Here is a 133,918-nt window from a genome sequence, read left to right on the forward strand (position 1 = left end):
CTACTCAAAAGTAAGTTCCATTGTGTTCAATGGGGCTTACTCCCAAGAAAGTGTCATAGCCTTGCAGCCTGAGTAGACAGGCAGAGGAAGGGCTCTGTGGCTGCAGTCCTCTCCACACTTTCCTAGGAGGAAGCCCCACTGCCTCTAGTGGGACTGACTTCTGAGTAGACAGGCACAGGATTGGGCCCTGAGGCTGCCATCCTATCCACAGTAAGCCCCATTCACTAAAGTGGACTTCTGAGTAGACATGCATAGGATTAGGCTCTTAATCCTGGCAGAGATATATATCTGCACCTGTTTTCACATGCTAAGGGCAGGTGAAAAGGGATTCTACATGTGTACAACGTGCTGCCCAGCCTTGCCAGAGATCCTATTCATCCTTCCCCCACAAGCATGCCCTCCACCAGCCAACGTTTGCAGCTCCTCTCCAGCAATGCACAGCAGCTGCTCAGGGCAGCAGAGAACATACAATTGCATGCCAAGCGCCTTCCCAAAGACACAGAGTATTCTGATACCTGAATTAAACCATGTTTAATCACTTGTTTGCAAACGTAGCTGTTTCTGTGTGCACCTAAGGACCCCTCTCGTGTAAGAATTCCTTTTTTGTTCTTACTCCCACAGTTGCTTAGAGTAATTTTATTACATGGAACTCATGTAAGCCATTTTTTGGAATCCATTCACTGCTTCCTCTCCTCGAAGTAGTGCCACACTACATACTACACGCTACAAGTGTGTTTTGCCAAATCCCAATCCACTGGGCCTTGTAAACCAGTCCAATCATTCAGAATTGCCAATAAGCCAAGTTACAATCCAAAGTCAGGTTCCAGGTAGGTCAGTCCAATCCGTCAGGGTATCCAAATCAATGTCCAAAGTCCAGTAACAATCCACAGTCTGATTCCCAATTCCATAAACCAAGTCAGTCAGTCTCCTCTCCTACCTCCAACCTGCACTCCTTCAAAACCCACCAAACCCTTTCTGCCTCAGATGCTCCTTATATACCTGAGGGATCTCCTTATGCTCTAGTGGCTGCAGCTGTGCAGCACACCTCCAGCTACCACCTGGCCTTTAATCCTGCATTTACTCAGAGCAAGGGGCACTGTGGACACCACACCCTATCTCCTCGGTAATATCTTCCACAATTCCAATACAAAGTGCACCTGTACAGTATTTTTCCCCATGTGTAGAAAAAATAGTTAGGGGGAAGGGGATGTGGAGATTGACAGCCCAATCCTATGCATGTCTACTCAGAAGAAAGTTCATCTTTAGGGGGGAAGCACATAAAAATATTTTATTTCTCCAATAAAAAATGGTTTAAAAATAAATAAATAAATAAATAGAAGATTAACGTGTTGTGAGTTCCTGCACCTTTTTATTTACAAAAAAAGCACTGTGTATGGGCATATATAAGTTCCCAGGACATATACTGCAAATTCAGTTACTAAGGGTGCAATCCTATCTTGTGCTGGAACAGGCCAGCCAAGAGGCTTGCACTGTATCCAGTGCGAGATAGGGCTGGAAAGTGGCTCAGCCAAAGGTAAGGGGACACTCTTTCCCTTACCCCCAGGAGTGGCGCAAGTCTGAGGAAAGCGGAGCGGCTTGGAGTCACTCCACGCTGCTCAGGAACGGGGGTTGCGATCCGGCATAACAGCCGGATTCCAGCTCCCCCCCCTGCTCCCCACCCATCCCCGCGGCCACCCTCTGCCCGCCTCCCCCTGCCCTGGAATGCCTCCCTTCCTGTCTCCAGAGCCTTGTGCTGGCCAAGCACAGCTGATGCAAGGCTTGCTCCACCCTGCCATGGGTACAGCTTGTGCTAGAGGAGGCACAAATGTACCTTGCGGCATGTTTGTGACCCTCCTAGGCTGGTGCAACTCATTGTTATGATTGCAGTACCTGACACCTTCTGCATGAAAAGCAGGAGCTCCTCCACCCCCCACTGCACCACACACACCCCTTTTTTCTTGACAGTACTGAACTGTGCATTATCTCTTTCTTGCTTTGGCTGGATGTCCACTTTTGAATCCCTGCAGGGCTTTGAGATGCGAACGTACACCAGTCCTGTGTTTGCCCGGTTCAGACAGTCTTTGTTCAGACAATACTGTAATGAGAAGCACCAAATGCATTCTGTATTGGGAATTTCAGATCAGAAATGGACATCACTTCTTTACATTTAGAAATGCTTTACGTGCTTCTGTTTGGGAAAATTCAAGAATTACTTCAGAAAGTCAAGCAACATTGCCTTCTCACCGTTGATGTTCAAAATAGCTAAACCATTCTACAGTTCTTGCATCATTGTGAACCATAAGTACGACTTAACTCATTTTAGAACACTAAAAGTCCTCTCATTATAGACCACAGTTGCCCTAATAATACTGCCCTGGCTCGGTACATGCATCTGGAAGTGGACAATGCTATTCTTATGCCCTGGTTCTTATGCCCTCGTTGTTCTTCTGGTCAATGATTTGCACGCTTTATTTGATTGATTTATGTATTGCCCTAAATCTCATTATCCTTAATGGATATTTGGAACCGGCCCTCCCGGAGCCTTCACACACTTTGCCCCCAGAGGGGACAGCATTATTGATTTTGCTCTTGCTTCCCCATCCTTAAATCCTTTCCTTTCTGATTTTCAGATTGTCCCTTTTCATAAAAGTGACCATCTTCCCTTCAATTACACTTAGCCATTTCTTCTGTTAATGATAATACTAACAATTTCACTAATCCTCCCCTCCCCCCCCCCCCCCGCCTTAATGGTCCATTATCTGGAGGAGGCCTTAACCCAGGGGTCGGCAACCTTAAACACTCAAAGAGCCATTTGGACCCATTTTCTGGATGTTCTGGTGTATGTAATTGATATCAGACTGTCCCCAAATTGCCCAGCTCACAATACCAAGATACCACAATGCCTGGCTTTGAAGATCAGGCTTCTCTGGTTTAGGCCCTTCTCTGCCTCTGCTTAGGAATTCTGCTACTCAACACCAACCATCCTCCTCAGAAGATCTGGCCAGGGGTCGGCAACCTTAAACACTCAAAGAGCCATTTGACCCATTTTCCGGAGGAAAAAAAATCTCAGGAGCCACAAAACCCTTTTGACATCTAAAATGAAGATAACACTGCATATATAGGTGTTTTGTTTTTTTACCTTTATGCTCTTATAGGTCCCATTTTTATAATGTAGCCCCCTCTTGTAGCTTTTAGTTTAGTTTTGTCATACATTCTTGTCCTGTGTTTTCAGACACCTGGTCCTCTATGGTGTTTTGCCTGATTCCAAGGCCATTCTCTGCCTGGAGAATTATGCCCACTTTAAGCAAATTAGCTCCCCTTCTTTCCCCCAACAAATGACCCTGGTTCTGCCTGCAGTCCTGCTGGACCCCACCTCCAGGGTAGCTCGCCTGTTCAACCTGCAGAGGTCCTCTCTCCTGCCAGCAGCCTCCCACCACTACAGCAGACCCTGGGTCTCAGCAGGTCTTGGGCACAGCAGCCACACTTCAACTCCAGTGTCTCCAGCAGTCCATTAGTCACAAAGTCAGTCAGAGTATCCAGGGCAGAGAGTCCATAAGCCAAGTCACAGTGCAAGGTCAGATTCCAAAGTAAGTCAGTCAAATCAGTCAGAGTATCAAAGTCAATAAGCCAAGTCAGTCTCCTCTCCTACCTCCAACCTGCACTCCTACAACCCACACCCCTTCCTGCCTCAGGTGCTCCTTATATCCCTGAGGGCCCTATTGCCTTCAAGTGGCTGCAGCTGTGCAGCACACTCTGCTGGATGCCCAGGCCTTACCCTTAAAGGGGCCACTGCTGACACCACATCTACCTCCTCACCAGATCTTCCAGGATTCCAATACATATGGCGGTTATGACATCTGCTTATCTTACATGGATACTAAAGAACTCGCCCCACCTTCTAGTGGCACCCTGCTGGAAGGAAAAAAGGACACAGACTCCAGAGGTGGGAAAGAGAAGAAGCCAGAGCTGGGGGGGGGCAGCCACAGGCCAGCTTCTGCCCTGCCTGCCTGCCCTCCCTCACTCAGGCTGCAACCCTCTCCACACTATCCTGGGAGTAAGCCCCATTGACTACAATGGGACTTCTGAGCAGACAAGTTGGTTGGAGCTGTCAGGTTGCAGTCCTCTCCACACTTTCCTGGGAGGAAGCCTCACTGACTACTTGTGAGCAGACCTGCATAGGAGGGGGCTGAGGCTGCAGCCCTCCTTACCTTCCCGGGAGTAGCCCAGGGACTATAGCAGGCTTGCTCAAGAACAGACCTGCCGGGCACAGCTCCAAGGCTGCCATCCCAGGCACCCTTTCCTGGGAGTAAGCTTCATCCGCTGTTATGGGGCTTACTACTGAGTAGACACACAGGATGTCTGCTCAGGGAAAGACGGGCTGCAAGGGCTCAAAATGGCTGAGAAAGAGGGAGGCTCAGAATTGGCTGGTCTGTCTGCCAGTGAATGGTCCTGAGCCATTCTAACTGAAAAAGCCAGGAGCCTGCTGGATGCTGATTGGCTGAGCCTGCTGGAGAGTTGCGGAAGGGAAAAACAGGGAGCTTAAGCCTGCAGAGTGGGCAAAATTGAAAAGGGAAACCAATGCGGGGCAGGTGGGGGTGAAGGCAGTGAGCTCAGGGGGTGGAGGGAAGCAGCCTGCCCTCCCAGCACAGGTGCCTCCTGTTACCCCCCTTTGCCACTTTCACCTGGAGGAGCCGCAGCAGACAGCTGAAAGAGCCACATGCGGCTCTAGAGCCGCAGGTTGCCGACCCCTGTGTTAAGAGACCACTTTGCGGCTAGCTGGTTTCATAAAATCGATTCCAAATTGAACTCCCTAGATCTTCCTTTAGAATCTTTAGCGGATCTCGATATTAACAGCGCTCATAAGCTTATTCAAACCAGGCTCTAGGAAGCTGAATTTACTTCTCTTTCTGCTGATCTTAACCCAGTATGTTCCCCCCCTTTCTTTTGGTTTCTGCCCTTTACCAGGTCAGCCCTCTAAATATTTTGATACCCTAATAAATCCCTCCCTTAGAAGGGCTTTTATGCTCACGCGTTTTAATATATTCCCCTCCTCGTATCATCTTGGTAGATTTTCCCGCACTCCTCGGAACTGCAGATTATGCTCCTTTTGTCTTCTCGAACCGGACACACTTGAGCATATCCTAATCCACTGTTCAGCACATTGTTCACTCAGAAAGCTGTATTTGGATCCCTTTTTACGGCACCCTACTGGCCCATTTATTGATCCCTTTTTTGTTTTGCTAAGTGACAATCAGGCAAACATTACCATTGCAGTTGCCAGTTTTTCTATCCCAAATTATTAAAATATCCCTCCCTTCCTGAACTCCTTTTTCTTTTTCCCTCTTTTCTTCAATTATGTCCTATCTCCCCTCCCCATCATGTTTATTCTTTTAGGGACTGTTGTAATTTTGTTTATTTGTTTATATGCAAATAAAGGTATTATTGATTGATTGATATAGACCACAGTTGCCAGTAATGACAGAAAAATGTGCAATGCCATTACAATATTTGGAAAAACATTGCCCAACCTCAAGTTCAATATCTGACCATAATTTTTTTTTTTTTTTTTTGACACAACGTTGAGCTTGAAATTCACATCAAAAATTCTTTTTAGGTGAAGTTCTCCCACTGAATGTCAATTGAAATGTGACTTCGGTATCACAGCTGAAAATTACTAGCTTTTTGTAACAACTCATTCTCATCTAACTACTTAAAGTGCACACAAAAATCAAAAAGTCCACAAATGTGCCTGACTGCAGAAAATGGATGGGAAAGGCCATCAAGAACAAACTCAATTATGCTGTAGAACACATTCACCCCTGAAATAATTTTCAGCATCCTTTTGCATTGAGTTTTGGGTATCCAGGCCTCCTGTGAGTAGCAATATGGATCATCAATTTTGACTGACACATGTCATGCTTTCTCAAGTACATAATTCCATTTCTGTCTCTGTTTCAGGATATCTGAAAGTTGATTGATGTTGTCCCTTTCCAAATCTAATGTGACATCACAAGATTCTATTTCTAAGTTTACCTCATGGATCATTGTGAGAAAACCAAATGGCCAACATCAGTACATATTCAAAGGTATCCAGATATTTTTTGATATCCCTAAACAGGATATCCAGATGTCATCACCGCAAAAGAGGACCAGGCACCCCAAAATATAGGACATCCAAGAAAATATAGGGCATGACAAAATAAAAGCTAAAAACACTCGTATATTGATTTCATGTGATTAACTTAAACACTATAATATTTAACATTAAATTTAAAACTATATTACATATAATTTAGTACTGATAATTTATTTACAAGAAGGTTATGCGCTGTCTGCAGGGGTCTGCTCATAGAAAAAAGGAGGACAATTAAGCTCGTTTCCAGGACACAAGGCTAAAAAACAGGACATGACCTGGAAAAAGAGGATGCCTGTCATCCTGTCTCTAAGATCAGTCTTGCACTCTGCTGTCAAATTAGTAACTTCACTCAGCACTTAATAACATGGGAATCTTCACACACCCACATTCCATGGCCTCATGATAGGTCTAATAACAACAGTAATAGAGGCCCAGCAGAAGTGTATGCCACAAAGGAAGAAAAGCTCAACTAAGTCCAGGAGGGTACCCGCCTGGCTAATGAGCCAAGTTAGAGAGGCCGTAAAGGGCAAGGAAGCTTCTTTCTGTAAATGGAAGTCTTGCCCTAGTGAAGAGAATAAAAAAGAACATAAACTGTGGCAAAAGAAATGTAAGAAGGTGATACGGGAGGCCAAGAGAGACTATGAGGAACACATGGCCAGCAACATTCAGGGGAATAATAAAAGCTTCTTCCAATATGTTAGAAGCAGGAAACCCACCAGAGAAGCGGTTGGCCCTCTGGATGGTGAGGGAGGGAAAGGGGAGATAAAAGGAGACTTCGAGATGGCAGAGAAATTAAATGTGTTCTTTGTATCTGTCTTCATGGCAGAAGACCTCGGGCAGATACCGCTGCCTGAACAGCCCCTCCTACCAAGGAATTGAGTCGGATAGAGGTTAAAAGAGAAGATATTTCAGACCTCATTTCTAAATTAAACATCAATAAGTCACCGGGCCCTGATGGCATCCACCCAAGAGTTATTAAGGAACTGAAGAATGAAGTTGCTGATCTCTTGACTAAGATATGCAACTTGTCCCTCAAAACGGCCACGGTGCCAGAGGATTGGAGGATAACAAATGTCACACCAATTTTTTGAAAAGGAAGGAGGGGGGACCCGGGAAACTATAGGCTGGTGAGCCTAACATCTATACCAGGTAAGATGCCTCATCAAGGTTAGAATCTCAAAACACATCGATGAACAAGCCTTGCTGAGGGAGAATCAGCATGGCTTCTGTAAGGGTAAGTCTTGTCTCACGAACCTTAAAAAATTCTTTGAAAAGGTCAACAGGCATGTAGATGCAGGAGAAACCCGTGGACATTATATATCTGGACTTTTAGAAGGCGTTGGATGCAGTCCCTCACCAAAGGCTACTGAAAAAACTCCACAGTCAGGGAATTAGAGGGCAGGTCCTCTCATGGATTAGGAACTGGTTGAAGACCAGGAAAACAGAGAGTGGATGTCAATGGGCAATTTTCACAATGGAGAGAGGTGAAAAGCAGTGTGCCCCAAGGATCTGTCCTGGAACCGGTGCTCTTCAACCTCTTCATAAATGACCTGGAGACAGGGTTGAGCAGTGAGGTGGCTTAGTTTGCAGACGACACCAAACTTTTCCGAGCGGGTGAAGACCAGAAGTGATTGTGAGGAGCTCCAGAAGGATCTCTCCAGACTGGCAGAATGGGCAGCAAAATGGCAGATGAGTTTCAATGTAAGTAAGTGTAAAGTCATGCACATTGGGGCAAAGAATCAAAACTTTACATATAGGCTGATGGGTTCTGAGCTGTCTGTGACAGATCAAGACAGAGATCTTGGGGTGGTGGTGGACAGGTCGATGAAAGTGTTGACCCAGTGTGCGGTGGCAGTAAAGAAGGCCAATTCGATGCTTGGGATCATTAGAAAAGGTATTGAGAACAAAACGGCTAATATTATAAAAATTAATGGTAAGGCCACACCAGGAGTATTGTGTCCAGTTCTGTTCGCCACATCTCAAAAAAGACATAGTGGAAATGGAAAAGGTGCAAAAGAGAGCGACTAACTGGGCTGGGGCACCTTTCTTATGAGGAAAGGCTACGGTGTTTAGGCCTCTTCAACCTAGAAAAGAGGCGCCTGAGAGGGGACATGATTCAGACATACAAAATTATGCAGGGGGTGGACAGAGTAGATAGAGAGATGCTCACATAACACCAGAACCAGGGGACATCCACTAAAATTGAGTGTTAGGAGGGTTAGGACAGACAAAATTTCTTTACTCAGCACGTGGTTGCTCTGTGGAACTCTTTGCCACAGGATGTGATGATGGCAACTGGCCTGGACGCCTTTAAAAGGGAATTGGACAAATTTCTGGAAGACAAATCCATTATGGGTTACAAGACATGATGTGTATGTGCAACCTCCTGATTTTAGAAATGGGCTATGTCAGATGCAGGGGAGGGCACCAGGACGCAGGCTGTGTCTGTTGTCTTGTGTGCTCCCTCAGGCATTTGGTGGGCCACTGTGAGATACAGGAAGCTGGACTAGATGGGCCTATGGCCTGATCCAGCGGGGCTCTTCTTCTGTTCTTATGTGGGCAGGGCAGTCTCCAGGACATACTTTGGCAATCTCAAGGGATCTTGACTGTCCCCCCCCCCACTCCTTTCAAGGATTATGGAGCAGAGGCTCTTCATCAATTCCAATTCACAATTCCCTTTCCCCCTAATCCATGTCTTTTAATCAGGCCAATGAGGGGATGTGTGTGTGTGTGTGTGTGTGTGTGTGTGTGTGTGGGGTGTGAGGGTGTGTGAGGGTGGGTGGTGGGTAGCCCCGGGGGCAGGCAGGGTCAAGTGGGAGGCAGGGCTGGGATGCAGCACTTATGCTGGATCCCAACCCTCATTCCTGGGGAGTTTGGAGCAGTGTGAATCCAAGGAGGTGACCCATTGGGTCAAAGGCTTCCCCTTGCCTCTGGCTGAGCCGCCTTGGGCCCCTATCCTGTCCTCTTGGCTTGCCTGTTCCAGCGCAGGGTAGGATTGCGCCCCAAGCCACTGCTCCTGTGTATGTTTTCTTGACAGCAACTAGCTTGAGTTGGGATATATATTTTTACCACAGGAAGGGGATACTTTGCTTTCCACTCTTCCCTGTCTAACAGTAATGATGTCATCAGATTATGAGATTGGAGGAGTGGACGCTAACTGGTCACTCCAGTGGTGTCACTAGGTTGGGGTCACCAGTGCACCAATGATGCCACCCCCGTGACCCTGCCCCTTTCAATCTTGCTCATGCTTTATTTTATTTAACTTTATTTTTATAACTTTTTGAAAAAAACAATATACAAACAGAAAGCTGTGCAAAAACATTATTATTAATAATAATATTGCCCGACAACCAGGGCCTAGGAGAGGGGGGTAAAGGGGGTATTTTGTACCTGGGCCCAGGGTCAGAAAGGGGCCCAGGAGCCAAAGGAGGGGCCCAGAAAGTTCCTGGGAACCTTCATTTTCCAGTCTCACCCAGACTCACTGCCCCTGTGGGATGCTGGGGCATTATTGTGGGCACACGGCTGCTACTGCTGCCAGGAGTCATACACACCAGGCCCAGGAATGTATATCTGCCTTAACAGCAGTGCTTTTTTGTAAAAAACAAAAACAAAAACTCACAACTTGTGCAGGAACTCACAACTTGTTAATCTTTTATTTATTTATTTATTTTTAAACTGAAATTTGAAGAGTTTTGCAGCTTCAACTGGCCCCCCTTTTGGCAACTGGCAACCAACCTTTATATTTTGCAGCCATGGAGCACTTCCCCTCCTAAAAAAAAAAAATTCTTCCTCGTAGGGATTTGAACCTCTAGCCTCTGGCTCCACAGACCAGCACTTTAACAATTGAGCCATAGGAACTCTTAGACTCAAAGTGTTTGGAACTAAAACCTGAGGCGCTGATGGCCACCAGCTGGGCTCAAGACCTTATATATTAGTTCTGAGCACTTTGACTACAGGCTTTCCTATAGCCCCAATGGAGAGAGTGCTGGGCTGTGGAGCACAAGGTTGGAGGTTCGAATCCCTCCCTCAGTGAAAAGGGGAAAAAAGGTGCCAGAACACCATTCTGGTGCGTTCTATTACAAAAAAACAACCCTGCTTAACAGTGTCACATCTGGGAGGAAACTGGCCTGCTACAGTAGCTCTTTGGCTTGTGGATCTGCTAACCATGAAGGTGTGTAGAGGAACTCAGCAACACAGCCACTGCAGCCGTCAGTTTGGGGGCACACAGGACACTCTCCATTCTAGTATGAGCCTAAATACAATGCTGCTAATCTCCTGCAATGATTTTCTATATCTGAAAGATTTTAGAGAGATGTCGGGGTGTGTTTTGGTTTCCCTATTACTGTATCTAGCTGCCAAAGTAGGCAGACAGGTAGACCTGAGCTTTGCATTGGGAAGACTGGTAGACCTGGGCTCCAAAGATTATTCCGGCTTTTGCCACTTTACCCCTGCCTGTTTTGCCCCCATTCTGCCCACCCCGATTGCCACCCCTCACTCTGTTTCACCCCCCCTTTTCAGGAAGGGGCCCAAAAGAAATTGCATACCCCCTAATAAAATTCCTCTCAGAGGCCCTGCACACAACACACCAGACACAACCATCATCAACAAAAGTCAAAAGGAGCAATAGTTTTGATCTCTTTAAATGTTTTCTGCAAGTGTTCTGGCTGCAGGAACACTTGAAAAATTAGCACTTCCTGTTGACCGCCTTCAGGTTTTTTCCCAGTGCGCAGGCTCTCAGGAGGTTTAAGCATGATTTTCTTCATCCGGTAAGCCTTTAAACTGGGTAAATGTACGTGGGAGGGAAGTCCTCACACCCCGATACCTGAAACCACAGATATGGCCTCCACCCTCCTATTTTGCAGAAACAGGACTACAACTGTGCAAACGAGTCTACTAGTCTTGGATGAGATGCATTGTGTCTTCTAATATCCTAGTTGGACGGAGCAATAGTAAACAAGTAAAAGCTGCCTTTAAGAAATGGCAAGCTGCCTGTCACTCTGATCATCACACTGAGCCCGCCGCCCTTGCCTAGCTCAGATACCTTCCTGGTGTGTACCTCCATGTTTTCTGCCAAGCCGCAGCTTGACTCACTTTCTGAAAGGTCTCAAGTGACACTGATCTTAAAAAGCTGAAGACAAGTCATCACCTTCGTGCCCATGATGACTCATTTCCAACACAATTCAAGGGGATGGAGACAACGGGACTGAACTTGAGACTCGAGGAAGTGACTCTGGCACATCCCTGCACCATGGTCAGCCTGCCTTCTCCTGAACCTCTTTCTCTGACAAGATGGGACTCAAAGATCTGTAGTGTCACAATGATCCATGCCCATCCTTTCCTATAAACCAGTAGACTTCAACCTTTTTCATCCCATGACCCCAGAAAAGAAAGCATGAAACTGGGGGCTCACTGCCAATCCTGACCCTCCTAATCCACCCTCCCCCAACCCCATCCCTGCCCACCCTGTCCCTTATCCCATAACTCTTGTGACCTCGCAACAACCCTGTGAGATAGCAACCTGAGCAGGGCTGGCCTTAGGAGCTGCAGGGCAAGACAGTGAGAAGAGGCTGTGCAGTGCAGGATTATACCAAGAACTCAGTTTTGATCAGGCAGTGCCATTGGATCCCAGCCGCCGTGATCCCCCCCCCAATGAGGCATTGCAACCCTTTTGGGGTCATGACCCAAGAATTGAAGAACACTAAAAACCTATTTCCTTAAATAAAACTCTGATTTTGAATACAAGCTTCACGTGAAGCTTCTTATCTGGTCTTCCCTGCGCAATGCACCTTTTACTGTTTCATCTCTGCCAACGTATAGGAGAGGAATTGCAGCCTTCCCACCCTCAGGAACTTCTGATTCTGCATATAGGCACCTCGCTGCCCTGATTGCTCAATGACTCTGGTCCTGGGCGGAAAGGAGGAGCTCTTGTACACCTGACAGTGGAGCAACAACCCTCCCGTTTGCAGGCTGCAGCAGGCAGGGAAGAGCAACCCAGAAAAGGGAAGGAAGCCTGTCTTCTCTCCACAAACAATAGTGCCTGGGAGAAGTTCGTAGAATCAATTGCAGGTGAGTCACTGGCACTCAGCTCCCTCTCCACTCCCTCTAGGCACTTCCAGGGCATAAGCCAGTGGGGGAAATCCCAGATCTCTCATATCTATGCTTCTCAGCATACTCAAGGATGCATTCTGAAAAAAGTCAGTAGCCCTGTTTGCCATAAAATGCAAGGCAAGGGGAAGTCACCTAAAGAAGTTGCATCAGGGCTTGTGTTTGACAATTTCCTTTTAGACTCCTTGCCAACTTCTCCCCACCACCACCACCACGCACCATCCCCAACTTTTCACCTTGCCTAGTTAATCGGTGCTTATCTTGATTTGATTCCTGTTAAAAGAATAAATCTTTTAATCTTGAATTTATTCCATGCCTTTTCCCCTCCATTGGGTTCAATAAACACTGGCTTTCCAATAGACATCTTTTACTCTTCAGTAAAAGGTCAAAGGAACTTGGAATGTACAACCTGGAGAAGAGAAGCTGTAGGTGGAACTTGATAGCCTTCTTCAAAGGTGGGAAAGGCTGTCACATAGAAGAGGACAAAAGGTCTTCTCTGCTACCTCTACAGGTAGGACTGGATCTAATAGGTCTCAAGGGACAGGAGTGTAGATTTTGGTTGAACCTTGAGAAAACCTGAGGGTAAGAGCAGTTTGGCAATGGAACAAGGAGTGGCAGCTCCAGCTTTGGGCAGCCTGCGCCACAGTCCTGGAAATGGCACACTGTGAATGGCACAGTGTGTGAATGGCACACTCCCCCATGCTTGGGAAAGCACTTGCATGCACCAGCTCTTGGGTGGTGGTCTTACTGGGTGACAGTGGGAAGCATCAGCAGACAATAAGTATTCCCACAGATCCTGGCCTACTAGGCATGGGTGGAAGGCAGTACAAGCAATGGAAACTCGCTGCCTCTGGGGTTAGCCAGGCATGGGTGTGGACCCTTGCATGCACATTGGCCTGCACATTAGCTGGCAACATATGACCCACCAGGCCCCACCTGTGAAGTGGCCCTGCCACAACTGCCTAGCACACCATGCTAGGCAGCACACCATGCTGCCAGCGGGGGCTCACATCCCCCATTGTCGCTACTAATAAATGACCTTCCCCCAAATTCTTGTGGCACACCTGTGGCCCACTCGCGGCACACCAATGTGCCATGGCACAGTGGTTGAAAATGGCTACTCTAGATGGTCATGTCTATTGCCAATAGCCCCAGCAGGCTTTGCAATAGGATGTGCGTCCTTGTGATGAGATCAGGTGCCAGGAATAGCAGCACAGCAGTGGAACTGTAAGCGCTGGCTGGGACAGGGTGGGCATTTCACATGCACAACAGTCTCCAGTTTTGAGACCACTGGCCCGAGGATAGTGAGCTCACTTGGTCAAAGCTCATCAGGCAGAACCTGTGTAGTTGTCTATCTCTTGGGAATGCTCTGTCTCGGGATTTTCTTCACTGAGCACTTGGCAGGCCTAAGAGGTCTACAAGACCCCTCAACGTCTCACGGATTCTATGGTCACACTTAAAATGGTTGGATTACTGTTTGGTACATTTGCCTTCACTGGCCAAGGGCTGGCCATGTTTGTATAATCCTCCCTTGCCATGTATGTCAATTAGTTCATGTGACTTGCTATCTCTATGTGTTTCCAGAGTAGTAATCGGTCTAGCCTGTGCTAGCAAAGTCCAAAGACTCTATATGCAGAACAGGAGAGCCTGTCCTAGATCATTGGCTTATTCTCTGATCAGCTGTATAGCATCTTGGGGGCCAAATCAACTCAAAACTGCCAAACTCTTGACACACTTCCTTATTTCTTATCCTGCTGTTTTTTAGCCATGTGGCTCTACGTGGCTGCCCTGCTGGGGCTTTACTTCCTTCGCCGATGGTACCGGGAAAAGCAGATGGTGGAGAACCTGACCGAGAAATACGTCTTCATCACTGGCTGCGACTCTGGATTTGGGAACCTGCTGGCCAGGCAATTGGATGCCCAGGGCCTGAGGGTGCTGGCAGGTTGCCTCACCCAGAAGGGGGCAGAGCAGCTGGAGAAGGCCACGTTGGAGCGGCTGAGAACCACCATCCTGGATGTCACCAACACAGAGAGTGTTGAGGCAGCAACCGAATGGGTGAAAGGATGTGTGGGGAGCAAAGGTGGCAGACTCTTCTCCTCTTCTGTCATTTCATGTCGGTGCTGTGTGTGGGCAGAGTCAGAATTCCAGTTTCACAGGTGCTGAGGAGCACTTGGGGTTGCCAGCTCTTGCAGTCTTAACAGCTGCCTGATTTGAGAATCATCAGCTGAAGGGTTTCATGTGGTGAGAAATACTATCATCTGATGATCACTTGTTGGAAGATGCACAGTCGTAATCATGGGTGAAAAAGTTGGCACACGAGCTAGTAGCCATACTGCAGCAGCTCCCACACCTCCACTTGTCATGTCTGTATGCCACACATAGCATAGACTGCTGGGTTTTCATCCTTCTGGGCTGAAATTTGTGCATCACAAAATCAAGGCAATTGATCCCATTAATCTGAAATTTGGCACAGTGAAACTGGACTCTATTCAGTTCATCTTCCCAGTCCACAAATGTCAGATGAATTGCTGAATTGTAGTTCTTTGGCTCATTTGCCAGGTGCACACCAAGTTCTGGTTTTCCCTCTATGCTTTCAGTTGAATGAATGAAACTGAATTTGTTAGTAGTGAGAGACTGGAGGTGGGATTGCATTACTAGAAAGAGGACTTAGAGAAGGACACAAGCCTGGAAGCAGAAGGGTATTGAAGAAAGGGTTTCTGTGATCAGGAAATCACACACAAATCAGATGGAGAAAAGAGGAACTTGCATGCATGACCAAACATGCCTAGGACAAGGTTCTCAACAGGAGGGCTGTGTTTCAAGTAGATTAATTAAATCCTTCCAGTTTACTGGCAGTTCTTATGGTCTGACAATGACTGAATACTTACTCTTCAGCTTTCACCAGTGGTTCACCATTTGCAAGCGATGCATGTTCAGCAGAATTAAAAACTTAGAATTAAAAAAGATATTGCGTATTAACTGAGATTCCACTGATTTCTGTCCCAGTGTCATGTTCAGTGTGCAGAGGGAAGGACTGAGACGGAAAGGGGAAGAGCTTGGAGGCCGAGTTGTAAGCAAGCTCCAGATGTGAGACTGAAGAACACGTACAGTTTCCTACTTAGATTGTGTGGAAGTTAAGGCGAGTGCCTGAACTTAGAATGTCTGCTTTTTGGTGACTTTGTAAGCCCTTAAGCCTTCTCCCAGAGACCAGTGGCATGTGGCTTCATACAACCTACTGAAAATGGAACATCCAGTCCTTCAGATAACAAAAAGTTGGAATGTTATGAACAACCATTGATATGCATCTGCTCTCCTCCCACAGGGCTCTGGGGCTTGGTCAACAATGCAGGCATAGGTGCCTCACTGGCTCCCAATGAATGGCTGACCAAAGATGACTTTGCAAAGGTGATCAATGTCAACCTGCTTGGGCTGATTGACGTTACGCTACACATGCTACCCCTGGTGAAAAAAGCCAGAGGGAGGGTGGTCAACGTTTCTAGTGTATTAGGAAGAGTGGCAGCCAGTGGAGGAGGGTATAGCCCATCGAAGTTTGGCGTGGAGGCCTTCTCTGACAGCTTGAGGTAAAATACCAGCTCTTCAGCTTTCCTGTTTGCTTGGTTAACAGCTTGCTTCAGCTTGCTTCAGCTGAAGTTGGTGAAGCCAGACCGAATACACACAAGTGCTGGGAGGGATGACTGCTGTCAGGGACAGAAGTTAGAGGTTTAGGAAGCTGTTCTGTCTCATCCATTTACTTATTTCATCATATTTTAAAACACGTTAAAATATTTCTTTTAGACCTTTCCGCTTAAGGCTGAGGCTTTTAAAGAAATAATGATTTCGTTATCCCCTCTGCCATTTGTTTTAGTACACACACACGCGCGCGCACACACACACACACACACTAATAGTGAGTATGAGTCTGGTAGTTGAGTATAGTTGGTATCCATGGGGGTCTGTTCCAGCATACTGAAGTCCATGGATAATGAAATCTGGGGGGGGGGGGGGACGGCAAACTGGATGTACCTTTTTGAAGTGCCTCAGAAGGCCTTACAGATTCAACTGAAAGGCACTTACTGTTTGCACACCAAAAAAAAATGGAACTGTTTTCTAGTTGCATCCAAGAGATCCACTGAGGCCCTCCAGCCATGGGCTTGCCATCTGCAGGTATTCAAATCCATGGATGCCAAGCCTGTGGAGAAAGAGGGCCCACTGAATCTAGCAATGTGTATGCAAAATGGGACCACCCCCAAACAATTGGTTTCTCCTTGCTGGAGGGACTTCCTAGCAAAGCAGAAGAAGACAGAAAAGTTTAGTCACCCCCTCCTTCCTGCAAAAACCAGCGTGGTGGGGATGAGTATGAGCAGTGGCTCTCAGGAACCACTGAATGTTCAGGGCTCATTTGGGGGGGGGCAGCACAACATGATCAATGGGCAGGGATGGAGGCTTGGTTTGTCTGTCTGTCTGTCTGTCAGGGATGGAGGTTGCAATACTTTGTTGCAGATTGTTATCCAAATTTTGCTCTCCGTAAGCCACATCCCAGCAACCATCAGGCACATTATGCAGAGCCGTAACTAGGACAGAGCCTAAGGGCCACCCACCCCGGGTGCTATGCCAAGAGGAGACACTTGGCAGCCCCTAGGTCAGGAGTTGGCAACCTTAAACACTCAAAGAGCCATATGGACCCATTTTCCAGAGGAAAAAAAACCTCAGGAGCCACAGAACCCTTTTGACATCTAAAATGAAGATAACACTGCATATATAGTTTCTTTCACCTTTATGCTCTTATAGGTCCCATTTTTATAATGTAGCCCCCTCTTGTAGCTTTTAGTTAGTTTTATCATACATTTTTGTCCTGTGTTTTCAGACACCTGGTCCTCTATGGTGTTTTGCCTGATTCCAAGGCCATTCTCTGCCTGGAGAATTATGCCCACTTTAAGCAAGTTAGCTCCCCTTCTTTCCCCCAACAAATGACCCTGGTTCTGCCCTGCAGTCCTGCTGGACCCCACCTCCAGGGTAGCTTGCCTGTTCAACCTACAGAGGTCCTCTCTCCTGCCAGCAGCCTCCCACCACTACAGCAGACCCTGGGTCCTCAGCAGGTCTTGGGCACAGCAGCCACACACCAAACTCCAGTGTCTCCAGCAGTCCATTAGTCACAAAGTCAGTCAGAGTATCCAGGGCAGAGTCCAAAGTCAATAAGCCAAGTCACATTCCAAGGTCTGATTCCAAAGTAAGTCAGTCAAATCAGTCAGAGTATCAAAGTCAATAAGCCAAGCCCTGCCCTCTCCTCTCCTCTCCTCTCCTCTCCTCCCCTCCCCTCCCCTCCCCTCCCTCCAACCTGCACTCCTACAACCCACACCCCCTTCCTGCCTCAGGTGCTCCTTATATCCCTGAGGGCCCTATTGCCTTCAAGTGGCTGCAGCTGTGCAGCAAACTCTGCTGGATGCCCAGGCCTTACCCTTAAAGGGGCCACTGCTGACACCACATCTATCTCCTCACCAGATCTTCCAGGATTCCAATACATATGGTGGTTATGACATCTGCTTATCTTACATGGATACTAAAGAACTCCCCCCACCTTCTAGAGGCACCCTGCTGGAAGGAAAAAAGGACACAGACTCCAGAGGTGGGAAAGAGAAGAAGCCAGGGGGGGGGGCAGCCACAGGCCAGCTTCTGCCCTGCCTGCCCTCCCTCCCTGCCTCCCTCACTCAGGCTGCAACCCTCTCCACACTATCCTGGGAGTAAGCCCCATTGGCTACAATGGGACTTCTGAGCAGATAAGTTGGTTGGAGCTCTCAGGCTGCAGTCCTCTCCACACTTTCCTGGGAGGAAGCCTCACTGACTACTTGTGAGTAGACCTGCATAGGAGGGGGCTGAGGCTGCAGCCCTCCACACATTCCTGGGAGGAAGCCCCACTGACTACAGTGGGGCTTACTTGTGAGTAGACCTGCACAGGAGGGGGCCAAGGATACAGCCCTCCCCACCTTCCTGGGAGTAGCCCAGGGACTACATCTGGGCTTACTCTGGAACAGAAATGCGCAGGCTCCCACTCACCCGTCCTTGCGTTTGGCCTTGAGCAGGCTTCAAGGCTGCCATCCCAGGCACCCTTTCCTGGGAGTAAGCTTCATCCGCTGTAATGGGGCTTACTACTGAGTTGTAAGGAGACATAGGATGTCTCCTCTGCTGTGGAGGAAAAGCCTCTCCTTGCACTGAGTGGGGACCTGCTCAGGGAAAGGCGGGCTGCAAGGGCTCAAAATGGCTGAGGGGGAGGGCAGCTCAGGATTGGCAGGTCTGTCTGCCAGTGAAGGGCCCTGAGCCATTCCAACTGAAAAAGCCAGGAGCCTGCTGGATGCTGATTGGCTGAGCCTGCTGGAGAGTTGGGGAAGGGAAAAACAGGGACCTTAAGCCTGCAGAGCAGGCAAAATTGAAAAGGGAAACCAATGCGGGGCAGGTGGGGGTGAAGGGAGAGGAGGGCAGTGAGCTCAGGGGATGGAGGGAAGCAGCCTCCTGTTACCCCCTTTGCCACTTTCACCGGGAGGAGCCTCAGCAGACAGCTGAAAGAGCCACTTGCGGCTCTAGAGCCACAGGTTGCCGACCCCTGCCCTAGGTTCTGCCCTGGTTACGGATTGTGCACCCAGCCTCCGGAGGAGACAGAACAGTGTACACAATGTCTCACCATCAAGGAAGAGCCTGGAAGTAGTTGCCTAAGGCTGTCACTTCCAGGTTGTCCCCGGAGGAAAGGGCAGAACAAGCCCCAACAATAACTTTCAATAGTACAGTAGAACTATTAAGTATCCATCTTTCAATACTGGGCCAGGCAGAAGTGGTGTTTGTTGACCTTTTTTTGGTTCCAATTCAGGCGAGAGCTTCATCCTTTTGGGGTCCGTGTCAGCATTATTGAGCCTGGTGGTTTTAATACAGATATTGTCAACCTTCTGGTAGAGGATCTGCAGAAAACATGGAGCCAGACACCCTCTGACATTAAGGAAACCTATGGGCAGGAGTACTTTGAGAAGTGTGAGTTCAAAGAATGGGTGGGTGGTGGGCAGGACCCGTAGGCCTGTGTCAGGCCTCTCAGTCTGATATGGGAATGCTTTACTCTGCACCTGCTAAATAGCTGGCACAGAATCAAGTAGCCACATTGTGGGACATTTTTCTTTCTAGTAAAGCAATTGCCTTGGGTGCTAGAGTGCATGAGGGATTGAAAAGAAGAGAGTCCCAAAGGTCCACTTGCTTGAGTTTCAGTTCTCAGACATCAAGGATTATTCCAGGTGCCTCCTCTTTGCTCTGGTACATCAAGCAAAGGGATTGAGGAGTTGCAATTATGTCTCATGCAGTGCAATCCTATCTTGCACTGGAACAGGCAGGCCAGGAGGCCTGTGTTGTATCTAGCACAAGATTGGGGCCAGTAGTGGCTCAGCCGGAGGCAAGAGGAAACTCTTCCCCTTACCCCCTGGTAAGGCACCACTGCTCCAATGGGTCTCCTTGGAGATGTGCCATCTCAGGAAGTGCCATAAGTGAGGAGAATGGAGTGGCTTCAAGTCGCTTGCACTGCTCAGGGAAACAGGGTTGGAATCTGGCATAACAGATGGGTTCCAGCCCCGCCTCCCACTTCCCACCTGCCCTCCCCTTGCCCTGAAAAGCCTCTCTTCCACCTCCTCCCCGCCCTCCCCAGACCCGTGCGTTGGCCAAGCTCGGCAGACACAACCCTCCTTCCTCAAGTCGGTGCAGAGGCTGGATGCAGGCTCCGCGGGCTGGCGCACATCCCTGAGCCGGCCCAGTCAACTCTCAAGAAGGCACAAACATGCTTTACGGCACATTTGCAACCCTCTTGGGCCGGTGTGAGGGGCTTGTGCAAGCCTAGTGCACAGTCAAGATTGCGCCCTTAAGTGACCAACGTATAAACATGTCTCACAACTTGTTGCAAGTCTAACTTGTCATGTGCTTTATATCACACACAGATCTCCAAATGATCGGCAGGACCCGTAAGATATGCAGCAGCAATCTCTACATGGTCACTGACTGCATGGAACATGCCCTGAAGTCCGTCCACCCTCGCACTCGCTATGCTGCCGGTTGGGATGCAGCATTTTTCTACATTCCTGCCTCTTACTTGCCAAGTTGGGTGTCAGACCTTTTTACTAGATGCTTTCTTCCTAGGCCAGCAGAGGCAGTGTAAATTATTTCACAGAAACAGAATCACAACTGAGGCAATGCCACCTAGAGGACGCTGGAGAGCAGTGTATTGTTCAGACCCTGAAACCCTTCACCTGCCCTCTATGATCCTTGCAAAAGGTGTGATCCTTCTTGCCCTTTCTCACACCATTGAAGCAAGAGGATGGCACACTGCTTCCTCTCTCCCCTCCCCCACATCCATACAAAGAGAAGAGTTCTCCAATTCTCTATTCCAAAAGCAGTAGGAACCTCGGATGACTCAGAATGCATGTAAACTTGGAAACTGCGAGGAAAGATTTGAAATCTTAACCAGCCTCTGCTCTGGTGTATGTTAATTGATATCAGACTGTCCCCAAAATGCCCAGCTCACAATACCAAGATACCCACAATGCCTGGCTTCAAAGATCAGGCTTCTCTGGTTTAGGCCCTTCTCTGCCCTCTGCTTAGGAATGCTGCTACTCAGCACCAACCATCCTCCCCAGAAAGATCTGGCCCAGGGGTCGGCAACCTTAAACACTCAAAGAGCCATTTGGACTCGTTTTCCGGAGGAAAAAAAATCTCAGGAGCCACAAAACCCTTTTGACATCTAAAATGAAGATAACACTGCATATATAGGTGTTTTTTTTTACCTTTATGCTCTTATAGGTCCCATTTTTATAATGTAGCCCCCTCTTGTAGCTTTTAGTTAGTTTTGTCATACAATCTTGTCCTGTGTTTTCAGACACCTGGTCCTCTATGGTGTTTTGCCTGATTCCAAGGCCATTCTCTGCCTGGAGAATTATGCCCACTTTAAGCAAATTAGCTCCCCTTCTTTCCCCCAACATATGACCCTGGTTCTGCCCTGCAGTCCTGCTGGACCCCACCTCCAGGGTAGCTCGCCTGTTCAACCTGCAGAGGTCCTCTCTCCTGCCAGCAGCCTCCCACCACTACAGCAGACCCTGGGTCCTCAGCAGGTCTTGGGCACAGCAGCCACACTTCAAACTCCAGTGTCTCCAGCAGTCCATTAGTCACAAAGTCAGTCAGAGTATCCAGGGCAGAGTCCATAAGCCAAGTCACAGTGCAAGGTCAGATTCCAAAGTAAGTCAGTCAAATCAGTCAGAGTATCAAAGTCAATAAGCCAAGTCAGTCTCCTCTCCTACCTCCAACCTGCACTCCTACAACCCACACCCCCTTCCTGCCTCAGGTGCTCCTTATATCCCTGAGGGCCCTATTGCCTTCAAGTGGCTGCAGCTGTGCAGCACACTCTGCTGGATGCCCAGGCCTTACCCTTAAAGGGGCCACTGCTGACACCACATCTACCTCCTCACCAGATCTTCCAGGATTCCAGTACATATGGTGGTTATGACATCTGCTTATCTTACATGGATACTAAAGAACTCCCCCCACCTTCTAGAGGCACCCTGCTGGAAGGAAAAAAGGACACAGACTCCAGAGGTGGGAAAGAGAAGAAGCCAGAGCTGGGGGGGAAGGTGGGGGGGCAGCCACAGGCCAGCTTCTGCCCTCCCTCACTCAGGCTGCAACCCTCTCCACACTATCCTGGGAGTAAGCCCCATTGACTACAATGGGACTTCTGAGCAGACAGGTTGGTTGGAGCTCTCAGGTTGCAGTCCTCTCCACACTTTCCTGGGAGGAAGCCTCACTGACTACTTGTGAGTAGACCTGCATAGGAGGGGGCTGAGGCTACAGCCCTCCATACCTTCCTGGGAGGAAGCCCCACTGACTACAGTGGGGCTTACTTGTGAGTAGACTTGCACAGGAGAGGGCTGAGGTTATAGCCCTCCACACCTTCCTGGGACTAGCCCAGGGACTACAGCGGGGCTTGCTTGAGAACAGACCTGCCAGGTGCAGTCTCCCACCCCTTGAGCAGGCTCCAAGGCTGCAATCACAGGCACCCTTTTCTGGGAGTAAGCCTCATCCGCTGTAATGGGGCTTACTACTGAGTAGACACGCATAGGAGCAGGCTCCAAGGCTGCCATCCCAGGCACCCTTTCCTGGGAGTAAGCTTCATCCACTGTAATGGGGCTTATTACTGAGTAGACACACAGGATGTCTCATCTGCTGTGGAGGAAAAGCCTCTCCTTGCACTGAGTGGGGACCTGCTCAGGGGCTGCAAGGGCTCACAATGGCTGAGGAGGAAGGCGGCTCAGGATTGGCTGGTGGTCAGCCAGTGAAGGACCCTGAGATACTGCAACAGAAAAAGCCAGGAGCCTGCTGGATGCTGATTGGCTGAGCCTGCTGGAGAGTTGGGGAAGGGAAAAACAGGGACTTTAAGCAGGCAAAATTGAAAAGGGAAACCAATGCGGGGCAGGTGGGGGTGAAGGGGAGAGGAGGGCAGTGAGCTCAGGGGGTGGAGGGAAGCAGCCTGCCCTCCCAACACAGGTGCCTCCTGTCACCCCCTTTGCCACTTTCACTGGGAGGAGCCACAGCAGACACCTGAAAGAGTTGCATGCAGCTCCAGAGCTGCGGGTTGCTGACCCCTGATCTGGCCAAACCAAGATAAGCCGAATATGCAAAATATGGGCCTCCAAGGAAGGACAGAGGGTAAGAAACAAAAGGGTGTGAGGCAGGACGGTTAGGATAAGGTGGTGTAATTGATTACCCAAACCTCAATAATGGATATCTTGTGTGTAGACACCCTGTCATGTAAACATTGCTTCCTAACAGAGCACTCCAAACTGATAAGAATGCTGATCTTGCTCTCTGCCCGATTACTTGGTAATTTTCCAAGGATATTTACCCCTCTTTCTTGGTGTTCTTTTATGCCCCTCCTCTATTCAGAAAACCCTATAAAAACTGTATCATGGTAGCCCATTCTTTGTCCATCGTGCATGTGTGGTGGACCCATTTTGCAAAACATAGTAAAAGCTTTTTCCGAAACCCTCTGAATTCTCCTGTCTGTAGTTTGCCTCTCCGCCATCCAAGGAATACTGCGCCCATTCGGGAACAAGACTAGCTGGATGATGGATTCTGTCATAGGAAAAAAGTCCTTCCGCTGATTGTTCTGTTCCCCTCTCCCTAATTTTGAACACTTTTCATCTGTGGCTTGGCAAGTGGGTACGAATCTCTGTGTTCCCAGTGAATGAGTCACTCCTGTGACTGGTACAGAGTTACAGTATCTGTCTTCCTGTGGGTTTGGAAGTTTTTCACTGGGATGTACCGTATATACTTGTGTATAAGTTGAAAAATCTATGCCTAAAATTGAGCCAGAAAATCTGGGTCAATTTATACACTGGTCAATACCGTAAATAAAGCAGGAGCTTCTGGGAAGCTTATAGGAAGCTTAGCAGCTGTTTGGTGAGGTAAGGGTGAAACTGGGCTGAAAAGCAGGACACAGAGGGTGGAGAAAACAAGGAGTAGTGTAACTTGCTAGTATTTACGGTATTCAGATGCAGTCACTTTAGCCTCCAAACAGGAAGAGAAATGAAGGTGCTAAATGGAATTGTAGTCTGTAGGAGGGCTGCTGCTACAGAAGTGCAGCACTTACTCTTCACAAAGCCTACAACTTCCATAAGCCCCTTCAACTCCCTTCCTGTTTGGAGAAGAAGATCAGATGTCTCCCTCCCCCCCCCCTTTTTGCTGCTGCCTGAGAACAGTCCCTGGAAGGTCATTATGTAAGTTATATGTAGAGACTGTCCTTCAACCCCACTCCTGCTACCTTTTTGTCTTGTCCAAAATGCTCCGTCTGCCTTCCAAGGGCCACTTTCTGGCTAATTAACACCTCCCCTTCTCCAGAAATGGCAGTTGCTGCGTGCAAAGGAACTGCAGAACACGCTTAGCAGTCTGAGAGCAATTAACAAAATTTATTGCTACACAAACACTCTTGTCCAGAGCCTTTCCCTTCCCCCAATACTTCTCTTCACTTAGGAGGTGAGCGAGTCCAAAGCACTGTCCAAAAGACTCTTCCCAGTGGCAATCCAGCAGCGCCCCTTGCATGATCTGTCAGGCAGAGGCTCAACATCTCCTGTGCTTCTCCAGCAGAGTCCCAGCATTCCCCTTCTCTGTGTTCTAAGTGCCTTCTGGGGCTGCTTTTTCTTCTTGCAGCTCCTGGGATCCAAAATGAGGCTCAGGTGTGAGCCCTCTCTTCAGTCCATGCTGAGTCCCATCACCATAATAAGGTGCAGCTGTGAGCTACCCCTTCAGTCCATGTCCATCAAAGTCTCCATTGGCCTTGATTGATTACAGCTGCAGACACTGGCCCTGCCCTTCCCAGCGCTGTCAACCAGCTGTCAAAACATGGGAATAGCTGTCAGCACCACATCATCTGCCTGGTGATCTCCTGATCTTCCATTACAGAGTCTCTGGCTTAACACACCAGGCATCTTAGAGAGGGATTTGATTAACGGTTCTGCTGGTATGTTGCTTACAAGAACTTAGTCTGATAGTGATGCTGCAAGTCCACTTACTCTCATAGTGTTTACAGAAAGGTTCTGAAGACCAGAATTAAAAAAGTTAAAGAATAAAAATGTATCTTAGGATCTTTAACGATATTTTAATAAATTAGAGACTGTACAGTTCTTCCCTGTACAGACCCTCCTCCCTCTTGCAGCTTCTGTCCCTGCTCTCATGCAGTCTGTCTGACCCCTTCCCTCCTTGTTTACAGATGGGATGGGGACAATAGGGGAGTGTTGAGAGAGAATTCACACACACACACACACACACACACACACACACACACACACACACACACACACACACACAGAGCACCCTGTTTTTTTCCATGGCTGATTTTAATAGGGAACAACTAGAGACTCCAGCCTTTTTGAGTTGTGAAAATGCTCTGGGCAACTTGGGAAGGGCCTGTTATGGCTCATTTCGAGCCAAGTCATGGGAGGCGGAGACTCATGACTCAACTTGAATCAAGTCACGCCTGACTTGCCCGTCCCTGTGAACTTCCACCCTAAAGTCATACAGACTCAAGGATGCTACTATCACGTTGCCCTGAGTGAATCCGCCTTCTGACGAGCAGGCCACAGCCTCAGGCCAGGAAAGCCTCACCAGCACTACTCTAAACCTAGTAGTCTTTCAGGATATGCAAGGAGTTGCAGCCCAGAGGCCAGCCATTCCCATGCTGTGCAGTCAGAAGGGAGGGCAGTAGAGCCTTCCTCTCACCCTGACAACCAGCCAGGTGCCTCCAATCATAATCCCTCCTCCCTGTCCTGCTCTGCAACTGCGCTGTGACCCAAATCTGAATCCGTCAAGAGCAAGGACCCCTCTCTTGGGGGAGGGAACCACTTCCTTTTTTCCTCCAGCTCCTTCCCCTTTCAGATGTCAACCGGACACCCATGACTGCCCAGTTTCAGCAGGAAACAAAAGCCTTGGCTGAAACCTAGCTCACACCTGCTCACTGCTTACCTGATGGGGACAAGAAATTGGAAATTGCCAGAAGTTGCCCTCAGCCTGCTGCCTGCCCTCCCCCCACACTAGCCTTCCCAGGCTGGTCAAACTTTTTCTGTTGGCGCAGAGGCTGGCGCGGACACTACATGGGCCAGCGTGTGTCCGCACGCCGTGCGGCCGACTTTCCCAGAGGCACAAACGTGCCTTGCAGAACATTTGCAACACTTCTTGGCCGGCGCAAGAGACTTGCGGCAGCCGATCAAGTGCTTAGGATTGCACGCTTAATTCCTTAGTCAGGAGGGGCCATTCGGGCAGTGGTATCTGCCCAAGCTCATCTGCCGTGAAGACAGATGCAAAGAACTCTTCAATTTCTCTGACGTCTCCAAGTCCCCTTTCATCCCCCCTTTCCCTCCCCCACCATCCAGCAGGTAAACGACTTCTCTGGCGGGTTTCCTGCTTCTAACGCATTTGAAGAAGCTTTTATGGTTTCCCTTTATGTTGCTGGCCATGCGTTCCTCCAAGTCTTTCTTGGCCTCCCATATCATCTTACATTTCAGAAGTGTGCAGGCCCACAGAGGCTGAATCCAGCCTCCATGGCTACAGCAGGTGAGTTTGCACAGGCCGAGGTTGGCCAATGTGGGGGTCTGAGGGGGTTGGAACGGTTGGGGAGGAGGCATTTAAGGGTGTGAGGAGGGCAAGCGGCGGGTGAGCCTGTGGGCGGGCAGGTGATGAGTGGGAGGCGGGGCCAGGACCCAGCGGTTCTGCCAGATCTTAGCCCTGTTCCCGGGCGGCTCCAGGCTGCTCCATTCTGCTTGGATCTGTGCCACCTCGTTCAGTAGTGAAGTTCCGAGTAGATCCATTGGGACCGCTGCGACTCCCCAGGGTAAGGGGAAATTTTCCCCTTGCCCCAAACCGTGCCTCAGCCAGTCCCAAATCTGTAATGGATACACCACAGGCCTGCTGGCCTGCCTGTTCCAGCAGAAGTTAGGATTGCGCTGCCCTTGTCCCATGTGGCTTTGCCATAAGACTCCAAACCTGAAAGTTCACTTCCTCAGTGGAGGAGGGATTTCTTCCCCAGAGGAAAGCTGCAACTACCAAAGTTCAGAGGCTCTTTTTTATTAGAACAGCTAAAGAGGAGGAAGGCTAAAGAACTCTTTTTTTGCCTGAACCGGAGGGCACTGCAACGCCCAGCCCATGCCACACCACCACTGCTGGTGGTATTACAGGTCGAGTGTCTGGGACACCCATCTCCACCCAAGGAGGTGGAACACAACCCCCAGTGATCAACCAATAGAGTAAGCAGTTCACCACAGCGTGGGTTAATTTGATTCTAGCTTTTCCTTTTGATTGGTTGGCACAGTGTTGGATTGGCAGGCAACTGCTCAGTGTCACTGATACTGGAGCACAGAGAGTGCTGCTATTGTTGCAGTTATCTCCCTGTTTGGAATGTGGAGGCATGTGGTGTCAAGACCATTTGTCACTGAGCCTTGCAGAGTCCGTTCACTCCCCCACATGGTTCTCTGCATGCGGCAGCTATTTTCATGCTATATTCTAACTCCAAACACCATTTTGTGACTGCAGAATCCTGTTCCACTGCCACAAAGTGCTACAGCCAGCAGCCAAGTCCAGCATAAGATTGGGCTGTGAGTCTGCCAGGAAAGTCAAGGTTGCGTGCTCAGCAGGGCTGAAAGCGGGATGAGCATCCGTTTGAGAGCTAGTTCATCTAGGATCAGTGAAAGACCTGGTGGTGACCACGTAACAAAAATGTGACTCTCCCTTTTACAAGGACTTTTCCTGTTGCTGGCTTCTTCCCTGCTCCATGTGTGAATGGATTCTTTAGCTCCATTTCAGTGTAAGGAGCAGTGGGTAAGGACCACATTTGGGGAAAAGGGGGTGAGACGCAAGGATATGCACAGGAAGGAACTGAGCAATCTAGAAGTTTTCAGAGTTGGCTGAGAAGCACTGGGAATTCTGCTTCCCCAGAAAACCTTTGGCCTGAAGGGAGGAGCTGCCTGCACCTCGCTTATGGTTCAGAGTACAGCAGCCTCCTCCACACAGAAACTGCAGCACGCAGAGGTGAGTAGCTCAGAAAAAGGGAAGGCAGCTTTGCTCCAATCTTCAGCCGAATGAGACCTTAATACAATCAACTGCAGGTTAGTCACTGACCCAGAGGAGGCTGGCTTCAGGCAAGACCCAATTCTTTGAAAGAATGGGGTTCAGAGGGAACAGTCAGTCTGCTTGATTGGCAAAGATGGTCATAAGGCAGCTGATACTCCCCCCTCCCCCCAAAAAAAATTCTACCTTGTGGATTCAAACATTGACTGTGAAGTAAAAATCGACCTGTGTATCATGATTCTTGAAGAGTTCCTCACACCAGTTAATACTACGCTTTGGGCACTTAGGGCCCAATTCTAAGCCAATGGGACTTACTCCTAGGTAAGTGTGGTTAGGATTTCAACCTGAGTCTACTTTGCAAGCAGCACATGCAAACATTTCAAGCGGCTGCAGTTATAACACAAATGCTTGTATAGACTGGCCGATGTTTGGCAGGAAAGTGTAGGCTCCCTTGTACCCAGGATGGCCAACTTTTGAATGAGTGAGCTCTCTCGGCAAAGGTCATTCAGAAGGGAAGGTCTAACAGTGGGTAAAGAAGACACAGGTGGAAAGGGTTAAGCCCCCCTCCTCCAGGGTTGTATCTATCCCCCACAAGAGAATGGCTTTCCTAGTTAGAATATGGAGGTAAATATAGATGGATATAAAAGATATGGACGTTCTTACAGACCTTCATGTGATTCTGTGCACACGTGAGAACTGGTCACCTATCTTAAAAGAAAATCAGATTTTTTTTTCTGGTGGAACATCTTAGCCATTAACAGCTGCATGTCATGAAAACATTCAGAATGACACTTTTCCAAGTAGTATTCTCTGCTTCCATCATCTTGCTCAAAATGTAGGCTCAATGGTTTGCTAATTCCTCACCTTGTTTTTTATCCTGCAGTATTTAGATATGTGGCTCTACCTGGCTGTCCTGCTGGGGCTTTACTTCCTTCGCCGATGGTATCGGGAGAGGCAGACTGTGGAGAACCTGACTGAGAAATATGTCTTCATCACTGGCTGCGACTCTGGCTTTGGGAACCTGCTGGCCAGGCAACTAGATGCCCAGGGTCTGAGGGTCCTAGCAGCTTGCCTGACCCAGAAAGGGGCAGAGCAGCTGGAGAAGGCCACGTCGGAGCGGCTGAGAACCACCATCCTGGATGTCACCAGCACAAAGAGTATTGAGGCAGCGACCGAGTGGGTGAAAGGATGTGTGGGGAGCAAAGGTAGCTGATTCTTCCCACTTCTTATTCTTTATCTGTACTTTATTCTGTATGATGAAAGCATATGATTTGCTGGGAACAGCAAGTGTTGCCAACTAATTAGAAAAGAACACTGTGGCTTTGTATTGCTAGAATGGCAAAGGTTCTTTTTAGATATAGAGACAAAGAACAGACCAGTGTGAGAAAGAGAGATGCTGGGATTTATTACCTTGCACAGGCAATAATTCCCTCAAACGGACAAAACATAATACAGTATTCTTACATCACTCCAGATAGAAATCGCGCCTCCTTCTACTAGACATGTCCTTCTTGAGGGCAAATTTGCATGTGGTCCATCTGCAGATTACCACATGCAATGCTTGAAGCCTAACAAATGGTGTCTCAAGCCCCCTTTTACACATGAGGGAAAAAGTAGGTGATGCAATCTCCTGAGGTTTTGCTTCATTCAGGCTCATGACCTTGGCTTAATGCCCAGAACATCACCTGACATGATAAGACAAGGGAGGGAACAAAGCAATGAACTGATTATTGGGAGAATCTGTGCAGACCACTATCTACTGGACATAGATAGGTCTTCTGCAATCTGCCAATACAGTCCTGCTCTTGTACCTTTAATTGCAACTTGATCTGCAACTCTTGGCTTGTATCTATGAGTGTATCAGCATAAGCAGGTAGCATATGTGACTACAGAGCGTACAGAAAATGGAAAAAGTCACAATCACGCAGTCCCTCAAGCTGTCAGGTCCTCCATGATTGATTTGTTCTTACACACTCCTAACACACAGCCTAAATTCTTACAGTGAGTCAAGAATGCATGACTCCAGTTGGTTCTCAGGTAACTCAGGGCCAAGTCCTATCCAACTTTTCAGCACTGGTGCAGCTGCAATGCACCCCTCAGGTAAGGGAACAAACATTCGCTTATGTTGAGGAGGCCTCTGTGATTGCCTCCCCACCAAAGGATGCTGTGCACACCCCATTGGCACAGCTGCTCCGGCACTGGAAGATTGGATAGGATTGGGCCCAAACAGCACAATCCCATGCATGTCTATTCAGAAGTAAGTCCTATTATGTTCAATGGGGTTTACTCCCAGGAAAGATTTCAGCCTAAGAGCCCAATCCTATCCAACTTTCCAGCTCCAGTGTAGCCACAATGCAGCCCCATGGTAAGGGAACACATGTTCCCATACCTTAAGAAGACCCCAGTGACTGCCCTTCCACCACAGGATGCAGCACACACCCTACTGGCACAACAGCACCAATACTGGAAAATTGGATAGGATTGGGCCTATAGTCTCTCTGGACTTTTGCAATGAGGCAAAGAGATGCAGTTACTGTTCCTAGTTTCTATTGTCCCTGGTGATCTCAAGACCTATACATGCCAGACATAGGCAAGGTACAGTTTTTAGACAAATAAACCAGGTCGCTGAGTACAAAATTCTTAGGCGTATCTACTGGCTAGTTCAACCACTTGCAAGCCAAGTGTAAATGCATTTCTCTAGGGAAATTTAGCCCCCAGACTCTGGTAACTGCAACCAGCCTGATTAACAGTCAGTCCTCCAAGCTCCAGGGAAAGCTGAAAGCCTTTGGGCTACTTCCAGCTCTTACAGTCACCGAGATCTCTCCACAGCAGGACTCAGTCTCCAAATTTGCTATAAACAGTCCAGTAGTATGACAGAGTGGCAAGGCCCAGGATAAGAAGAACTCAGTTCCCTCTACACAATCCTGTAAGTTTAAAGAATTTATTACGAATAAAGTTGCAGCTTACATATCTTTAAGAAAGGCATTAAATACTTCAAGAGACTTCACACAGAGAAAAATGAGCTCACACAATAAAGCTAAGCATTTCCTAAGCTAACTTAACCTAACACACACCAGGTCTTTGTCTCTGAGCGTTAGCAAAGGACGGATAGTTCACCTGTTCTTCCAAGACTGGCGAGAGAACACATGTCTATGCTGGAACTGGTGGAAACCGCCCCAAAAGATCTCCTTCCTTCCAAGCCAATTTATCTTTCTACCCCTAAAGTAGTCATCACCCAATCAGGGGACAGTCCTGTACAAAAACCCCTGACAGGGGGATGTAATCACCTGTCCCACCCCTCCCAACTTGAGGACCACACCTGCAATTAACCCCCCAATTACAGTGTCCTTGGGTACCAGGAGAGGACTCACTTTTTATCTCAAATTGTACTGGCCAGGATCTACTGTTCAAGAATCAAAAAGATTCTCACTAGCTGGTTCCAAGCAGTTGCACCTTGTAAAATGGAAGTGGCTCACAAAATGGAGGTCTGGGCCTAGATTTCCCTTGCTTTTCATGGAAAACATCCAGTTCGTATGAGAGCTTGCAATAAGAGGGTCCATCTGGATTAAGAATTCCAGACTTGTCATTAAGAAATTGCAAATGCTTCTCCCCTCTACCCCCAGTGCTCCATTTCTCTTCTAATTACCTGGAGAGATTATTCAGCTGAACTTTCACACTTGATCTAAACACATCTCATATTTAGATCACATAACATTTAGATTGCATATGGTCATATGGTTCATATCAGTGGTGGGATTCAAATACATTAACAACAGGTTCTATGTCCTAATGAGCAATGAGCAACTCAGCTTCAATTGTCTGCTGCAAAGGAAGTTGAAAGACTACGACTGCACTCCTATACTGTACAGTACACACTTTCCTGGGAGTAAGTCCCATTGAACATAATGGGACTTACTTCTGAGTAGACAGTCATAGGATTGCACTGTAACTTTAACCCAATGTCTAAATCCAAATTGCAAGGCTGCAATTCTGTCCTCTATAATCATACTTACAGGCCTCTGGCCACTAGTTTCCAAGGAGGATAAACATGTGGCTGAAATACACACTTCAAATGGACATTTTTCTTGAATTCTCAAGGCAGTTGTATAATGAAATCAGGAAGGCACCAAGAAGAGGAGGTGGAAACTGCCAGGGCTCCAGGTTACCAACCTCTGGAGACACCACAGCAGCATAGCACTTTCACATCTGCACAAACCAACTTGCTGCACTGGGTTTTGCGTTGGGCCACCTTCCTTCTCAGTGGGAACTTGGTGATTTTTACCAGAGCAGTCAATCCTCTCAAGGATCTGGTTCACTTTTAGTGCTGAACATCTGGTCAGCAAAAGAGCACTGAGCACATAGTCTGACACCACATCATCAACCAAAAGCAACAACAGCATAGTAACATCTTTACATCTCCCCTTCTTTTTTGTTCTATTACAGCATTCCTTAGCATCTGCCTCTTGCCATTTTGCATGGCCCACCTCTGGGAAGTACAACTGGAAGTAACTGGAATGACTTTATCACCAGTTATTTCCATAGTAAGAGGCCAGACATGATGCAACAAACAAAGAGGCTCAGGCTACAATCCTATCCACTTTTTCCTGGTAGTAAGTCCCATTGACTATAATGGAACTTACTTCTGAGTAGACATGCATAGGCTTGGGCTCCCAGGGTAGATGGGAGGGCTTTTTTGAGTGCAAGGAAAGCAGAACTGAGCCTCCTACCACTGTTTTTTACATTGTATTGCTGGTCTCACTGGTGCACCCAAGCACCCACAACCCAGCCTAAAAATGAAAATTAACAGCACATGTAACAAGCCTTGCAGGTTTTGAGGTTCACCCTGATCACAAGTTCTTCCCAGTGCTTCTCCAGTTCTTCTTCATTAGGTGATAAGACCTAAACCCAATTTGCAAACTTGTTCAAAAAATCTTCAATTTCTAGTCAGCCTGCCATTTCACTTGGGGGGGGGGGGGGTGGAGAATAACCTAAAGGAACTTTTCTGCTAGAGAAGGAGCAATGCTAACTGTACCATCCTCAGCACACTTACCTGGGAATAGCAGCCCAATCCTATGCAAGCCTACACAGGTGTAAATCACATTATATAGTCAATTGGGCTTGCTTCCCAGGTGTGAATAGGATTGCAGCCTAAGAGCTATCCAACTTTCCAGAGCCAATGCAGCCACATTGCAGTCCCAAGGTAAGGGAACAAACATTCCCTTGTCACAAGGAGACCTCCAGGACTTGGACTGGAAAGTTACAGTTAAGAGGACTTAGGACCCTATCTAATTTTCCAGTGCCAGTGCAGCTGTACCAATAGCGCATGCACTGCATCCTGTGGTGGGGGGCAGGGAACATTTGTTCCCTTACCTCAGGGCTGCATTGTGACTGTACAGGTGCTAGAAGAAAGCCTCACTGAGCACAATAGGACTTACTTCTGAGTAGACATGCATAGGATTGTGCCCTAAGGCTGCAATCCTACTTCCACTTTCCTGGGAATAAGCCCCATTGGCTATAATGAGATTTACTTCTGAGTAGATATGCATAGGATTCTGCTCAAATGCTGCAATCCTATCCACACTTTCCTGGGAGTAAGACCCATTGAACACAATAGGACTTACTTCTGAGAAGACCTGCATAGGATTGTACCCTTAATGAAGTAATGTTTTGTGCCACATTCCTGCCTTTTTTTAACCTGAGGAATTTCAGCTGTGGGAGCCTCTATGTGTCTGATAGTGTATTATACAACAGGTTGTATTGCAATGAAAAGATCCCAGGCACAAAACTGCATTCCCAAACCGCAAGGATGAAAACCAACCCCATGGTGCAGTCCTGTGCTTGTGGGAAGTAAGGGCACAATCCCTATGCCTCTCTACTCAGAAGTAAGTCCCATTATAGTCAACAGAGCTTACTGCAGCATGAGAGCCCAAGCCTATGCATGTCTACTCATTATAGAGTTTCATTATAGCCAAAGGGGCTTACTTGCAGGAAAGTGTGGCTAGGACTGCAGCCTTTGAGCACAATCCTATGCATGTCTACTCAGGAGTAAGTCATTATAGCCAAAGGGACTTACTCCCAGGAAAGTGTGGATAGGATCACAGCCTCAGTGACTAGGATGAGATGCTTCCTTCTTCGCCTTCTGATTGACAGTGTCTACACAGAGGTAAGTCCCACTGTATTCAATGGGGCTTACTCCCAGGAAAGTGTGGCAAACTCAGAGACAAAGATGAGATGCTTCCTTTCTGACTGACAGTGGCTGCAATCCTAACCACACTTTCCTGAGAGTAAGCCCCATTTAACAAAATAGGAGTTACTTCTAAGTAGACCTGGTTAGAATTGTGCTCAGTGCCTACCCAGAGGTAAGTTCCATTGTGTGTCCATGGACGTGCGGCGGGGGGGGGGCTCGCCCTTGTGGGCGGCAGGGGCTCTTTGGGCGGTAGCTGCTCCGGCGCCCTCCTCTTTGTTCCGCCTGCGCCCCCGACCCACGGGGAGAGCTGAGCCCAAGGAGCCTCCAGGCGCAGGAACAGTCTACTTGCCAGTTGGCCAGCTTGGCCGGGGAGGGGAGGCGTGGGGCGGGCAGCTGGGCTGCTTCTCTCGCCCTCATCAGCAGGCTGCATCTGCGGGCGTGCCGGCCGTTCGCACCCTTTCGCAGGAGAAAGCGAGCTCGCAAGGGTTGGTGAGCGGCAGCCGCGTCGCGGGAGACTCCAGTTGGCCGCATCTGGCTTGCCCCTTCAGCCCCAGCAGCCTCAGCACCCAGTTCCCCTGGGAATTCAGCCTCCTTTCCCCCGGGACGGGTTGCCCCACACGGCCGAAGCCCCCAGGAGGGTTAGCCCTGACATTTCAAGGCACGAGCTCCCTGGCCAGCAAACGGTTCTTAGAACCAACAGCTGGATTAGGTAGGGGTTCTATAGAATAGGTGAGAACCTGCTGAATCCCACCACTGGTTCATATCATCACCTCCACACCATCAAGGGATGAGGAATGGCATGCTGGGAAGAGGAGGGAAACATACTTAATTGTTTGCTCAATTAGGTCCATCGGAAGTGATATGGTGAAAATATAAAATACAATAGACAGTCTTAAACATGTGCATTCTCTCCTCCCACAGGGCTCTGGGGCTTGGTGAACAACGCGGGCATAGCTGTTCCATCATCTCCCAATGGATGGCTGACCAAAGAGGACTTTGCAAAGGTGATCAATGTCAACCTGCTTGGGCTGATCGACGTCACGCTACACATGCTACCCCTGGTGAAAAAAGCCAGAGGAAGGGTGGTCAACGTGTCTAGCGCAGCAGGAAGACTAGCAAGTATTGGAGGAGGGTACAGCCCATCTAAGTACGGAGTGGAGGCTTTTTCCGACAGTCTGAGGTAATGTGTGCTTTTTTCCATGGGCGCAACACCTGCTGTTATTACTGTGATTGTTCTAAAAATAATTGAAAAGAAGGACAATCACTTATTGGTATATTAACTCATCAATATAAGAACCAGTGGTTCTCCACAGCCCCAGGGCAAAGGTCTATGATGGCACCCCCCTGCAGGATGACGGCACCCCCCATGCATGAATCCATCCCCCCACTCACTTCAACATTCCAGAGCCTCATGTAACCCCCAACGCTCAATATTAGTGGGTATCCCCTGGTTCTGGTGTTATGTTATCTCTCTATCCATCCCCTGCATAATTTTGTATGTCTCAATCATGTTCCCTGTCAGGCACCTTTTATCTAGACCAGGGGTGTCCAAAGTTTTTGGCAGGAGGGCCATATCGTCTCTCTGACACTGGGTAAAAAAAAGAATTAATTTACATTTAAAATTTGAATAAATTTACATAAGTTTACATAAATGAATATATTACAGATGAACTTATATGACTGAATGAAGGTCTTGCAATAGCTCAAGGCCTATAAAAGGCCTTGCACAAAGCAATGCTGGCCTTTCCTTTGCTGCCGCTACTGCATCACAGACATGAAACAACAAGCATTGGAGGGAGCCCTCATCCCACAGTTCACACAAGAGGTCAAGCAGTCGCCCTCACGCTGAGAGCAATTGCATCGGACCAGTGTGGGCTCCAACAAATCTCCGGAGGGCCAGAGGCTCATTGGAGACTGGGGGCTCCCTGAGGGCCGCATTGAGAGGCCTCAAGGGCCACAAGTGGCCCCAGGGCCGGGGTTTGGGCACCCCTGATCTAGACAGAAGAGCCTCAAGCCTTTCCTCATAAGGGAGGTGCCCCAGCCAGTAATCATTTTGTTCTCTTTCTTCTGCACCTTTTCGATTCCGACTATATCCTTTTTGAGATGTGGCAACCAGAACTGGATGCAGTACTCCAGGTGTGGTCTTACCATCGATTTGTACAATGGTATTATAATATTAGCTGTCTTATTCTCAATACCTTTTCTAATGATCCCAAACATAGAATTGGCCTTCTTCACTGCTGCTGCACATTGGGTCGACGCTTTCATCGAGGTGTCCACCAGCACCCCAAGATCTCTCTCCTAATCTGTCTCATACAGCTCAGAACCCATTAGCCTATACTGATTTTTTGCCCCAATGTGCATTACTTTACTCATTCTTACACTGAAACACCTCCGCCATAAACACTGTGCAGCAGTTTTCAACCCCACCTGGTTAAAGCCTTCAGGCTCAGGAATGCATTTGCTACACCAACAAGAGTTTAAGGAATGTCTCTTGATAATTAGTGTTTAATGCAAATAAATATGCAGTGTGATATTCCCAGGCTACTGTATTGCTCAGTTATTTGAATGAGCTATTTACTTTCCTTGACCAATATTTTCCTTTTCTTTTCTTCTTGCAAGCAACTAGAAGAAACTTAGTGGCTAATGGATGATGTACAAATAAAATTATCTGGGATAGTTGAAGGTTGAAGCAGATCTCTGCTATCACAGTCACCTTGCACAAACTCTCTGGTGCTCTTTTCTTTCACAGGAGAATTAGGCGCTCACTTGAGAAGTCTAGTTTGTAGCATAAGGAATTAGATCAGGAGGGCCCTTCCAAGCAAACTCCTGATCAGAACAAAAAAAAAATTAAGCATCAGTATTATTATAATTGTTAGTCTGCACATTCTGGATCTCGTCTGATCTCAGAAGCTAAGCAGGGTCAGGCCTGGTTAGTACTTGGATGGGAGAACGCCTGGGAATACTGGGTGCTGTAGGCTTATACCATAGTCTTTCGGGACTGAAGGTTGCCAACCATGCATAATAGATCGATGTGAGATGAAGAACTTTGATTTTTCCTTGTTTCCAATTCAGGCGAGAGCTTCATCCTTTTGGGGTCCAAGTCATCATTATTGAGCCTGGTGGTTTCAGTACACCTATTGTCAACTCTGTGATAGAGGATGTGCAGAAAGCATGGAAGCGGGTGCCCTCTGACATCAAGGAATCCTATGGGCAGCCGTACTTTGAGAAGTGTGAGTTAATGCGCTCCTTTATTTCATGTAACTCCATTCAGGGCTTGCACGTGTGAGATACTGAAGGGCTGAAAGTCACAAAGATTCAATTCCCGGAGTTTCAGTTAATCCTACTGGGCCTTGCCACTAATGGAATGTGCGCTCCATTGACAGTGTTGCTGCAAAAGCTCCATAAAGCACTTTCTAGCAGTGCACTCAGGGAGCCTTCCCACACATTTTGTGGACCCTCCCTCTGCCTCCCAGAGCAGGTAAGCCAGCAGGAGAGGTGGGAGTGTGGGGGGGAAGGGCAGAACAGGGGAAGGAAAGGGAAAAACTTGGGGAGGAGGGGGCATAACAGGAGTGGGGAGGCTGCAGGAGGGACTGGGTACGGCAGTGATGACACATGCAGGATCCTATTTCCTCTGGCAGCAGCCTCTCCATCCCCTTTCTCTCCTCAGACTTGCGCTAGTGAAATTGCTAATGCAGGTCCAAGACCACATTGTGGAGTAAGAGGCTTATGCAAGGGTAAGGGAATTTTAGTCCCCTTTCCCTGCTGAAGCTTCCCAATTAATCCCCCCCCCCAACTGAACACAGCGCATCCATTTTTGGCAGGGCTGTACAAGCAGCGGGGAAGGATAGGATTGGGCAGTTAAATGAATAAAATGTCAAAATGCCTCACGTTTCAGAGTGTCATGTGCTTCTCATGTGCTTCATGTCTCACACACAGATTTCCAATTAAATCAAAGAATCGGTAGGACCTCCAGTAGCAACTTCTACATGGTCACTGACTGCATGGAACACGCCCTGAAGTCCTGCCACCCTCGCACCCGCTATTCTGCTGGCTGGGATGCACAGCTAGTCTACATTCCTTTCTCTTATCTGCCAAGCTCAATGACGGACTTTGTATTTAGATGGATTTTCCCAAAGCCAGTACAGGCAATATAGATTATTTTGAAGATTTAAAATTACAGTTGTCCACGCAAGTCAAGCAGCTGGAGATAGTACTGGTTGGATATCCCTTACCCAAAACGCTTGGGACCAGAAGTGTTTTGGATATCAGATTTTTCTGTATTTCGGAATACTTGAATATGTATAATGAGTATGACAGATCTTTGAAATGGGGCCCAAGTCTAAACACAAAATTCATTTATGTTTCATATACCAATTACGCACACAGTCTGAATTTTATACAGTATTTCTAGTAATTTTGGGCCTAAAATAAGGTTGCAACCCATCTGTTTGGGACCCACTGAATTAGCTTATTGTTGTCTTGGGTTGTCTACTAAGTATTTCAACAAAGCATTAACCAGTATTAAACTCATCTTTATAACATGGGAATCTTCACACACACATTAAGGACCTTCCGATTCTCCAACATTGCAATTAATAAACATAATCAAAGGCAGAAACATCCAAATATTCAAACACCTCATCAAATACCAAATGCCAAACACCTAATCAAAAAATTTTCTGTACCCCCTTGTTTTCCTTGAATTGTCATTAAATTTAACACAAAGTTGGTTTCTGTTATCTGCATTTCAGCCCAATCCTATGCATATCTACTCAGAAGTAAGTCCCATTAAAGTCAATGGGACTTACTCCCAGGAAAGTGTGGGTAGGATTGGGCTGTTTATTTGTTTATATTTTATCTGTATTAATCTTCTTTCAAATTTTCATATTTAGTGCTAAAGGATTATTAACATTATTAACAGTATTTATATACCGCTTTTCAGCTAAAAGTTCACAAAGCGGTTTACAGAGAAAAATCAAATAACTAAATGGCTCCCTGTCCCAAAAGGGCTCACAATCTAAAAAGATGCAAAAGAATACCAGCAGACAGCCACTAGAACAGACAGTGCTGGGGTGAGGTGGGCCAGTTACTCTCCCCCTGCTAAAAAAGGAGCACCCACATGAAAAAGTGCCTCTTACCCAATTAGCAGGGGTCAATTTAATTACCCAATTAAAGGATGCCCTTTAACTCTCTTGGCACAGGCCCCATCAAAATCATTGGCCCTTGACAACTGGACCCACTGCTCTCCCCCCCCCCCAATTCTGGCCTGACTGCACTATCACAGGTAGCAACCACATCTGCATGCACAAGTTCAAGTTGAAGTTCATTTGGTTTAATAGCCCACAGTTAAAGTTTAAATTTAAGAAATTAACTTCAAGAATTTAAAGTTTAAAAATTTAAGAATAAGTTTAAGAATTTAAAAACATGTCATAACAAAAATTTGCCGCATCTGTCACACAATTTTTACAGAGACTACTCAGAAGTAGTTTTAATCTTGCAGCATCAAGGAGGTTGAATATTTCACCAGCCATTTCTTTAGGAATCTCTCTCTTGCCATTTCATATTTTGGACAGTAAAAGAAGATGTGAGATAGTGGGTCAAGTTCTGCCAAAGAACAATTACAGTTAACCCTTGTTTGGGGGTATCTTAAGAAAATAACCCCTTATCTGGGCTGTTGGAAGCGCATTACAATGTGTGATCATATAAGATTGTTTCAGTTTCGGAACTACAGGTGGAGCTTGAATATTCACAGAATTTCTATCTATGAATCTAGCTCAATGCAGGTCCCCGGGATCTTTCAGGCTTTCGGGGATCTTTCTGAGGCCCGTGGAGGCTGCACAGAGCCTCCACGGGTCCCAGAATGGCCTCTGGAGGTCCTAGAAAGACATTTCTGGTTTTTGCCCAAACTGGTGCAGTTCTAGGACTGCCAGAGGCCATTTTGAGGCCCATGGAGATTGTGTGCAGCCTCCACGGGCTTCAGAACAGCTCTGGTCACGTTTGGAGCTGGGTGGACCCCAAATACTGCATGACTTTGTTTCATGCAGAATTTTGTATTTGTGTTGGTTCCAGAAATGCAACCCTCGTGGATAATGAGGGTCCACCTGTGATGGAAGATGACAGAATGACCAGGGTAATATGCCATTGGGGCAAAAAGCTTAAAAGCCACACTGCTAAAGCATGAAAGGCACATAGAATAGTGAAAGCTATTTCTATTTAGAAAAAATCATAGTTAGTCTCACAGAAAAGCTGCTTGAAAGAATTATTGAGTAGCTGTTTTCACAGAAGCTGAGACCTTGGGCTTCAAAGACTGGGCCTTTGAATTTGGAATTTGGAAAAGGGATTCGTATCTAAGGCAAAGATAGATAGGCTACATCTTGGCAGAAGTATACGGCCAGCCAAGATATCACAAGCTGAGAAAACACATATAGGCAACAATTGTAGTCATTAGAAGTAAGTTTTAGCTGCTGGCTTATCAGTTGGCAATGTTTCTTGGCAGACTGATATAGCATCTAGCTAGCTGGCCACGGACACCTGCAAGGGAAGAATTCCAGAAGACAGAAGACAACACATTTAATTAGATAAACAAGAGCATCCTTGAGAATCAGTCTTTGTTTGAATTGCAACTGAAATGGAGAAATGAATGTTTAGAGGGGGTTGATGCAGGGTTGTTTCAAGCAGTTTGCCTGGCATGTAATGTCTGAGTAACTTGTTTGAAGGTAAATGGGAGAAGGATTTCTTAAAAAGAAAATGTGATGCAGTGGAAGTTTGGCTTGTTTTATGTTAAAATATATGAAAGATCACAAGAAGTTGGCTGAAGCCTTTGCTCAAGGTGCTAGGCAACCACTAAAAGGGAAGAGGTCACTTCTAGCAAGGATATACACCACTATAGATCCCTCAATACCAATGTACTCAAAGTAACTGGTCACAAATAGATTTAAGGCATAGAGTAAAACTGTTAAAAGGAAGTTTAAAGGACCTTGCCTTGTAGAGGTTGGCAGAGAGCCCCACAATGTTTTGCTAAAAACAGGAAGGAATGCAGGAGAGATAAGACAGGTGGCTCAAGCAAGGCCATCCTACATAAGAACATAAGAACAGCCCCACTGGATCAGGCCATAGGCCCATCTAGTCCAGCTTCCTGTATCTCACAGCGGCCCACCAAATGCCCCAGGGAGCACACCTGATAACAAGAGACCTCATCCTGGTGCCCTCCCTTGCATCTGGCATTCTGACATAACCCATTTCTAAAATCAGAGGTTGCGCATACGCATCATGGCTTGTATCCTGTAATGGATTTTTCCTCCAGAAACTTGTCCAATCCCCTTTTAAAGGCGTCCAGGCCAGTCACCATCACCACATCCTGTGGCAAAGAGTTCCACAGACCAACCTAAGAGTCTGAAGGGAATGTATGCCAAGAAATGGGTTTGAAGTTCTGCCAAGAGGGACAGCCCTGGATAAAATAATGTTATAGCATCCCCTGCTGGTTCCTGAAAACTTGTAATTTAATATGTTTAATTGTTTAATTTTATCTTATTTGGAAACCTGTAACTTAAAGCTAACCTATCAAGTGTCTCTAAGGCTATCTACAGCCTATTAAGAGTTAGCCCCATCTATGATGTCAAACTTCAGCCAATGGGAAGTTCAAATCTTCTAACAAAGAACCCAGAATGTTATAAAGGGTCTGGTTAACATTGATACTGCTCTCAATACTTTGGACAGGAGTCCCATGAGATGCCCGTCGCTAGCAACAAAATAAAAGCTTGCAAACGATCACCCTTCACTACCGAGTCTTGCTTTTTGGACCTTGCAACACCTGTACAAACATATTAAGATAAAGAGGCATATCAAATATGATGGGATATTTAATTCCCAGATAGAGAGAGGAACATTTACGCCTAGCATCCTCTGACAGAGCATCCCAGTCTTTCTTGAGCAATTTTGAAATTTTGAAAGTCTTGAATGACTTTCGTCTTTCATTTAAGTTTTCCATTTTTGATAGACCCAATTTACTTATTTTCATATCTATAGCATCATTCCGTTTTGACCAACAATGAACTTTTGTTTGCTTGTGTTTTGTTTGTTTTGTTTTTCAATCTAATAACAATTTGTTGTGTGAGCCTGGGGGTGCTCAAAGAGGGCATCTGTGCTATGTGCTTCTCATCTCATAATGTTTATGTGTGATGTGATGTGCACTCAACACGCTGTCAGTTTGCAGCACTTCCTTCCAAATTTGCTGCGGACAGTTGCCACTTTTTAATCGCCATTAATTTAAATGCCATTTAAATGCCATTTTACCCCTGCTAATTGGGTTTACCCCTGCTAATTGGGTAAGGCACTTTTTCAAGTGGGTGCTCCTTTTTTTAGCAGGGGGAGAGTAACTGGCCCACCTCACCACAGCACTGTCTGTTCTAGTGGCTGTCTGCTGGTATTCATTTGCATCTTTTTAGATTGTGAGCCCTTTTGGGACAGGGAGCCATTTAGTTATTTGATTTTTCTCTGTAAACCGCTTTGTGAACTTTTAGTTGAAAAGCGGTATATAAATACTGTTGTTCATAATAATAATAATAATAATAATAATAATAATAATAATAATAATAATAATAATAATAATTTTTTAATCGTGGCATGTGTCTCACTCTTGTAGAAGACTGTGCAGTATCTGGAATAGTCTTCTACAAAAGTGACTATGTATTTATTCTTTCCTATGGAGGGAACTTGTATTGGCCCACACAGCTCACAATGCAGTAGCTCTAGAGATTGGTTAGTACACTGCTCACTTTGCTTTGGGAAGGAGGGTCTGTCACCCTTTGTTTTGATGCTGTTTACACACCTGTTTGTGTGTCTGTCACAGGGCCTTTAGACCCCTGGCAAGATTCCTACTCTGTAGATTCAGGATGGCTCTGGTATCACTGTGTGGTCAAATCTTCTGTGCCATAGTTCAAGGCACTCTTTGTTGCTGCACTCTTGCGTGAGCTTGGCTTATTCACTAGCTAAATCTAATTCATAGATGCCTCCCTGTTCAGATTCTTGTGCAATGAACGTATTGTCCTTGATTAGGGAACATCTGCCACTGTGGAATTTGTGAGCCAATATTACCTAAACTGTGTGACACTTCAGAGCGTTCCACTTGTGCAGGCTCCACAAACAGGGTGACAAGATACAAGGAGGACAGAGCATCTGTACCTTTAACTATTGTATAAAAGAGGGAATTTTGGCAGGTGTCGCTTTTTAAACCCTTCCACATTGAGCTGCACCTGCTAAAATTCCCTCTTCTGTACAATGGTTAAAGATATATAGGAGGTTGTTGGTTCTCCTCCCTGGGCTCCCTTCCATCCACACAGGGGGCAACCTCTTGAGAAGGGGAGTAAAGATTGGCAAAATCACCCACAGAGTCTGTCCAAGCTGGGAGTTCATCAAGACGAAGCTGCTTTGCAGATTTAATTGGAGAATTGTTATGAGTGGGGAGTGTTTCTGTCTTCTCCTTTTCCCCATCGCTGAAACAGCGGAATCCAATGTAATCCTCCGTCAGGAAGTTGAGGACAGCAAAACCAGCAAGCCCGTTCTTCCCCAGAAAGTCTTTAAAATCGTTTTGCTTGAGAAAAAAGGCTCCCACTTGAGAGCCTCCACTTTTTGCTTGAGCCTCCACTTTTTGCTTGAGAAAAAAGGCTTAAATCTAAGAAAAATGGCAGAACACAGAGGGACCTCAGTAACAAGGTACTGTCTGGGAGCCATCTTGAAGCTCCTTCCTCATACAGCACAAGTGATCAGTGGAGTGGGGAAGCAGCGGCTGTAGGGAAATCTTCTTGCATTGGACTTTGGATCCTGCCAATGAGGAGGAGAACAACCAGTCCCCGGCAGGCTTGCAGGCTCCACCCCCAGCAGCCTAGTTCCCAGCTGTGCTCAACCTCCCCCGAGTCAGCTTGGAGAGCTATCGGCTTGTTCTCCCTTGCTCCCGTTATCAAATGAGAGCACTCTTAGCAATTTTAGTAGTTACTTCTCATTGCTTGACAACTAGAAATGCGATCTTATATATTTGCCAACAACTTAATGCCATTTTGGGACAATTAGATTCTGTAGAAGCTCAGCTTCTATCAGTGGTGTAGCCAGCAGGGGGTGGGAGGTGGTCCGCCCCAGGTACCACTCTTGGGGGGGTGACACCACAAATGCCCCAACATCGCTAACATTGGGGAGGTTCGGAATAACCCCATCATGCTATATACCGTTGCATGTGGAATTTCCAGCAGAATGCAATGCAGAACACTGGATTGAAATACCTCCTTTCCATCAAACATTATGGCCAAAAAACCGGAAACCAAAAATGCATGGAGCCCTATAGAAAATGAAACCGAGCCATATCGCGTGTTTACTCGCAAGTAGGTGAACTTGCCATAGTTTTTCGGAAAGGGCAGGTGGAGAGGAATCCAATGACCCAGAATGGTTCCTATCCAATGAAAGCATCCCCCAAAAAACACCCAAGAAGGAAGACCCTCCCTCCAAGCAAACAAATGTATTGAGCCCTATGGAAAGTGAAAGTAAGCCACACGGTTGCGTTTACTCACAAGTAAGTAAACGTACCTTGGCTCCTGGTCAAGTCAGGCAAAGGAGAATACAAGGCTGGCTGCATGGTCCCAATTTGATGAAAGTGGAGCTCAACAAATGCTCCAGAAGGCAGCATCCCCCAAGAATAAAACAGGCTTCAGCTGGTAAGGTCCATTTTATTTGTTTTTAGGCTTGTAAAGCCAGGTGGGCCTTGATAGTGCTATGCTTGAAATATAAGAATTTTCACTGAACTGGGCACTGGGGAGGGCTGAAAATCTCACTGATATTTTTGTGGGGGGAGAAGGGAGTTCTTGCAGGCAGGCTACAGAGAAAATTCACTTGGTGCAACAGGGTTGGTGTCCCCTTATTTAATTATTTGTTTTTCTTTAATTTAATTATTTATAATTATTTATCTTATTGTGCTTGATGGTGTCACTTCCAGCCATGACATCACTTCAAGTGGGTCCTGGACAGATTGTCATTCTAAAAAGTGGGTCCCAGTGTTAAAAGTTTGAGAACCACTGCCTTAACTCAAAACAGGTCAATTAGACATTCTTGGGGTGGGGGTGGGGTGACACCCTACTGACCAAAGTTCTGGAAATCATGGCTTTTAGAAATAATGCCATCATGTTATATACCATTTGATGCAGAATTTCATTCTTTGCTTGTGGGGAAATATTTACTGCATTTATTTTCTGGCCATTATTATTATTCATTTCAAATCCTGAGCTCCTTAGAGGAAGGGTGGTATAAAAATGTGAATGAATGAATAATTAATTATGTCATATGGGGTGACAAAAATTTATGGGCCCTGGGTATCAAATGACCTAGCTATGCCACTGGCTTCTATACAAGCTTTATCTAAGCTCTCTAAGATTTTTATTTGGTCCTCAAGAGGAAGATCTTTGAAAGAATTCAAAGCCCTGGAAACAATTTCATCACCATCATATTCTAAGTGCAAGATGAGGTCCTTGGAAGCAATCTCAGTAGAATAAGAAACAAATATCTTCAGGACTATCAGATGGCCTGTTGACTGGCAACTCTGGGAGTACAGCTCCATGCTGTTGTTTCGGGATATAATCCTCAGATGTCATACAACGGGCAGGGTCATCCGGAGGAACTTTCACAATAGATCAATGGAACCATGAGTAAACAACTTCTTTTTGCAACTTTAACCAGCTATTGCCTCTTTGTCTTTTTACTGATTAGCAGTCAGCTGGGTGAAGGAGGTTCCCTGCGGTGATACCCAAAGAGGGGTCTGCTGCTTACTCTATTCTGCTTCCTCCCATTGCCAAAGAGGAAACTATTTTACAGCCCAATCCTATGCATGTCTACTCAGAAGTCAGTCCCATTTGAGTCAATGGGGCTTACTCCCAAGAAAGTGTGGATAGGGTTGGGCTGTCCATCTCCTTCAACACTATCTACTCTGGGCAAGATTTATGCACAATACTTGTTGGATATGCTATCTAGGTGGTTGAAAGAAAACAATGTTATTGGCCTAGAACAAGCTGGCTTCCTATCTGGTAAATCCATTTAAATTATGACCATGTGGGAAGTTATCAACCTCAATACCAACTAATTTAGGAGTCCAATAAGGATTTGTTCTGACCCCTACACTGTTTAATTCATTTGTTAATGACCTGGCCCCTCACTTGTCCTTGATTGTTGCCCACCTTCCTAAATTAGGCAATGTATCACTTCTCCTCTTGTTGTACGCAGCTGACATGCTTTTAATGTCCCGTATGAAAATTGGTTGAATCATCTAATTATTTCTTGTATAGAATATTTAACTTCCAATAAACTGCAGCTGAATTTTGGGAAGTCCAAAATTATGGTTTTTGGTTCTCAAAGAAAACCAATTTCTTGGTCCTTTGGGGGGATGGCAATTCAACAGGTGAAAGAATTCAAGTGTCTTGGAATTTTGTTCCATCACAGGCACAACTGGACATTTCACTGTCATGCTGCTCTTCTTTCAAACCACTTATCAGCTCAAGCCACCCTGTGGTGTGTTTTTTTCCTGGGGCAATTCCAATATTCCAGCGATGGTGCAGATTTTTAAACCTAAGGTCCTGGCACGATTGCTGTTTGGTATCCCCATTTGCATTTCAGCTGTTTCTATCCTAGCAGAGCATGTTCAATCCAGATTTCTTTACAAGATCTTCGCAGAACCCCACAGTGTCCCTTACGCAGCCTTGTGCCTCAAAGATGATCTGCATAAGATTGAAACCGTGGCCTGGCTAAGATTCCTGAGATCCTGATTAAGGGTCTGCTTTGAGGCATATCAGAACATCGTGCTCAGAAATATCCTAGCTGATGCTACTCTTTCTCCAGATCTAACCCTTTCCTACAAAAATCTACAGGGGCTTGGCCTATCTCTTGACCTGGTTGGTGGGTTACATTTGTCTGTTGCCTTTAAACTCATTCAGACCCGTCTATTTGATATCGAAAAACAGGATTTACAAGCTGCAGCCCTTAAATTGTGTTCCCCTTTACATCTTGGGCTTTTGTGGCCCTCTAATTCTGGTTCAAGCTACTTTCCCTTTTTATTTTCTCCGCAGGATCGCAGAGCCTTTACATTGGCCAGATTTAATGTCGTGCCTACTAATGTTTTGAGCACCAAATTCAATTGGCCACTGAAGAGCTCTCAGACTTGATTTAACCACAACTGAGACCTTTAATCATATGTTATTTACTGCCCTCACCATACTGACCTACGTCACCAATTTTTATCCCCATTCCTGCAGAATTCTCAATACTGATACTGTTCATTATTTGTTGGATGGGAGAAATCAGTGCTGCAAGCTAAGTGTAGTGAGATGTTTGTATTCTGTGTTGACCAGGCGTAAATTTTTTGCTACTTCTGCTCCCCTGCATGTTGGTCTTGAATAGTGAGTGGTTTTGTGCCTGACTGTCTTGCTTTGCCTTGTTTGATGATTTTTAATCCTGCTCTTGCCTGTCTTTTGTTGTGTGCATTCTATGTTGTCCATTGCCTCTATTGCCTGGAAATTGTTTTATGCCAATAAAGGTTCAAGGTATAGGCACTCTGTCCTCCATTGTATCTGGTCACCCTGGCCGCAAAGCACCCACAAAGCGCTTTGCAGCAGCCTGCACCATCCACCAGCCGAACACAGCCATAAAGCGCTTTGCAGCAGCGCAAGCAACTGGCACAACGGTGGGAGGCCAGAGCCTTTCCCTGCACACCCATTGGACGTCAGGAGGTACTCTCTCTGCTTTCATAACTTCTGCCTGTAACATTCTGTGGACTTTCACGACCACCACCCCATTCTCTTTCATTATTTAGAAAGAGTAAGACTCCCTCCAGCTCTTGCGGCCCCTTCACTGCTGAGGCTGAGCTGCATCTCTACAAGGACCTTGTGATGCAAAGTGTAGCCTGATCAACATCCTGTGTTTCTGGGAAACTCACCACAAGGACCTATGCCTGCCGAGTGTGGCAGCTCTGAGTGTGTTCCTGCTTCCTGCCGGCTCCTCCTGTCAAGTGGGTCTTCAGCAAAGGCGGCCTGGCAATGAGATCGCATCCCAGCAGGCTGGAGTCCAGTCTCCTGGAACAGATCATTTTTCTGAAGTGCAATTCCTATAAGTTTGGCCAACGAGACAGTTGTGTTGTTCAAGAAATGAAACTAGTTCGTTCCACACATTTCTGAGTGAAGTGCAGTCACCGGGGCCTTGTGGGAGGATGGAGCTTCCCAGGTCCCTGCCCCTCTCCTCCCCTGGGTTGTGGCTACACTGGTAGCAGGAGGTTTTGATTAGTTTCCCCCAGGAAACTTGCTTCTTACATCCTGCAGGTATTCCCATTGGGTGTATGCTGAAGATGTCCGATGGACCTTGCTTGCTTGCATACTGGCAAGCAGCCTGGCCCTCCTGCACACTCCCCCTTGTGCCATCGTACATTTCAGAGTGCATATTGCTGCCACGTAGTGAAGGTCTGTGGGTCCCACCTGTACCGCTGGACACCACCACAAGGACTAATGATTCCCACAGGATCCGAAGTGCTGTAGTAGTCTAACTGCTGCTACTAAGTGTTGGCTAGTGGCTTCCTTACTGAATCCCCTTCGGGCCATACATATCGGACTACACCCCTTCTGTCTTTAAGAAATGGCAGGCCGCCTGTCACTCTGATCATCACACTGAGCCCACTGTCATTGCCTGGCTCGGATGCCTCCCTGGTGGTTTGTGAGGCTCAGCATAGTGTCACCATCTGTGGTGGGGTATACATACATACATAAGACCTTTATTGGCAGAGATAAAGGAATACAGAACAACAAACATCCGGAACACACAAACAAACAAAAAACGATAAAATAAAACAATCATAATCATCCAATACCCCCTCCCCCCATTCAACATAATATAGCTGAGGACCCAGAATTCCATCCTGCCAGTATCCCAGAAACAAAGTTGGCAACCTTGTCAAGAGAGTCAGTTTCCTCTATAGAAAGAAGAGTTTGTAATTTAAACGAATCCTCCCAACCCTGCATTTTGTTCAGCAGTGGAGCCAGACAGTTCTTACGAAGGGTGTCATGCAGTGGGCAATAAAAAATATATGATGTAATGTCTCCACACAATTCCTGTCACAGATACAACTTCTTCCTGAGTAGGGAATGCCACTAAACCTGCCCGCTAGCAGAGCTGATGGAAATGCATTGCATCTCACAAGGGAGAATGCTCTGCGAGCCTGCGGGCACTGCAGATGATAAAAAAAAAGAAGCCGGCTTCCCAAAACTGACTGGGATGTGCAGATGGAGAGGGGAGCAGATGCTGTTAGCTGCACAGAATAGCTCTTGACGCTCAATATCAAGCAATCTTTCCTTAGTAGTCCTGTAGGCTTCGCTTAAACCAATCGTACCCAGGCTTGCTGTGTGTAGTCCTATCGATTTAAGCTTGGTGAGTAAATCCGCAACCTCCACAGGCAGTACTGGATCAGGCAGAAGCTGGTACATTAGCCCATACAGGGCAGCATTGAAGAGGATTGTAAGCCAAAATTTTACTGATCTCAACCAAGCCAACGTTTTGAGCCTGATAAAACCCACTTCAAGACACATAGCAGAGTATGGAACACATCTGGGAAAACTAAGATCCTCCGCAGGAAGGAGGCCTGTATGCTCTCAGTTGAACGATTCAAGGCCTTATGCCAGATTGGGCAGCCATAAAGAACTTGAGAAAGTACCTTAGCCTTGAATACCTCTAAAGCAGCCAGGGCATATGTGTTACCTTGGCTAAAAAAACAAACAAACGGAAATTGTAAGGGATGAGACTTTTGCTGCATTTAGGACTGTATTACGATGAGAAACCCACAAATGCTTGTAGTGGAAATTAATGCCTAAATATCTGAATGTTTTTACCTGTTCCATTTTGTTGCCCATAAATGACCATTTAAATGGTTTCCAATAGTTGGCAAACACCAACATCATTTGCAACATCATTACATCAAAGGTTCTAAGATAATTTAAAAAATCGGTGTCATTTTCCTTGCTCCTCCATCCTGCAATATTCCAAGAAAGGATTCTCAAAAAGGGAGAGGCCAAGTCAGGAGAAGAGTTGATCAGTCAGTCTTCATTCATGGGCAGGTTCTCAGTTTCCAGGGGGGCATGTGACACATAGCTAGATGAGGCTAAGTTTGCCTCCATGGGTAGCACAGAATCGCTTGAATTAATAACATGGTCCCCGGGTGGAGTAGTTTCTGGTTCAGATTGATGATTCAAAGCTTGCTCTGGAAGAACCAAAGGATGTGTTCTGCCAGTCAGAGCTTCCTCATTAGGACTAATGAGTTCTGCTCTAACTTTATCCAGGCATTTTATTATTTTTACTTGTTCCATCCTTGGAAGGCTCTTGAAGGTATTGATAGCTCCTTCCACAATCTCATCTTCTTCTTGAGAAGGGGAGGGAGGCAAATTTCCTCCACCTGGAGGCTCCTTGTGGATCTCAGCCTGAATGGGCAACTTCCGAGGGGGTCTGCTTCTAGGGTTGATGTTTGAGGGTCTCATAGAGATGGGCTCTTTAAAGATGCAGAAGAACATTGGGTCAATATAGTGTCAATTCCTGCCAAACCATCTCAATTTTTTTGACCATCTGTAATTGCTTTTGTCGATGGAGAACTCTGTATGCCTCCAGAGCCTCCCTGGTTAGCGTGTCCTCGTCTATATCCAGCTGGAGCAGCAGGTCCATGGACTGGGAACTTGTATCACCGCTGTGAGAACTAGTATTCTGAGGAGGCGTTGTAGCTTGGGAAGAAGCATTAGGCAAACACTGCGTGATATCACCAGTGTCTGAGATCTCCTCTAAGCTGAACACAGGATTCCTCAGAGGATGATTCCTGACACACACTGTGTCTGAGGCAGGCAACTCATCCTGTACCACTGTGGTTGAGTTTGTAATCCTCACAGGGCACCTAGGAGTGGCAGGCATTGTCTCCATTGGGCAATCTATTTCTGTGTGTGCACTGCTGGTGTCCAAAAGTGCACATGATTTGCAAAGAAGGCCATTTTGGTCTACTGATGCAATTGACTCCAAGGATACAGCAGTTCCAGTTGTAATCTGTCCATTCAGAGACCCAGGCAGGTCATCTTGAGGTCTGAAGGTCTTCTTCCGTGACGGCAAATTTACTGGACAATGGGTGGAGGCTTGGGAACTGGTGATTGAGCCTGGGAGCTGCTGCTAGGTGCTGTGCTCTTCCTTTTAGGCTTTCCGTTCCCAGCTTCTGAGTGTTTGACATTAGGCAAGCTGTATGCATCCTTGGGTGCTTTGCCTTGTTGCACCGGAAACGAGGCTTTTAGCTTCAGTAGTAGACTGGCAAAGCTGTTGGTGGCCACTTTCATATCAGAGACTGTTGACCTAACATCCAAGTGCAATGAGGACCAAGGATCAGCTGTGTTTTCAGCACGCTGATTAGACTTATCACCTGACTGAGGGCTGGGCATCTGGCCAAAATTGGTCAGCCTTGGAATTGCAGAAGAAACTGATAGTGAAGGCTTCAGATGGTTTCTCTGGAATAGTGGATTAGTATGGATTTCACCAAACACCCGGTTTTGGAAGATACCGTATTTTTCAAGAATGTACTTCCCCTCATGAAGCAAGCGAGGAATCTTGTGAGTCTTGAATTTCAACAAGATATGGGAACATTGTGGCATTTGGTGCCACCAAGGGAGCCTGATCAATTCAATTAAATCAATGTTGTGTACGTCAAGACAGAGTAGCCTGGATAGTGGGTCGAGTGCTCGTGGTTTATTTGTCCATTTTCCCCAGTTAAGGGCCGTGTGCCAGATCACTAACATCAGTTGGTTTCTCAGCAAGCGATGAGTCCAATTCACATGGGCTTCTGAACTCACCCCTTCTACAGACAGGAGCGGGTTTCTTGGATGTCTGAAGTGAGTGTCCAAATGCTGTGCAGGATGGGAGGGTGAGAGAGGAGGGCTCTGGATATCCTTATGGAACAAGTCCAGCTTGGATAAAATAGAGTTGAACTGCCGGCAGATGTATACGATTGTATTCCCCATTGTTATGGAATAATCTCCTAAAACAGTTAAAAACTGATTACTAGTAGCACTCTCTTCCTGTAGCGAGAGCTTGTCCTGTAGAGAGGGAAAATGTGGTGACTGTGAGTCGTAGATTTCTCCCAGCTGGGAGGAGGGGGTCACTGGTCACTCCCTTCTGACTCCACTACAGTGTCTTGGACATCAAGGACAGCAAACGTATTAGAGGAGATAAGATTAGGCTCACTCACATGTAGCACCAGGAGAGTTCATCCAGGTGTCTCTGTTTTGAGGACTTGCCGGGAGAGTTACCATGATCTGAATGGTTTCTCTGTCTCCTCTTTTTCCCCATGGCGTCCGCGTTTCAAGATTTGCAGTAACAATCCACTGTAATCCATGCATAGCTGTAAACAAAACAGGAGCTGCCAGTGTCTTTCGGCTCAGGGACAATTTCTAAGACCTCCCAGACAAGAAGTAAACCAGAAGTCCTATCTAGGGAAGAAAAAATGTAGAAACAACTAGGAGCGGCCGGCAGAGATAACCTACTAGGCGGCCATTTTCCTCCTCCACCCAAGTTACCACTCCTGGTGGGGTATAGTGATGTGTACTGTGGTGGGGGGGAGCTCTCAGACTAGCTGCTATTGCTCTTCCACTAGGCCCACTCACTCCTTCCTAGAGCTGTTACCCATCCACCCCTTGTGACATATCCTAAGATGTCAGCCCTGCCTGTCCTGGCCCCTCCAAAGTGCCTGACTCTCTGCCTCTCACCCCCATGAGGTGAGAGGCAGTTCCTCACCCCCATTGCATTCCCTGTTTGCCACTGACTTCAATGCACAACCCTCTGCTCACTGCTCTGGGAGGGAGCAAGCCCCATGGAATGCAGTGGGACCATGCAGTGCTTGTACTGACCACCAGAAGTAACTGGCAATGATGTCATTGCCAGAGCTGAACTGGGAGGCTAGATGCAGCACAACAAAGAAACAAACACTGGTGAGAGGCTCAGGACAGGTGGGAGGGCTTTTTGCAGAAGGTGAAGAGGAGCACATGCTAGAACTCTGCTCACTGAACCAAACCTCCTCCTACTGCTTGTTGTGTTACACTGCTGGTCCTGCTGCCAGGTGGTGGCGGTCTGGGGGTCCCGTTTGTACCACTGGACACCACCTCAAAGACCAACAATTTCTACAGAAGCTGAAGTACTGTAGTAGCTGCTGCTAAGTGTTGGCAAGTGGCCTCCCTGCAGACTATCAGAGTACATCCCTTCCGTCTTTAAACAACGCAGGCTCCCTGCTGTCATTCTGATCATTTCGGGCCCTCCCATCTCCTGTCTGCCTACTCCCCCTCATTCCACTATTTCACTTTATTGGGCAGCAGAGAGGGAGCATCATGGCCCTCTCCTCTCCTCCCCTGGGGTTCGGCCATGCTGGGGGCAAACGGCCTCCCTTGTGCCACCTGGCACTTTTACAGTCATTGGAGGAAAGAAGTGCATTGACATGCCCCTCTCATCTCCTCTCCTCTCCTGGGCTTTGGCCGCGCTGGTGGCAGGAGGATGTACTATTTTCAAAGGATTTTGAGTCAAACCCCCCATGCCGTCACTCACGTTCAGCATTCTGCAGGCAATCACATTGGTGTATGCTGAAGATGCCTAAATGGAAACTTAGGGCACAATCCTAACCCACTTGCCAGCACTGACATAAGGGCAATGCAACTCCAAGGTAACAAACATTCCCTTAGTTTGAGAAGGCCTCCGCGTGTGCCATCCAACTGTAGGATGCAGCACACATCCCATTGACAGAGCTATGCCAGTCCTGGAACGTTGGTTAGGATTTGGGCCTTATTTGCGTACTGGCAAAGCGCCTGGTCTCCCTGCCCACTCCCCTTCATGCCACCATACGTTTCAGACTGTATTTATTTGTTTGTTTGTTTGTTTGTTTAGCGTATGGCATATACTACATGGACATATATCAGTTAGATCAAATGTCAGTGTCCAGTTCATGCAGCCATTCAAGGACAGTTACCTTCAAAGAAAAAGTCAGACCATGGGCCAGTGTACGCCCTCAGTTTGCAGCCAGACACAATGTGGTACATGGTTTGGTGGGAGAACCCGCAATCACTAACAATCACCCGCAGTCTCTAATCACAGTAAGTCCATGAATGGTTCCAATTATCCATAAAAAATTTTACTTTGTCTTTAATAACAATTGTAAGTTTTTCCATTATCCATCAAAACCTCTTCCTCCTGACATTGATCCTGTTGTATATCTTCTAATCTTCCCTCTTGTCCTCCCAAATCCTCCTGTTCTTTAAATTTCTGCATAAAGTCTCTTGCCTTTTGAACTATATCCAGCCAGTAGTTTTTTTGTTGCCTATAAACCTGGTCAACTTCTGAGCCAATGATTTGTTCATCTGTTTATAAATACCGAGCTGGAACCTGTACCATTCCTTGTCTCAAATCTTCTCCAGCTTCTCTGACATTCTTTGGTACAGCGCTCAGTCTCAATGTTTTTTCTTTATTTACTTGTTCTATCAAAGATATCATATCCAATGTTTTCTCTTGTTCTGAACTCAGGATTTCCATACTGCAATCAGTGATATTGACTTCGTTCTGGATCTCCTGTGTCTCTTGTTTAATATGTTTGACTCCAGTTGATCCATATCTTGTCTCAATTCGAATTTCAGGTCTTTAAGTTCTTGTTCAACTGAGTATTTTTAATTCAATTTTATCCTGAAACTGCTGAAACAGGCATTCCAGAAATTCCGCACTCAGTTCTCTCTTTGGAGTCTGTATTAGTAATCTTGGCTGTTTTGTTTGTTCTTTTGCTTTCTCCATGGTATTGGCTCTTCATTCCAGTTTTCATCAGCAGATGTCATTTCTAATTCAAACAGTTCAAGAACTCTACGTTTACACACTCCATGGTTTTGAAATAAAGTTCTTCTGGTCTATAGTTCATATACTCTAATTTCGTAAGCTATGACATATCACATAAAAGATATAAACACCCTAGATATCGTAATCATTAAAGCCAATAAAAAGTCATTAATCAGTAGAAAAACATTCTAATAAAGCACTTGGAGACCATTCAGCCACTAAAAACATTCGAAACACCTCCTCGTCGCCACGCCTGCTGCACACATTCTCGATGTTCCATTCCTTCTGACCGATAAGAGTTTCATCTCATTAAAAGTGTTTCAAGATCCTTTAATTAGCAGTCTCTTAATCTCTTGTTATCCCTTTGATCCAGGGAAGTCCTCTGCTGCAAGCTGTCAACAGCAGTCAGGTTTAAGTCTTGTGGTGCTTTCCCAAGCAGGAAAGTTCAGCCCACCATGCATGTTAACTCCCCCATGTGATCTCCGACTTATAGGTGAGTTTCTATGGTATATTAAGAACTGTTTTGATAAGGCAGAGCCATGATTGGATTGGATTCAAGCCCTCTCTTGCACAGTCTTTGGAAGGTTGCCGTGACCCCCCCCCCCAAAATGAGGCATCGCAACCCTTTTGGGATCATGACCAAAGAGCTGAAGAACACTAAAAACCTATTTCCTTAAATAAAACTCTGACTTTTGCATACAAGCTTCATGTGAAGCTTCTTATCTGGTCTTCCCTGCACAATGCACCTTTCGCTGTTTCATCTCTGCCAACGAATAGGAGAGGAACTGCAGCCTTCCCACTCTCAAGAACCTCTGATTCTGCCATCTCATGTTGATACCTCACTGTCCTGATTGCACAATGACTCTGGTCCTGATTGAAAAGGACGAGCTCTTGTACAAATGTTGAGCAACATTTGCAGGCAGAGAAGAGCAACTCAGAAAAGGGAAGGAAGACGGTGTACTCTCTTGCAAAAAACAGTGTCTGGGAGAAGTTTGCAGAATCACTTGCAGGTAAGTCACTGGCACTCGGCTCCCTCTCCACTCCCTCTAGGCACATCCAAGGTGTAAGCCAGTGGGGGAAATCCCAGATCTCTCATATCTTTGCTTCTCTTTCACCTGCTTGAGCCATTCGAATGAGCCAGAAGCCTCTCTGATGCCTCAGCATCCTGAAGGCTGCATTCTGAAAGAGGCTTTTCCTCCAAAGGCAGTAGCCACGCTTGCCCTATAGTGCAAGGCAAAGGAAAGTATCTACAGAAGTTACATCAATTGGACAATTTCCTTATAGACTCCTTGTCAGCCTCTTCCCCCTCCCCACCCAACATCTCCAATGTTTCACCTGGCTAATGTGCCTTGTATTTATTCCATGCATTTTCCCTCTATTGGGTTCAATGAGCAGCTTTCAAAAAAACATCTTTTATTCTTACTGATTACTTATGAGGAAAGATTGAAGGAACTTGGATTGTACAACTTGGAGAAGAGAAGATGGAGGTGGAACTTGACAGTGCTGCAAACACTACTCCTTCACATGCACACATGTGACCTACATGTGTCATGCGCACATACACAAATGTGACATACATGTGTCATGCGCACATACACAAATAACTGAAATTGGGAAAATTAGCAAGCAAGAGGTCAGATCTAGCACTGTGACAAGGTTTGGGATCATTTACATGGATGAGCAGTGAAAACAATCTCAGAGTGCCTCAAAATTAGGCTAACAGTAACCACAAGACAGAACTTTATTAAAGAAATATTGTTAGAAGGTATGCTGTATGTATAGTTAACAGGAATGCTCACCTGACGCTTTTGTAGTATCTGTGGTCTATCTCTCTTTGAATAGTAAATCAGAGTATAGTTTTCATTTTTTTAACTCAAACGTTTGGCTGGGACTTTGCGGTTTGTCAGTGTTCTTTCCACAATAGACCATTCTGATAAGATTCAATAGGTCTTTGTTCTCTGAAGGAAGGAAAAAAAATGGGTACTTTTAAAATTGCAGTTTGAAGGAGCAACAGGCTTAACACACAAATGCTAGAAAGCTTTGTAACACACAGGCTCTATCATTGTTTTAAGCTCAGAGATTGCATATGCAGGTCTATAAGGGTAGCTATATACGAATATTACTAGAGCAACAGGCTGCACACACACACGCTGGAAGACACCACATCCCCCAGATATATTATAGAGGATCAAAGCTTTAAGCCTAGTTTTTTTATTTTTGTTACCAGTTTGGTGCATAAACACATGTACCTAACAGTCTTTTAAGTGAGTTTTAGTAGTCTAACAGCAGTCTAAAGTTTAAAGAGATATAATATCAGACTACTTCCAGGTTTACAGGTCAAGTTCCCACAGAAAAGCAAAAGACAGCAGTTTTTGTTTCCAAAGACAATTATGTTGCATTTCACGGGCTGCACACAAAGGCCACAGTAAGTCATACGATGGTTATGAGGTAGGTAACTTGTGCGTGCAGTGCCATTGGCTAACTGCTGGGGGTATATTGTATTTGATGGATGTATAAGATGTCCTATTATAAAACAACAGATGTTTTGAACAAACCAATGAATTGTCTCTATGTGCGTGTCTCAAGGAGGGAACCCCAGATTGTAATAAAAGTCAGCTAAAGGGGGCGTTACACGCTTCTCTTCTCCCCACTTCTGGTGCAAGCAGTCTCCTTTGGGGTTTCTCTTCTCCCCATTTCTGATGCACACAATCTCCTTTGGAGACGTGGATGGATTTACAATAAAAGCCTGGATTTGATCACTTTTGTCTACTGAGTTTGCTTTGGTACCTGGGATTACAGTGCAACATCTGAGATCTCTTATAACATCTAGGATCCCTTGTAACATCTTGGTTTTTGCACCTTGCAACAATATAACAAATAAAAGGCACATTTAATTTCAAGTCGGTTACAGAAGAGAGAGATACTTGCAAATAGCTGTGTTTGGATAGCAGGAGTTAGTTGGAAAGATGACTGAATCTGGGGGGGGGAGGGAAGAGATCAAAAAGGGGAGGAGAATCATCTTGCTAGTCTGCTGGTTTTGACTTGAGCTCAAAGTCCTTCCTGAGCAGCAAGGCAGGGCTGCAATTTCCAGAGGAGGAAAAGACTAAGAATGGAGGAGGCTTACTTCAGAGAAAAGAAGCCTCCATGCATAGCATGGACACCACAGCTAGTTTCTGAAGTGACCCCCCTCCCCCTTGCACCAATCTGCTCCCAGAGCAGGGAAGTTATAGGACTTCTCATTAAGGAGACAAAGGAATATCTGGCAGGACAAAGGAGTTTGAGGAGCTTCTTCCTGAACCCTGGCCTTGACTGAGTTTTTCCAGGGGGATGCAAAAGAGCTTGATAGCCCATCCAGGGTAGTTCCCCCTGGGGCATTTGGTGGGCTGCTGTGAGATACAGGAAGCTGGACGAGATGGGCCTATGGCAACAGTGGCAGAGAGTTCCAATGGCCAGTGTGATCTAGTGACATGCTTCCATTTCCTACCTTAGCATCAAAGAAGCAAAAAGGTTAAGTCCTTTCCTTTAGGTTTAACACACACACACACACACACACACACACACACTTCAGTCTTTGCTCCAGCACAGTAATGCCTTCTTCAGGGTGTTGCTAGAAATATGCCACTTCCTATTTTTCTTTTCTCCCTAATTCTAGGCTGGAAAGTTTTTTTCTCCTGCTTTAACTTCTTGGTTGATGGAAGAGACACTTGAAGGTTGCTCTCCTCCCTTTGCTGTCTTAGCAGCCATGGCTTGTCCAGGTGGATTTCTGCCCACTCAATCCTCTCTATTATGCTTTCTAGTGGCTGCTACTCTCTGCCTGTCAGAAGGGGTCTGTGAAGGGATAGCTACATGTAATATGGGAGCTGCAGTTGTGTTGGAGCTATTTTCCTGGCTATTTCTGCTATGTTGACTCTGTACATGCCCTCAGGAATTGCAGATAAAGCACCTTCTTAAGGACCAATGCTGTTTGAGTGAGGGAGGAGCAGGAAGGGAGTTATATCCCCCTGCTTCCCAGCTGCAAACCTCCACAGCCCCATGCCCAGGGCAAAGCTCCGTGATGGCGCCCCCTGTGGGCTACTGCTGCCCCCTCACCCCCCCTACTCACCAGAGGCTCACAGAACCTCACATGACCACAACCCACACCGAAGAAACCTCTATGAGGTTCCCTGGCGCTATAAACTGTGCTTCTGGCAAACTGGAAGCACAGTCTCCACTCCCATTGGGAGCCTCAGAGAGGCTTCCACGGGGTCCTCGTGGCCGGCGCCTGGGGCATTTGCCCCATCAAACCCAATGGTAGGTACGCAACTGCTGCTTCCCCTTTTGCTGCTAGGATGGCATCTTTTGAATCAAGTTTTTGCTTCAACTGATCCGTTTTCTGTTTTCAGGTATCACTTTGGTGGATGCAAGGCTCATGGCTCGCTGCTTTCTTTTCCTCTTCAATTTTATATTCGAAATCTGCTATAGTTGCTTTCTTTTCACCTAATTCTGCATTCTATTCCTCTACGAATTTTGCTGACTGACCTTAGACCTTCTACTGTTTTCCTGCTCCTTCAGCTGCCTCTTCAGATCAGCTATTCTGCTTTCTTGCTCTTGAATATAATTCACTATCTGATTTGTTAGTTCTTCTACCTTAGAGACTCTCTCCTTTAACTGCTCTTTTAAGACCTGGTTGTCATTTTGCAACTGTTTTGTACGCTTCTGAAAAGCAAAGAGCCCATTCCAAAGAGCCCATGAAAATACAGAATCATTCTTATTTCCTTTTGGTTTAAACTGAAGATTGTAAACTTCACAAACTTTCTTTGCTTGAGATAATACAGCCATTCCCTCAAAACATTCTGGTTTCCAAAGTTTCTTTCCTCTCTTCGCTAATCATTCTTCCACACAATTATTTTCTGATTCTATATACCAGCCAGTGGCGTCACTAGGGTTCGCGTCACCCAGTGCGGGATGCCAGCGCATCACCTTCCATGCAGTGGGCGGGGCAACACCCCAGGTGGTGGGCGTGGTGATGTACCATCACTCCGCCCCACCTTTTGATTGAACAAAGATAGAGCACATTCTGCATGAAATGACGCATTGATTGATATATAACATGATGGTAATATTCTTCCAAACTGTGATTTTAGTCACTAATGGTGACACACCCACCTCCCAGGGTGTCAACTTACTAACACCTTATTGCAGCAGTTCTCAAACTTTTAGCACTGGGACCCACTTCTTAGAACGACAATCTGTCCAAGACCCACCAGAAGTGATGTCATGGTGGAAGTGACATCATCAGGCAAATTAAAATAAATAAGTATAAATAATTAAAGTAAAACAAATAATTAAATAAGGGGAAGCCAGCCCTGGTCCACCAAGTGAATTTCCTCTGTAGCCTGCCTGCAAGAACCCCCACCCCTCCAAAATCAGTAAGGTTTTCAGCCCTACCCAGTGCCCAGTTCAATTTAAGAACTTCTGTTTAAACCAGATCACTGTCAGGATCCCCCTGGCTTTGCAAGGAGCTTCTCAAGCAAAGCCTGTGTAGCCATCTATCTCATGAGGATACTCTATCTCAGGATTTCCTGCTCAGAGCACTTTGCTGTCCTAGGAGGTGTACAAGACCCCCTCAACCTCCTCCTATTCACTACTTCTGTGTCACACTTAAAATGGTTGCAATGCTATTTAGTACATATTCCTTTGCTGGCTTTTCCTTTTTTTCTAGTGGCTGCTGAGCCTTTTCCTTTTCTGGCTGAGACTGACCATGCTGGTACAATCCTCCCTTGGCATGTATGTCAATCAGTTCTTATGACTTGCTGTCTCTATGCACTTCCAGGGTGGTATTCTGTCTAGCCTGAGCCAGCAAAGTCCAGCACAGCTGCCACAAGATGCTATATGCAAAAGATTGGGGGAACCTGTCCTAGGTCATTGGCTTATTTTCCGATCAACTTTATAGCAACTTGGGAGCCAAACGGACTTATAACTGCTCCAGTTCTGACACTTTTGCTTGTTCTTATCCTGCAGCATTTAGCCATGTGGTTCTACCTGGCTGTCCTGCTGGGGCTTTACTTCCTTCGCCGATGGTACCGGGAGAGACAGACTGTGGAGAACCTGACTGAGAAATATGTCTTCATCACTGGCTGCGACTCTGGCTTTGGGAACCTGCTGGCCAGGCAACTAGATGCCCAGGGTCTGAGGGTCCTAGCAGCTTGCCTGACCCAGAAAGGGGCAGAGCAGCTGGAGAAGTCCACATCAGAGCGGCTGAGAACCACCATCCTGGATGTCACCAGCACAGAGAGTGTTGAGGCAGCGACCGAGTGGGTGAAAGGATGTGTGGGCAGCAAAGGTGGCTGACTCTTCCCCTCTTCTGTCATTGCATGTCTGTGCTGTGTGTGGGTAGGGTCCGAACTACAGCTTCACATGTGCTGGGAGCACTTGGGTTTACTAGTTGACCCGGCAAAGCACTCAGAACTGCTCTTGCAGTCTTAACAGCTGCCTGATTTGAGAAATCACCAGGTGAAGTGTTTCATGTGAGGATAAACATTATTATCTGATGATCAAACTGTTGGCACATGCACAGCCGTAGTCATGGGTGGAACAGTTAGCACATGAGAGAGTAGCCATACTGCAGCAGCTCCCACACCTCTTTGTCATGCATGTATGCCACATAAAGCACAGACAGCTGGGATTTCATCCTTCTGGGCTGAAATTTGTGCATCACAAAATCAAGGCAATTGATCCCATTAATCTGAAATTTGGAACAGTGAAACTGGACTCTATTCAGTTCATTTTCCCAGTCCACAAATGTCAGATGAATTGCTGAATTGTAGTTCTTTGGCTCATTTGCCTGGTGCACACCAAGTTCTGGTGTTCCCTGTATGCTTTCAGTTGAATGAATGAAACTGAATTTGTTAGTAATGAGAGATTGGAGGTAGGATTGCATTAACTAGAAGGAGCACTTAGAGACAGACACAAGCCTGGAACCAGAAGGGTATTGGGTCTCTGTGATCAGGGTCTGTGTGATCAGGAAATCACACACAAATCAGATGGAGAAAAGAGGAACTTGCATGCATGACCAAACACGCCTAGGATCAGGTTTTCAAATGGAGGACTGTGTTTCAAGTAAATTAATTAAATTCTTCTAATTTGCAAAGAAAAGTTAGCAGTAATGTTCTGATAATGACTGAATACTTACTCTTTTGCTTTCACTAGTCAGTGGCATAGCTAGGTCATTTGACATACAGGGTCCATAAAGACAGAGATAGTAATAGCCATGACATTAAATCAGGGGTGCTCAAACCCCAGCCTGGGGGCCACTTGTGGCCCTCAGGGATGTTGGTTCAGGCAAAAACTCTTAAACTCTTCTACCCAGGCTGCTTGCAAACCAAGGCACAAAAACTCAGATCCAAAAATTTAAGACCAAAGGCAGTTTACTCACAATCTGATGCAGACTTATACAAACATTTTCTCACATCAAGGTTCTTAAAACTAGCAGACCAGGAGACCTAAAAAGCTGCCCCTGGATGCATGTAAGTATAATAAAACAATAGTTTAAAAACAGAGATTAAAATACACTCTCCTGTCCTGCAAAGATCAGCAAATAGGAAGCTATAAGAGGAACCAGCAAGGGGACACACCCTTTAGAAAGACCATTAAAGGGACCACATACAATTTCAATTTAAAAAAAAGGTGCAGGAACTCACAACTTAATCTTTTATTTATTTATTTATTTATTTATTTATTTATAAGTCATTTTTTTATTGGAGAAATAAAATATTTTTATGTGCTTCCCCCCTAAAGATGAACTTACTTCTGAGTAGACATGCATAGGATTGGGCTGTCAATCTCCACATCCCCTTCCCCTTAACTACTTTTTCTACACATGGGGAAAAATACTGTACAGGTGCACTTGTAGCGTATAGTATGTAGTGTGGCACTACTTTGAGGAGAGGAAGCAGTGAATGGATTCTGCAAAATGGCTTACATTAGTTTCCTGCAGTAAAATTACTCTAAGCAACTGTGGGAGTAAGAACAAAAAAGGAATTCTTACACGAGAGGGGTCCTTAGGTGCACATAGAAACAGCTACGTTTGCAAACAAGCGATTAAATATGGTTTAATTCAGGTATCAGAATACTCTGTGTCTTTGGGAAGGCGCTTGGCATGCAATTGTATGTTCTCTGCTGCCTGAGCAGCTGCTGTGCATTGCTGGAGAGGAGCTGCAAACGCTGGCTGGCAGAGGGCATGCTTGTGGGGGAAGGATGAGGAGGATCTCTGGCAAGGCTGGACAGCATGTTGTACACACGTAGAATCCCTTTTCACCTGCCCTTAGCATGTGAAAACAGGTGCAGATATATATCTCTGCCAGGATTAAGAGCCCAATCCTAGGTATGTCTACTCTGAAGTAGGTCTCATTCTAGTCAATGGAGCTTACTCCCAGGAAAGTGCCTAGGATTGCAGCCTAAGAGCCCAATCCTATGCATATCTACTCAGAAGTCCACTTTAGTGAATGGGGCTTACTGTGGATAGGATGGCAGCCTTAGAGTCCAATCCTGTGCCTGTCGACTCAGAAGTAAGTTCCATTATAGTGAATGGGGCTTACTGTGGATAGGATGGCAGCCTCAGGGCCCAATCCTGTGCCTGTCTACTCAGAAATCAGTCCCATTAGAGGCAGTGGGGCAGTCCCAGGAAGGTGTGGAGAGGACTGCACCCTCAGAGCCTCTCCTCTGCCTGTCTACTTAGGCTGCAGGCTATGACACTTTCCGGGGAGTAAGCCCCATTGAACACAATGGAACTTACTTCTGAGTAGACATGCATAGGCTTAGGCTGCAAGGCTATGCACCCTTTCCCAGGAGCAAGCCCCATTGAGCACAATGAGACTTACTTCTGAGTAGACACGCCTAGGCTCGTGCTGCAGATTGGCACGGGGCCTGCACCAGCCAGCTTCCTTCCCCTCCTCCTCCGCCAAGCCAGTACCTGGGCGTTCCGTGGGTGCCGCAGCCCGTCTCCCTGGCTGGCTGGCTGTCCGTCCTCCTCCTCAGCATCAGCACGCGTCCCCCGCGCCCTCCACCAGCTTGGAAGCTGCATGGGGAAGCAGAGCGCAGGGGAAGGGGAGGCGGGCTGGGCTCAGGCGAGAGCTTGGAGATGGGGCAGGAGGGGGTCGTTGTGCAGTCAGGCAGGGGCCAGGCGCCCGCTCACCCTGCACCCCCCCAGCACCCCCCCAGCACCCACCCAGCAAATACCTGTTTTGCTCCCCTCCCTCCTGGAATGCCTCCGAAGGGGAGGGGCCCCTGCAAAAAGGTGCCAGAACTCCGTCCCCCCACGTTCCATTAGAAAAAAAGCCCTGGCTATACATCTTAATCTTCCTTGTCCTTCACCTGCAACATCTAAAGTTTGTCCACTTGCTGTAACAATCTTTCCTGTGCTTGTATTCAAATTATAGAAAAATTCTGTAAATTCCAGATCCAATGGTATATAACATGATGGTATTATTCCTAACCACCATGATTTTAGCGATTATGGTCATTTTCTTGTCAACCCCTCAAAGGCTGGTAGCTACGCCACTGTCACCAGTGGTTCAACATGTTCAAACAATGCATGGTCGGAAGAATTAAAAACTTAAGAGTTTAAAAAGAGATTGCTTACTAACTGAGATTCCACTGATTTCTGTCTCAGTGTCGTATTCAATGTGCAGAGAGGAAGGACTGAAACCAAAAGGTCAAGGGAAATGTGGAGAGCATGGAGGCCAAGTTGTAAGCAGACTGGCTGAGATGTGTGTCGTATACTTCGTCACATTCCCAGGGTTTTGGGGTGCTCAGAGTTGTTGGTTCTGAACCCTAGAGCCCTCAAAGATCCCTGTTCGGTAGTACTGCCACCACCCTGTAAGAGCCAGTGTCTCAATCCAAGGATACTGAGACCCTCTAGGCTTAACTATATTCCTTGTAGGCACTGAGCACTTTCTTTACTTAAAGACTCAGTCCTTAAGTTACTAGTCCACAATGAGGATTTTTGGTAGCTTGCTGAACGGCTAGGCAGGATTCTGAACCTTTGTCTCCAACAGACAATGAACCAACATGGTAAAAGGATTTTTACTTTATTAAGTACATAGGGTTACAAAAAGTTACAAAAGGTAGCAAATGCTAGAGGCATAAAAACTTCTAGGAAACATATCAGCATAAAACAACAAAGCTAACTGGCTAACTCTATTATTCTCTGACTCTCACCTGGGTCAGCTTCTTTTGTAGATCCTCAGGTCAGTTACCTATAAGGCCACATGGTCCTGGCGGGGCAGGATGTGCACCCACCACCTATCTCACCAAGAGACAAAGACCAAAAGACCCTGTCCTACCGAAGTGGGGCTGGATGCTAGCCCTCTCAGCTCTTTCCTCCCCCCTGGAGATCTACAGCTGCATTCCATCCTTGATGGGCGTCTTTCTGGCTGCCTAGGTGCTACATTATCACCTTCCATTGAGTTGTAAATTCCTAGCAGCTAGGAACTGCAAGCTACTTCTGTGTTACTGTTTTAGCTTGGTTCAGGCTTTACATGTTACTAGGCCTAAACTGCACATATTCATGACAATGTGAGACTGTAGAATGTGTACAGTTTTCCACACAGATTGTGTGGAAGTGAAGGCGAGTGCCTCAAGTTACAATGTCTGCCTTTTGGTGTACAGGTGACTTTGTTAGCCCTTAAGCCTTCTCCCAGAGACCAGTGGCATGCAGCTTAATACAACCTACTGAAAATGGAACATCCAGTCCTTCAGATAACAAAAAGTTGGAATGTTATGGACAACCATTGACATGTATCTGCTCTCCTCCCACAGGACTCTGGGGCTTGGTCAACAATGCAGGCATAGCTACTCCAGCAGCTCCCAATGAATGGCTGACCAAAGATGACTTTGCAAAGGTGATCAATGTCAACCTGCTTGGGCTGATTGACGTTACGCTACACATGCTACCCCTGGTGAAAAAAGCCAGAGGGAGGGTGGTCAACGTTTCTAGCGTATTAGGAAGAGTGGCAACCGGTGGAGGAGGGTATAGCCCATCGAAGTTTGGCGTGGAGGCCTTCTCTGACAGCTTGAGGTAAAATACCAGCTCTTCAGCTTTCCTGTTTGCTTGGTTAAGAGGCATGGCTGTTGCTTCAGCTGAAGTTGGTGAAGCCAGAGCAAATAAGAACAAGTACTGGGATGGATGACTGTTGTCAGCGGCAGAGTTAGAGGTTTAGGAAGCTATTCTGTCTCACCCATATTTCACTGTATTTTAAAATATTTCTACTACGCCTTTCTCCTTTTTGCCAACAGCTTTAAAGAAACAATCACTTCATTATCTCCTCTGCCTTTTTGTGTATGTGCGTGCAGTTGGCTTACAAACCTTTTTGCACCAGGGCCCACTTTGGGATCACCTTGCCTTATGAAACTAAAAAATAATAGTTTCACCTTAGCAGCTGAAGCATGAAGAGTCTATTTTTATCCTTTTTGCTTTGGTGGTGGAGGCCATTTGGAGCCTTTGTTGAGCTCCACATTCATCCGATCAGGCTTATTCTCATGGCCTACATTCCCCTTCACCTGGCCTTCAATAGGAATTTGATACACATTTGCCTATTTGTGAGTAAATGTGCATGTGTGCCACAGTTTTGCTTTCCATGGGACTCAATATATTTTGCTTGTCAGCATGGAGTGGGGACTTCCTTCTCGAGTGCTTATTGGAGCCTGCTTCTTCAGACTGGGACCATTCTAATGGCTTTGCATTCCTCTCGGCCTGCCCTTTGAAGTGGAAAGAGGTATGTTTGCCTACTCACAAGCAAGCAAACACAGGTGGCTCAGTTTCACTTCTCCTAGGGTTCAATGCATTTTCCTTATCTGCTATCAGCTTGTCAGTTTCATAACCCACTAACAACCCATAGTTTGGAAACCACTGTTTTAGTGCATCCATGTACTGAATCTATACTAATAGTGAAGTCAGGTAGTGGGCCTTCAGTATCCGTGGGGGGAGCCATTCCAGGATACTGAATTCCATAGATAATGAAATCCTGGAGCAGGGACATGCTGGCAAACTGTACCTTTTAGAAGCATCTTGAAAGGCCTCACAGACACATCTGAAAGGCACTTCCAGTCTGCCAAAAAACAGAAGTGCCTTCTTGTAGTGTCTGGGAGGTTTCTGATGCACAGGAGGTCTCACCAGGCCTTCCCATGCCTCAGAAGGCCTGTAGGACGCAAATGAAGGCACTTCCAGTCACATCCAGGAGCTCCTCTGCGGCCCTCCAGTCATGGGCTCACTGTGGATGCCGAGCCCACGGATAATGAGGACCCACTGTATCGAGTAACCTTTCAAGAATAATGCAGGCTCTCATTCAGTTTCAGTTCACAGTGCCAATCCAGTTCCATCAATCACAGTTCCAATCCACGTCTGTAATCAGGCCAATGAGAGGGGTTTGGGCATGAGTGTGCCTGTGCCTGTGCGTGCATGCATTTGTGTGCACAGGGTTCAGTCTTTACTGACTTCCTGGGTGACTTGGACTAGCTGGCTCTTAATAACAGCTTCCTGCTACAAATTGAACTGTGTGGTTATGATCGCCAGAGGCAGCTCTTAGTTTGAGAAGCAGTTTCTAACATGAAAAAGTGAGACCTGCAACCATAGGGGCAGAACAGTCCCCGACAATACCTTTCAATAGTACAAGAAAACTATTTCCATCTTTCAGTACTGGGCCAGGCAGAAGTGGTGCTTGTTAATCTTTTCTTGGTTCCAATTCAGGCGAGAGCTTTGTCCTTTTGGGGTCCATGTCAGTGTGATTGAGCCTAGTGGTTTCAAAACAGCAATATTCAACTCTGTGATAGAGGATGTGCCGAAAATATGGAGCCGGGCGCCCTCTGACATCAAGGAATCCTATGGGCAGAAGTACTTTGAGAAGTGTAAGTTAAAGGAACAAGTTCTTTCTAGTAAAGTAACTGCTTTGGGTGCATGAGAGATTGAAAAGAAGAGAGTCCCAAAGGTCCTCTCTCAGACATCAAGGATTGTTCCAAGTGCCTCCTTTTTGCTTTGGGACTTCTAGGGAGGGGTCCAGGCATTGCTGTTATGTCTGTTAAGTAGTCCATGTTCTGTTGCAAAGGTTACTTTTTATGTGCTTCATATCTCTCATACACAGATCTTCAACTGAACCTGGCACTCCATCGGTTGTACAGCAGTAATGTCTACATGGTCACTGACTGCATGGAACACGCTCTGAAGTCCTGCCACCCTCGCACTCGCTATTCTGTCAGTTGGGATGCACAGCTATTCTATGTTCCTTCCTCTTATTTGCCAAGCAAACTGCAAGATGCATTAGTCACATACTTTCTGCCCAAGCCAGCACAGGCAGTGTAGATTATTTTGCAGAAACAGATCAACAATTGTCCAAACAAGTCTACAAGCTTTGGATAGGGCATGTTGCATCTTCTGTTATTCCAATCAGATGAAGTCTAGACAAACAAGCAACTTTTTAAAAGCTTGTTTTATTTTACTGTTATTCCCCAGCTATTGTTTGCCCTTTTTCCCAGTTGTCAGAAATGGCAAAGCTACACATGATCATGAGTAGCATTCACATGCATTGAGCACTTAGATCAAAGTTGCCAACATTTCTACTAAATGAAGCACAAATTTTCTTTTTCTGAGTTAAAACTGGAGCCAGAGAAGGTGACAGCAGTGACTCATGCAGAGATTCAATGAACAGTCTCCACTTAGTTAAGGCCATTCTGCCTCATCTCAATATACCGGGCAAAGTTGCACACTAGATACAGACACAGAACCAAATTATTGAATCACCTTAAAAGAAGCTGATGGTAGGATGTAAGGCCAGACAAGTAAATTGTGCGGAGATGCACCAGGCACTCTGCTTATGTGGATAAGTATTTGGCATTCACAAGACCCCTCAATTACCTAATGGGATGCAGCATTTTTTGACATTCCTTTCTCTTATTTGCCAAGCTGGGTGTCAGTTTTATTAGATGCTTTCTTCCTAGGTCAGCAGATTCAGTGCAAATTATTTCACAGAAACAGGATTACAACTGATGCAATGCCACCTAGAGGACTCTAGAGGGCAGTGTATTGTCCAGACCCTGAAACCCTTCACCTGCCCTCTATGATCCTTGCAAGAGGTGTGATCTTTCTTACCCTTTCTCACACCATTGAAGCAAGAGGATGGCACACTGCTTCTCCCAACCATGCAAAAAGAACAAAGTTGTAGGAACTTCAGACCACTCAGAGTATATGTAATCTTGTAAACTGTGAGTAAAGCATTTCTTTTGAAACCATAACCAGCCTCTACTCCTGGGTATGTTAATTAATATCAGACTAGTTGAGTGGTGGATTTTACCATAGGAAAAGGGGTCTTCTACTGATTGTTCTGCTCCTGCCCCCACTGGTTTCGAACACTTTTCATCTGTAGTTTGGCAAGTGGATACACCTCTTTGAGCTCCCAGTGAATGAGCCTTTCCTGTGACTGGTATAGAACAATCTGTTTTACTGTGGGTTTGAAGTTTTATCATTTGGATGTAATTGTAGGAATTTTGATGCAACACCACATGCAGGAATCTGGAGGGCAGTGTACTGTCCAGTCACCCAGGACCATCTATCTGCAGTAACATCACTAGGATTCGCTTCATCCGGTTTGGGATGCCAGCGCGTCACCCCCCATGCAGTGGGGCAACACCCCAGGTGGTGGGCGTGGTGATGTACCATCACTCCGCCCCCACTGGTTTTTTTGGCTGTACCTTTTGGTAGAACAAAAACACATTCTGCATGAAATTTCGCATTGATTGAAATAGAACATGCTGGTTATTATTCCTCCAAACTGTGGTTTTAGTGAATTTTGGTCACTAGTGGTGTCACACCCCCTCCAAGGGTGTCAACTTACTAACACCTTATTGCAGCAGTTCTCAAACTTTTAGCACTGGGACCCACTTTTTAGAATGACAATCTGTCCAAGACCCACCAGAAGTGATGTCATGGTGGAAGTGACATCATCAGGCAAATTAAAATAAATGTATAAATAATTAAAGTCAGACAAATAATTAAATAAGCAGAAGCCAGCCCTGGTCCACCAAGTGAATTTCCTCTGTAGCCTGCCCGCAATAACACCCCCTCCTCCAAAATCAGTAAGGTTTTCAGCCCTACCCAGTGCCCAGTTCAATTTAAGAACTTCTGTTTAAACCAGATCGCTGTCAGGATCCACCTAGCTTTGCAAGACTCAAAAAAGTTCATCTTATCAGCTGAAGCCTGTTTTGTTCCTTTTTAGGGGAGGGAGGCTGCCTTCTGGAGCATTTGTTCAGCTCCAGTTCCATCAGATCAGGACCATTCTGATGGCTTCATAGTCCCTTTTGCCTGGCCTGATCACCAGCCAAGGCATGTTTGCTTAGACATTTGTCTGCTTGGAGGGAGGGACTTCCTTCTCAGGTTTTTTGGGGGGACTACATTCATTGGATCAGGACCATTCTGATGTTGTTGGATTCCTCTCAGCCTGCTCTTTCCGATGGACTAAGGCAAGTTTGCCTACTCACGAGTAAACGCGCAGTATGGCTCTGTTTCACTTTCCATAGAGCTCTATACATTTTTGGTTCTCTGGTTTCTTGGCTATAACATTTGATAGAAAGGAGATATTTTATTCTAGTTTTTTGCATTGTATTCCGCTGGAAATTCTGCATCCAATGGTATATAACATGGCAGTATTACTCCTAACCACTGTGATTTTAGCGTGTCACCCCCCCAGTGCACATCACCCCCCGTGCGCGTCTGCCAGTGCAACCCACACACCCCTAGTGATGCCACTGTCTATATGTGCTCTGCGGTTCTTGCGGGAGGTGTGGTCCTCCACTATTTCCTTCCTCCACTCCTTATTCTCTCTCTTTCTCCAGAAAGCAAAGAAGAAGGATGTTCTCTGCCAGGCCTCTATGCAGCAGGCTCATTCTCACTAGACTTCCACACAAAGGAAACAGTTTTAAAGTTTCCTGTTTTTAAAATGCCAAGACCTCTGATCCTAATCAGAAGATGTATATAATCAGTTATGAACTATGTCATGTATTTACTCTCTCTCTCTCTCTCTCTCTCTCTCTCTCTCTCATTTGTTGGGGGAATCAGATAATAAAACCAGGAAAAACTCTGTTAGCTTGAAAAATATCACATTTTATTTATTTATTTATTTGCTGTATTTTTATCCTGCTTTTCTCCCCTTATGGGGACCCAAAGCACCTGGTCATAAATCTGTTGGAAAACAGGTAGAACACTACCTGCAGGACACTAGGGGGCAGTGTATTGTCCAGGAGGCACAGGTCCCCTGTCTCTACTTCATGTGCTGCCAGAGCGATTTTACAGCAGCCATGAAGGAGGTAGCACTGGCAGGACGCTAGTAGCAGAAAGCCCACAGGATGGCAGAAAGCCCATAGGATTTGCTTTCCATGCATTTCTATGACACCACGCCTATAGGACTGGGCTGTCAGTTAAAGCTCAGTGAAAAGGCCTTGGAAAAGAAAGAGCTATATATTGAGGCATTCTCTGAGAGGGAATGAATCATACGAATGAAGCCACAAATGTCCAAAATATGGGTACTGCCAAAGGAAAAAGGTGGAGGTAGAGTTGCAAGTTTGCCATAACTGAAAAAAGAATACACTGCTGTATACCCAATAAAGACCCAATAAAGACACATGAGTTGGGTTGAATGGACCACAACCTCTGTTCACACAACTTACAGCCCAATCGTTAGCTAATAGGCTTTCAGGATATGCAAGGAGTTGCAGCCCAGAGGCCAGCCATTCCCATGCTGTGCAACCAGAAGGGAGGATAGTGGAGCCTTCCTCTCACCCTGACAACCAGCCAGGTGCCTCCAATCATAATCTCTCCTCCCTGTTTTGCTCTGCAACTGCACTGTGACCCAAATCTGGCCAGTTAATGCATGTAACAGAAAACAAAACTTGGAATCAGGTTTATAACTGCTCTGTCTCAGCATCCATTCCCAAAAGCCCCATAGATGCCTCCCTCCTGCCTCTCCCTCCCATCCCAGAGCCTTGTGTCAGCCCAGCTGGGACAAATGCAAGGCTCTCTCCCTCTGCCAGCGTGGAGGCTTCTGCCAGCCTCTGCAGGTCAGTGCACCTCTGTGCACCGGACTTGTGGACTCTGCAGGAGGCACAAACATGCCTTACAACCCTCCTGGACTGGCACAAGCAACTTGTGCCAGCCCATGTACAGCTCCGGATTGTGCTGCATGTAGCATTCACATCCCTAACCAGGTCCTGAGTACCACACAATATTAAATCCAGAGTCATGTCTCCTCTGGTGGACTTCATGACTCACTGCACAGTCATTTAGCATGTCAAGAAATCCAGACTCTCTTTCTTGACCAGAGACCAGACAATATGAGGGTAATGGAAGTCCCCTCCATGTTTACAACACTGTCTGTCTTTGATGGCTCTCGGGTTTGTTTCCTCATTTCAAGATCCCCTTCAGGTTTTTGATTCAGAGGATGATGTTATGTTATGTCCCCACTATTACATCTCTCCTTGGACCTGGTCGTTCAACCCACAGCGTTTCTATGATGAAGTCAGACCCACCTTCAATCTCTAGTCTGCTGGATTTTTATTTTTTATTTGTGTTGCTGTTGTTAAATAAAAACATTTATTGTTAATTGACAACTACCTTTCGCCTCTGTCACCAACTGAAACTTGGGCATAAACGCTGTCAGCAAATGAGCCAAGAACTCAAAGCGAGTTGAAAAGATTGCATGTGGGGGAAGGTGGGAAAACCAATAATAAGGGCAAACTTGTACACGGCCCAGTTCCAGCTGCTGGCTTGGTTGTGTTTCACAGCTTGTTTACAGCTGGGTAAACCTGTTCCTTTGGATCATTATACTTTTAATAAAGTTGCTCAAGGTTAAGCTTATGTGTGGCATAGTCTGTTACCCAAGCTAGTTTTGCGGGCTTCCCGCTATTCCTTGTTCTCATTCAATTCCATCCTCCACATTTCAAGCAAATATTTCACCTGCCTCTTTGCCTCTTTTCTTTCCATTATACCATCAGTTTCTTTTCTGTGCCCTATAGTGTTTTATCTGCACCTTTTCAATGAACACCACACAACATCCCATCTGATTTAAGGCAATAGCATTTGCAGGCAAATAACAGCTAGAGAGGGATTGGGCAAGGGAAAGGGTTCATCCCCTTTCTGGAATACTAAGGTCCCAAGCCTGTCATACCGTGTTTCCCCGAAAATATGACCTACCCCGAAAATAAGACCTAGGGTGTTTTTTGAGAATTGCTGAAATATAAGACCTACCCTGAAAATAAGACCTAGTTGTGATCAGGGCCAGGAGGGGGGGCCGGAGGGGTCCTCGGGCGGGGTGGGTGGTGGACAACATGACCGGGAACAACGCACTCCTGCGCACCACCTAGAAAGCGCCTGCTGTGCTGCCTTGGGCAGAGGACACTGAGGAGGAGCTGAGGCGGGAAGCAACAAGCCAGGCAACCCTGCCTACCAGGCTCTGAGGCTCTCCACACGTTCCAGGGAGTAAGACGTTCAGTGTGCAGTAAGACTGCCAGTGTGCAGTGTTGCAAGTGTGCCATAAGGATGTGGTCCTCAGCACTGATGGAACACAGGAGCTCTGCCGGGCAGTGGAGAGGTAGTTGGGGGGATGTGGGGAGGAGGTATTCCGGGGTGGGGGAGGCAGAGGGCGGGTGGGGAGGGGATGGGGAGGAGGTGTGCTGGGGGAAGGAGCAGGGCAGAAAGGAGGCAGGACCGGTGGAGCTTTGCTCCATGTCAGGCTCCGTGTCAGGCCGCCCACCTGACATGGAGGCTCTTAATTCTACCTCGACCCTTGGGTCACCATAGAATCAAGTAGCCCCATTGCAGGGGTACCTGCCTTACCTGGGGAAGGGGATGAAAGTCCCCTTCTCCCAAGGAGGCAGCAGTGGCGGCCTGGGATGTGCTGGATGCAGTGGCAGCCATTTTCGGCGCCCTTGCAGCCCTGCATGTCAGGCAGCTCAGGATTGGGCTGTTGCAGGTTTCTTCCCTGCTCCATGTCTGAATGGCTTCTTTGGCTCCATTTCAGTGTAAGAAGCAGCAGGTAAGGACCACATTTGGGGAAGGAATTGAGCAATCTAGAAGTTTTCAGAGTTGGCTGAGAAGCACTGGGAATTCTACCTGTCCAGAAAACGTTTGGATGCAAGGGAGGAACTGCCTATATCTTGTTTATGAATCAGAGTACAGCAGCCTCTTCCACACAGAAACTGCAGCAAGAAGAGGTGAGCAGCTCAGAAAAAGGGAAGGCAGCTTTGCTTCAGCCGAATGAAACAATGAGACCTTCATACAATTAATTGCAGGTTAGTCACTTACACCAGGGGTCTCCAAAGTTTTTGGCAGCAGGGCCAGATCATATCTTTGACACTGTGTCAGGGGCCGAGGGGAAAAAAGAATCAATTTACATTTAAATTTGAATAAATTTGGATAAATGAATACATTAGAGCAGGGGTCTCCAAACTTTTTGGCCAGAGGGCGCATCAAATATCTGGTGTGGTGTGGAGGGCCGGAAAAACAATTTAAATATAAAGTTTAAATAAATAAATTAGAGATAGAACTTAGATGAGTGAATAAATGAATCAATGGGCTTATTCATTCAACCTCCCTGGCCCTCAAAACACCCTCCAGACACAATCAGAGCACAGTTCTGGTCATGTTCAGTTGAGTGGGCCAGAGGCTTTCAGGGGACAAGAGGTTGGCCACGGGCCGGAAAGAGACTTGCTACGGGCTGCATCTGGCCCCCGGGCCAGGGTTTGGAGACCTCTGCATTAGAGACAGAACATAGATGAATGAATAAATTTTACTAAGCTTATGATACATCATAAGAACTTAAGAACTTTCATAAAATACATGAGAACTTTTATACTTTCTACGTTGATAAAAACACTTGAGAACTTTAACTATAAGCATGAGTCCATGAGCAGAAGGAACAAAAAGAATGAGAAAACAACAAACCCGTTGGGCTGTTAAACTGTGAAGTTTGACATTTAATGTGAGTGGTGCAGCTGATGTCTGGATTTCAGTATATCACTGTACTGTGGTTGTAAGTCGGATGAGCCAATTATTAACAGCGCCTTCAAATGTTCATCAGACAAGTTGGACCTGTATTTCGACTTGATATACTTCATTTTGGAAAAAGTTTGTTCACACGGATATGTTGTGCCAAAAACAGAGATATAATCACGAGCGAACTTCTTCAAATTTGAGAACTGCACGGGCGGCAAAGATTTATAGAACTGTACCAGATCTCCTTCCTTGTGTTTGGCTTTATGTCTGTTATTTGACTGCAGATCAGTCAAATCTGGGCAGGAGGTCTGGTCTAGAGGGTAGAGCCTCCGTCTGCCTGAAGATAACATCCACAAGATCGCCAGTTTGAGGCCACTGGCACCGCGCGACCTTGAAGCAGCTGACAAGCTGAAGCCAAGCAATTCCATCTGCTCTGAGCGTGGGAGGATGGAGGCCAGAATGTGAAGCCAGATCGGAATGAAATACCTTGAATGTAGTGGTTCTTGAAAGAAAGAACCTTCTTTCAAATTGTAAAAATCCCTTTTTAATAAGGGATTTAAATAAAGCCTGCCTATGTAAACCACCTTGAATAAAGTCTTGAACAAAGACCAAGAAAGGCGGTATATAAATACCTGTTGTTGTTGTTATTATTATTATCAGTTATTATCAGTTATTCCCAATTGACACTGAGGTGGCAGTGTGTCAACATCACAGTCAGTTGTGTCTTTATTTCCTCTGCCTCTGCATAAAGGTCAGACAAGCGCTCCTTAAATTGTTTCTGCAGGTCCTTTATTACTTCTAGTGCAAATGAGGATGGGAATGTTGCATTTGTTTCCCCAACAGAATCTTGTGCTGCAGGGGAAGTGCACCAAGGACTTGTTTTGTATTTATCTCTCAAAGAACATCAGTTTTGACCAGAATGAATTCACATGTGAGAAGACATCAAAAATCAAGTTCTTTTCTCCTTGCAGGAGCAGATTTAGTTTGTTCATGTGATCTGTCAGGTCTGCAAAAAATGTTAGTTTCACAAGCCAATCAGAGTCTGACAACAGTGGTTCTGGTCGATTTTTCTCTTCAAGAAATGATTTAATTTCTTCTCGTAGCTGTAGGAAGCACGAAAGGACCTTTCCACAACTGAGCTATCGAACTGCTGTGTAGTATGCCAAGTCCAATTAACAAGAGTTCCTTCTCTCCTTCCACCCCTTGCAGATGCCATGCCAAGTTGCCCTACTGGTTGCAGCAGCCCTGGGACATCCTTCATCAGGCCCTCGGCACCTGGAGCCTCCCGAGGTAAGTCTGAAGGAGTATTGGGGAAGGTAGCTGGGTTTCTTTCCCTTCCCCTGGAGTGTCCGGTGGGGCTCACCCCTCCTCGACCTGTCCAGCCCTCTTTCCCTCTGCGCTGGTCTCCCTCCTTACCCTCTTGGCCACAGAGGGAGGTGGCCTCATTCCCTCCCTCTTCCTGTCCTTCTTCCCCCTCCCTGCTCTTTATGAGGCTTTGCCTCGGAAGGCGGAGCCTGCCCACCCCTGGGTCAGGAGAGGTCGGGGAACCCTGGCTGCGAGGCTCCACCCCTCCTGGGCTTCCCCAGGTAGTGCATCCCCACCTCCCACCATCCTGGCATCTCTGAACTGCTGTATTACATGTGTATGACCTGGATTGCTCTACCTATTCTGTGTATGGCTCTGTACTCAAAATTCAATTGCACCTGAAGACTCTGCTGTGTCTGCCTGTTTGACTGCACCCTGCTCTAAAGTAGGACAGGTTCTTACCTAACAGCGGGGAGCGAGGAACGGGTCCTCCGCCTCCATTGTAGGCGGCACCCATGAACCTAGATGGGCTGTGGGGAGGACAGGCGTCCTGCCTGGAGCTGCCACCAGCCGAGCCGCGAGGTGCTCATGTCTGCCCCTGCTGTCACCCCCCAGGTAGACTGCCTTCCCCCCATGCAGGCAGGCCCTTTGCGCTCAGCTGGGTCCCTGGGGGCATGCCCTCCCGGTCACGGGGTGTGTCCCCATGACACAGGCACTTTGTGGATAAAATCGCTTGGATTCACCACGACTTGGACTCCACATTGGCAATGTCTGGTGATGGCACCTGTTGGTTCCAGTGTGTGGGATTCTTTTCAGCTTGTGGAACCTGAGGATGTGGACAGGATCCTTTGGAGTGTGAGGCCGTCTGCCTGCCCACTGGACCCATGCCCAGCATGGCTGATTAGATCTGCCCGGGAGGGAATGGCTGAGCAGACAGAGAGGGTAGTAAATTCATCATTGAGGAAGGGGGTTTAAAGCACTGGATTTAAAGCAGGCTATGGTTCTCCCCCTCCTGAAAAAAAAGCCCTTTCTGGACCCTTCTATATTAGATAATTATTGGCCAGTATCAAACCTCCCATTTCTGGGCAAAGTGGTCAAGCAGGTGGTGACCATCAGTTCCAGATGGCCTTGGATGAAGCGGATTATCTGGATCCCTTTCAGTCTGGCTTCAGGCTGGGCTTTGGGATGGAGACAGCCTTGGTCACCTTGGTGGATGACCTACACCGAGGACTGGATGGTGGGAGTGCATCCATGCCGGTCCTTTTGCACCTTTCAGCAGCTTTTGACACCATCAACCATGGTGTCTTTCTGGGACGGTTGTCTGAGTTGGGGATTGGAGGCAACGTTTTGCGGTGGTTCCCTTCTTCTTGGCTGATAGATGCCAGATGGTTGTACTGGGAGACTCCTGTTCGGTACCTTAGCCTTTAGAGTGTGGGGTGCCACAGGCTTCTATACTGTCCCCCATGTTATTTTAATATCTATATGAAACCACTGGGAGAGGTCATCCGGGAATTTGGAGTTGGGTGCCATCAGTATGCTGATGACACTCAGCTCTATCTCTCCTTTCCACCAGACTCCAGGGTGGCTGTCTCTGTCCTGGAGCGCTGCCTAGAGGCATTTGGGATCTGGATGAGGGCAAACAAGCTGAAATTAAAACTGGACAAGACAGAGGTCCTCCTGGTTCAGAAATCCACGGTGCGGGTACTGGACTATCGCCCTGGTCTGAATGGGGTTGCACTCGCCCTGAAAGAGCAGGCTGGCAGCTTGGGGGTTATCCTGGACTCACAGCTGCTCCTGGATGCCCAGGTGTCAGCTGTGGCCAGGAGTGCCTTTGCCCAGCTTTGGTTGGTGCACCAGCTGCAGCCGTACCTGCCTCAGTCGGAACTAGCTATGGTGGTCCATGCCACGATGACATCAAGATTAGACTACTGCGACGCGCTCTATGTGGGGCTGCCCTTGAAGACGGTCCAGAAGTTGCAGCTAGTGCAGAATGTGGCGGCTCGTGTGGTTGCTGGAGGTTGGCAGTTTGACTCTGTCACGCCGCTGCTCCGGTGGCTGCACTGGCTGCCTGTTCATTCCCAGGCTCAATTCAAGGTGCTGGTTGTCATGGATATGTACAGTTCAGGCCTAGTAGCACTGCAAGGCCTGAACCAAGCTAAAACAGTAACACAGAAGTGGCTTGCATTTCCTAGCTGCTAGGATTTACATCTCAATGGAAGGTGATTATGTAGCACCTAGGAGCCAGAAAGACGCCCATCAAGGATGGAATGCAGCTGCAGATCTCCAGGGGGAGGGAAGAGCTGAGAGGGCGAGCTTCCAGCCCCACTTCTGGAGGACAGGGTTTTTGTTCCTGGTCTCTGAGTGAGAGAGGTGGTGGGTGCACATCCTGCCCCACCAGGACCATGTGGCCATAGGTAACTGGTCTGAGGATCTAGAAAAGAAGCTGACCCAGGTGAGGGTTAGTAAATAATAGAGTTAGCCAGTTAGCTTTGTTGTTTTATGCTGTTATGTTTCCTAGAAGTTTTATGCCTCTAGCATTTGCTGCCTTTTGTAACCTTTTTGTAACCCTATGTATTTAATAAAGTAGAAAATCTTTTTATCATGTTGGTTCATTGTCTGTTGGGGACAAAGGTTCAGAATCCTGCCTAGCCGTTCAGCAAGCTACCAAAAATCCTCATTGTGGACTAGAAACTTGAGGACTGAGACTTTAAGTAAAGAAAGAGCTCAGTGCCTACAAGGGATATAGTTAAGCCTAGAGGGTCTCAGTTTCCCTGGACTGAGGCACTGGCTCTTACAGGGTGGTGGCAGTATTACCGAACAGGGATCTTTGAGGGCTCTAGGGTTCAGAACCAACAACTCTGAGCACCGGTGGCTGCACTGGCTGCCTGTTCATTCCCAGGCTCAATTCAAGGTGCTGGTTTTGACCTTTAAAACCCTAAACAGTTTGGGACCAGCATATTTGAGAGACCGCCTTCTACCATATATTCCGGCCTGTTCTCTTCGGTCATCAGAGGGGGCCCGGTTGGTTGTGCCACCATTAAGAGATGTGAGGGGGATGGAGGCCAGAAACAGGGCATTCTTGGTGGTGGAATTCCCTCCCCTTACAGTTACCAACAGCTCCTTCATTATTAACCTTCCGGTGAGGCTTGAGGACATTTTTATTTCAGCAAGCCTTTGATGCCTGATGGAGGGCATGATGACTGCTTTTAATAATTGCTTTTACTGCTGGTTTTATTGCTGCTGGTTGTTTATTAACTATTGTATTGTTGTTGTATTTTATGTATTTTATGACTTAAATATTGTTAGCCGCCTTGGATGCCCTCCGGGGAGAAAAGTGGATTACAAATCCAATAAATAAAAAAATGCAGCCCTGCTGGATCAGGCCGTAGGCCCATCTAGTCCAGCTTCCTGTATCTCACAGCGGCCCACCAAATGCCCCAGGGAGCACACCTGATAACAAGAGATCTGAATCCTGGTGCCCTTGCATTGGTATACTGACATAGCCCATTTCTAAAATCAGGAGGTTGCACATACACATCATGGCTTGTAACCCGTAATGGATTTTTCCTCCAGAAATTGGTCCAATCGCCCTTTTAAAGGCGTCTAGTCCAGATGCCATCACCACATCCTGTGGCAAGGAGTTCCACAGACCAACCAGACGCTGAGTAAAGAAATATTTTCTTTTGTCTGTCCTAACTCTCCCAACACTCAATTTTAGTGGATGTCTCCTGGTTCTGGTGTTATGTGAGAGTCTAAAGGGCATCTCTCTATCCACTCTGTCCATCCCCTGCATAATTTTGTATGTCTCAATCATGTCCCCCCTCAGGTGTCTCTTTTCTAGGCTGAAGAGGCCCAAATGTATGCATGTGAGAACAGTTCGTCTATCTTGGGAAAATATCAGCTCTGGTGGTTAAACAACAGCATAATCTTGCCAGATTTTTTTTTCTTTCCTGGTAGAACATTGGACAGCCCAATCCTGAGCATCCAGCGCACTCCAGGCAGCCACCACCTCCTCCTCAGGAGAAGAATTTTGTCCCCTTCCCCCAGGTAATTCAAGTTGCCCCACAATGGAACTACTCAATTCTATGACGACCCAACACAGCCAGCTCAACATGGAGGCTCTGAGCAAAGCTCCACTGGTCCCGCCTCCCTCCCGCCCCACTCTCTCCCCCCCGGCACATCTCCTCCTCGCCCTCTCCCAGACCTCCCTCCAGCGACCCCCCCCCCCGGAATGCCTCTTCCCCACCTCCCATCTACCTCACTGCTGCTCTGCGGACTGCACGACTGCCAAGTGGTGGAGCTCCAGTGCTTCACTGGCGCTAGCCCACAACCATCCAGTGCTCCAGCTGGTGGAGCGCCAGCACTAGGGGCTTCAAAAGTGCCTTACAGCAGGTTTGCAACAGTGCATGCCAGTGGTGAGCCGGTGCACGCTGAGTAGGATTGAGCAATTAGCCATTAACAGCTGCCTGACACGAAAACATTCTGTTTGGCACTTTTCCAAGTAGTATCCTCTGCTTTCATCACTTTGCTCAAAATGTTGGGTTAATGGATTGCTAATTCCATTGTTTCTTGTTTCTTATCCTGCCATTTTAGCCATGTGGCTCTACCTGGCTGCCCTGCTGGGGCTTTACTTCCTTCGCCGATGGTACCGGGAGAGGCAGATGGTGGAGAACCTGACTGAGAAATATGTCTTCATCACTGGCTGCGACTCTGGCTTCGGGAACTTGCTGGCCAGGCAGTTAGATGCACAGGGATTGAGAGTGTTGGCGGCTTGCCTCACCCAGAAGGGGGAAGAGCAGCTGGAGAAGGCCACGTCGGAGCGACTGAGAACCACCATCCTGGATGTCACCTGCACAGAGAGCGTTGAGGCAGCGACTGAGTGGGTGAAAGGATGTGTGGGGAGCAAAGGTAGCTGATTCTTCCCACTTTTCTCGTTTTTTGTCTGTACTTCATTCTATATGATGCAAGCATATGATTTGCTGGGAGCAGCAAGTGTTGCCAACTGATTAGAAAAGAACACTGTGGCTTTGTATTGCTAGAAAGGTAAAGGTTCTTTTTGGATATGGAGACAAGGAACAGACCAGTGCGAGATAGAGAGATGCTGGGATTTATTACTTTGCACAGGCAATAATTCCCTCAGACAAAACATAGTACCGTTTTCTTGCATCACTACAGATAGAAATCATGCCTTCTTCTACTAGACATGTCCTTCTTGTGGGCAAGTTTGCATGTGGTCCCTCTGTAGATTACCATATGCAATGCTTGAAGCCTAACAAATGGTCTCTCACTCCTCCTTTAACACAGTTTCATGAGAAAAAGATGATGCAATCCCCTGAAGTTTTGCTTCATCCAGGCTCATGACCTTGACTTAGTGCCCAGAACATCACCTGACATGATAAGGCAAGGGAGGGAACAAACTAACAAACTGTTTCAGCACTTTAACCCAAAAATTAACCCAACAGCAGAGGAACAGACTGACCTTTGGGAGAACCTGTGCAGACCACTATCTACTTGACATACATAGGTCTTCTACAATCTGCCAGTACAGTCTTGCTCTTGTATCTTTAACTTGATCTGTGACTCTTGGCTTATATTTAGGAGCATATCAGCATAAGCAGGTTGCATATGTGACTACAGAAAGTATAGAAAGTGGAAAGTGTCACAACCACGCAGTTCCTCAGGCTGCCAGGTCCTCCATGATATATTTGTTCTTTCACATCCCTGGCTCACATCCCTGACTTGCGCAAGCCCAGGGCGCACTTAGGATTGCACCCTTAGACAAATAAACCAAGTCACTAAGTACAAAATTCTTAGGCATTTCTACTGGCTAGCTCAACCACTTGCAAGCTAAGTGTGTACACTTTTCTCTAGGGCAATTTAGCCCCCAGACTTCGGTAAGAGCAACCACCCTAATTAACAGCCAGTCCTCCAGGGAAAGTTGAAGGCTTTTGGGCTACTTCCAGCTCTTACTTCCAGTCTTCAAGACCCCTCCACCGCAGGACTCAGCCTCCAGATTTGCTGTAAATAGTCTGGAAGTATAACTGAGTGGCAAGGTCTAGACTAAGATGAACCCAGTTCCTTCTGTACTCACACAGACACAAGCCTGTAGATTTGAAGGATTTATTATGAATAAAATTGTAGGTTACACATCCTTAAGAAAGGCATTAGATGCTTCAAGAGACTTAACACAGAGAAACATGAGCTAAAACAATAAAGCTAAGCTTTTTCTAAGTTAACTTACCCTAACACTCACCAGGTCTTTCCCTCTGAGCATAAGTAAAGGACAGGTCCTTCAACTATTCTCCAAAGTCTGCTGAGAACGTATGTCCATACTGAAACTGGTGGAAAGCACCTATAAAGATCTCTTCCTTCCAATTCAATGTAATTTATACCCCTAAAGTAGTTATCACTCAATCAGGGGACAGGCCTGAATAAATATGGGACAGGCAATCACTCCACCCCTTCCAACTAGGGATCCACAGCTGCAGTTACCTTCCCAATTATGGTGTCCTTGGGTACCAGGAAGGGACTCAGAGCCCAATCCTACACAGTGTGTGCTGGCTCACAGCTGGCACATACTGTTGCAAACGTGCCATAAGGCACATTTGCAGGCCCTAGTGCTGGTGGAGCCCTGGAGCTCTGCCAAATTGGCGATTGCATGGACCTCTGGGCAGTGGAGAGGTAGGTGGGGGAATGGGGGGAGGCGTGGAGGAGGCGTTCTGGGGCAGAGGGGGGCAGGGAGGAGGCATGCTGTTGCAAGGTCAGCAGCAAAGTCCAAAAGCAAACTCAGTAGGCAAGAGTGGTGATCATTTGCAAGCTTTATTCATTGCCAGCAGCGGCTTCTCAGGGACTCCTGTCCAAAAGGAGAGAGCAATGAGAGCTATGTGGGAACTCTCAGTGCCTCCAGAGGAAAGCAACGTTCCAGTGTGAACCTCTTGCTTATAGAGTTTTTTGGTTCCTTTGTCTGAGAATCTCACACTGTCATTGGCTGGGGTTATGACATCAGAGATGGAGGCTTTCTCAGGATTGGTCAGTTTCAAGTTACAAGTCAAAATTTACATTTGAGACATATAATTTAACAACCACTAGATGGCACTCTTTACTCATTTATCACAGCACTAGGTTTTGATAAGTCTTTTGCAATTATCTCCTGACCTTCACAAGAGCCACCTGCTTATCTATTCAACATTCTTTCTGTCTTGGCTCATCAATCACTGTGAGTCTTCTGCTAACCAAGCTTTTGGTTTTCCCTTTATTCTATGTGTGATTCTCTATTTGTGATGTATAGTGGTATCTTCTATTCTATGTGAAAACATATATTTAATACAAGACAAACTAAATTCTTATTGTAAATAAAGAATTTAAAAACTCTTTTTTATTTTAATTGAATCCAGGTTTCTCTGTTAGCTTAGAGCAGGGATGCCCAAACCCCAGCCCTGGGGCCACTTGCGGCCCTTGAGGCCTCTCAATGCGGCCCGCTGGGAGTCCCCAGTCTCCAATGAGCCTCTGGCCCTTCAGAGAATTGTTGGAGCCCGAACTGGCCCGACGCAACTGCTCTCAGTGTGAGGGTGACTGTTTGACCTCTTGTGTGAGCTGTGGGCCAAGGGCTCCCTCCACTCCCTCCACTGTTTCATGTCTGTGATGCAGTAGTGGCAGCAAAGGAAAGGCCAGCCTTGCTTTGCGTAAGGCCTTTTATAGACCTTGAGCTATTGCAAGACTTTCATTCATTCATATAAGTTCATCTTTAATATATTCGTTTATGTAAACTTATGTAAATTTATTCAAATTTTAAATGTAAATTAATTCCTTTTTCCCCCGGCCCCCGACACAGTGTCTGAGAGATGATGCGGCCCTCCTGCCAAAAACTTTGGACACCCCTGGCTTAGAGGCTCTGACAGAAGTCCTCTGGAATGTTCTGCCAATTAGGGGCTTTCTCTTATTGTTCCTGTCCATTTCTGCTTATCTGTTTCTGCTGATGTCTGCATCTGCCAAACTCCGTTTTAATTCCAGCTTCTTAGTGCTTTGAAACTTGTACCTTATCTTGTGTCCTTGACATTCCTTGAGACTGATCTAGCAAAGGCTGCTAGTCTAACAGTTTCAGAAAAGCCTAGAGCTAAATGGATGTTTTTGCAAATTTGTTTGTGGGCATGCTAAACATATAAACATAACATTTTGTTTTAAACTAATTTAACCGTAAACATCCATAAACATAATGGCTTATTAACACTCATAGCATGGCATAACATTTGCTTCATTAAACATTTGGTCTGTTAGCATGAGTGGCTTCATGGCCTTGTCTCAATGCCAGGGAGAGAGAGCAGGGTGGGAGGGAGGTGGGACCAGTGGAGCTTTGCTCCACCGGATCCTGAGCCTCTGTGTTGGACCACCCACCTGACACAGAGGCTCTTACTTATATGGTGACATTTGGGTTGTCGTAGACTCGAGTAGCCCCATTGTGGGGCTACTCGCCCTACTGGGGGAGGGGACAAAAGTCCCCTTCTCCTGAGGACGCAGCAATGGCTGTCTGGGGCGTGTTGGATTCAATGGCAGCCATTTTCAGCGCTGCTGCAGCCCTGTGCACCAGGCAGCTCAGGACTGGGTTGTCAGTTTTTATTTCAAATTGTGCTGGCCTGAATCTGCTGTTCCAGAATCAAGAAGATTTTTACCAGCTGGCCCCAAGTAGTTGCAGCTTGCAAAATGGAAGTCTGGACCTAGATTTCCCTTGCTTTTCACAGAAAACATCAGTTTGTATGAGAGCTTGGAATAAGAGGGTCCATCTTAATTAAGAATTCCAAACTTGTAATTCCAACCTTGTCATTAAGAAATTGCAAATACTTCTCCCTCTCACCCCCCCTCCCCTGTGTGCTGTTTCTCTTCTAATTATCTGGAGAGATTGTTCAGCTGAACTTTCACACTTGCTCTAAACATGTCTCATATTGCTTAGATCATATAGTATCTTTATTGCTTATGATCATATGGTTCATACAGTCACCTCCACACCATAGGAGATGAGGAATGCCATGTTGGAGGAGGAGAGAATTAATTGTTTGCTCAGGCAGGACCATCAGAAATGATATCAAATACAATAGACAGTCTTAAACATGTGCATTCTCTCCTCCCACAGGGCTCTGGGGCTTGGTGAACAACGCGGGCATAGCTGTTCCATCAGCTCCCAATGGATGGCTGACCAAAGATGACTTTGCAAAGGTGACCAATGTCAACCTGCTTGGGCTGATCGACGTCACACTACACATGCTACCCCTGCTGAAAAAAGCCAGAGGGAGGGTGGTCAACATGTCTAGCACAGCAGGAAGACTAGCAACTATTGGAGGAGGGTACTGCCCATCCAAGCACGGAGTGGAGGCTTTTTCTGACAGCCTAAGGTAATGTGTGCTTCCTTCCATGAGTGCAACATCTGCTGTTATTACTGTGATCATTTTAAAAATCATTGAAAGGACAATCACTACCTGGTATATTAACACATCAATATGAGAACCAGTGGTTGACTTGAACCAGTGATTGGAGGGCCCTTCCTATCAAACTCCTGAACAGGACTAAAAAATATTAAGCATCAATATTATTATAATTATTAGTATTATATAATGGATCATTGTGAGATGATCTTTCCTTGTTTCCAATTCAGGCGAGAGCTTAATCCTTTTGGGGTCCAAGTCATCATTATTGAGCCTGGTGGTTTCAGTACACCTATTGTCAACTCTGTGGTAGAGGATGTGCAGGAAGCATGGAAGCGGGTGCCCTCTGACATCAGGGAATCCTATGGGCAGCCGTACTTTGAGAAGTGTGAGTTAATGCGCTCCTTTATTTCACATAATTCCATTCAGGGCTTGCACGTGTGAGATATTGAAGGGCTGAAAGTCACAAAGCTTCAGTTAATCTTACTGGGTCTTGCCACTAATGGAATGTGCGCTCCACTGATGGCGACTGCTGCAAAAGCGCCCTAAAGCACGTTCCAGCAGCGCACTCAGGGAGCCTTCCCACACACATCTTTGACCCTCCCCCTGCCTGCCAGAGCAGGTAAGCCAGCAGGAGTGTGGGGGAAGGGCAGAACAGGGGAAGGAAAGGGAAAAACTTGGGGAGCATAACATGAGTGGGGACGCTGCAGGAGGGACTGGGTATGGCAGTGATGACACATGCAGGATCCTATTTCCTCTGGCAGCAGCCTCTCCATCCCCTTTGTCTCCTCAGACTTGCGCTAGTGAAATTGCTAATGCAGGTCCAAGACCACATTGTGGAGTAAGAGGCTTATGCAAGGGTAAGGGAATTTTAGTCCCCTTTCCCTGCGGAAGCTTCCCAATTAATCCCCCCCCCCAACTGAACACAGCACATCCATTTTTGGCAGGGCTGTACAAGCAGCAGGGAAGGATAGGATTGGGCAGTTAAATGAATAAAATGTCAAAATGCCTCACTTTTCAGAGTGTCATGTGCTTCTCATGTGCTTCATGTCTCACACACAGATTTCCAATTAAATCAAATAATCGGTAGGACTTTCAGTAGCAACTTCTACAAGGTCATTGACTGCTTGGAACATGCCCTGAAGTCATGCCACCCTCGCACCCGCTATTCTGCTGGCTGGGATGCACAGCTGGTCTACATTCCTTCCTCTTATCTGCCAACCTCAATGACGGACTTTGTATTTAGATGGATTTTCCCAAAGCCAGTATAGGCAATATAGATTATTTTGCAGATTTAAAATTACAGTTGTCCAGGCAAGTCAAGCAGCTGGAGATAGTACAGGTTATGCATCCCTTACCCGAAATGCTTGGGACCAGAAGTGTTTTGGATATTGGATTTTTCTGGATTTCGGAATACTGGAACATACATAATGGCAGATCATGGGGATGGGGCCCAAATCTAAACACAAAATTCATTTGTTTCATATACCCCTTATGCAAATATACCCCATAGCCTGAAAGTAATTTTATATAATATTTTTAATAATTTTATCCATAATACAAGGTTGGTGCATGAAGCACAGTTTGTGATTTTATTTCTTTAGGCAAAAAAGTAAAAAAAAAAAAGTCATGTTTTCACCCAGAAAAAGCTCCATATTTTGGAATATTCAGTATTTTGGAATTCCGGATAAGGGGTGCTCAACCTGTAGTTAACTTTAATTGTCTCTTCTAATTTCTCAGTCAAATGAAGAGTTAGTAATCAAGTAACATTTAAAAGTTTTATTTTTAAATAAGGGTTTCTTTTTCTTAGGGTTAGGATATTTTCTTCTTGGTTTTCTGAGCTGTTGGCTCATATGATTTTCCAGCCACATTATGTGGTCGATAGTGGTATTCACATGCCACTCCAGTGTGAATACATAGATATATTGTGAGTACAGAGATATGTTTTACCAGCATTTCTGGTAGGCAAAGCACACTTTTTTCTGAAGCAAAACTAGAACAAGGCAACATCATAACACTGACTCATTCAGAGATTCAGTGAACAGCCTTCTCGAAGCATGGGGCATCCTGCTTCCTGTCTGCTGTACATCTGGTGCAAATGAAAGACAAATTGCAATGGATGCAGACACAAAAATGAATTATCCAACTACTTTAAAAGAAGCTGATTGGATGCAAGAACAGCAAATTATGTGGAAATGCAGCAGGCACTCTGTTTTTGTGAATAAATAATTGTCCAAGCCTAAAGATGGCGCTGCCACTGGGTGCAGCGGTGCCAAAGCAGCTACCACTATATCCTGCAGCCCCACTGCAGCCACCAGAGGTCTCCTCAGGGGAACAGGATTATCATACCCTTCCACCAGGAAAGCCCCACACCACGCAATGGGGCTTCTCAAGTCTGCACCAGCTATTTTGCTGGCACAGTTGAGAGACTCTGCCTGCCCCAGCCCACCCCTTGTTTCCTCCCCCTGCCCACCCTCACCCACCTATTCTGCCCACTCCCTGCCTCCCCCCACCCCGATACTACTTACCCCTGTGCTGCTGGAGTGCCAGCTAACCCTTCGAGTACTGCTGGAGTGCCCACCCTGGTGCTACTGGAGTGCCAGCCAGCCCTCCAAGCGGCACTGAGGCTCAGCACCAACTGGTGCTGTCTCAGCGCTGGTGGACCTCCTGTCTGGGTGCCTTACAGCACATTTGCAACACCCAGTGCCAGCGGTACACTCGTACCGCTGATGTTAAAGAGCTCAGGATTAGGCTTTTATTCACTAACCCAGATATGACTTTTTCCTCAGAAAATCTTATGGCAGCAGAAGACCTCTGTGGAGGTCCATTTTCCTAGTTCATAGTAATTGAAGCATGTTGCTTCAAGATGAAGTTTGCTTGTACATACATACATTTGCATGCTCGCACACATACACACAGAGGGAGAGACAGTTCAAGCAGCTGCAACCTTGGTAGGGTCAATATTAGATGAAGCAGTTCAGAGATTTGTGGTCACTCTTTGCAGGCACATCCTTGGACCTCTGAAGCCATCTCAGAGCCCAATCCTGGGCTCAGTGCACCAGCTCACCACCAGTGTGCACGGTCGCAAGCATGCCATAAGGCATGTTTGTGAGGCACAGCAATCAGCTGAAGACCCCTTTCCTATGGGAAATTCCATTGCTGTGGTTTGCTGCTATCAATAAACACAGGAGCGGAGGCAGTTAACGTTTCAAGACTCGCAGTTTCTCAAGCATACACATCATCTGACATTTCAGAGGCTTCTATTACTAATGGAACAGAGAACCCATAGCAATTCTCTTTGTGTGAGTGTGAAAGGATGGTCATCAGTAATGGCTGCATCCCCATTCAGGGACAAAGCTCAGGAACATGACATGCTTTTCCTTTGACATTCAAGGTGAGAGGAACATGTAGAAGGAAGCGAGCAATGAAAACTGCACAAAGGGGTACGCCTCCTACAGTTATCACAGAGAGCAGGCAAGAGGTTTCAGGTGTCTGTCCCCCAGAGTCCTGCAGGTGATACTGCACCCAAATTCCAACATTTCTCCCCCTGGGACCCAGAGCTGAACTTGTGGCCTTCCAGGATGGAGCTGGGCCCAAGGGCTTGCCCTGGCCAATGGCACACTCATGTCTGGTGTCACAGAAAAGGCAAAACTGGGTAAAAACAAATGAAGCCATGTTAACTGCCTGGAGCCATGTTAGCCAAACATAGGTGTGAGAAAGTTGCTCATTAGGGCATTCCTTAGGAGCTAGCTTCTTAGGGGGATGAGGGAGTGGCCGGCCCTCATGTCTAAGAGATAGCAGTTCCCAGAGTGGCTGACTGGCCAAGGACACCTTGATGAGGAAACTGTTCCGGTTGCAGGTTTCAGGCTGGGAGGGGTGACCCTCCATGAGCGAGCTGCCTGACTGCACGTCCACCACTAGAACATGACTGGTTCTGAATTCTAATTGGCTGCTGAACTCAAGTTTGGTATTAAGAGTCACCTGTTAGGAACATCCTTTGTCTTAGTTCTTCTCTGGCCTGTGAGACCTAAACTTTGACCACTCTGTTCCAAGATGGACGGACCCTTACTGTGGCACAGCCGACTGATGGACTGAGATTTATTGATGTGAGACTTTTAGTGAGTGATAGTATTAGTGTTAGAAGTTAGTTTTTATTGTTTTCATTTTTGTGTATTGTATGCTGTCTTCAAATTCCTAAATCTATGCCAAGTAAAGTGCCTGTCTTATGTTACTCCTTAATAAATCCTTTCTAGTTACAGCTGTGTGGATTATTGGAATCACGGAAGGGGGAAACTGGTGGTAAACGGGACTGGCTTCCTGTGACTTGGTCTTACACTACCTTGAAGCCCATTAAGTGTGCCTGGCACCCTATTGCAAGCCGACTGTGGACACTGGCTGGGAAGCCAAGGCTTTGGAGGGCAAAATTCACCTGTTTGGCATGGTCTGTGAGCTTCTCAGGTTGAGAGAGTAATTGGCAGTAACCAGAAGCTGGTTAGGTAACTGGAGGGTGATTGGTTTATTGTCCTGCTACTTGCCTGACTTGTGAAAAGCTGCTGCCTGCCTGCCTGCCTGCGACAACTGTCTAGGAATATCCATGGCAGGGACAAGAGGAGGTGGAGGTAGATCTTAAATCCATAGTGGCCAGTCCACTTAGCCATTCTATATTCTCTCAGTCACAACAGGGGACATACAAAAATTACCGCCTTGAGCATTTCATATTCCCAGGATCACAAACAGGCACAGCTGGCTGGGAGGTTGACACACATGGACCAATCAGAAGCAGCAAAACATGGATCAGTTCTTGGGCTTGCATGTGACACAGAGCCCCTATTGCAGCAGCCCCCTTCTCACTCAATCACACACACACACCACTAGTGTGTCATTGCTGGCACCTGCTGCACAATCAAAAAGTGCTGCTCACTTTTGTGAAACTGCCTTACACACAATGGCATCAGTGAACAGGTGAATTATTATTATTAACAGTATTTATATACCGCTTTTCAACTAAAAGTTCACAAAGCGGTTTACAGAGAAAAATCAAATAACTAAATGGCTCCCTGTCCCAAAAGGGCTCACAATCTAAAAAGATGCAAATGAATACCAGCAGACAGCCACTAGAACAGACACTGCTGGGGTGACGTGGGCCAGTTACTCTCCCCCTGCTAAAAAAAAAGGAGCACCTACTTGAAAAAGTGCCTCTTACCCAATTAGCAGGGGTTAACCCAATTAGCAGGGGTTAGTGACCAAAGAGTTTATTACCCCTGGTGCAATAAGGAGTCAGAATGGGGATTCTGCAGGGTCCTGCTGACAGGGAGGACCTGCCTTCCTCCTTCCTCCAGAGTCCCATCTGAGCCAAGCTAAGGTAAGGAACCACAAGGCTGAGGGGGATCCCTACCTGATAATACACCAACAAGTATGACCAGCTGAAAGTTTTTCACTGGGCAGTAGAAAAGAGCGGAAAGCTTCTGAGGGAGGAGCAGACAAGTGGGTGACCAACCATCTCCTCCCAGCAAGTGTCTTGCACCTTTGCAAGATATCCAACAGATAGTCAGATAGCTGGTGCCAGAGAACACAGCTGCACCAGTTAGTTTGCTCTCTGTCTTGCTGTTTGCAAAAACACATTGGACTGCCTGGAACCAGTAGGTCAGTAACCTCATCGAGTGGCAACTGGGAACATACCAGATACTGGTAAAGCTATTGTTGGTTTAGAAAGAGAGCATTTGAACACATTCTTTTTTTTTGTTGACTTTCAAATAACGAGATATTAAGAAACATATTGGCAAAGGGCTCCAGTGATAAAGTAAAAAAGAAAGGAGGTAAAGGGCATCTCTGCTTGGTGCCTTCAATAGTTGACATTCATGAGTCTAAATCAGTGGTTCCCAACTGGAGTCCCATGGATCACAGGTGGTCCACAAGAGTCTAAAATGTGGTCTGCAAGGGGTCTCACAACAACAAAAAAGTTTGGCCTTTGGTAATTTTAAAAAGTGCTTCCATGGTCTTTCCCTCCTGCGCATCTCCAGTCTTTTTCCTGCTCAATGGTGGTGCAAGTCTATTGCACTCAGTCGGACATCCATCCAAGTCGTGTACTGCATCAGATCCTTGGGAGCAGAGAAGCCTACTGGCAGCACAGGGCAGCCACATGCGGCACCCACTCCCAGGCAGGTGCCCATACTGGCTGCAATCTGGCATACCACCCCAGAAACACAGGCAGAGTGTTAACAGGAAGCATTCTGTGCCCCCCTAGTGTCCAGGCTGCCTGCCTCCTTGTCTTTCTATAAGCTCGCATGCTTATAACGTCTCTAAAAGGAAGTAACATTTTTGCATGGCATGACAGTAACAAAAATAAATAAAGGTAAATGGTGCAGGTGGGGTGCAAGGGTGTGGAGATAGGGTCTCTTATCTGTGATTTCTGGTATCAGGGGGAGGGAATGTACACTCTGCAGATAGCAAGGGATGGCTGTAGTGGTTTTTTGAAATTCTCTCTTTCCAAACCAGAACTAATTTTATAAACATCTCTCTTCTCCCCAGCCTCAGTTCCCAAACTCACCCCCTTCTCATTTTTTCCCCAAACTAAAAAGCCCCTATTTATTTTGGCAGCTATTCTTTGTAATTGTCATATTTATGATTATAAACCTCTCCTTCCTCGCTCTTCTGCTGCCACATACTGATGCTGCATGACTGTCTCAAATCCTTCCACTCCTCCCTGCCTATCATGATCCTTCAGCATTCTCAAAGGATTCTCTTTCCTACAAACTCTTTCCTAAGCATTTATCCTTTTTGCAACAGCTAACAGCAGGGAGTGTCTGCTCTCCCTTCATGAATGCCACAGACTCCAGCCATTGGTGCTGAGGCAGGGCCATAGAAGCAAGCCACACTTATGCTAAGATCAAATCAAATACCAGGCTCAAACATCATAAGGATATGTTTTGTTCAAATATTTAAAAGGCTTATTCTGTGTTTAGCATAAGCCAGCTAAAATCCATCTCTCAGTCTGAAAAAGTCTGAGATTACAAGTGGAGGCTAATTCGCAGTTTGGTGAGAAAATGTTCAAATGTTATGTAATGTTCTGAATGAATAATGTTAGTAAACCAAATTATTAGTTAATTAAGATGTTTGTGGCTAGATATTCATAGACAAACAAAGGCATACTTAGGCTCTGTCTGAGTTACAGAGATGCATTCTTTGTTCAGGCGGGCAGCTTTTGCTGAGATTACAAGAGGCAATAAATTAAGAAAGAACTTAATTTAACCCCTCTCTGAGGTAGTCTAAAGAGCTAACTGAAGGCAAGAGCCATAAACCAAGTTGACACCTCAACAGATAAGGAAGCTAGGGTGTAACGCACTCCCTTCTTCTAGTTGCTGGAGTGCATTTACCCATGGCCCCAGCCTGCATGTCAGACTGAAACAAAGGAGCTATTTGGATTTTTAAAACCCAAGGAGCTTTGAGCGTCCTTGAAGCAAAAGGAAAAACAGTTTTAAAATAATGTACTGTATTTACAAAGGGACAGTGTTACACCTAAGATTAATGAGGGCTAAGCTGTAGCATATTCCCTTTTGCTAGATAAGGAAGAGCGTGCCTGTGTCCAACAGGCTACCTTAGAAGTGTTTTGTTTAGATAAAGGTGTGAATTAACAAGAGACTGCAATTACCAGCTACCAGTTAAACTGTCAGAGACTGAACAGAGCAGGATCTTTTAAAGACACTTTTGAACTTGAATTCCTGCATTTGAATAGAGAGCCAGTGATTAGAGTGAGCTGAATAAAGCAGGATCGTTTACTTAAAACCCTGCTTCTGAATAGGAAAAACAATTCAATACAAGCTCCCTGGAACCAAGATAAGAGCTGTTATAGAGCTGTTTATGTTAAGGCAGCATGTAAGTGTCAAAAGAATGCAATGTTTGCATGCATTCTTTAATATCTTAATGGTTAATGCTTTAGATGTTAGTAGCAATATCAGTAGCATCAGAAGTGAATTCTGGCTGTTAAAATTAGTTAAATCAAAATGCACAAAAAAGGAAAACTATTGAGTTTACTTAGAGCCAGCTCTAACAAGCAGATCTGTCTCAGCCTGCCCCAAGTTTTCAGAATTTATTGCTTCTCACAGATTAAGGCTGTGAGACTCAAAAAGAAACAGACTCATAATTAGATCATGAAAGTCAGCAAGTACATTGAATTCTTCACTAGTTAAAGAATACAATTGAAGATACAGATAAAAAGTAGATTCTAGCTTTTAGAATTATTTGAATTAAAATATAGAATGAGCAAGAAAGCTAAATAGGAAAATACTTAAAATCTATAGCCTGCAATATCTATAGAGAGGCAGCACAGTTAGACTTGGAATGTAGTATTCTTATCTAAGCAAAAGTCTTCTGGAATTTATTGCTTATAATAAATAAGCAATAAATTTATTATAAGCAATAAATTCTTATCTAAGCAAAAGTCTTCTAGAATTTATTGCTTATAATAAATAAGACTCAGGTAATGATTTAAAAGAACTAGGAAAGTACAATTAAAGATAAGAAGCAACAGACAAAGTATAATTCAAAAGAAACAGACAGAGAATAACTTTCTGGCAGTGCCAAGAGCATTTTTAATAGGAAGAACAGTTAATTTTGTATGACAGAAACCAATTAGCAGGAGATCTGTTCATTGTCAAAGAGGCCCAGGTTGATAAGAAACATCCCAAAGACTGGAATGCCTGCATCTTGAATTAACAAAGAGAAAGCAGGCTTCAACAAAGATTTAGAAAACACTTACTTTGTTTAAAAGCAAAATATGGAGTTTTTGGTATTAAAATAAAGCTTTACATCCACTGGAGATCAAAAAGAATCTAAATATGTTATTTAGAGGTTCAGATAAAGAAATAAAGAATAATTCAGAAATCAGATTTGAATAGATAGATCAACAGTGCCACCTACAGGTTGATAGGAATAGTGTTTTCTGGAAATGTAACAGCTTTATAGAGGGAGGTCCTTTCCAAATATAGCATAGTAACCTGAGACAAACTAATCAAAGGAAAGGTTCCATTTCTGACATCACCAGCTTTGGCCAATAGCAGAAAGATTTTCCAGACAAAGAGACCAGAACTATATGAACTGAAACACACTTTGAAACATGGCTATTTTCTGGAGACACTGAGAGTTACCACAGCTCTCTGTGCTCCCCATTTTGAACAACAAGAGAAGCCCATTGCTGGCAATGAATAAAGCTTGGAAATCACCACAACTTCAGTCTGCTGAGTTTGTTCTTGAACCCTGAATTTACCTGAATTTAACAGTGCTGCTGGCCAAACACTCATCAGTCTTCCTTCTGTATTTCAGGATGCCACTGTTGCCACATGGAGCAGAACATTATTTCCACAGAGTTCCAAGGCAGCCTCCCCCTTGCCCTGGAGAGGGAAAGGCGATGTCCTAAGCCATAATGTGCTAAGCCCCAACAGGTAGTTCTGCATGTACACTCTGCTGGCGCCACTCTCCCACAAGCACTGAGTACGTATCTCAGTTCAGAGAAGAGATGCGACGGATGCTGTTGTACAAGCCCTGATAGTCACTCTGTGTTTGTCCTTGAGCCCCAGAGGCAGCTGTCCACAGGTAAAGGTGTTGTACAGTCCCACACACAATATAGCCAGCCTGTAGTGACCTGTGTGAGCAGGTCTGTGTGATGCTTGGTGATGTTGCTGATCTTCTCCTTCCAGTCAATTCCCTGGGCTTTGCAAACTCCATGGCAGACAGTGAACCACTGGTGCAACCAGACCTTACAGTCAGGGCTGGTTTTAAGTCAGCTGGATCAATTGCTCCCAATTGGAGCAACACTTAATTGCACTTAAGGGGTCCACATGCTAGGGTAAAAATTTAAAATGAAATTAATATTTGAACTGAATAATTTCAGTCAGTAAAACAAATGGTTTTGAATAAGTTTTTTGGAGGGAGAGGGGATTATAAATAAATCCCTAGCTTCACAAGCACTTGTGCGTGTGTGTGCATGTGCATGTGAGAGAGAGGGAGAGAGAGCGCGCGTGCATGGGGTGGGGAGGAGAAGGTGCTTGCACATGTCCTCTGCTAGCTGGCCTGGGCCTGAACATCATTCATTTCCTTTCTGCATACTTAGCTCAGCCAGCCAATAGTTGTGGTCCAGAGCCAGCAGGTGTATGGAGAGTGATAAGAGGACACGGGCAAGAAGCCAGAACTTGCCTGTAGGGCAGTTTGGCAAGTCTAGTAATTATTTATCTTGTCTCCACTTTATGTATTTACCTTAGATACTTGCCTATAGTAAGTGAAGTAACCAAGCTCAAATTCTCTCCGGGTCAATCAGAGGGCAGAGCCTTTCAACTCTGAAGTTTTGTTTCTCAAGTGGCAGACAGGCAGGCACCAAGTTTCTCAAGCAGCAGGCAGGCACCAGGCAGGCAGGGCAGAGATTGTTTCTACGGCAACTGGGAAATTCCAGCCAAAGTTAACCTTTTCTTCTCTTTCCTCCTGCTGCAGCCTGGTTCTGGTTCTGCTTGGCAAATGCTTGCAAAGCAGGTCTGTTTTTGGAAACACCAGGATGGGACCCTCCTTCCCAGGCTACAGTTCATTGCACCATTACTTCAGAATAACACCCATGGAAAGTGATGCAAGGTAGTGAAAGCCACTTATGCTATAGAACACATTATTAGCAATTATAGCAAATGTTTACAAGCTTAAAGGGAAAATGTTCTGTTGTTGTTGGCAACCTTCAGTCTCGGAAGACTATGGTATCGTGCTCTGGATGGTTCTGGCACAGCGTCTAGTGTGGCTGAAAAGGCTGATTCGGGAGCGACAATCCCTTCCACACTGGGAGCAAGTGTAGTGTGTACCTGGTCTGTCTCCCTGGCTATGGGCGTTCCTTCTTTGCCTCTTTGCCTCAGACTGTTGGCCAAGTGTCTCTTCAAACTGGGAAAGGCCATGCTGCACAGCCTGCCTCCAAGCGGGCCGCTCAGAGGCCAGGGTTTCCCATCTGTTGAGGTCCACTCCTAAGGCCTTCAGATCCCTCTTGCAGATGTCCTTGTAACACAGCTGTGGTCTACCTTGTGGGAAAATGTACACATGCTTAAACCTTGAAAAATCCACATTATAGTTTCTGTCCAAAGAAGAGGCCCAAACAGCAAGCTGGCAGTTCAGCTAAAAATAGCACAATCTCATATGAGCTCTTGGCAGCGTGCCAAGGCATCTAGGAGATAGCAGAACAATACACACTTTATGAATAGGTAGGGTGGGAGTGAAACAAATGCCCAGCTTGTATGTCAGGACAAGTGGACAGATGAGAACCCATGGCAAAAAGGGAATTTGCTGTTTAAACATAATTCTGTCAGGGTTCCTTTTTAACCAAAAAAACAGTCTCATATACATAAATTGAACACTAAGAGAGCTATACCAAAGTTTCATGTCAAAGAGAGTAGAAAGTTAGCATGCTTGCCAATATTTTTCACTGCCTTAATAGAGATTGTCTTTAAATATAATTAACATATATATAAGAATGTAGTGGCTTTAAAAGTGAGTTTTAACTGTTTGAAAGTTTAATAGTAGCATAAAATACATAAAAAGGTGGAAAAAGCTATTAGATTTTACTATTAAAGATGCTTAAGCCTCAAGTCTCAAACGTAACTCAGATACAACCTTGGCAATAGCTATTTCCAGCTAAATCAAAGGTCTGTCTCAGCCTGTATCTCTGTAAGACCTTGAGGATTCAAAGTCCTGCTTGATACTTTTGGAATAGTGGCATCTCAGACTTTTGGCAACAGCACATGGGGAAAGCAAGAGGGAAAGTTACACCTCAAAGACAGACTCTTGTCTTGGCAGCAGCAACCGTAAACCAAGAGATGCTGCAGTGCACTTGCAACATTGAGATGAGGAGCCTTATCTGTTGGCACCAGAAGGCAGGAAAATTGAAATGTTATGAGGGAAAGTACACGGACTTGTAACATTTTGGTGAGGGACATTATGGTGGAGAAGCAATGCAAGGGACAGCTTATCTGTTGGCAGATGGAAATAGCATTTTCTACAAAGATGCAAACACAGCTAGATAGAAACAGATAACAAAACATCTATGGGAAAGCCCCCTGATTAAGCTAAAACATCCATGAGAGCCTCTGTCTGGGCTACAACAGGCAGAGGGAAATTTGATTTAGTTAAAATTAAATGAGAAAAAACTCCTTAAAAAGGAAATCCTTTTTTACAACAATAATTTGGTTTGTCTTGTATTAAAGTATACCACTATACACCACTATATGTCCCAAAGGTAACAGATCACATATGGGATCACAACATGGAATAGAAAAGGCTCAGTTAAACAAAGGTTGGCAGAAAGCCCACAGTGTCTGATGGGAACAGACAGAAAAGAAAGTTAGAGATAAACAGGTGGCTCTAGCCAACGCCAACCAAGTTGAGGATGCCAAGAGATAAGTACAAAGGACATGCCAAAATGCCAGTTCTGAATAAAAATGAGGTTACAGTGCACTCTACTGGTACTTGCAAACAAAGTTTTCTATATGTTTAAATGTATGGTATTGCCTTATTTGAAACCTGTAACTTGAAGCCAACCAATCAAATGTCTGTAAGGCTATCTCTGGCCAACCCAGAGAAAGCCCCATCTATGATGTCAAACTCCAGCCAATGAAAAGTGCAAAACTCCTCAAACAAAGGAGCCAAAATGAAATATAAGAGAGAGGTTCAGACTGGAAAAATTGCTCTCTTAGCTTTGGACTGGTGTCTCTGAGAAGCCCGTTGCTGGCAACGAAATAAGGCTTGCAGACGATCACCATTCTTGCCTACTGAGTTTGCTTTTGAACCTTGCAACACCTTGTAACAGAAAGCAGTGTGTCTACTTCTGAGTAAAAAGGGCTGCAAACACTCCCAGTTATGTGTTATATGCTATATGTAGAGCTTCCGGCTTAACACACCAGACACCTTAAAGGTGGATTTGATTCATGGTTCAACCTTTTTCACTTGCATATCCCTTGGCAGCCCATTTCCAGAAATTGTACCCTTCATATTAGCAAAATGTTTGTAATTAGTAAGACAAGCCCTCATCTCTTCCATATGAAAGCCCAGACTTCATGTATTCATCACATATTTTCTCTTTTCATCTGTTTGAGGAACAGAAGACTCTGCCTTTGCACTGTTTTGCACCAGAAGTGTCCTGAGAAATTCTGGGTGATTGATTACTTTCCATATTATGTTTCAGCTTTTTTACTGTGCTGGTTTTCAATCACTGGTTCATACATGAATTCATGACCAAAAACTAGCTATTGGTGGGGCTTTCACAGCCAACTAGCTACCTCCCTTCCAGGTCGTGCATTCTGGAGCACAGCTTGCCTTTTCCTGCCATTTTTCCATTCTTTTTCAAGTACCCCTAAAGGTCCTGTTGAGTGTCCCTGGGAGTACATGAATACCAGGCTGGGAACCACTGGTATGTTGTTTACAGTGCACTTACTCTGATACTGTTTACAAAAAGGTGGTGAAGACCAGAATTTAAAAAAGAATAAAAATGTATCTTATGATCTTTTACTGTGTTTTTAATAAATTAGAGACTACAGTTCTTAGGTAACAATTAGTGGTAGGTTATTTTTCAAGATCTTGCCTCCAGTAAAATCAGACAAAACTATAGTCAGACACCCCCCTCCCCTAAGTTTAACCCCCAACTTATCCGAGGGTCATAGAAAATACCAAGATTGTGCCCTCGGCTTATCTGTGGGGTCGACTTATAGGCGAGTGTCTGCAGTGCTTGTTTTGCGCAAGGCTGAAAGTGGAAAAACCGTTTAAGGAAGAAATCATGATTTCAAAAGTATAATCTCATGAATATTCGCTCTTTGATATAAGTTCCACTACATTCAGTAAGACTTCCCCCAGGAAAGCATATGTGGAATTGGAACTCAAAGGGAGAGACTGCTGTGAGACAGCTATTTTAGGAGATTAAAGAAGCTGCAGTGAGCAGAATCCACATGAAACCACAGCAAAGGGTTACCCTGGTTGATGGAAAGCTGCAATTCTAATTACACGTGCCAGGGAATAAGTGTCAAGAAACAGTATGAGACTTACCTTAAATGTGGCCTTCCCAGCCCAGTAATGCGTGCCCAATTTTATCTTTGTCCGAAAGACTGATCATGGCAGTGGAGATAAAACACTCTTGGGTACAACAGTATTATTCCTAAAAGCCACAATTTCCACATCTTTGGTCACTAGGGTGTCACCCTCCCCAATCTCTCATCGGCCTGTTTGGAGTTAAGGCAGCGGTTCTCAAACTTTTAACACTGGGACCCACTTTTAAGAATGATAAGCTGTCCAGGACCCACCAGAAGTGATGTCATGGCTGGAAGTGACATCATCAAGTAAAAGAAAATAACTATAAATAATTAAAGAAAAACAGATAAATAAGGGGAAGCCAGCCCTGTTTCACCAAGTAAATTTTCTCTGTAGCCTGCCTGCACTACCCCCCCCCCAAAAAAAAATCAGTGAGATTTTCATCCCTTCCCTGTGCCCACCTTACCAACTCAAGCCTCTGTTTTATTGTTTTGGGGGGGGGGTGCTGCCTGCAATAACACCCCCCTACACACAAATCTATCAGTGAGATTTTCAGCCCTCCCCGATGCCCACCTTACCAGCTCAAGCCTCTGGTTTATTCTTTGGGGTGGGGGTTGCCTTCCGGAGCATCTGTTGAGCTCCACTTTCATCAGATTGGGACCATGCTGCCAGCTTCACATTCCCCTTTGCCTGACTTGACCAGCAGCCACGGCACATTTGCTTACTTGTGAGTAAACACAATCATGTGGCTTACTTTCACTTTCCATAGAGCTGAAAACATTCTTCTGCTTGGAGGGAGGGACCTCCTTGTCAGGGTCCCCACCCTGCACCCGGGACTCTGCCTTACCTCAGGAGAGGGCTCTGGGGCTGGGGAGCCGGAAGGGCGTGGTGAAGGCACAGCAGGGAGGCCTTTAAGCCAAGGGAAGGATGGCTCCCAGGGACCGGCCCTTTTTACCTCTCCTGGTAGGAAGGGGAGGAGCTATGGGGAGGGTAGCAGGCCCTACAAAAGCTGAGAGGCAAATGATGCTGGGGCTGCCTAGAAGGTGGGAGGCTGTGCAGCCAGCAGCCCCTGCCTAGGACCCAGACAGCAAAAGCACAGCCAGGAAAGAGGACCAGGGTGCTGGGACCCCCCCTCTCCCTGAGCCAGTCTGAGGCCTTCTCAAGACTCCCTTAAAGGGCCAGTCAGCCAGAGCAGAGGCTCTGCCCCAAGAGCCTCACACTCCTTCTTGGGTGGTTTTGGGGGGCTGCTTTCATTGGCTAGGAACCATTCTGGTGTCAATGGATTCCTCTCAGTCTGCCCTTTCTGACGAACTATGGCAAGTTTGCCTACTTGTGAGTAAACACACAATATGGCTCAGTTTCATTTTTCATACCCTTCAATGCATTTTTTGGTTTCTGGTTTTTTGGCCATAACTTTTGAAAGAAAGGAGATACATAAGAACAGCCCCACTGGATCAGGCCATAGGCCCATCTAGTCCAGCTTCTTGCATCTCACAGCGGCCCACCAGATTGAAACCAGATATTTCAATCCAGTTTTTTGCATTGCATTCCACTGCAAATTCTGCATCCAACAGTATATAGCTTGACAGGGTTACTTGTAACTTCTGCGATGTTGTTGTATTTGGGGTTGGTAGAGTTGATGCAACTCCATCTGCTGTCCAGAAGGAGCTGGATGCTGTCCAGAAGGGGTCAAGCTATGGCCCAGTGACTCTATTCTTTTTTACCTGTTCTCTCTGTGATCCTTGTGGGGTGTGGCCCTAACCTTTTATCCTTCCCTTCTCCTCTGAGCAATTCCTCTCTCTTGTCCTTTGACCACTGACTTGTTAAGATGGCACACAGCAGGGCTCTGATGCTCAGGCCATCTTGAGCACATGGCATGCAGGGTGAGGCAGCTCTAGGGCCTTGCTATCTCTAAGTGTTAGCTGAACCTCTGATCCTAATCAGATGCATAAATATACACTCAATGGAACTGTAAGTAAATAACTTTTTTTTGCAACTTTAACAAGCCATTGCCTCTTTGTCTTTTTTCATTGAATAACAGTCAGCCGGGTGAGGGAGGTTCCCTGGGGAGATACCCAAAAGGGGGGGGTTCGCTGCTTAAGCTACTCTGCTTCCCCCCAAAGAGGAAACTACTTTTAATTTCCTCCAACAGTGGTGTCACCCCCCCCAAGGGTGGTACCTGGGGTGGACTGCCCCCACCCTGCTAGCTATGCCACTGAACCAGAGTTTCAACCCCACTTCCAGCTTCACACAAGAGCAGTGCTGCAGCAAGGCTAAAGGACTGTAGTCTGCAAACAGTCCAAGTGTGATTCTGAGACATGAAGACCTTCACTCTGGGACGTCCTCCCAAGGTATACTTCTACTCCTGTACCTCCACTGCAGGTATTTCTGCTGTTGAAGCCTACGTCATCAAACACTGTTCAGAGATTCTGAAAATGCATGAAGGGCAGGGAAGGAATCTGAGCCACAAACCCCCCTCTATGGCCCAGGGGGGCTCAAACAGCAAGGAAGTCCGGCCAGTTGAGGGGCACAGCTTCCACTCCCTTATCTGTCTTTGCCCATTTTGGTTTGGCACCCCTTCAAGAGTTTCCCCATTGTAGATGCAAGCAAATAGATACAGCTGCTCCATCCATATCTATGGACAGGGAGAACAACTGCATTTGGAGAAACCAGATGGGACTCAAAGGTCTCTAGTGTTGGGATGTGAAGCAGTGCTTTACTGCCATACCTCCCTGTCCTGGTTATTAAATAACCCTAGCCCTGGCTGGAATGGAGGAGCTCTTGTATGCTAGTCAAGGTTGAGTAGCAACCTTTCCATTTACAGGCTGCAGCAGGCAGAGAAGAGCAAACCAGAAAAGGGAGGAAACCTTTGCTCTCTGCACAAACAACACTGCCTGGGAGACCCTCTTAGCGTCAGTTGCAGGTTAGTCACTAGAACTTGCCTCCCTCTACACTGCAAATGCACAAAAGGCACATCCTGGGTATAGGCCTGTGAGGAAAATCCAGGATTTCCCATATTCCCCATAAGCAGCAGCAGCAAATAAGAACCCCCACAGACCCTGGCTTACTAGGCAGAAGTGAAAAGCAGTACAAGCAGTGGACCCTTGCTGCCTTTGGGGTTGGCCAGGAATGGGTGTGGGCCTTTGCATGAGCTTAGCCTGCACATTAGCTTGTAAAATGGGGCCCACCTGACCCCATCTATCAAGCAGCCCTTGTTCCATCTACCTAGAGCAGGGGTGTCAAACATAAGGCGGGGGGGGGGGCGCGATGCAGCCCCTGGAAGCTTTTTATCCAACCCTCAGGCTCTCAGCTGCTGAGCAGTGCTGAGGTGTTACTGCTGAAACAGCAGCCCACATGAAAACTGGGCTCTCCCATAGCCTAAAATATAATCAAGATTTCCGTAGTTTCTCTTTTGTCATTTGCAGTTAATGAGAATGAAGTGCTGATTTCTGGCCATCAGCTGCTTAATGATGTCACTTTCTGGTTAATGAGATCACTTCCAGCCCTCAGCAGGCATCCTGAATGCTAACTTCGGCACTCTGTATGAAATGAGTTTGACACCCTTGACCTAGAGGGTGGCGAGGTCTCTTGGTTGGAGCTCTTCAGGCAGAGCATGTGTGGCTATCTATTCCTTGCTCTAACTTGGGATTTGCTCTAACTTGGGATTTCCTGCACTGAGTACATGGCTGGCCATGGAGGCTATAAGACTCTCAACCCCCTTCTACTTGCTGATTCGGTGATCAAGGTTAATATGGCTGGAATGCTGTTTATCACATTTGCCATCAGCCAAGCTTAACTGTGCTTGTATAATCCACTCCTGATATCATGTATGACTTAATTAGTGGATGTATAACCTGCTATCTTCATGCACTTGTAGAGTGGTAATATGCAATATGCAAAAGACTGGGGGAGCCTGTCCTAGGTCATTGGCTTATTCTCTGATCAGCTTTATAGCAACGTGGGAGCCAAACGTGGGAGCCAACGTGGCAGTGCAGTGTTTATAACTGCCCCAGTTCTGACACTTTTGCTTGTTCTTATCCCGCAGCATTTAGCCATGTGGCTCTACCTGGCTGTCCTGCTGGGGCTTTACTTCCTTCGCCGATGGTACCGGGAGAGGCAGACTGTGGAGAACCTGACTGAGAAATGTGTCTTCATCAATGGCTGTGACTCTGGCTTTGGGAACCTGCTGGCCAGGCAACTAGATGCCCAGGGTCTGAGGGTCCTAGCAGCTTGCCTGACCCAGAAAGGGGCAGAGCAGCTGGAGAAGGCCACGTCGGAGCAGCTGAGAACCACCATCCTGGATATCACCAGCACAGAGAGTGTTGAGGCAGCGACCGAGTGGGTGAAAGGATGTGTGGGGAGCAAAGGTGATTGACCATTCCCCTCTTCTGTCATTACATGTCTGTGCTGTGTGGAACAGGGTCAGAACTAGAGATTCATGTGTGCTGGGAGCATTTGGGGTTGCCAGCCGATCAGGCAAATGCACTCAGCACTGCTCTTAACAGCTGCCTGATTTGAGAAATCACCAGATGAAGAGTTTCATGTGAGGATAAGCATTATTATCAGATGATCAAGCTGTAGACAGATGCACAGCCATAGCCATGGGTGGAAACATTGGCACATGAGAGAGTAGCCCTACTGCAGCTGCTCCCACACCTTGCTTGTCACGTATATATGCTACACAAAGCAGACTGCTGAGTTTTCATCCTTCTGGGCCAAACATTTTGAGCATTGGAAAATCAAGGCAATTCATCCTATTAATCTGAAACTTGGCACAGTGAAACTGGACTCTATTCAGTTCATCTTCCAGTCCACAAATGTCAGATGAATTGCTGAATTGTAGTTCTTTGGCTCATTTGCCAGGTGCACACCAACTCCCGGTTTTCCCTATATGTTTTCATTTGGATGAATGAAACTGCATTTGTTAATAGGGGAGATGAAATTAATAGGAAGATTTAAGGCCCAGTATTATCCTTGAGATATGCCAGTGTATCTCAACATACTGGCCCAACAGCAACCCCTCTGGCATAGAAGCCCACCCACCCACCAACAGACACACCTAGGATGCCATTTTAGAAATGGGTTAAGTCAGAATGCCAGATGCAAGGGAGGGCACCAGGATGAGGTCTCTTGTTATCTGGTGTGCTCCCTGGGGCATTTGGTGGGCCGCGGTGAGATACAGGAAGCTGGACTAGATGGGCCTATGGCCTGATCCAGTGGGGCTGCTCTTATGTTCTTAAACTACAATTCCCAGGAGGCCTTGCAGGTCTCTTGTTATCTGGTGTGCTCCCTGGGGCATTTGGTGGGCCGTGGTGAGATACAGGAAGCTGGACTAGATGGGCCTATGGCCTGATCCAGTGGGGCTGCTCTTATGTTCTTAAACTACAATTCCCAGGAGGCCTTGCAGGTCTCTTGTTATCTGGTGTGCTCCCTGGGGCATTTGGTGGGCCGTGGTGAGATACAGGAAGCTGGACTAGATGGGCCTATGGCCTGATCCAGTGGGGCTGTTCTTATGTTCTTAAACTACAATTCCCAGGAGGCCTTGCAGGTCTCTTGTTATCTGGTGTGCTCCCTGGGGCATTTGGTGGGCCGCGGTGAGATACAGGAAGCTGGACTAGATGGGCCTATGGCCTGATCCAGTGGGGCTGTTCTTATGTTCTTAAACTACAATTCCCAGGAGGCCTTGCAGGTCTCTTGTTATCTGGTGTGCTCCCTGGGGCATTTGGTGGGCCGCGGTGAGATACAGGAAGCTGGACTAGATGGGCCTATGGCCTGATCCAGTGGGGCTGTTCTTATGTTCTTATGCCAGTGCAACTCCAGACTTCACTCAGATGCCAGGGCAACTCTGCCAGCAGGGAGATCAAAACAGGGAGATGTTGCCAATGTCCTCTTTTTTCCAACCCGTGTGCAATCTGTCCTTACTCAATTTTGTTCCTGGATAGTGTTTTTTTATGAGCTAGGGAGGACTTTGCCCTGAAGTGAGTGAGATAATATGAGGAGAGGTCATGGTAATTGACCCATTTTTGCCCTGCCCACAGGTGTGCACATTTGTGTACATGCAATGTTGGGCAGAAAGGATCATGAAGGGAAAGAAAGCTGCAGCCCTGTGGGGCAACTTTGTGTCTCCTTTCCTGTAAAGTCTTGCAAACTTGGGCAACCCACCATGATGGAATTTCACTGCATGCACACCTTGCCATGCCTTCTGTCCCTCAGGAACTTCTCTGATTGGGGTACAATCAGACCTTTTGTGTCCACCTGGAAGGACACACTCAACCTCACTCAAGGCCAGGAAATCTTTATATGCATATGCTTGTATAGGAGAAGCTCCAGATTCTGTTGTCCACCCAGATATGCTACTATTTTTCTTCATGCAAAGTCCTATAGCTATCCTGCTCTAGAAGTAGAACTTTGTCACTTCTCAATCCTTTGGAAGTGTCCAAACATGCTGCATGTTTTGAGGTTTCTTTCCCCATAGAAGCCTCCTCTATTTTAGGTCACCATCTCCTCAGAGAAGTTGTCCATGCTGCTGTGTGTTTTTGCAGTCTGTAGAGGCATCTCCATTTTCTGGTGCTTTCTTCCCTGCTGAAAGCCTCCAAGTTATCTGCTTTCCAGACTGTTCCATGGTCAGGAAGTCCCTTGCCCTAATAACCACCCTCGCCCTTGGAGAAGCTACCTACTTGGCTCCAAGGAGCAACTTTTGCTGCATTTTTCTTTCTCCTGGAGCCTGGAACTTCAAGCCATACAGCTCAGCCCCACTGGATAGACATGTACACTAAACCTACCCATCAGATTAGGAGCCCAATCCTATCCATTCCCCTGCCCATCAATGTAGCCAAAAGGCTACCACTGCATCCTGCGGGGGGGGGGGGGGGGAGAGTTGTTGAGGTTTCCTCTGGGTAAGCAAACATTTGTTCCTTTATTCAGGGATAATCCTCTTCAGCATGGAAGGGTCTACTTGGACCTGCACTTGCGTATTTGCTGGCGCAGGTCTGCATGAACCCATGCTGTACGATTGGGTCCAAGAAGGGAGCAAGGATTTGGTGGCCACAACTAGTGCTGAACCTACTCTCTTTGTGGACCCATCTGCCCTTCCCCCCCACTCCTGTCATGCCCTCTCCACACCCCTTTGCCACCTCATTCCACCCTCCCTGCCCCCATTCCACTTTCCGCCCACCTCAAGCTGCCTTTCCCACTACCATATCTTCATCAGCTCTAGCCTTCCTGCTAGCATTCTGGTAGCGCTCAAGAGCCTGCTTGCTGCTGGAATGGCTTTAGCAACTGTCCTAAGGCAATTAGCACTTGCAGAATGTTAATTCCACTAGCAATAGTGTCAGTAGGATTAGGCTGTAGGATTGATAATCTCCTCTCCCTTTTTTTAATCCTCATAACAACCCTCTTTCTCCCTCCCTCTCTCCATGTTTGTATCTCAGCATCTCCTGCTAGTTGTCTCTTTCCACTGTTTGTCTGGATGCCTGGCTGACTGGGGAGGAAACCCAGTACAGGGCAGCCTCACTCAATTACTTTCTTTCCTTTTTCTCTCCATTTAACTCCTGCTTCTCCAAACACAACTATTTTATGTACTATATTTCATTCATTTGCAACCATTTAAAGCTCTATAACTGATCTCAGCAAAGTAACTGAAAGTAAATCCTATCTTTGTTGAAAACCTCAGTCTCTTGCTTACTGATAGCCTAATTCTGAGGCACTCTGAGGTTGTTGTCACCACTACCTACATCAACGATCCCAAAACTGCCAACGCTGCTGAAATTTGACCTTTCAGTTTATAAGTATTGCTAATTCCCCCAATTTCAGTTGTTTTGTGTGCACACACATGGCATGCATAGGAAAACACATGTGCATGTAAATGAGCAGTTGGCAGCAGGACAGATTGTAGCACATGCATGGCATGTGTATGAAGACATGTGCTGGAGGAATGAGCAACTGGCAACAGAGGAGATTGTGGTGTGATGTGGGAGAGAGGGATGCAGGAGAGACATGGAAGGGAAGAGAACTGACACCAAATCCTATCCTCCCCCCTTCAGACAAAGAACATGCCCTCTGTGCCAGAAGAACACTACACTAATGACAGAGCTGGCATAGGTAGAAGTAACCCATAAGGAACACTGGGGAAGGAGAAAATTGCATCTCCCCTTCCCACTTTCCTATGATGGTGTATCCTATGCAATCCTAACCTCACTTTCCTGGGAATAAGTCCCACAATAGGACTTACTTCTGAGTAAACCTGGTTAGGATTGTGCCCTACATTTGGTAGCCAATTACAGCATACTAACTTCAGAACTAAAGACCCTGTGTTTTGCCAGATTCCCACTTCAAGTTTCACTCAGAGAATTATGCTACTTTATGCTAATTAGCTCCCCTTCTTTCCCCCAAAATGACCTTAGTTCTGCCCTGCAGTACTGCTAGACCCCACCACCAGGATAGCTCACCTATACACCCTACAGATGTCCTCCTTCCTCACCTCTCCTGTCAGCAGCTCCTTGCACCACTTCAGCACCACCTTGGTCCTCCGCAGGTCTTAGGCATGGCAGCCAAACATCAATCTCGGTGTCTCCAACAGTTTCTGCTCCAAAATTCATTCGCCCATCAGTAGTTCCATAGTCCATCAATCCAGTCTCACACTTTCCTCCTTCTACTACCCAACCAAATGCTCCTTTCATCAGGTGCTTTTATGCCTGAGAACCCTATTGCCTTCAATAGGCTACAGCTGTACAGCATGCTCTCTGCTGAATGCCCAGGCCTTAACCCTTAAAGGGGCCACTGCTGACACCACATCCTACCTCCTCAGCAGATCTTCCACGGTTCCAATACACCCTGCCAGGGAGACTGTTGCTCCAATAAGAAAACATGGGGCTATATCTCCCTGGTCTCTCAGACAGGAACTTTGGTGATGGGAATGATGGTGAAAGGGCACTTAGCATACAAAAGGAGCACTTTCCACAAACAAGGCTGGGTTCACAATGTTGGGCCTCATGCTTCCATCCACTCCGTCCACCTGGGACATATCCTGCTTCCCAGTCGGGATAGCCTTCCTCTTTTGCCTCAGTTTGGCTTTGAGAGCTGGGGGGCTAGACAACACCTACATCCTCCTCTCCCCAGGACAGCCACCTTAGAATATCATTTCCTTCAGTGTCTGTGGAGACAGAGCCCTCAGCCTTGCATCCTTCTGCTACTGCTGCATCCCTGGCACTACTTGAACCCTTTATACTGGGGTCTGCCTTATGGGAATGTGCAGCTCCATCCGCTTCCCTGTCCAGAACCCACCTCCTTTTTGTCTCTGGCTGCATGTTTTTCAGTTAGCAGGAAGTGACATCACTGGCATGCTTGCAGCTCATTTCATTAAAATGACAACAAGCATCTCAGGGCCCAATCCTATCCTACTTTCCAGCACCAGTGCAACCTCAGTGCAGCCCCAAGATAAAGGAACCAATGTTCCCATACCTTGAGGAGGCCTCTATGACTGCCTCCCCACCACAGGAAGCAGTGCATGCCCCATTGGCATAGCAGCACTGCACTGGAAATTAGATAGGATTGGGCCCTCATTCTACTCCAGGATTAGGAGAAGCTGGCAGAAGGGAAGAGGGCAAATGGGCATCAACAAGAGTACTGTAGTCAAATACCAAAATAACATGGGTAAAATTTAACTACAACTTCAACAGATAACTGTACAGATTTTACGTGTATGTTTTCATCCATAACTTTCTTTGTTGGTTGCTCTTTCTACTTTTCTTCCAACTGGGAGGTAAGTGATCACATGATGCATGGAGGCCACCATGTTTAATACTTTTGAGCTCAAAGAAAAAGTTGCAAGCATGGTGAGCATGCTAGAAGCTGAAAAACAAATGTGGTTGTAGCGTGCAGAGAGGAGATTTTCATGCACTTCTCAAATGCTACTGGCACCAGGAAGTCTGCTTTGGGAGAAGCATAAGTAGTCACAAGACCTTCCTGGGGCCCTGCCAATTGCTGCAGTGCTAGCTGGAGGGTCAACAACCAGCTGCATAGCAGCACATTTCTTAATTGTCTAGGTGACCCTTGCAAGGGGCTTTGGCAGCCTTTCCCCAGGGGCTTGGAGGAGACAAGGATGGGGGTGGAAATGCTGCCCCTAGACCAGGGGTCGGCAACCTGCGGCTCTTTCAGCTGTCTGCTGCGGCTCCTCCCAGTGAAAGTGGCAAAGGGGGTAACAGGAGGCACCTGTGTTGGGAGGGCAGGCTGCTTCCCTCTGCCCCCTGAGCTCACTGCCCTCCTCTCCCTTCACCCCCACCTGCCCCGTATTGGTTTCCCTTTTCAATTTTGCCCGCTCTGCAGGCTTCAGCTCCCTGTTTTTCCCTTCCCCAACTCTCCAGCAGGACGCCCTCCTCCTCAGCCATTGCCAGCCCGCCTTTCCCTGAGAAGGTCCCCACTCAGTACAAGGAGAGGCTTTTCCTCCACAGCTGAGTGTCTCCTGCACATCCTGAGTTTCCTCCACATCCTGTGTGTCAACTCAGTAGTAAGCCCCATTACAGCGGATGAAGCTTACTCCCAGGAAAGGGTGCCTGGGATAGCTGCCTTGGAGCCTGCTCAAGACCAAGCGCAAGGATGGGTGAGTGGGAGCCTGTGTAGGTCTGTTCAAGAGCAAGCCCCTATGTAGTCCCTGGGCTACTCCCAGGAAGGTGTGGAGGGCTGTAGCCTCAGCCTCCTCCTGTGCAGGTCTACTCACAAGTAAGCCCCTCTGTAGTCAGTGGGGCTTCCTCCCAGGAAGGTGTGGAGGGCTGCAGCCTCAGCCCCCTCCTATGCAGGTCTACTCACAAGTAGTCAGTGAGGCTTCCTCCCAGGAAGGTGTGGAGAGGACTGCAGCCTGAGAGCTCCAACCAACTTGTCTGCTCAGAAGTCCCATTGTAGCCAATGGGGCTTACTCCCAGGATAGTGTGGAGAGGGTTGCAGCCTGAGTGAGGGAGGGAGGGCAGGCAGGGCAGAAGCTGGCCTGTGGCTGCCTCCCCCCCCCCTCTGGCTTCTTCTCTTCCCCATCTCTGGAGTCTTTTTTCCCTTCCAGCAGGGTGCCTCTGGAAGTTGGGGGGAGTTCTTTAGTATCCATGTAAGATTAGCAGATGTCATAACCGCCATATGTATTGGAATCCTGGAAGATCTGGTGAGGAGGTAGATGTGGTGTCAGCAGTGGCCCCTTTAAGGGTAAGGCCTGGGCATCCAGCAGAGTGTGCTGCACAGCTGCAGCCACTTGAAGGCAATAGGGCCCTCAGGAATATAAGGAGCACCTGAGGCAGGAAGGGGGGTGCAGGTTAGAGGAGGAGTGCAGGTTGGAGAGAAGACTGACTTGCCTTATTGACTTTGACTTGGCTACTCTGACTGATTTGACTGACTTACTTTGGAATCTGACCTTGGACTGTGACTTGGCTTATTGACTTTGGACTCTGCCCTGGATACTCTGACTGACTTTGTGACTAATGGACTGCTGGAGACACTGGAGTTTGATGTGTGGCTGCTGTGCCCAAGACCTGCTGAGGACCCAGGGTCTGCTGTAGTGGTGGGAGGCTGCTGGCAGGAGAGAGGACCTCTGTTGGTTGAACAGGCGAGCTACCATGGAGGTGGGGTCCAGCAGGACTGCAGGACAGAACCAGGGTCATTTGTTGAGGGAAAGAAGGGGAGCTAATTTGCTTAAAGTGGGCATAATTCTCCAGGCAGAGAATGGCCTTGGAATCAGGCAAAACACCATAGAGGACCAGGCGTCTGAAAACACAGGACAAGAATGTATGACAAAACTAACTAAAAGCTACAAGAGGGGGCTACATTATAAAAATGGGACCTATAAGAGCATAAAGGTAAAAAAAAAACTATATATGCAGTATTATCTTCATTTTAGATGTCAAAAGGGTTTTGTGGCTCCTGAGGTTTTTTTTCCTCTGGAAAACGGGTCCAAATGGCTCTTTGAGTGTTAAGGTTGCCGACCCCTGGCCTAGACAGTGCCTTAGAGTATCCATACTTTTTGGTGTAGAAGTGAATCTGTAAACACTTTAAACCTCTCAGATGATAGTGCTTGCTCTGTGGCTTCTTAAAATCTGCTGAAAATGGTATATCCAGTCCTTTAGATAACCATTGCCCATAACGTTACAATTTTTCAGTTAATATGTATAGCCTCTCTTCTCACAGGGCTCTGGGGCTTGGTCAACAATGCAGGCATAGGTGCCTCAGTGGCTCCCAATGAATGGCAGACCAAAGATGACTTTGCAAAGGTGATCAATGTCAACCTGCTTGGGCTGATTGATGTCACGCTACACATGCTGCCCTGGTGAAAAAGGCCAGAGGAAGGGTGGTCAACGTTTCTAGCGTATTAGGAAGAGTGACAGCCTGTGGAGGAAGGTATAGCCCATCAAAGTTTGACGTGGAGGCCTTCTCTGACAGCCTGAGGTAAAATACCAGCTCTGCAGCTTTCCCCTTTGCTTGGTTAAGAGACATGTCTGTTGCTTCAGCTGAAGTTGGTTAAGCCAGACTGAATAAGAACAAGTGCTGGGAGTTATGACTATTGTCAGCGACAGAGTTAGAAGTTTAGAAAGCTGTTCTGTCTCATACATTTTCTTATTTTAAAAAATTTCTATCACTCTTTTTCCTCTTGTTGCCAAAGCTTTTAAAGAAACAGTGACTTCATTATCTCCTCTGCCTTTTAGTGCATTGCTGTACTGTCTATATATTAAGAGTAAACTCAGCTAGTTGAGTATCTAGCGATTCGTATGCAAAATGCGATCTCCCCTGGGTAAGGAAGTGGTTTCTTCTAGCTGGAGGGACTTCCTAGCCAAGTAGACACGTTTATGCAGAAGTTGACACGTTTGTGGATTAAATGTTTGGGTCTCCCTCCCCACAAAAAAACAACCTGATGGGAACTGAGTGTGCTCCCTGGCTCTCAGCAACCACTGAATGTTCAGTGCTCAGTTGGAAGGGAGAAAAATCAGCTGACATGACTAGCAAGGGGTAGGCAGGGACAGAGGGAGATCTGACCTATTTATGTTTGGGCTGTGGGCTGCAACGTTTTGCTGCAGATGGCTTTTGCTCCTGTTATCCACATTTTTGTTTCCATAAGCCACACTCCAGCAACCATCAGGCACATTAAATATTGCCTATGCTAGATAATTACCCTATCTACGTTATTGCAAAAACAGAACCTAGTCTCACATGTCCCTGTGTTGCAACAGCTCCATGTTCTCAATATTACTGCAACTGAAGCAACATTCCAGCCATCTAGTACAAATGAAAACAGTGGTGTAGCTAGCGAGGGACGGGGGGGCAGTCCACCCTAGGTACCAGCCTTGGGGGAGGTGACATCACAAGTGATCAAAATTGCTAACGTTGCGGTGGTTAGGAATCTGAAGCAATGCAACCCCAAGGTAGGTATTTATTGTCACGGTCAAAGACTAGCAAAAACAAACATGCAATACTGCCCTACAACAGGCGGAATTTAAAATTTCAACATTAAAATACATCCAACGTTAAAATACAATAAAATAGCCATCATTGTATTGCGAACAAATAAGGAGTAGCAATTAAAATTTCCTCTCATTATTAATAATGCCCATCTAGGTTTTGTAAGCAGCAGCCTAAAAACTTGCAGTTGGTCTTAAAAGCTGAGAATTAGCACCTAAAAGAAGTTTCTTGGCCATTTCTGTTTGTGACAAGCCCAAGAATTTTCTGCTCAGGGGAATAATAAACTTATCTCGGATCCCCTGATAAAATGGGCAACAGAACATGACATGTTCAAGCGTCTCAACCTCCCCTGAACCACAGGGACGCAGTCTCAGAGATGGGGATCTTTCTGAAACAGCCCTCAACAAATGCCGAAGCTCTCTCCACCTAGCTAAGAAGAATAAATGCCAAAGAGTTCGCCACCTAGCTAAGAAGAAAGCTCTCCTCTGCCCAGGAAGCTCCAATAATGAAAGATGTGGCCAGGGTCCCAGCCCTGCCTCTGGCTCCCCACACGCCCATCCTCAGGGCCAACCATCACCCGCCCTCCCCCCACCCAGGAACACCTTCCTCCCCCTGCCCAGGAACGTCTTTGTCCCTCCTCCTCCCTGCCCCCTACGCCTACCTTTTCTGTTGCGTAGGCTCTCTGGGGCTGATGCAACCAGCCGGGAGGAGGCCGGCGCAGAGCACCAGCCTGGCTTCCTCCCACGGAGTTGCAAACATGCTTTATGGCACGTTTGCGACCCTCCCGCGCTGACCCAAGGGACTTGGGCCGGCCCAAGCCATTGTTAGGATTGCACCCTAAGCCACAGGGTCACGTTTACATGAGTAAGCAAACATGCATTGGCTCCTGGTCAAGTTTGGCAAAGGGGAATGCAAGGTTAGCAGCGTGGTCCCAATCTGATGAAAGTGGAGCTCAACAAATGCTCCAGAAGGCAGCATCCCCCCCAAAAGATAAAACAGAGGCTTGAGCTGGTAAGATGGGCAAGGGGAAGGGTTGAAAATCTCTCTTATTTATGGGGGGGGGGTGTTATTGCAGGCAGACTACAGAGACAATTCACTTGATGCAACATGGCTGGCTTCCCATTATTTCAGCCATTTTCAATCACTGTGCCGTGGCACGCTGGTGTGCCACGAGTGGTCCACAGGTGTGCCACAGGAATTTGGTGGAAGGTCATTTATTAATAGGGCCAATGGGAGATGTGAGCCCCCACTGGCAGCATGGTGTGCCTTGTCAATTGTCAAAAGCCTGATGGTCTGCCTTGAACATTTTTACTTGTCAGTGTGCCGTGAGATTAAAAAGGTTGAAAATCACTGCATTATTTAATTGTTTTTCTTTATTTATAATTATTTATTTTAATTTGCTTGATGATGTCACTTCCAGCCTTGACATCCCTTCTGGTGGGTCCCAGGCAGAATGTCATTCTAAAAAGTTGTCCCAGTGCTAAAAGTTTGAGAATGACTGCCTTAACTCAAAACGAACCAATGGGACATTCTCGGGGGGTGGGGAAGGTGACACCCTAGTGACCAAAGTTGTGGAAATTGTGGCTTTTAGGAATAATACTATCATGTTATATACCATTTGATGCAGAATTTCATCCATTGCTTGTGGGAAAATATTCACTGCATTTATTTTCTGGCCATTATTATTATTCATTTCATGTCATGACTGTTATTATCTCTCAGTCTTGCCTACCTCACAGGGTTGCTGGGAGGACAAAATAAGGGAAGGAACCATGCACACCACCCTGAGCTACTTAGAGGAAAGGTGGTATAAAAGTGTGAATCATTCATTCATTCATTCATTCATATGGGGTGACAAAAATTTATAGGCCCCGGGTGTCAAATGGCCTAGCTACATCACTGAATGAAAGCAAGCTGCTCAGTGTGGTACCAACAACAACAACAGTATTTATATACCACTTTTCAAAAGAAGTTCACAAAGCGGTTTACAGAGAAAATCAAATATCTAATGGCTCCCTGTCCCAAAAGGGCTCACAATCTAAAAAGATGCAACGCCAGCAGACAGCCACTAGAAAAGACACTGCTGGGGTGAGGTGGGCCAGTTACTCTCCCCCTGCTAAATAAAAGAGGAGCACCCACTTGAAAAAGTGCCTCTTAACCAGTTAACCAGTTAGCAGGGGTTAACCATGGTTACCAACCATGGTAACCAACCATGGGATCACTATTACTGATTTCTATTATTCTTCATATTTTTATCTACTTCAAGGAAGTCAGCATGGCATATGTAGGTCACCCTGTTTTATCCTCACAAAAGCCTGTGAATTGGGCGAGATTGAGAAATGGTGTCTGGCCCAGGATCACCTCCTGAGCTTCAGGACTGAGTGGGAATTTGAGGCTGAGTCTCCTCAAGGCTGGCACACTCACCACTGCTCAGCACTCCTTAGATCTTTCTTGGGAATCTTCACCACATTGTGTGACCTCTCCTCATGACAGATGGACAGGGCAGTCTCCAAGACATACTTTGGCAATCTCAAGGGGTCTTGACTGCCCCCCACACATCTTTCAAGAAAGATGGAAGCTCTCCATCAATTCCAATTCATGATCCCCTTTCCCCCCAATCCATGTCTGTGATCAGGCTAATGAGTGAGTGAGTGGTGTGTTCAGAGCTCTGTTTTAATGACTTAAACGTTAAATTTAAAAAAAAAATCACCTGTGTAACATAGTTGTAAGAGGGTCAGAACAGGTCCTGGGTTCAACTCCCACTGTGCCATGAAGCTTCCTGGGAAACGTGGACCAGCCAGCTCTTAATGACAGCCTTCTACTACAAATAGAGCTGTGTGGTAATGAATGCCAGTGGCTGCTCTTAGTTTGAGTAGCAGTTTCTAGCATAAGGAAAGTGAGACCTGCATTCCCAACAATAACACTTAATAGTACAGTGAAACTATTAAGTCTCCATCTTTCAATCTGGACCAGGCAGAAGTAGTGTTTCTTGATCTTTTCTTGGTTCCACTTCAGGAGAGATCTTTGTCCTTTCAAGGTACATGTTATCATGATTGAGCCTGGTGCTTTTGGAACAGCTATTTTCGACAATAGAATAGAGAACCTGCAGAAAGTATGGAGCCAGGTGCCCTCTGACATCAAGGAATCCTATGGGCAGGAGTACTTTCAGAAGTGTGAGTTCAAGGAACCTTTGTAGTAATTGCAGTGGTTGCTTGTGTCTATGAGAGATTGAAAAGAGGAGAGTCTCACAGAAGCTCTTGCTTGAGTTTCGGTTCTCAGGCATCATGGATTGTGCCAGGTGCCTCCCCTTTTCTTTGGGACTTCTAGGGAGGGGGTCAGGCACTCCAGTTATGCCTGTTAAGTCACTCATGTTCTGTTGCAAAGGCTACTTTTTAAGTGTTTCATATCTCTCACATGCAGATTTCCAGATAATCCTGGCACTCCCTCGGATAATCAGTAGTAATCTCTACATGGTCACTGACTGCATGGAACACACTCTGAAGTCCTGCCACCCTCGCACTCGCTATTCTGTCGGTTGGGATGCATGGCTATTCTATATTCCTTCCTCTTATTTGCCAAGCTCACTGCAATATGCATTGGCCGCCTACTTTCTGCACAAGTCAGCACAGGCAGTGTAGATTATTTTGCAGAAACAGAATCAACAATTGTCCTAACAAGTCTACAAACTTTGGATAGGACATGTTGCATCTTCTATTATCCCAATCACGAGTAACTTTTGAAAAGCCTGTTTTATTTTACTTTGATTCCTGAGCTATTGTTTGCCCTTTTTCCCAGTTACCAGAAATGGCAAAACTAGACACAATCATGAATAGCATTCACATGCAGTGAGCACTTAGATCAGTGTTTCTGCTAGTCAAAACACATTTTTTTTCCTGAATTAAAACTGGAATCAGAGAAGGTGAGAGCAGTGATTCTCATGCAGAGATTCAATGAACAGCCTCCACTCAGTGAAGGCCATTCTGCCTCATCTCTATATCTGGAGCAAAGTTGCACACTAGTTGCAGACACAGAATCAGATTATCGAACCACCTCAAAAGAAACTGATGGTAGGATGTAAGACCAGAAGAGCAAATTGTGCAGAGATGCACCAGGCATTCTGCTTTTATGGATAAGTATTTGGCATTCATAAGACGCTTCAATTATCTAATTGTTGCTTCAGGATGATGGTTCCTTGCTCTACGCCAGTGGTTCTCAAGCATTTAGTGTCGGGACCCACTTTTTAGAATGCGAATCTGTCAGGACCCACTGGAAATGATGTTATGACAGAAGTGACATCGTCAAGCAGGAAGAGTTTCAACAATCCTAGGCCGGAATCCTACCCACACTTACCCAGGAGTGACTATCATTGTTAAAAGTATATACACAGTAACCTGTTAAAAGTACAGATCTGTAACATTTCCCTAAATGCAGTCACATAGCAGTCTAATATATTAAACATAAAATATTGAAATGAATGGTGACACACTTGAAATGGGCTCGCGACACACCTAGTGGGTCCCGACCCACAGTTTGAGAAATACTGCTCTACGCATCCACGCAGGCACACACTGTTCAAGAAGCTGCATCTCGGGTAGGGTAGGGTCAGTACTGCCTGAAGCAGTTTTGAGATTTGCACTGTGCCACCCCAGGCAGCAACTACATCTGCCTCCATGACTGAGCCAGCTGTCGTTTGGGACTATGGAAAGTGTATCTTCATGCATATGTATTGCTATCTGCTTCTGAAGCAACAAATCCAACAATTAACCTATAGGGACCAATTGGTTACTTCAGCACATGTCTGGCAGAAGGGGTTTGGCTGCCCCTTGGTGAAACTGGTTCAGCTGATCCTGAACAAGAATCATTGGATTTGAAATGTGTGGTGTCTCTTACCCCAGTGGCCAGCATTTTGCACCCATTTCTTTGTGTTGTTATTAATACATTTTTATTGCTTTTACAACAAGAGAGGCAGACAAAAGCACCAGAGAGAGAGAGAGAGAGAGAGAGAGAGAGACCCACCCAGCCATAACCATGGGGTTATGCCTAACCTTTGCGATGTTAGCAATGTTGGGGCATTTGTGGTGCTGCACCCCCCCAAGGGTGGTACCCGGGGTGGACTGCCCCCCACTAGCTACGCCACTGTTACCCCCCCCCGGCTCGATCCACCAGCTCTACTAACTCCTATCCCTGGTCTGAGTAACCTTACATGGGCTGCTTGGATTTACACCACCGAATTCACAGGGGCAGAGCCAAGTAGTCCAGTAGGGATGGCTGGGATGACATTCTGGGTAAATGGGAGAAATATCCCCAACAGCCAGTTGGACTGCCTGTTCCAGCACAAGTTAGGATTGGGTTGCCAGTTTCTGAACGATTTCGGCCAGATGAAATATGTCTGCCTTAGCATCAATGAGTTCTTCTCCATGCTGTTTATCAAACATGAAGGAAACTGTGATGTCCCATAGTGTAACAAGAGAGGCAGACAAAAGCACCAGAGAGAGAGAGAGAGAGAGAGAGAGAGAGAGAGAGAGAGAGAGACCCACCCAGCCACTCACCCCTGCATCCCACCTCCTCCTGCCCCAAATTCTGTCGGCTTTCTGCCTCACTCTGCTCTCTCCACACACATACGCGAACCATTACACACAAACCCTACTGTATTTTCTGAGCTGAACAGGGCATGTTGGTGCCATAGCAGTTACTGTAAATCAATCTTACCCTCAGTTTTCTTTCATTTTGAATGATTTAATATTCTTCTCCATGCTGTTTATCAAACATGAAGGAAACTGTGATGTCCCATAGTGTAACAAGAGAGGCAGGCAAAAGCACCAGAGAGAGAGAAAGAGAGAGACCCACCCAGCCACCCACCCCTGCATCCCACCTCCTCCTGCCCCAAATTCTGTCGGCTTTCTGCCTCACTCTGCTCTCCCCACACACATACACGAACCATTACACACAAGCCCGACTGTATTTTCTGAGCTGAACAGGGCATGTTGGTGCAATAGCAGTTACTGTAAATCAATCTTACCCTCAGTTTTCTTTCATTTTGAATGATTTAATATTCTTCTCCATGCTGTTTATCAAACATGAAGGAAACTGTGATGTCCCATAGTGTAACAAGAGAGGCAGACAAAAGCACCAGAGAGAGAGAGAGAGAGAGAGAGAGAGAGAGAGAGAGAGACCCACCCAGCCACCCACCCCTGCATCCCACCTCCTCCTGCCCCAAATTCTGTCGGCTTTCTGCCTCACTCTGCTCTCTCCACACACATACGCGAACCATTACACACAAGCCCGACTGTATTTTCTGAGCTGAACAGGGCATGTTGGTGCCATAGCAGTTACTGTAAATCAATCTTACCCTCAGTTTTCTTTCATTTTGAATGATTTAATATTCTTCTCCATGCTGTTTATCAAACATGAAGGAAACTGTGATGTCCCATAGTGTAACAAGAGAGGCAGGCAAAAGCACCAGAGAGAGAGAAAGAGAGAGACCCACCCAGCCACCCACCCCTGCATCCCACCTCCTCCTGCCCCAAATTCTGTCGGCTTTCTGCCTCACTCTGCTCTCCCCACACACATACACGAACCATTACACACAAGCCCGACTGTATTTTCTGAGCTGAACAGGGCATGTTGGTGCAATAGCAGTTACTGTAAATCAATCTTACCCTCAGTTTTCTTTCATTTTGAATGATTTAATATTCTTCTCCATGCTGTTTATCAAACATGAAGGAAACTGTGATGTCCCATAGTGTAACAAGAGAGGCAGACAAAAGCACCAGAGAGAGAGAGAGAGAGAGAGAGAGAGAGAGAGACCCACCCAGCCACCCACCCCTGCATCCCACCTCCTCCTGCCCCAAATTCTGTCGGCTTTCTGCCTCACTCTGCTCTCTCCACACACATACGCGAACCATTACACACAAGCCCGACTGTATTTTCTGAGCTGAACAGGGCATGTTGGTGCCATAGCAGTTACTGTAAATCAATCTTACCCTCAGTTTTCTTTCATTTTGAATGATTTAATATTCTTCTCCATGCTGTTTATCAAACATGAAGGAAACTGTGATGTCCCATAGTGTAACAAGAGAGGCAGACAAAAGCACCAGAGAGAGAGAGAGAGAGAGAGAGAGACCCACCCAACCACCCACCCCTGCATCCCACCTCCTCCTGCCCCAAATTCTGTCGGCTTTCTGCCTCACTCTGCTCTCCCCACACACATACACGAACCATTACACACAAGCCCGACTGTATTTTCTGAGCTGAACAGGGCATGTTGGTGCCATAGCAGTTACTGTAAATCAATCTTACCTTCAGTTTTCTTTCATTTTGAATGATTTAATATTCTTCTCCATGCTGTTTATCAAACATGAAGGAAACTGTGATGTCCCATAGTGTAACAAGAGAGGCAGGCAAAAGCACCAGAGAGAGAGAGAGAGAGAGAGAGAGAGAGAGAGAGAGAGAGAGACCCACCCAGCCACCCACCCCTGCATCCCACCTCCTCCTGCCCCAAATTCTGTCGGCTTTCTGCCTCACTCTGCTCTCCCCACACACATACACGAACCATTACACACAAGCCCGACTGTATTTTCTGAGCTGAACAGGGCATGTTGGTGCCATAGCAGTTACTGTAAATCAATCTTACCCTCAGTTTTCTTTCATTTTGAATGATTTAATATTCTTCTCCATGCTGTTTATCAAACATGAAGGAAACTGTGATGTCCCATAGTGTAACAAGAGAGGCAGACAAAACACCAGAGAGAGAGAAAGAGAGAGACCCACCCAGCCATCCACCCCTGCATCCCACCTCCTCCTGCCCCAAATTCTGTCGGCTTTCTGCCTCACTCTGCTCTCCCCACACACATACACGAACCATTACACACAAGCCCGACTGTATTTTCTGAGCTGAACAGGGCATGCTGGTGCCATAGCAGTTACTGTAAATCAATCTTACCCTCAGTTTTCTTTCATTTTGAATGATTTAATATTCTTCTCCATGCTGTTTATCAAACATGAACGAAACTGTGATGTCCCATAGTGTAACAAGAGAGGCAGGCAAAAGCACCAGAGAGAGAGAGAGAGAGAGAGAGAGAGAGAGAGAGAGAGACCCACCCAGCCACCCACCCCTGCATCCCACCTCCTCCTGCCCCAAATTCTGTCGGCTTTCTGCCTCACTCTGCTCTCCCCACACACATACACGAACCATTACACACAAGCCCGACTGTATTTTCTGAGCTGAACAGGGCATGTTGGTGCCATAGCAGTTACTGTAAATCAATCTTACCCTCAGTTTTCTTTCATTTTGAATGATTTAATATTCTTCTCCATGCTGTTTATCAAACATGAAGGAAACTGTGATGTCCCATAGTGTAACAAGAGAGGCAGACAAAAGCACCAGAGAGAGAGAAAGAGAGAGACCCACCCAGCCATCCACCCCTGCATCCCACCTCCTCCTGCCCCAAATTCTGTCGGCTTTCTGCCTCACTCTGCTCTCCCCACACACATACACGAACCATTACACACAAGCCCGACTGTATTTTCTGAGCTGAACAGGGCATGTTGGTGCCATAGCAGTTACTGTAAATCAATCTTACCCTCAGTTTTCTTTCATTTTGAATGATTTAATATTCTTCTCCATGCTGTTTATCAAACATGAAGGAAACTGTGATGTCCCATAGTGTAACAAGAGAGGCAGACAAAAGCACCAGAGAGAGAGAAAGAGAGAGACCCACCCAGCCACCCACCCCTGCATCCCACCTCCTCCTGCCCCAAATTCTGTCGGCTTTCTGCCTCACTCTGCTCTCTCCACACACATACACGAACCATTACACACAAACCCGACTGTATTTTCTGAGCTGAACAGGGCATGCTGGTGCCATAGCAGTTACTGTAAATCAATCTTACCCTCAGTTTTCTTTCATTTTGAATGATTTAATATTCTTCTCCATGCTGTTTATCAAACATGAAGGAAACTGTGATGTCCCATAGTGTAACAAGAGAGGCAGGCAAAAGCACCAGAGAGAGAGAGAGAGAGAGAGAGAGACCCACCCAGCCACCCACCCCTGCATCCCACCTCCTCCTGCCCCAAATTCTGTCGGCTTTCTGCCTCACTCTGCTCTCTCCACACACATACGCGAACCATTACACACAAGCCCGACTGTATTTTCTGAGCTGAACAGGGCATGGTGGTGCCATAGCAGTTACTGTAAATCAATCTTACCCTCAGTTTTCTTTCATTTTGAATGATTTAATATTCTTCTCCATGCTGTTTATCAAACATGAAGGAAACTGTGATGTCCCATAGTGTAACAAGAGAGGCAGGCAAAAGCACCAGAGAGAGAGAAAGAGAGAGGCCCACCCAGCCACCCACCCCTGCATCCCACCTCCTCCTGCCCCAAATTCTGTCGGCTTTCTGCCTCACTCTGCTCTCTCCACACACATACACGAACCATTACACACAAACCCTACTGTATTTTCTGAGCTGAACAGGGCATGCTGGTGCCATAGCAGTTACTGTAAATCAATCTTACCCTCAGTTTTCTTTCATTTTGAATGATTTAATATTCTTCTCCATGCTGTTTATCAAACATGAAGGAAACTGTGATGTCCCATAGTGTAACAAGAGAGGCAGACAAAAGCACCAGAGAGAGAGAAAGAGAGAGACCCACCCAGCCATCCACCCCTGCATCCCACCTCCTCCTGCCCCAAATTCTGTCGGCTTTCTGCCTCACTCTGCTCTCTCCACACACATACACGAACCATTACACACAAACCCTACTGTATTTTCTGAGCTGAACAGGGCATGCTGGTGCCATAGCAGTTACTGTAAATCAATCTTACCCTCAGTTTTCTTTCATTTTGAATGATTTAATATTCTTCTCCATGCTGTTTATCAAACATGAAGGAAACTGTGATGTCCCATAGTGTAACAAGAGAGGCAGACAAAAGCACCAGAGAGAGAGAGAGAGAGAGACCCACCCAGCCATCCACCCCTGCATCCCACCTCCTCCTGCCCCAAATTCTGTCGGCTTTCTGCCTCACTCTGCTCTCTCCACACACATACGCGAACCATTACACACAAGCCCGACTGTATTTTCTGAGCTGAACAGGGCATGTTGGTGCCATAGCAGTTACTGTAAATCAATCTTACCCTCAGTTTTCTTTCATTTTGAATGATTTAATATTCTTCTCCATGCTGTTTATCAAACATGAAGGAAACTGTGATGTCCCATAATGTAACAAGAGAGGCAGGCAAAAGCACCAGAGAGAGAGAAAGAGAGAGGCCCACCCAGCCACCCACCCCTGCATCCCACCTCCTCCTGCCCCAAATTCTGTCGGCTTTCTGCCTCACTCTGCTCTCTCCACACACATACACGAACCATTACACACAAGCCCGACTGTATTTTCTGAGCTGAACAGGGCATGTTGGTGCCATAGCAGTTACTGTAAATCAATCTTACCCTCAGTTTTCTTTCATTTTGAATGATTTAATATTCTCCTCCATGCTGTTTATCAAACATGAAGGAAACTGTGATGTCCCATAGTGTAACAAGAGAGGCAGGCAAAAGCACCAGAGAGAGAGAAAGAGAGAGACCCACCCAGCCACCCACCCCTGCATCCCACCTCCTCCTGCCCCAAATTCTGTCGGCTTTCTGCCTCACTCTGCTCTCTCCACACACATACACGAACCATTACACACAAGCCCGACTGTATTTTCTGAGCTGAACAGGGCATGTTGGTGCCATAGCAGTTACTGTAAATCAATCTTACCCTCAGTTTTCTTTCATTTTGAATGATTTAATATTCTTCTCCATGCTGTTTATCAAACATGAAGGAAACTGTGATGTCCCATAATGTAACAAGAGAGGCAGGCAAAAGCACCAGAGAGAGAGAAAGAGAGAGGCCCACCCAGCCACCCACCCCTGCATCCCACCTCCTCCTGCCCCAAATTCTGTCGGCTTTCTGCCTCACTCTGCTCTCTCCACACACATACACGAACCATTACACACAAGCCCGACTGTATTTTCTGAGCTGAACAGGGCATGTTGGTGCCATAGCAGTTACTGTAAATCAATCTTACCCTCAGTTTTCTTTCATTTTGAATGATTTAATATTCTCCTCCATGCTGTTTATCAAACATGAAGGAAACTGTGATGTCCCATAGTGTAACAAGAGAGGCAGGCAAAAGCACCAGAGAGAGAGAAAGAGAGAGGCCCACCCAGCCACCCACCCCTGCATCCCACCTCCTCCTGCCCCAAATTCTGTCGGCTTTCTGCCTCACTCTGCTCTCTCCACACACATACACGAACCATTACACACAAGCCCGACTGTATTTTCTGAGCTGAACAGGGCATGTTGGTGCCATAGCAGTTACTGTAAATCAATCTTACCCTCAGTTTTCTTTCATTTTGAATGATTTAATATTCTTCTCCATGCTGTTTATCAAACATGAAGGAAACTGTGATGTCCCATAGTGTAACAAGAGAGGCAGACAAAAGCACCAGAGAGAGAGAAAGAGAGAGACCCACCCAGCCATCCACCCCTGCATCCCACCTCCTCCTGCCCCAAATTCTGTCGGCTTTCTGCCTCACTCTGCTCTCCCCACACACATACACGAACCATTACACACAAGCCCGACTGTATTTTCTGAGCTGAACAGGGCATGTTGGTGCCATAGCAGTTACTGTAAATCAATCTTACCCTCAGTTTTCTTTCATTTTGAATGATTTAATATTCTTCTCCATGCTGTTTATCAAACATGAAGGAAACTGTGATGTCCCATAGTGTAACAAGAGAGGCAGACAAAAGCACCAGAGAGAGAGAAAGAGAGAGACCCACCCAGCCACCCACCCCTGCATCCCACCTCCTCCTGCCCCAAATTCTGTCGGCTTTCTGCCTCACTCTGCTCTCTCCACACACATACACGAACCATTACACACAAACCCGACTGTATTTTCTGAGCTGAACAGGGCATGTTGGTGCCATAGCAGTTACTGTAAATCAATCTTACCCTCAGTTTTCTTTCATTTTGAATGATTTAATATTCTTCTCCATGCTGTTTATCAAACATGAAGGAAACTGTGATGTCCCATAGTGTAACAAGAGAGGCAGGCAAAAGCACCAGAGAGAGAGAGAGAGAGAGAGAGAGAGACCCACCCAGCCACCCACCCCTGCATCCCACCTCCTCCTGCCCCAAATTCTGTCGGCTTTCTGCCTCACTCTGCTCTCTCCACACACATACGCGAACCATTACACACAAGCCCGACTGTATTTTCTGAGCTGAACAGGGCATGGTGGTGCCATAGCAGTTACTGTAAATCAATCTTACCCTCAGTTTTCTTTCATTTTGAATGATTTAATATTCTTCTCCATGCTGTTTATCAAACATGAAGGAAACTGTGATGTCCCATAGTGTAACAAGAGAGGCAGGCAAAAGCACCAGAGAGAGAGAAAGAGAGAGGCCCACCCAGCCACCCACCCCTGCATCCCACCTCCTCCTGCCCCAAATTCTGTCGGCTTTCTGCCTCACTCTGCTCTCTCCACACACATACACGAACCATTACACACAAACCCTACTGTATTTTCTGAGCTGAACAGGGCATGCTGGTGCCATAGCAGTTACTGTAAATCAATCTTACCCTCAGTTTTCTTTCATTTTGAATGATTTAATATTCTTCTCCATGCTGTTTATCAAACATGAAGGAAACTGTGATGTCCCATAGTGTAACAAGAGAGGCAGACAAAAGCACCAGAGAGAGAGAAAGAGAGAGACCCACCCAGCCATCCACCCCTGCATCCCACCTCCTCCTGCCCCAAATTCTGTCGGCTTTCTGCCTCACTCTGCTCTCTCCACACACATACACGAACCATTACACACAAACCCTACTGTATTTTCTGAGCTGAACAGGGCATGCTGGTGCCATAGCAGTTACTGTAAATCAATCTTACCCTCAGTTTTCTTTCATTTTGAATGATTTAATATTCTTCTCCATGCTGTTTATCAAACATGAAGGAAACTGTGATGTCCCATAGTGTAACAAGAGAGGCAGACAAAAGCACCAGAGAGAGAGAGAGAGAGAGACCCACCCAGCCATCCACCCCTGCATCCCACCTCCTCCTGCCCCAAATTCTGTCGGCTTTCTGCCTCACTCTGCTCTCTCCACACACATACGCGAACCATTACACACAAGCCCGACTGTATTTTCTGAGCTGAACAGGGCATGTTGGTGCCATAGCTGTTACTGTAAATCAATCTTACCCTCAGTTTTCTTTCATTTTGAATGATTTAATATTCTTCTCCATGCTGTTTATCAAACATGAAGGAAACTGTGATGTCCCATAATGTAACAAGAGAGGCAGGCAAAAGCACCAGAGAGAGAGAAAGAGAGAGGCCCACCCAGCCACCCACCCCTGCATCCCACCTCCTCCTGCCCCAAATTCTGTCGGCTTTCTGCCTCACTCTGCTCTCTCCACACACATACACGAACCATTACACACAAGCCCGACTGTATTTTCTGAGCTGAACAGGGCATGTTGGTGCCATAGCAGTTACTGTAAATCAATCTTACCCTCAGTTTTCTTTCATTTTGAATGATTTAATATTCTCCTCCATGCTGTTTATCAAACATGAAGGAAACTGTGATGTCCCATAGTGTAACAAGAGAGGCAGGCAAAAGCACCAGAGAGAGAGAAAGAGAGAGACCCACCCAGCCACCCACCCCTGCATCCCACCTCCTCCTGCCCCAAATTCTGTCGGCTTTCTGCCTCACTCTGCTCTCTCCACACACATACACGAACCATTACATACAAGCCCGACTGTATTTTCTGAGCTGAACAGGGCATGTTGGTGCCATAGCAGTTACTGTAAATCAATCTTACCCTCAGTTTTCTTTCATTTTGAATGATTTAATATTCTTCTCCATGCTGTTTATCAAACATGAAGGAAACTGTGATGTCCCATAATGTAACAAGAGAGGCAGGCAAAAGCACCAGAGAGAGAGAAAGAGAGAGGCCCACCCAGCCACCCACCCCTGCATCCCACCTCCTCCTGCCCCAAATTCTGTCGGCTTTCTGCCTCACTCTGCTCTCTCCACACACATACACGAACCATTACACACAAGCCCGACTGTATTTTCTGAGCTGAACAGGGCATGTTGGTGCCATAGCAGTTACTGTAAATCAATCTTACCCTCAGTTTTCTTTCATTTTGAATGATTTAATATTCTCCTCCATGCTGTTTATCAAACATGAAGGAAACTGTGATGTCCCATAGTGTAACAAGAGAGGCAGGCAAAAGCACCAGAGAGAGAGAAAGAGAGAGGCCCACCCAGCCACCCACCCCTGCATCCCACCTCCTCCTGCCCCAAATTCTGTCGGCTTTCTGCCTCACTCTGCTCTCTCCACACACATACACGAACCATTACACACAAGCCCGACTGTATTTTCTGAGCTGAACAGGGCATGTTGGTGCCATAGCAGTTACTGTAAATCAATCTTACCCTCAGTTTTCTTTCATTTTGAATGATTTAATATTCTCCTCCATGCTGTTTATCAAACATGAAGGAAACTGTGATGTCCCATAGTGTAACAAGAGAGGCAGACAAAAGCACCAGAGAGAGAGAAAGAGAGAGACCCACCCAGCCACCCACCCCTGCATCCCATCTCCTGCTGCCCCAAATTCTGTCGGCTTTCTGCCTCACTCTGCTCTCTCCACACACATACACGAACCATTACACACAAACCCTACTGTATTTTCTGAGCTGAACAGGGCATGCTGGTGCCATAGCAGTTACTGTAAATCAATCTTACCCTCAGTTTTCTTTCATTTTGAATGATTTAATATTCTTCTCCATGCTGTTTATCAAACATGAAGGAAACTGTGATGTCCCATAGTGTAACAAGAGAGGCAGACAAAAGCACCAGAGAGAGAGAGAGAGAGAGAGAGAGAGAGAGAGAGAGAGAGAGAGAGAGAGAGAGAGAGACCCACCCAGCCATCCACCCCTGCATCCCACCTCCTCCTGCCCCAAATTCTGTCGGCTTTCTGCCTCACTCTGCTCTCTCCACACACATACACGAACCATTACACACAAACCCTACTGTATTTTCTGAGCTGAACAGGGCATGCTGGTGCCATAGCAGTTACTGTAAATCAATCTTACCCTCAGTTTTCTTTCATTTTGAATGATTTAATATTCTTCTCCATGCTGTTTATCAAACATGAAGGAAACTGTGATGTCCCATAGTGTAACAAGAGAGGCAGACAAAAGCACCAGAGAGAGAGAAAGAGAGAGACCCACCCAGCCACCCACCCCTGCATCCCACCTCCTCCTGCCCCAAATTCTGTCGGCTTTCTGCCTCACTCTGCTCTCTCCACACACATACACGAACCATTACACACAAACCCGACTGTATTTTCTGAGCTGAACAGGGCATGTTGGTGCCATAGCAGTTACTGTAAATCAATCTTACCCTCAGTTTTCTTTCATTTTGAATGATTTAATATTCTTCTCCATGCTGTTTATCAAACATGAAGGAAACTGTGATGTCCCATAGTGTAACAAGAGAGGCAGGCAAAAGCACCAGAGAGAGAGAGAGAGAGAGAGAGAGACCCACCCAGCCACCCACCCCTGCATCCCACCTCCTCCTGCCCCAAATTCTGTCGGCTTTCTGCCTCACTCTGCTCTCTCCACACACATACGCGAACCATTACACACAAGCCCGACTGTATTTTCTGAGCTGAACAGGGCATGGTGGTGCCATAGCAGTTACTGTAAATCAATCTTACCCTCAGTTTTCTTTCATTTTGAATGATTTAATATTCTTCTCCATGCTGTTTATCAAACATGAAGGAAACTGTGATGTCCCATAGTGTAACAAGAGAGGCAGGCAAAAGCACCAGAGAGAGAGAAAGAGAGAGGCCCACCCAGCCACCCACCCCTGCATCCCACCTCCTCCTGCCCCAAATTCTGTCGGCTTTCTGCCTCACTCTGCTCTCTCCACACACATACACGAACCATTACACACAAACCCTACTGTATTTTCTGAGCTGAACAGGGCATGCTGGTGCCATAGCAGTTACTGTAAATCAATCTTACCCTCAGTTTTCTTTCATTTTGAATGATTTAATATTCTTCTCCATGCTGTTTATCAAACATGAAGGAAACTGTGATGTCCCATAGTGTAACAAGAGAGGCAGACAAAAGCACCAGAGAGAGAGAAAGAGAGAGACCCACCCAGCCATCCACCCCTGCATCCCACCTCCTCCTGCCCCAAATTCTGTCGGCTTTCTGCCTCACTCTGCTCTCTCCACACACATACACGAACCATTACACACAAACCCTACTGTATTTTCTGAGCTGAACAGGGCATGCTGGTGCCATAGCAGTTACTGTAAATCAATCTTACCCTCAGTTTTCTTTCATTTTGAATGATTTAATATTCTTCTCCATGCTGTTTATCAAACATGAAGGAAACTGTGATGTCCCATAGTGTAACAAGAGAGGCAGACAAAAGCACCAGAGAGAGAGAGAGAGAGACAGAGAGAGAGAGAGACCCACCCAGCCATCCACCCCTGCATCCCACCTCCTCCTGCCCCAAATTCTGTCGGCTTTCTGCCTCACTCTGCTCTCTCCACACACATACGCGAACCATTACACACAAGCCCGACTGTATTTTCTGAGCTGAACAGGGCATGTTGGTGCCATAGCAGTTACTGTAAATCAATCTTACCCTCAGTTTTCTTTCATTTTGAATGATTTAATATTCTTCTCCATGCTGTTTATCAAACATGAAGGAAACTGTGATGTCCCATAGTGTAACAAGAGAGGCAGACAAAAGCACCAGAGAGAGAGAAAGAGAGAGACCCACCCAGCCACCCACCCCTGCATCCCATCTCCTGCTGCCCCAAATTCTGTCGGCTTTCTGCCTCACTCTGCTCTCTCCACACACATACGCGAACCATTACACACAAGCCCGACTGTATTTTCTGAGCTGAACAGGGCATGTTGGTGCCATAGCAGTTACTGTAAATCAATCTTACCCTCAGTTTTCTTTCATTTTGAATGATTTAATATTCTTCTCCATGCTGTTTATCAAACATGAAGGAAACTGTGATGTCCCATAGTGTAACAAGAGAGGCAGACAAAAGCACCAGAGAGAGAGAAAGAGAGAGACCCACCCAGCCACCCACCCCTGCATCCCATCTCCTGCTGCCCCAAATTCTGTCGGCTTTCTGCCTCACTCTGCTCTCTCCACACACATACACGAACCATTACACACAAACCCTACTGTATTTTCTGAGCTGAACAGGGCATGCTGGTGCCATAGCAGTTACTGTAAATCAATCTTACCCTCAGTTTTCTTTCATTTTGAATGATTTAATATTCTTCTCCATGCTGTTTATCAAACATGAAGGAAACTGTGATGTCCCATAGTGTAACAAGAGAGGCAGACAAAAGCACCAGAGAGAGAGAGAGAGAGAGAGAGAGAGAGAGAGAGAGAGACCCACCCAGCCATCCACCCCTGCATCCCACCTCCTCCTGCCCCAAATTCTGTCGGCTTTCTGCCTCACTCTGCTCTCTCCACACACATACACGAACCATTACACACAAACCCTACTGTATTTTCTGAGCTGAACAGGGCATGCTGGTGCCATAGCAGTTACTGTAAATCAATCTTACCCTCAGTTTTCTTTCATTTTGAATGATTTAATATTCTTCTCCATGCTGTTTATCAAACATGAAGGAAACTGTGATGTCCCATAGTGTAACAAGAGAGGCAGACAAAAGCACCAGAGAGAGAGAAAGAGAGAGACCCACCCAGCCACCCACCCCTGCATCCCACCTCCTCCTGCCCCAAATTCTGTCGGCTTTCTGCCTCACTCTGCTCTCTCCACACACATACACGAACCATTACACACAAACCCGACTGTATTTTCTGAGCTGAACAGGGCATGTTGGTGCCATAGCAGTTACTGTAAATCAATCTTACCCTCAGTTTTCTTTCATTTTGAATGATTTAATATTCTTCTCCATGCTGTTTATCAAACATGAAGGAAACTGTGATGTCCCATAGTGTAACAAGAGAGGCAGGCAAAAGCACCAGAGAGAGAGAGAGAGAGAGAGAGAGACCCACCCAGCCACCCACCCCTGCATCCCACCTCCTCCTGCCCCAAATTCTGTCGGCTTTCTGCCTCACTCTGCTCTCTCCACACACATACGCGAACCATTACACACAAGCCCGACTGTATTTTCTGAGCTGAACAGGGCATGGTGGTGCCATAGCAGTTACTGTAAATCAATCTTACCCTCAGTTTTCTTTCATTTTGAATGATTTAATATTCTTCTCCATGCTGTTTATCAAACATGAAGGAAACTGTGATGTCCCATAGTGTAACAAGAGAGGCAGGCAAAAGCACCAGAGAGAGAGAAAGAGAGAGGCCCACCCAGCCACCCACCCCTGCATCCCACCTCCTCCTGCCCCAAATTCTGTCGGCTTTCTGCCTCACTCTGCTCTCTCCACACACATACACGAACCATTACACACAAACCCTACTGTATTTTCTGAGCTGAACAGGGCATGCTGGTGCCATAGCAGTTACTGTAAATCAATCTTACCCTCAGTTTTCTTTCATTTTGAATGATTTAATATTCTTCTCCATGCTGTTTATCAAACATGAAGGAAACTGTGATGTCCCATAGTGTAACAAGAGAGGCAGACAAAAGCACCAGAGAGAGAGAGAGAGAGACAGAGAGAGAGAGAGACCCACCCAGCCATCCACCCCTGCATCCCACCTCCTCCTGCCCCAAATTCTGTCGGCTTTCTGCCTCACTCTGCTCTCTCCACACACATACGCGAACCATTACACACAAGCCCGACTGTATTTTCTGAGCTGAACAGGGCATGTTGGTGCCATAGCAGTTACTGTAAATCAATCTTACCCTCAGTTTTCTTTCATTTTGAATGATTTAATATTCTTCTCCATGCTGTTTATCAAACATGAAGGAAACTGTGATGTCCCATAATGTAACAAGAGAGGCAGGCAAAAGCACCAGAGAGAGAGAAAGAGAGAGGCCCACCCAGCCACCCACCCCTGCATCCCACCTCCTCCTGCCCCAAATTCTGTCGGCTTTCTGCCTCACTCTGCTCTCTCCACACACATACACGAACCATTACACACAAGCCCGACTGTATTTTCTGAGCTGAACAGGGCATGTTGGTGCCATAGCAGTTACTGTAAATCAATCTTACCCTCAGTTTTCTTTCATTTTGAATGATTTAATATTCTCCTCCATGCTGTTTATCAAACATGAAGGAAACTGTGATGTCCCATAGTGTAACAAGAGAGGCAGGCAAAAGCACCAGAGAGAGAGAAAGAGAGAGGCCCACCCAGCCACCCACCCCTGCATCCCACCTCCTCCTGCCCCAAATTCTGTCGGCTTTCTGCCTCACTCTGCTCTCTCCACACACATACACGAACCATTACACACAAGCCCGACTGTATTTTCTGAGCTGAACAGGGCATGTTGGTGCCATAGCAGTTACTGTAAATCAATCTTACCCTCAGTTTTCTTTCATTTTGAATGATTTAATATTCTCCTCCATGCTGTTTATCAAACATGAAGGAAACTGTGATGTCCCATAGTGTAACAAGAGAGGCAGGCAAAAGCACCAGAGAGAGAGAAAGAGAGAGACCCACCCAGCCACCCACCCCTGCATCCCACCTCCTCCTGCCCCAAATTCTGTCGGCTTTCTGCCTCACTTTGCTCTCTCCACACACATACACGAACCATTACACACAAGCCCGACTGTATTTTCTGAGCTGAACAGGGCATGTTGGTGCCATAGCAGTTACTGTAAATCAATCTTACCCTCAGTTTTCTTTCATTTTGAATGATTTAATATTCTTCTCCATGCTGTTTATCAAACATGAAGGAAACTGTGATGTCCCATAATGTAACAAGAGAGGCAGGCAAAAGCACCAGAGAGAGAGAAAGAGAGAGGCCCACCCAGCCACCCACCCCTGCATCCCACCTCCTCCTGCCCCAAATTCTGTCGGCTTTCTGCCTCACTCTGCTCTCTCCACACACATACACGAACCATTACACACAAGCCCGACTGTATTTTCTGAGCTGAACAGGGCATGTTGGTGCCATAGCAGTTACTGTAAATCAATCTTACCCTCAGTTTTCTTTCATTTTGAATGATTTAATATTCTTCTCCATGCTGTTTATCAAACATGAAGGAAACTGTGATGTCCCATAGTGTAACAAGAGAGGCAGGCAAAAGCACCAGAGAGAGAGAAAGAGAGAGGCCCACCCAGCCACCCACCCCTGCATCCCACCTCCTCCTGCCCCAAATTCTGTCGGCTTTCTGCCTCACTCTGCTCTCTCCACACACATACACGAACCATTACACACAAGCCCGACTGTATTTTCTGAGCTGAACAGGGCATGTTGGTGCCATAGCAGTTACTGTAAATCAATCTTACCCTCAGTTTTCTTTCATTTTGAATGATTTAATATTCTCCTCCATGCTGTTTATCAAACATGAAGGAAACTGTGATGTCCCATAGTGTAACAAGAGAGGCAGACAAAAGCACCAGAGAGAGAGAAAGAGAGAGACCCACCCAGCCACCCACCCCTGCATCCCATCTCCTGCTGCCCCAAATTCTGTCGGCTTTCTGCCTCACTCTGCTCTCTCCACACACATACACGAACCATTACACACAAACCCTACTGTATTTTCTGAGCTGAACAGGGCATGCTGGTGCCATAGCAGTTACTGTAAATCAATCTTACCCT

The 133,918-nt window shown here is 46.4% G+C and overlaps 4 protein-coding genes and 1 pseudogene across 5 annotated transcripts; all 5 read left to right on the forward strand.

The window, feature by feature from the left end:
* The first annotated feature begins 14,008 nt into the window (after positions 1–14,008).
* Positions 14,009–20,417, forward strand: LOC136639818 (retinol dehydrogenase 7-like). The gene is made up of 4 exons (XM_066614372.1): positions 14,009–14,321; positions 15,564–15,822; positions 19,098–19,255; positions 20,200–20,417. Exons 1-4 carry the CDS (start codon positions 14,009–14,011, stop codon positions 20,415–20,417), a joined length of 948 nt encoding a protein of 315 aa, XP_066470469.1.
* An 8,337-nt stretch (positions 20,418–28,754) lies between these two features.
* LOC136639813 (retinol dehydrogenase 7-like) lies at positions 28,755–38,206 on the forward strand. Its single transcript, XM_066614363.1, has 4 exons — positions 28,755–29,067; positions 34,971–35,229; positions 37,125–37,282; positions 37,989–38,206. The coding sequence occupies exons 1-4, from the start codon at positions 28,755–28,757 to the stop codon at positions 38,204–38,206; spliced, it is 948 nt and encodes a 315-aa protein (XP_066470460.1).
* A 22,744-nt stretch (positions 38,207–60,950) lies between these two features.
* Positions 60,951–68,274, forward strand: LOC136639801 (retinol dehydrogenase 16-like). 2 transcript variants are annotated; one of them, XM_066614343.1, is made up of 4 exons: positions 60,951–61,263; positions 65,739–65,997; positions 67,666–67,827; positions 68,094–68,274. In XM_066614343.1, exons 1-4 carry the CDS (start codon positions 60,951–60,953, stop codon positions 68,272–68,274), a joined length of 915 nt encoding a protein of 304 aa, XP_066470440.1. The 2 variants fall into 2 exon arrangements, with proteins under 2 accessions (XP_066470440.1, XP_066470439.1); XM_066614342.1 differs by having other exon boundaries at positions 67,666–67,823; positions 68,057–68,274.
* A 12,578-nt stretch (positions 68,275–80,852) lies between these two features.
* LOC136638801 (retinol dehydrogenase 7-like) lies at positions 80,853–86,941 on the forward strand. Its single transcript, XM_066612830.1, has 4 exons — positions 80,853–81,165; positions 85,382–85,640; positions 85,901–86,058; positions 86,733–86,941. Exons 1-4 carry the CDS (start codon positions 80,853–80,855, stop codon positions 86,939–86,941), a joined length of 939 nt encoding a protein of 312 aa, XP_066468927.1.
* A 16,817-nt stretch (positions 86,942–103,758) lies between these two features.
* Positions 103,759–116,767, forward strand: LOC136639848 (retinol dehydrogenase 7-like; annotated as a pseudogene).
* Positions 116,768–133,918: the final 17,151 nt, after the last annotated feature.

The sequence above is a fragment of the Tiliqua scincoides genome, chromosome 2, assembly GCF_035046505.1.
Source record: "Tiliqua scincoides isolate rTilSci1 chromosome 2, rTilSci1.hap2, whole genome shotgun sequence".
Taxonomy (NCBI): domain Eukaryota; kingdom Metazoa; phylum Chordata; class Lepidosauria; order Squamata; family Scincidae; genus Tiliqua; species Tiliqua scincoides.

What these genes read in the sequence shown, in the direction of transcription:
- LOC136639818 (XM_066614372.1), top strand. Translation starts at nt 14,009, where the DNA reads ATGTGGCTCTACGTGGCTGCCCTGCTGGGGCTTTACTTCCTTCGCCGA. An exon ending in AGGATGTGTGGGGAGCAAAG is followed by an intron (nt 14,322 to 15,563) that starts GTGGCAGACTCT and finishes CTCCTCCCACAG; the next exon opens with GGCTCTGGGGCTTGGTCAAC. An exon ending in GCCTTCTCTGACAGCTTGAG is followed by an intron (nt 15,823 to 19,097) that starts GTAAAATACCAG and finishes GTTCCAATTCAG; the next exon opens with GCGAGAGCTTCATCCTTTTG.
- LOC136639813 (XM_066614363.1), top strand. Translation starts at nt 28,755, where the DNA reads ATGTGGCTCTACCTGGCTGTCCTGCTGGGGCTTTACTTCCTTCGCCGA. An exon ending in GCTTTTTCCGACAGTCTGAG is followed by an intron (nt 35,230 to 37,124) that starts GTAATGTGTGCT and finishes TTTCCAATTCAG; the next exon opens with GCGAGAGCTTCATCCTTTTG. An exon ending in GCAGCCGTACTTTGAGAAGT is followed by an intron (nt 37,283 to 37,988) that starts GTGAGTTAATGC and finishes TCTCACACACAG; the next exon opens with ATTTCCAATTAAATCAAAGA.
- LOC136639801 (XM_066614342.1), top strand. Translation starts at nt 60,951, where the DNA reads ATGTGGTTCTACCTGGCTGTCCTGCTGGGGCTTTACTTCCTTCGCCGA. An exon ending in AGGATGTGTGGGCAGCAAAG is followed by an intron (nt 61,264 to 65,738) that starts GTGGCTGACTCT and finishes CTCCTCCCACAG; the next exon opens with GACTCTGGGGCTTGGTCAAC. An exon ending in GCCTTCTCTGACAGCTTGAG is followed by an intron (nt 65,998 to 67,665) that starts GTAAAATACCAG and finishes GTTCCAATTCAG; the next exon opens with GCGAGAGCTTTGTCCTTTTG.
- LOC136638801 (XM_066612830.1), top strand. Translation starts at nt 80,853, where the DNA reads ATGTGGCTCTACCTGGCTGCCCTGCTGGGGCTTTACTTCCTTCGCCGA. An exon ending in AGGATGTGTGGGGAGCAAAG is followed by an intron (nt 81,166 to 85,381) that starts GTAGCTGATTCT and finishes CTCCTCCCACAG; the next exon opens with GGCTCTGGGGCTTGGTGAAC. An exon ending in GCTTTTTCTGACAGCCTAAG is followed by an intron (nt 85,641 to 85,900) that starts GTAATGTGTGCT and finishes TTTCCAATTCAG; the next exon opens with GCGAGAGCTTAATCCTTTTG.